The 144,179-nt window shown below is 36.7% G+C and overlaps 4 protein-coding genes across 4 annotated transcripts; 2 read left to right on the forward strand and 2 right to left on the reverse strand.

Annotated features, from left to right (window-relative positions):
- Positions 1-9,058: 9,058 nt before the first annotated feature.
- Positions 9,059-83,821, reverse strand: LOC113005542 (protein spaetzle 3-like). Its single transcript, XM_039455879.1, has 3 exons — positions 82,466-83,821; positions 44,504-44,629; positions 9,059-11,115 (listed from the first exon to the last, which is right to left on the reverse strand). The coding sequence occupies exons 1-3, from the start codon at positions 82,696-82,698 to the stop codon at positions 10,920-10,922; spliced, it is 555 nt and encodes a 184-aa protein (XP_039311813.1). The 5' UTR covers positions 82,699-83,821; the 3' UTR covers positions 9,059-10,919.
- A 10,156-nt stretch (positions 83,822-93,977) lies between these two features.
- On the forward strand, positions 93,978-98,762 carry LOC120359242. Its single transcript, XM_039456055.1, has 3 exons — positions 93,978-94,025; positions 94,963-95,937; positions 96,147-98,762. The coding sequence occupies exons 1-3, from the start codon at positions 93,978-93,980 to the stop codon at positions 98,760-98,762; spliced, it is 3,639 nt and encodes a 1,212-aa protein (XP_039311989.1).
- Positions 98,763-99,237: 475 nt separating this feature from the next.
- On the forward strand, positions 99,238-99,936 carry LOC120359243. Its single transcript, XM_039456056.1, has one exon. The coding sequence runs from the start codon at positions 99,238-99,240 to the stop codon at positions 99,934-99,936; it is 699 nt and encodes a 232-aa protein (XP_039311990.1).
- An 11,274-nt stretch (positions 99,937-111,210) lies between these two features.
- On the reverse strand, positions 111,211-116,103 carry LOC105204988. Its single transcript, XM_039455940.1, has one exon. It carries the CDS (start codon positions 116,065-116,067, stop codon positions 112,231-112,233), a length of 3,837 nt encoding a protein of 1,278 aa, XP_039311874.1. The 5' UTR covers positions 116,068-116,103; the 3' UTR covers positions 111,211-112,230.
- Positions 116,104-144,179: the final 28,076 nt, after the last annotated feature.

Raw genomic sequence — 144,179 nt, forward strand, 5'->3', positions numbered from 1 at the left:
CATTTGGCCAACGGAGTTAATTTTTTAAGTATAACATAATCTATATTATCCAAGCCAGGGCTTGATTTACTTCTAACGTTGGAAAGTGCGAACGATAATTCCTCAGGAGTAAACGAGAGATCCATAAATCCGTCCTGTTGTTCACCGAAAAACTCGGGAGTACGTGCCGGGACCCAGTCCGACCTGAGTTCTTCAATCTGTGATTTGAGTTCAGCTATTTTCTCAGAAGAATACGCCTTACCGTTTTCCGGACATTTAAATCGGGATTGAAATTTTTTGACGGTTTTCCAAGCAAACAAAGGGTCCGTATCTTTTCTTAACTCCTCACAAAAGGACTGAAATCTCTCCCGACTATGCCTACTCGGCGATCTTAGACAGGTTGTGATCTCTCTGATATATATCTACTATTATTTTGTGCTCATTTGTGTTCGTACCGTTAACGAGAAAACATCTAACCATCCAACACATCTAACCATCTCTGTGCCATTCTATTTATTATATGTATTAGTTTTATTATTTCCGACTCAATAATGTCTTTTTTTTTTAAATTGTGTTAATTTATTATTTTACAATGTGACATCAACACTTCAAAGAAGGCTTAAATTGACAGTGCTGGTGAGTTGTCTAAATTTCTTTTTTTATAACTTCCGAGGATTCATTCACTGTCTACCACAGATTACGGCATGATCGCTCATATGTTTATCTTGGTGGTCAACATTGATAGAGCATAATGTGTAAATTTGCTCTGAATTCTGGTACACGAAGTAGCGACTACACAGCGTGTCAATTTCTTACCCTCAAATCGGAGGACAACGTATGCCGGGCTTGAAATGTTTATTTCTTTTGTTTAACGCGACCATCACGTCTAATGTAATTGCATCGTTGAAAATGACTTCAAGGGAAGTCGAAACGCGTCCGATTTATTAATGTATACATATCGATGTACTAAATCTTAAATATATTGTACATGTTATCATTGACGCACCAATTACCACGACTCGCATTTCCTACGTTTTATTCTTTAATTTTAAAATAAATGTCTTGAAATTGTGTGAATCTACAATAATAAAAATGTATTTTCATTGAGAAATCTTTTATCAGTTTTAACCCAAGTGATTGTATTTAATTTCAATAAGTTTTGATGGAATATATAACATTGAATTTAAAAGAATTAAAAAGGAAACAGTACAAAATGAGAAAATTTTATTGAAATAAAAAATTTTTAATCCACAAAAATGGCGCTGCTAGATAGGAAAAGCAGAAAAGACATAAGAAAGAATGCAATAAATGTAACACTTGTAAAGTATGCGATATAAAAGCAATTTGCAAAATAAGCTTTAGTTTCTTTAACATTTAAGTAACACGTAAGTTAAACTTAAGATACTACCAACTAGATTTTATTAAACAAATAAAAATTATTAAAAATTATTTACTTTGAATAAAATTTTCTCATTTCTCTTAAAATAAAAGTTATTTAAGTTGAATTATATTATATAATTAAAAAAATTTTAATATATTATTTATTTTCAATTAAATACCACTTGGGTTGGAAGATTTTCAATGACAATAGAGAGATAGTAGCAATTAGGTTTTGTATAGAAATTATTCAATTTTTCTCATTGCTTTTCTTATCTAGCAGCGCCACGTTTTTGTGCATTAAAAATTTTTCATTTTAATAATATTTTCTCATTTTGTACTTTCTTCTTTAATTCTTTTAAATCAATTGTTATATATTCTATTGAAACTTATTGAAAGTAAATACAATAACTTAGGTTAAAACTGATGAAAGATTTTTCAATAAAAATACATTTTTATTAGTTTACACAATTTCAAGACATTTATTTTAAGTAAATATCACTTTGGTTAAAATAAGAGATTTTATAAAATACAAATACTACTATTTGGGTTTTGTAGAAAAAGTATACTCTCTTTATAATAGGCGCACTTTAAAGATTTCATACATTTTTTTGAAGAAACGCATATGATTTTTATTAGATTACACAATTTCAAGATATTTATTTTAAGTAAATACCACTTTGGTTTGAATAAGAGATTTTGAAGAAAATATTAATACATATCGTTTTGATTGAAAAAAATAACGATTTTTAGGCGCGCATTCACACATAGGGGCACCATTTTTTACCTTTTTTTGAAAAGATAATTTTGTACTGTATAAAATCACACGAGTAAATACAAAAGCACCAAGATCCAGTTACCGTGGAAAGCGTTCTTGTTTAGATTTGTATGTTACCTGAGCATTGCTTTTTGCTCGTGGGATCTGTACGAGTTTTCACTATTGCAGCTCACAACAAAGCATTCGTGGGCTATCAAGACCGCTACTCAGCTCGAAAGCCACGATATATCATCTTCGCTTAGCATACTGGTCAGAAGAACAACATATCCGAGAATGTTAGTCGATTCGACTATTACAAGTTAAACAACGTGAAACTCTACTTGAACTCGGAATACTATCCCTTTGAAGATATGAATCTGGATCTCGATAGAAACAAATAGGTTATTCTCTACGACGCGTACGCACGTTTCTGTAAAACCTATTACGGATACGTATCTCGAGCTTAATCAAACTGTTACGATGTTTTGACAAAATCGCTCCTCATAATTATCGATTGCTGTCGACAAAACGAATCGGTCAAGAGCGCAACCGTGGACGTGAGATTGGAATTCGAAACTATGGAGAACGTACCAGTGAACACCACTGCCTATTGTTTGATTTTTCATGATCGTTTAATCGAATACTTCTCATTGACCAATGTTGTGCGCAAAATCACGTAAAATTTGGAGGCATATAAAGATTGAAATGTTTTGCAATGAGAAGCAGTCTTTGTTTTGACATGGTTGTGCCAACGTTCGTGGATCTGCAAGGTATTTCCCTTGGAGGATTAAGCGGTTTCATCGTCAAAAAGTTCGCCGTTCTTAGAGAAAAAAAGAGTTCTTTATTACTACATGTTTAAGAATCAAATACCATGGGATTGGCTGATGAAATTCGAAAGGTCCTGCTGTTGCTATTTGACTGCTTGTCACCATGGCTTAAGATGGGAAGATGAGACAGTTCAGTATAAGTCAACGAAACAGCTGATTACACAAGCTGTATATGGTATGATAAAGGACGACGACGATGACAACGACAACGGTGGTGGCGGTGGCAGTGGTGGCGGCGACGGCAAAGATCTCTATACGTCAAAGGATTTGACAAAATAGAATGGCTGAAGGATTTGCTCAATGCCGATGCTGGAGCTAATGTAATCATCGAGACATTGGATGCAGCGAACCCGGATCTTACGATTGTGAAGCAAGCACTTAACGCACGGAACCGACTACACTAGTTGGGAAACAATGGCGGAACTAGAAAGGAACGGGCTCGTGTGCAAAATAATTTACGGGCCCTATAGAAATAATAAAATTTGTTTTGTTTTATAATTATTGTGTTTATATAATAGTCAACTTATATTTCAAACAATAATAATAGACTATTAGTAACATAAACAACAGTAAGTAAAAATAAAATAAAATTTTCAATAAAAATAAACATGTTCTATCATAAAAATAAACGAATAGGGATCAATTTTTATAAAAATATCAAAATAAACTAAATATTTACAGTAAACATAAACGCGCAATATAATGTAATACTTAAAAATTTACTTTTCTCGCTTTGGCACTAGCGAATTGTTTAATAATTTTTTTCAAATCGAGATTTCTTGCTATTTCATTTTCAATAGACAATATTGCAAGATTTGACAAGCGTCGTTGTAACATAGAATTTCTTAAGTAATTTTTTATTATTTTTAACTTTGAGAAAGACCTCTCTGCACTCGCAACTGATACGGGTATTGTTAAAAATAATATAAAAGCCGTGCAAACTTCTTTATAAGAGCAGGATAACATATCACAGTCTACAATCGCTTTTTTCGCTAAATTGTATAAGTTATTGCCATGAAAATGATTTTGGAACGCGTTTCTAAATATTAATAGCTCTTTAGAAAATAAATCTGACAAATCATTAGGATATTGTAATGCAAGTATATCTGCTAACTTTACTAATTCATCATCAGAATAATTTTCTAAAGTGGATGGAAAAATTGGTTTAAAATTTTCCACTATATTATTCAGTCCTTTGAATCTGCGTTTTAGTTGAGCAATTATTACATCTATTGTTGAATAAAAAATAGTAGTTCTAAAATTGCTTTCTAGGTTTGCCAGTTTTTCATCGTGGGACAACAAATTGCTTTTTTACTTTACTTATCCTTTTCTTTTCAAAAGTAGGATTTATACCCCACGTATTTGCTAAAAGAGTCGCGTCATCAATTATTATATTAAAATTATTGCGGAGAAATATCATTTGTTCGTAAGCAGATTTTAAAAGTGTGGAAGCTCGTCCAATGTCTATATTTTTGTTTTGTAAGGCATTAGAAACAATATTGGTAATACTTAAAATTTTTGACTCTAAAACTACTAAAATAATAGTCTCAAATTTTTCTAATTTTTTTTTAGTTCTTGAGCTTCGTTTTGCTCCATTGTTTTTTTACTTGTAAGCGATATTTTGGTTAACACCCGCAAGATTTCGGCATAATGAAATCGTAAACTATGCAAAGTATCATAACGGAATGACCACCTTGTTGGACATAATCGTTTTAGCGAATGCTTTTTATTCTCAAACATTGAAATAATAGTTGCCCATCTACTAATGCTGTGCCCAAGATGAACACTTTCTAATAAATCATAAAAGTTTCTTATATTTTTTGAAGATTTTACTGCATCATTAATCACCAAATTCAAATTATGAGCAGCGCAATGAACATAAACTGCATTTGGTTGTCTTCGCAAAATTTTTGCTTGTAAGCCATTATAAATACCACTCATATTAGCAGTTCCGTCATATCCTTGAGCACGCAATTTCATTATATCTAATGTATTATCCTCAAAATAATTTAATAATTGTGCTTCCAAGTCTTCTGCAGTTTGTCCATCAGCTTCCTTGAATCCTAAGAAAAATTCTCTTATCATGAGATCACTTGATTTAACATCGTTATCATCTGTAATAAGCTCTACAAAACGAATTGTAAAACTGATTTGATCAATTTTAGAAATATCTTGTGTAGTATCTATTATAATAGAGAAAAATGAAGATTTATTAATTTTATTAACTAATTCAGTCTTTACTTCTTTGGCTAAGATGTCTATCAGTTCATTTTGTATTACAGGACTTAGATATTTCACGGTGCCTTTATCTTATAACAACAACTCCTTTAAAATAGGATCATATATAGAAAGTAGTTTAATAATATTTAAAAAATTTCCTGAATTTCCATATTGTACATCAAAGGATTCTTTATGACCTCTAAATGCTAAATTATTTTGTGCTAAAGTCAAAGTAACATTGATTATTCTATGTAAAACGTTTTCCCAGTACGTCATTTTAAATTTTAATTCTTTATCTAAATCCATATCAATACTCTGATCAAGTTTCCACTTCTTATATATTTGGCAGGCAACCACATGACTATTTGAAGATTCGTGTCGTGAAATACTTTGGGAAATATGACGCCAATTATTGTATCCGTTTATCCATGCATCTTTGATGTTATAAATTTCTCTTTTTTCAAAAATCCATCAGGGCTCACAATATGCCATATTTAATCCAATTGAATAGTATAGCTAATTTCTTCTATAGGTAATTCCGGATTTAGACTTTTGTATATAATACGAAGAATTAAAACTTCGCCCTTCTGCATTTTTTGGAAATATTCCAAATGGTTGACACGGACCATATTTGACTATATATTTTTTATCGTTATCTGTCAGAACTTCCTTGAAATTGATCTTGTCTGTTCTCTCTAAATTGTGTATTTCAATTGACACTTGATTTTGATCTTGAGAGTGAGTTTTATTTTGTTGATCAGTTTCCACTAGTATTGCATGTTCCTTATTACTTTCGGTTGTTAAATCATTATTTATATTGCTCAGAATATCTGTTTGACTGATATGACTAGTGCTTTGTTTGGTTCTTGTAAAGGTGGATTATCGGTTTTAGAAAAGAAACTGGTAAGCTTTGGCAATTTTTTCTTCTTATTTTCTTCTTCTAGTTTCTGTTTTCGTTTAGCAAATCCAGATAAATGCTTGTATTTATTCATTCTTAGGACTGTTGTTAAATATAGGTTAATGAATAGAGCTATGATAGAAGTTGTGTTCTAAATCCAGTAATTTGTTTAATACTATAATATATTAAAATATTAATATAATTATAATTTTATTTTATTAGTAATTAAATTAGATATTTACCTGCTGTTCCATTAATTTTTAAATTAATACGTTATTTACTTTATACTTTATCCATAAACAAACAGCGAGTGAGTGAGTCGCGAGTCTAAACGTGATTGCGCGTGTAGTGTCATGTACAGAAGAAGGCTAGTGTCCCTAGAAGTAGAGAGTCTGGACATCGTTCTACGTGATTGGATGCACGTAACTATACGCCTAAAATGGCAGCACCAATACAGAACCCTGTTTAATCCTCTTTAGCCAATGCAACAACAGCATACAACAAGTACGACGGATACAGTGCACACAAACGTATACACACATAAAGCTCACGTACATACACTGACGTATTCATCGCTGACATTTTAGGGGGAGATGTCCAGACTCTCTAGGGACTTTTAGGGACTCTAAAGAAGGTTGGAAACACGCGCCTCTAACGGCTCTAACAATAAGTTCCCCTCAGCGTTTCCCCGCTAGATCGGCGGAATGACACAGGACAGATGTCCTTTAGAAGACGCGGACAATTTTTATAGAACGCTGGCTCTATATAAGTCTACGAGTTTTTTTACGAATTTTGCGGGCCTCATTATAGCCCTGGGTCCGTGTGCACTGTACCCACTGCACCCCCGGTATTTACGCCACTGTTGGGAAAACAGTTACCGAGAAGACTCATATGGCGCGCGGTATGGCCAATTTTCACAAATTTATTATTTTGAAACTAAGGCCTATTCGATCAAACGCCGAAAGACGTAAACTTTTTTTTGTCTCCAGAATAACTAAAAACAAAATGGGATCGAAATTCCAGGGTGACTCACCTGATCCTCCCCTTGTTAGTGGTCCAGGATCCGCCCTTAACATCTACTGACATACATAATGTTGTCTCACCTTGTTCTGAGTTTATCGAATTTAGTTGCTGCAACAATTGTTGGCAACATAACAACATAGCAACAAACTCGCTACATTTGGCTATCAGAGAATTGTTTAAAGTTCATGCAAAACTAAATACACAGGATATTCTAATTAAGTTTAAGAATAAAAAAATTTATGTTTATTTGGAAAAAGCGCGAAGCGATTTTCGTTTTTTTTTGCGTAAATGAGTATGCCGGGTTCGCTCCGCAAGAGCGCAAGGTAGAAGGCACGACTCGGTTAGCGGCCCGAGAAGCAGTCAAGCGACAGAGTGAGACAACGTATGGAAGCGCAAGCGAGAGAGCGTAGCGTCTGACGTATGACTGTCGCTCCGGATTTAGGCGGAATCACAGTTTTCAAATAAAATTCTAGACTTAATTAACGAATAAAGAGAAATGTAAATTTATTCGTCTCCGCAAAGATTATTGATAATTTTGGATAGATAGCAGAAATATCTGCATACATCCAGCAGAGCGACGGACCTGGCAAAGTTCACTTCAGTCGCGCTGACGCGTTGACACTTTAACGTTTTTTTCTGTCCGCTTTTAAATTCGCGCGTAGTGCACTAGAGAGCCTGAGCTCTCCTGTTAACAATGTCTTCAGTCTGGATGCAGCTCGCCACTGTGTATAATCGCACTTAAACTTGCAATCACTCCCGTTCCGAATCACAATATTGATAAAGTTAGACGCTCCAAAGAAATTTCTTGCTTGGCGGCTTCCGTAAGAATCTGGCGAAAATCGTGGGTCCGTGTTTCTCGCCTTCCCGGTAAGGAAGGGAACACGGACCGAATTCCGCGGTTTTTGCCAGATTCCCCTTCCTTACAATTAGACACTACGTTTTAGGTCGCGAAAATACACGTGAAACAACAAGTGATCCTGTTATGATCACCGGCTAAATTTGAACTAGAACGTTCCGAGCGAGAAACCTCTCATTACTTCTAAATAACGAACACAAACATAAGAACAAAGAAAAAAAAGAGAAAAGAAATAAGCGAGATTACAAAATATAATAAATGCGGTAGAAAGATGAACAATTTTATTACGCTAATGAATTGAATAAATGAAACGCGCGATCTTAAACAATTTATATCAGTAAATTTTTTATTGTTTTTATTCTAAAACTCAAGTTTAGTATCTCATGATTTATTCTTGTATGTATTTTAAATATGTAAAAAAGTTTTTAATTTTTCAAAGCCAATTCGAAGAAAATTTGAACTTATAATGCTGGTAATTTAATCCAGCATTTATTTAAAATGTCATTAAAGATATAATTTTGATATCAAAATAACAATAAATAAAGACATCTTTTGGATATGCATTTGAGATGCATCTTCTCTTTACATAGAGGATTATATGATTGTTTTAATTAAAATGTAATAGCTTTACGTAATGCAATATCTAAAAAATAAGAATATTATTTTTAAAAGAGTAGTGATCTACGGAGCGATATAAGTCCTAAAAGGAATTTAAATTATTTTTAGTATTTATTTCAACCTACGTATTCACGTTGCAATGGTACACATGGAATAAAGAATCTGATCGCGAATCGAGCTTTCCTAGCTCAAGTTCGGCGGAACGAATGGCTGATTCCGCTTCGCGAGAATGCGTGTGCGTGCGAGAGAGAGGCACTTATGAACAGCGCGGTTAGGAAAAAGAAGAATGCCTGACTGAGTGCAGGCAGAAGAGTGAGTGAGAGCGTTCGGGTAAAAGCAAGAAAGCGGTAAACGAAAAGGAGAGCGAGCGTGAGGATGAGTGTATATGGAATGAAAAGGCGCGAGAGAGAACGAGAAGCAGCGGTTTGAGAGGAGCGAGATCGACAATGAGGAGTCGGCACGGGAGAGATAGAGTGAGAGTTTGTAAATAAATTCACTAAGTCTTTGCACAATAATTAATAATCTCACTTTATTAAAATGTCAATAATGGTTCAGAACACGCGACAATGTCTGGAGCGTGAACAACGCTCAAATCGATAAAACGCACTCGCGAACGCCACGCGGAACGAGAGATCTCCGATCATCGGCGACAATGCAAAACGTTTGGCGCTCTCAGCGATACGTCAGAGCAGCGTAATCGTTTGTTCACAATCAATGTTGTAACAATTTATGCACAACGTAAGTTCGCGTTATCGAGTCCGTTCTCCCGTGACACTTAAAATCCGGCGTAATCGTTCGCTGACTACCTTGCGGACGCAATCTCGTTCGAACGACTTCTCTCGAGCTTTTGCCCGAGAATGTGCAGAAATTCGGTTCGCTCCTAACGAATTTTCCTATCCGAGAGGGGGCAACCGATGTTCTAGACCGTTCGGTTGGAAACCGCTTCACGCTTTTTCTGCGTGCGAATATAGGGCTTCAACACACCCGTAAATATGTTATTGAAATCGGTTCACGTGGGCAAGTCATGCGAACGAGACTGATTTCGAACGGTTCGATATTCACAATATGAATACGGAGAACGAAACGGAAATAACGATACTAAATTTGAAATACTTATTTAATTTTGAATTGGCGCGAACGATTTGCCGAACGGGATTGCAAAGAAGTAAAATACAAAAATATAATAGCGTGAATCTAATTTGACTTTAAGTTGCTACGATTCTTAACAGAATCGTACATATAATTTTCACGAAGCAAATACGTTTCGTGCTCGCAAAGTTTATTTAATATGCTACCTATAATGACACTTTGTTGTGTCTATAATGTAACTATAATTTACAATTATTAGAGACTATAAAAATTTATTTCTTACTTATATAAATAAAATCTAAATCATGAAAATGGTTTTGCGCTACGTAGTACGAGATGAGTGTCTGATTGAATCTTCGATACATGATTCTTTATTATTAAATAACTACAGTTCGTAGGATTTATTGGTTAATTTCGTTATTTGAAGAATTAGGTGCTTCAGCCAAATAAATCATATATATCACTTATCGTTATTAAGATAGTAAATTTATCATAACGGTATAATATATCGATAAATATTCTAATTCTTTTTTAACGATTGTCACTACATTTATATTCATTCAGCATTTTTCAATTATCATGAACAAATTATTAATCGCTGATCAGTTAGACTTTTTCAAACTGACAAGTCTGGAAATGGTAATGGTTCTGTTACGCAATATATCGTTTTTGTTTGTTAAACAAAACGATATCATAAGCGTAATTAAACTTAAATTAATTTTAATAATAATGTTAACAAATCCAGAAATCACTATCGTCTTAATAGTTTGTACTATAACAAAGCAAAGAAAAATAAAAAATCGCGAAAAAGGGCGTAGTTAAACAAGTAAATTATACATATTTGAGAAGAAATAAACGGGAACGATAATATTTCTTATTAAATTATCAATAATTTGACTAATTCTTATTAGTAGAGAAATGTCGACTAATGCGTCGACGTTTATGCAATTTTTAAATCTTAAAATATCTTTATTTTTTTTTTAAATCAAAGCGATAGATTTCTCAAATTGACTGATATGCAAACAGTACCTGTTTATAACACTTTTTATTATTGCTGTTTTTATTGTTATTATTATTGTTTTTATTATTGTTATATTTCACACACACACCCACACACACACACACACACACACACACACACTTTTTATCACAGGTTTGCGGATCAAATCCTTATGATAATCGCTTAAATAATATACATTAAGAATAAACGAACTATTAGAGTTTACATGTCTGTGGCATGTCTTTTGTCTTTCAATCTCTGTGTAAATTTCAAGATTAGTTTCGACCACCCGGTGAAGAGAATTTGCTATTGTTGATAGGATCGCATCTACATACGCAACAAGAAGGGAATAGGAACCAATCCATAAATATACCCTTACAATCGTTGTCTGGATCGTACGCAAGCAATCTATGCCATTTGTATTTCTGCTCACATCCGCAATCTTCATTGCATCGATTTGTTTGCGTTTTCCTGAAAAAGAAAATATAGTTTACGCAGTGTTTGTTTTGTAAAAATTTATATATATATATATATATATATATATATATATATATATATATGCTACGGTAAATTTGATGAATACGGTTATTTCACGTAATAACCGATTAATCTGCATAATAACCGTTAGTTTTGGTAAATTTAATTAATAAAATGAAAAATGTTCAAATTAATCAAAATAACAGATTATTATGCATAATGTCCACGAACAAGTGGACAATATGATTAATGGTTTAAACGACTGGAAATGTTTTAAAAAATAAGACTGTTTTCCACAATCTGAATCTCTTTTATTTACAAAGCGAGGTTCACCCCACCCTCCCACTGCCCTCGTGAGCGAAACGAGGTCTACGAATGTACTATTCTGTAACAAAACGCCCCTCCACCTCGCGCGCACTGCCACTCCGCTCCGTCCACCCGAGCAATACACCGGCGGAACGCCACGTGCGCGCACCGAGCTAACCTGTCGTGACGATCACGCGGCAGCACGCGCGCCGCCCGTGGCGTTCGACAACGTTCCCGCTCCGGACCAGCAGACCGAGCGCGCGGATTGGCTCGCCCAACCGTGCGTTCGGATATATAAGCCGGCAGTGGGAACGCCGAGTCAGATCTTCCCGGTCCGCCGAATCCGACAGGTCGAGTATCCTCGACCGCACTCCGACTCACAAGAGGACGAGAATACTCGCCTCATCCTGACTCCCCTCGACGAGCATCCTCGTCGTTCCGGCTAGCCGAGTATCCTCGGCTAATCCTGTCATACCGAATACCGTACACAGCCAATCACGGCGAGCATCCTCGCCGTGCTCCGTAGCCGAGTATCCTCGGCGAATCACCTCCCACGACGAGCATCCTCGTTGAGTCCACAGGCTGGGTATCCCTAGCCAATCCCATCCGTCCTCTCCCTCAGGGAAGAGTCTCTTGTAACCTAAAGCCTCGTCAGGGCATCCGCGTCCTGACGAGAACTTCGCCTCTTTTTGCACGAGGCGGCTCGGGCGAGACGCGGAATCGTCGCCGTCGCTCCGATCCCGCGTTCCGCGGCTCCCCGACCACCCCGGACACCGTGTCCGTTTCAAACCACGCGATTAGTTTAAGTTGGATTTATTTGTATTCTTATGATTTCGTCAGTATTCTCGTAGTTCTAGTACTTCAGTTCTCATTATAAGTTAGAATTATTATTTGTCACTCTACCGTTTCATCCGTACTCTCGCGATTATTATAATTCTTGTAATTCAATCTTGGCTCTCGCCTAGCGCTCTCGTTATTCCACGCGTCCCCGTGCGCTTATCGTTACCAACGCTCGCAATTCCGACCGCTCAGCGGCAATTGGTCGTCGCGACCGCCGCGAGCCAATCGCGTCCCCGCTTAGGCTGGGTCCACTTGTCACGAGGCGTTAGACGCAATCAGCTATGAGGCTATTTGTAATATCACATCCAGATAAAGATCTAATATGTTTATCAGCTAAATACCGAGTGCGATTATTATACCGAACCCGACCAATCCGGCGAGCTTATCCGTATCCTGACACCTCCCGCAACCGCACGAAACCCACCAGCGTTACAATTCTATACACTGTTAGAAATTTCTGTAGGAATTTTCAGGTACGTGTGACTGAAGCTTTATGCAGTTACCGTTTCTCAAATTTACTATACGAAACTGAAAATTTTAGAAACAGCAACTGCATAAAGCTTTAGTCACACGTACCTGAAATTTTTGTTACACTTTAGTAATTTTCAGTAACAATGACTAAATTCAACTTCAGACATATATTACTAAAATTTTTTTAGGAATTTTCAGTATCTGTAACTGAAAATTTCAATGTGTAAAAAAATTTATATCGGTCTATTAATTTTAATATATATGTAGTTTATAATGATATATTTTATATTCTATATATCTACATATAGAATATAAGATATATAATTATAAACTATAATATATATTAAAATTAATAAACCGATAAAAATGTTTTCTTATATATTTCTTATATTTTTTTATATATAATAAATCTTATATATCTAATATTATATACAGGGTGTCCCAGACCAATGTATAAAGATTATCACGATGAGGTAGAAGGGATCGAGATAAATGAAAAAGTCTAATACCATTTTACGATATTTGCAATAATTTTTGAGTAATAAAATATTAAAGTTAGCCGAATAAGAGCACGCGGAGAGACAAGCGGTCGCTCGTCTGAGCTGTAGGACCGCCCACTGTGGCCCGATTGTAGGCGACGGTAAGTGGCGCGCGGCGAGGGAAAGGATAGCTTGGCACCGCACTGTATCGAGCCGGGCGGTCTTACGGCTCAGGCGACCAACTGTTTGCCTCTCCGCGCGCTCTTATTTGGCTGACTTTAATATTTTATTACACGAAAATTATTGCAAATATCGCAAACTGTTATTAGACTTATTGATTTATCTTGATCCCTTCTACCTTACTGTAATAATATTTATACATTGGTCTGACACCCTGTATATTATATATCTTGGCACCTAAATAATAAGATAATATGAACTAAATATGTTATATGCCATGCAAGCCACTGAGTATACATACGTATCAAATGTATATCAAAAGCTATTAGTTATGAAAAGTTGTTTTTGAGTGTTCATTTAATGCAATGAGAATACTGTGTATAACATATACACACTTAGTTGTTTGTTTAAACATACTTTGTTCGTATTATATGTTTATTTATATGTCAAGATAAATGTTATAAGCAATAATATATCAAAATTAATAAACCGAATAATAATATCATTATAATCCTTTAAAATAATACTTAATCAAATCTTTAAAATAGAAAACTATATCACATACATCACATTTTATATAACATAATATCACATTTGAGATTGCAAAGGATGTCTTCCCGCTGATCGCCGAGATGTACGCGGGAAAAAAACTGCGCAGAATACACTGCGCAACTTCATCCAGTCACGATATCTTAAACTTCTGTTACTATTTAGTAATTTTAAAAAACCATTTGTAATTCTGAGATAGAGTATCGGAATTTTAAGAGAAATTTAGTAAATTTGCATTAAATGTTACTTAATTTCGTTTTCAGCATCCCGATTTCGGAAAATTAAGTTACTTTAGTAACTTAAATTTGATGGAATTTTACGAACATTTTTAACAGTGTATGAGTTTGCAACTTTTTACACAAAGCAAGGTCCATCCCATTCCCTCCCATGCTCTTGCGAGCGAAACGAGGTCTACAAATGTGTAACGCTGGTCTTTTTCGGGAAGTGTCAGGATCGTGGATTCGGTTTGGATAAATTCGGATTGCCAGGTTTCGGTTAAATAATCACACTCGAATTTGCAAAAATAATGACTGTAAGTTTATTCAAACTCAAAGATAATATATGTAATTGGTTTATGAAATAAGCAAGCGATGCGCTAACAAAATGCCTCATAACGAGCAAACTTAAATGAACGAAAATGTAATGGTCTCGAAACGGTCAGACTTAACTAAGTGAACATATAAAGAAAAGTTATCGGTATTGTAATAGTCACAAGCAAAGTGCCTAATGATTGGACTTTACTAATGTAAAGAAAATTGAAAAGATCAGACGTTAATTTAAGCGGAAATATAATTGTCAATAAACTAAACGGAAAATATAATTGGCTCGAGATCTTGGCTAAATATCTACATGCGTATCTAAATTTTCGCGAAGTTAAACGGACCCGATGTCCGGTGGGTATCGGTGAGTTGCGAAACGCTTTATCATCCATGTAAATTCGATCTGCGCGTACAGGTGTAAATGCGGCGAGCGTGGATTGGGCGGCGCAACAATACGGCGAGTTAGCGATTCCGCGGTTCGCCCGAGCTGCCTTGTGCAAATATGTATTGTCAGGGCGCGGATGCCCTGGTTACGAGTTGCTTGGTCGGCGTCAAGGATGACAGGTGCGTTTTTCACGAGTATGCTCGAGGACGGAGCGGATTGGCCAGGAATACCTAGCCTGCAGGCTCGACGAGAATGCTCGTTGCGGTCGAGGATGGTATTGGCTGAGAATGCTCGGCCGCGGGATTCGGCAAGGATACTTGCCGTGATTAGCTACGGTGAGAATGTTTGTTGAGGAAGCGGTTGCGGGTTAGCTGAGAGTTCTCGGCCGCACAGGACGACGAGGATTCTCGTCGAGAGTACAAAAGAAAACGAGTATGCTCGTCCTCGAGGAAGTTGAAAGTGCGTCGAGTGTGCTCGACTAGGACAGGTCGGTGGTCCGGGAACATCTGACTTCGGTGTTTCCACTGCCGGCTTATATATCCGACCACGCGGCTGGATGCACCAATTTGCGTGCTCGGTCGACTGGCCGGGAGTAGGAACGTTGCGGAACAGGCAATGCGCGTGCTGCCGCGTGATCGCGTCGAAAAGTTAGCTCCGTGCGTGCACGTGGTTCGCGATGTTGCGATGCTCTGACGGTCGGAGCAGAGTATTAGTGCACGAGAGGTGGAGTGGCGTTTTTTTGTACTGTACATGGGTTTGCGACTTTCCACGCAAAGCGAGATCCACCGCACTTCCCCTCTGTCCTCGCGAACAAAACAAAGTCTACAAATATACTGTTCCACATGGGTTTGCGACTTTTTACGCAAAGCAAAGTCCACCCGCCTCCCCTTGCCCTCGTGAGTGAAACGAGGTTTACAGATGCACTGTTTCACATGGGTTTGCAATATTCTACGCGAAGCGAGGTCCACCCCATTTCCTCCCATACCCTTACTAGCGAAACGAGGTCTACAGATGTACTGTTCCACATGGGTTTGCGACTTCCCACGCAAAGCGAGGTCCAGCCCCCCTTGCCCCAGCAGGCAAAACGAGGTCTACAGATGTACGCATTGCAAAATAAATGGATAAATATGTTTTATTTATACACACCGTGTGTGTGCGTGCGTGTGCGCATGCGTGTACGTGTGCGCGTGCGTGCGTGTGCGTGGATGTGTGTGTGTGTGCGCGCGTGTGTGTGTGTGTACCAACGTATGTTTGTCTCTTAATTTAATATTCGTACGTAATTCAGCTTGTAGGCTATCAAATTGATGGCAAAAATTTTGTGTGCTATGTGACTTGTGTGCAATAATGTCATTTGTGCTAACTTACATTTGTTTCTCAATTTAATATTTGTGCGCGATAGAGCTCGTAAGCTACCGAATTGTAGGTAGAAATTTTTATGTATAACAAATTTTGTGGGTTTAAATTTTTGTGTACAAAAAAATTGGGAGTAAACTGCATTGGCTATCGACGCTATTGATTTATAAGCAACTGGAACCCTCCCAAATGTAACGTTAAAATTAAGAATGAAATAAAAAAAAGTCAAATAGTACTTCAGCTACAAGTCGACGTTGTGTCACAGTGTTTGACTGTATTTCGTTGTTGGAAAGCACTCTCAGACTGCTGAGAAAATAAAAGAGATGATTTATCAAAATAACCGTCTGGCGTTGGAAATTATGTATAATAACCGGTAAATTTGATTTATTATCTTCTATTTATCATATTAACAGAACAAATTGGGAATTATTCATAATAAGCAATTAATCAAATTTACCGTAATAAATATACATATATTAGTAGCCTATATTCATTTGTGTGATTTTATACTTCTTCGAATTCAACCAGAATGTGCGCCGAATTGTTTTTCCAGTCGTAACACAGCATGTCGAATAAGAATTACTAATATCACGAATTTTTCTTATTATTGGGAGTATAAATTAGTTTGGTCCATTTTCAAAAGATGGCTCTGGCTGTTATGAATGTGTCATAGTGACAGCTGATTCCGGTGATTTCAGAGAGGTTAGACATCTGTCAATATTTAGTACATACAACTTTGAGTTTCATACAAAACCCCTGTCTTTTAATGTGTTGAATATGTCAACTTTTGAATTAACTAAGCAGCATTTGCGGGAGGTTTTAGTTTTCTGTTTTAATTGGAAAAAAAGTGCAGCTAAAGGGCATTGAATGCTGGTAGAAGTTTGTGGTAACAATGCTCCAACTGATAAATCATGTAGGAAATCAAGAGGTTTCGACGTTTCAAGAATGGTGATTTCAGCGTTGAATTGGAGGCATTATTTGATTACAATTTGGCAAATCCATTACGGGCGATCGGTATAGGCTACAATTGATTCGTTTGAGCCGTGCATTACGAGAAAAACGGCCGGAATACGAGGAACGACATGACAAAGTTATTCTGCTACATGATAACGCTCGGCCTCATGTCGCAAAAGTCGTCAAAACTTATTTGGAAACGCTCAAGTGGGATATTTTACCACACCCGCCGTATTCGCCGGACATCGCTCCATCTGATTACTGGTTATTCCGACGGATGCAGCACGATTTGGCAGGACACCGGTTCATTTCTTTCGTAGAAATCGAAAATTGGCTCCTAGCTTGGATCGCTTCAAAAGACGCAACATTTTTTTCGAGATGAAATTCAAAATTTGCCAGAGAGGTAGGACAAAATAGTAGCTAGTGATGGACAATACTTTGATTAATCTGTTTATTCAATTTCTTCTGAAATAAATGCATTTTTGATCACAAAAAAACGGTCCAAATTAATTTATATTCCCAATAAATTAATTGAATTAATCAATTCAATATGACAATTGATGCTGATTTGCATCTATGTACCCATTCACCTCTGAAAAAACTGTAAAGAAATTTATTACAAAAAATAACACTCCACCCAGGATTTGAACATGGCACCTCCGGAATCTCCGGCGCACATTTTGGTTGAATTCGAAGAAGTATATAAAATCACACAAATAAATATATACTACTAAGATTTAGCTACCACCGATAAAAGTATTCTTATTATCGTTGTGTAGTCACATTATCGGTCTAAAACATATTTCTACTATATACGAGGTGTGATCAAAAAGTAAGGTGACTTTTCATTTTTATAAAAAAATATTCATTTATTCATCCAAAATTATGTTATCCCCTTCAAAATAATACCCTCTGATACAACGCATTTGTGCCAGCGCTTTTTCCAGTCGTCAAAACATTTCCTAAATGCACTTTTGGGTATTGCCTTGAGCTCCTCCAGCGATGCAGCCTTAATCTCCTCAATCGTCGCAAATCTTCGTCCTTTCATAGGCCTTTTCAATTTTGGGAAGAGGAAAAAGTCGCAGGGGGCCAAGTCTGGTGAATACGGTGGCTGAGGCATGAGGATAGTATTGTTTTTGGCCAAAAAAGTACTCACTAGTAACGACGTGTGCGCAGGTGCATTATCATGTTGCAGAATCCATGAAATTTCTTTCCACACTTCCGGACGTTTTTTTCTTATCGATTCACGCAAACGCCGCATAACCTCAAGGTAATACTCCTTGTTTACCGTACGACCTTGTGGTAGGAATTCTTGATGCACAACGTCATGGTAATCAAAGAAAACTGTGAGCAAAACCTTCACATTCGAACGAACTTGGTGTGCCTTTTTCGATCTTGGCTCTCCTGGGCTCTTCCACTGGAATGATTGGGCTTTGGTTTCGACGTCATAACCATATACCCATGTTTCGTCACTAGCTATAACCCTTTTGAGCAGATCAGGATCATCATTGACGTCGTTCAACATGTCTTGGGCGATGTTTATGCGACGCTGCTTCTGATCAAAATTAAGCAGTTTTGGAACGAATTTCGCTGACACACGTGTCATACCCAAAACATCCGTTAAAATTGATAGGCATGAGCCAAACGATATGTTAAGATCATCAGCTATTTCTCTAATCGTGATTCGACGATTTTTCAACACAATTTCTTTCACTTCCTGAACATTTTCGTCGGTTTTTGATGTGCTGGGGCGTCCAGAGCGAGGTTCATCGTAAACATTTTCTCGGCCCTCTTGGAATAACTTATAAACATTTTTTTTGCTCAAAGTTGACTCACCGTACGCCACTATCAACATTTCAAGAGTTTTTGAACACTTAATACCATTTTTTACACAAAAATTAATACAAATTCTCTGCTCCATTATTTTCAACAGCAAAAAATCGCCGAGCATGCAAACACGAGTCTAACCTTTATGCTTTTCACATAAAAACAACACATGCTATATAGTCAAAACTGTGAACATATGATCGTGACGACTGTACCAACACAACAAAAAAAAATTTTGAAATTAGAGTGTACAGAGCGCGCGAAATTCAAAAAGTCACCTTACTTTTTGATCACACCTCGTATATATATATATATATATATATATATATATATATATATATATATATATCAGGGTGTCCGTCCATAAATGTCCGAGCAAATATCTCGTAACTGGTTGAAGTTAGAAGAAAGTTTAATAAGGAAAATTTACATGGTTTTTAGTCGGCTATAAAATGCACGTAAAGAAATTTTTTTTACTCGTCACCTTTTTGAGTTATGAAGGTCAATGTAGGTTTTTTAAATGGGTACCTATAATTTTTTTTGCATATTTACATAGTAGAGGTAATTTTCAATCAAAATTATATTAGGAAAAAAATTGCTACGACGCATCGTTTACGAGATAATCGGCATGCAAAGTATTAAAGTAATAATTTGGATCGAGTATTGTTGAAGAAATTTGGAATATCAAATAGGTTGAGAAAGTAAACATTGTTTTTTCATGAAATATTTATTAACAAATTAATTAAGAAATGGTTCGAAATTGTTACCATCATGATCGATACAGCATTCAACGCGTTTTATAATGTTTCTTATTGTTAACTGCAGCATTTCTGTTGTAATACTTTCAACAGCTCTAGTGATTTTATGTCGTAAATCTTCTTCATTTTCAGGAATAGTTACATAAACAATATCCTTAATATACCCCCAACTTCTGTTGTAATTCCACATCTCGAGCATATCACACTTTTCCGTAATTGTAAACATTGTTCTCACGCTCTCGTATGAAGTCTGTTATATCGAACAGGATCGCTGACCTTCAACTTTTCAAAATACACGACTGTTTGATTTGTAAATAAAGTATTTGTATAGCACGTAATATGAATTACAGAGTAGTATGAGTAATGAGATTATTGGACCTTTTTTTCCATGGTCATCTTAATGGTGACAAATACTTGGAATTCTTGCAAACAACTTTCTCAGATTATTTACGCGATCTTCCATTATCAGTTTTTCGAAATATTATTTTTCAACAAGATGGTGCTCCAGCACACAATACACGTGCTGTAATTAACTTTTTAAATAATAGATTTCCTAATTGTTGGATGGGTACTAATGGTCCTGTACGATGGCCACCGAGATTTCCGGACTTGACACCTTGCGATTTTTTCCTTTGGGGGTATATTAAGGATATTGTTTATGCAACTATTCCTGAAAATGAAGAAGATTTACGACATATAATCACTAGAGCTGTTGAAAGTATTACAACAGAAATGCTGCAGTTAACAATAAGAAACATTATAAAACGCGTTGAATGCTGTATCGATCATGATGGTAACAATTTCGAACCATTTCTTAATTAATTTGTTAATAAATATTTCATGAAAAAACAATGTTTACTTTCTCAACCTATTTGATATTCCAAATTTATTCAACAATACTCGATCCAAATTATTACTTTAATACTTTGCATGCCGATTATCTCGTAAACGATGCGTCGTAGCAATTTTTTTCCTAATATAATTTTGATTGAAAATTACCTCTACTATGTAAATATGCAAAAAAAATTATAGGTACCCATTTAAAAAACCTACATTGACCTTCATAACTCAAAAAGGTGACGAGTAAAAAAAATTTCTTTACGTGCATTTTGTAGCCGACTAAAAACCATGTAAATTTTCCTTATTAAACTTTCTTCTAACTTCAACCAGTTACGAGATATTTGCTCGGACATTTATGGACGGACACCCTGTATATATATATATATATAATATATATATATAAATATGAAAAGTCACCTTACTTTTTGATCACACCTCGTATATAGTAGAAATATGTTTTAGACCGATAATGTGACTACACAACGATAATAAGAATACTTTTATCGGTGGTAGCTAAATCTTAGTAGTATATATTAGTAGTATATATTTAGTAGTATATATATATATATATATATATATATACAGGGTGAAAGAAAAAAAAATCGGAACAGCAAAATATCTCGAAAACTAAGCATTTTAGAAAAAAGTATTTCAGATAAAAGTTGTAGGGTTTCGAAAGATCTATTTTCTAATATTATCAGTTGGACCTTGGATAGCGTCGCCAAAGTCAGATCAAAATTACATTAACTTTTTTAAATAGAATCTTATTTTTGATTCCAGAATCTAATAGCTGGTGTCAAGACCTTTCCAAAATCCTATAAGAAAGTTTATTTTTGTTGAGTACTTTCCGAATTGTGAAGCTTGAAAGCTATAGTGTACTGTAACTTTTAAACGCCATAACTCGGAAAGTACTTAATGAAAAATAACTTTTGATTGAAATTTATAGGATTACAATGGTATCACATAATCTACACATAACATCAAAAATGTCTATCAAAACGCGTAAAAATCTTAAATGCAATGTGGGGTCGTGTGAAATCAATTTCACAATGTGAGGATATTGAAATAAATTTCAACCGTATTCGTGATCCAAACTTCAAGCAAGAACCTGGAAACAAAGAACTGAGAGCAGGTGCGCTATTAATAAACAGCAGTGCTAAGGTTTTGAGAATAATTCATGCTTTGATCGGTTGACTGATTAAGCGAGCACATCATCAGAAGGTGGATGCCGCTCTTTGAATTACGCGAACCGCGACAACTACTATCGATATGCATTGCAAGTACGAGACAGCTCTCGAAAAACCCTTTCAAACAAACCCTTACACGATCCTACATTGCATTTAAGATTTTTTTCGCCTTCCTCCCTCCCCTTTCCCTCTCCCCAAGGAATGAAAAAATGGGTGTCTTTGGTGTTATGTGTAGATTGTGTGATACCATTGTAACCTTATAAATTTTAATCAGAAGTTATTTTTCATTAAGTACTTTCTGAGTTATGACGCTTGAAAGTTACAGTACACTGTAGTTTTCAAACTTTACAATTCAGAAAATATTCAACAAAAATAAACTTTCTTGTAGAGTTTTGAAAAGGTCTTGACACCAACTATTAAATTCTAGAATAAAAAATAGGATATTTTATTTAAAAAATTAATATAATTTTGATCTGACCTTGGCGACGCCATCCAAGGTCAAACTGATAATATTAGTAAATAGATCTTTTAAAACCCTATAACTTTTATCTGAAACACTTTTTTCTAAAATGCTTAGTTTTCGAGATATTTTGCTGTTCCTGTACTTTTCTCCTACTCTGTATATATGGTATACATCCTAAACCAACAATAAATATTTTATTGACAGATTCTTTGGAAGATTTTAAGAAGAAAATTCTAATACCAAAATGTCAAGGCTATAATAATTTTCAAATGGGAACAGTTTAAATATTACGAATGACAAGGCCAGAATTTCACGCGCTCAGAGATGGCAATGTGCTCGCCTGAACCAAATGCCTTATACAATAATGAAATTGTTATAAAAATACGCAATGAGAGCTTTATTAAGAATCTAATTCGGTGTAACGTTACGCCTTTCCGCCGCCGAACGCAACGCGTAAGACCAAACACGCGCGCGCTCGGCAAGCGTCCCTACTCCGGCCGGCCCCACCACGCGCGCTGACTAGTACATTTTTTTTTTTTTTTTTTTGGTAGTGAAAACGAAAGAGGTTAAATATATTTGGCTATGCTTTAGTACAAAAATGAAATGATACAGATCCGATATTGTTATCGGGTAATACTGCGTTCCTTGTATAACATTACGGCCCTCAATCGCGCGGTCGTCGGCCCGCGTGGAATCGAGAGAACGGTCACAATGTATTCGCGCGGTGCTTAATATCTAGACGGAACGGACTTTAGTAATTCCGGAAACGGACGGCCGGTGACTGTGCGCTCTGCGCTCGGGGTTAGCAATCGAGGTTGCTCGGTTAACAGTCGCGGACAAGAACAATACTTTAGTAATTCCGGAAACGGACGGACAGTGACTGTGCGCTCTGCGCTCGGGGTTAGCAATCGAGGTTGCTCGGTTAACAGTCGCGGACAAGTACAATAGGAACGGACTCGGATGAGTCGTGCAATATACGGACGGCTTCGGCTTACGCTCTACGCGTGAGATATCCGTGTTTAGAGTGGTCGCGCGGCGATCCACTCTAATGCCGTGCTCAGGGCGCGATTGGCCCGTGCGGTTGACCGGTTACGGTCTGGGATGCGACGGCTCGCGGCGCGACGGACAGTTTCGCGCTGCGCGAGGGTCGTCGCCGGTGTCGGCCTGGGCGGCCTCATCCCGCGGGGAAAACTCCCCGCGAGGTACGGTATGCGGACACAGGAACGGTGTCGGCGCGGACGGTCCCCGAGAATTCCCGGGGACACTCGGAACGGTCTGGTCGGGATAGCCGGACGACGAGAATGCCCGTCATCCGGCTGAACGGAATGGACACGCCGTGCGGTGAGAATTCCCGCCGCACGATGTAACGGATGCGGATTGGACCGGACCGGACGCACGAGAATACCCGTCGTCCGGCGGAACGGTCTGATTGGCCGCGCGACGAGAATGCCCGTCGCGCGTCGGAGCGGATCGGAGAGGCTGAGCATACCCGGCCTCGGGGACGACGGTTATACCCGTCGCGGGAAGGCAGGAACGAGTATGCCCGTTCCCGAGGAGGTGCTCGAGAATCCCCGAGCTAGGAAGCGCCGAGTATGCCCAGCGTTGGAGATGATCCGGGGAGATCGGATGTTCGGAAGGATCTGTTTCACGTTGCCCACTGCCGGCTTATATATCGTTCCGCGCGGCTGGATGGACCAATCAGCGCGCGCGGACGGGCCGGGTAGAGTGGGAGTGCTTTCGGAACGCGGCGTAGCGCGTCGGTCGCGCGCGGTAGCATGCGGTGGTCTTACGTAAGCCGATTGTACGCGCGTGGGTCTTACGTAAGATACACGTGCTCGGCTGCGGTGCGTTCGACGGTTGGTCGGTCCGGAGTGGCGGCACGGTGGAGGGGTATTGTTACACCGACGCCCTCTCGCGTCTACCAGCGGTGGGTAGCGCCCGCCGACCCGTCCGATGCACCTGGTACAGACGCCAGTTGCGCCGCGTGCGAGACCGCCCCTCGGATTTCCCAGAATATGAAATCCGACAGGGGAAGCTATTCCGGCACATCCTGCATTCCACTAATTTCCGCGAGGAACCGGCGGACGAACAGTGGAAGATGTGCATACCGAGGGAGGACCGGGCCACCATCTTGTGCCGGGTGCACGACGTACCCGCGGCTGGACACCTGGGCATAGCGAAAACTATCGCACGAACCGCCAGGAAGTACTACTGGCCCCGTATGTTTGCCGACGTGGCCCGCTATGTACGCTCATGCCCCAGTTGTTTGGCGCATAAGAGCTCGCAGGAACGACCAGCCGGCACTCTTCACACCACCCACGTGGAAACTCCATGGGAACAGGTAACCATCGACCTGGTGGGACCACTACCACGGTCACCACGCGGACACACGTGGTTGCTTGTGATGCAGGACCGGTTCACAAAATGGGTGGAACTTAGTCCGCTGCGCCGCGCCACCGCCCCGGCAATAGCCCAGCACCTGCTAGACAAAATTGTCTACCGCCACGGATGCCCTGCAACCATAATCTCCGATAATGGCCGGCAATTCATCTCGGGACAGATGAAACAACTGTGCCGGGACTTTAGGATCCAGCACCGCACTACACCCGCCTACGCTCCCCATTGTAACCCAGTGGAGCGCACCAACAGAACCATCAAGACCATGGTATCGCAATTTGTCGGGCAAAACCACCGGGACTGGGACCAACACCTCCCCGCCTTACAATTCGCCTATAACACGGCACAGCACGAGGCCACCGGGTATAGCCCAGCCTACCTCAACAACGGGCGAGAATTGTCAGAGCCACCCCGCGAGCATCCTCGCCAGAATACACCTGCCACCGCACCGGACACCACGCACCGCCAGCTAAAGGACGCTTACAAGCTAGTACGGACCAATCTAGCCCGTGCCCGTGTAACAATACGCCCCTCCACCGTGCCGCCACTCCGGACCGACCAACCGTCGAACGCACCGCAGCCGAGCACGTGTATCTTACGTAAGACCCACGCGCGTACAATCGGCTTACGTAAGACCACCGCATGCTACCGCGCGCGACCGACGCGCTACGCCGCGTTCCGAAAGCACTCCCATTCTAGCCGGCCCGTCCGCGCGCGCTGATTGGTCCGTCCAGCCGCGTGGAACGATATATAAGCCGGCAGTGGGCAACGTGAAACAGATCCTTCCGAACATCCGATCTCCCCGGATCATCTCCAACGCTGGGCATACTCGGCGCTTCCTAGCTCGGGGATTCTCGAGCACCTCCTCGGGAACGGGCATACTCGTTCCTGCCTTCCCGCGACGGGTATAACCGTCGTCCCCGAGGCCGGGTATGCTCAGCCTCTCCGATCCGTTCCGACGCGCGACGGGCATTCTCGTCGCGCGGCCAATCAGACCGTTCCGCCGGACGACGGGTATTCTCGTGCGTCCGGTCCGGTCCAATCCGCATCCGTTACACCGTGCGGCGGGAATTCTCACCGCACGGCGTGTCCATTCCGTTCAGCCGGATGACGGGCATTCTCGTCGTCCGGCTATCCCGACCAGACCGTTCCGAGTGTCCCCGGGAATTCTCGGGGACCGTCCGCGCCGACACCGTTCCTGTGTCCGCATACCGTACTTCGCGGGGAGTTTTCCCCGCGGGATGAGGCCGCCCAGGCCGACACCGGCGACGACCCTCGCGCAGCGCGAAACTGTCCGTCGCGCCGCGAGCCGTCGCATCCGAGACCGTAACCGGTCAACCGCACGGGCCAATCGCGCCCTGAGCACGGCATTAGAGTGGATCGCCGTGCGACCACTCTAAACACGGATATCTCACGCGTAGAGCGTAAGCCGAAGCCGTCCGTATATTGCACGACTCATCCGAGTCCGTTCCTATTGTTCTTGTCCGCGACTGTTAACCGAGCAACCTCGATTGCTAACTCCGAGCGCAGAGCGCACAGTCACTGTCCGTCCGTTTCCGGAATTACTAAAGTATTGTTCTTGTCCGCGACTGTTAACCGAGCAACCTCGATTGCTAACCCCGAGCGCAGAGCGCACAGTCACCGGCCGTCCGTTTCCGGAATTACTAAAGTCCGTTCCGTCTAGATATTAAGCACCGCGCGAATACATTGTGACCGTTCTCTCGATTCCACGCGGGCCGACGACCGCGCGATTGAGGGCCGTAATGCTATTCGAGGAGTTCAGTATTATCCGATAATGATATCGGAACTGTATGATTATTTTTGTATTAGACCAACGTCTCGAAATATATTTACCCTATATCGTTTTCACTAACAAACCACGGCGTTATCATTTTGACACGAACCCGGACATCCGGCGAGCACATCCGAGCATCCGATCCTGAACCTAAATCCCGTAACCGACACCGAGAAAGTACCAGCGTTACATCTGTTTATCTATAATAAATATAATATAAAATCAAATAAATACTTTTACATAATAGTTTAATAATTATGTCAATTTTGATGTGTCAAATATCAAAATTTTCAAAATGTCAATCATCGTTTATTTACTTCATACGATAAAAGTCTTTATGTAAAATCGACCTATAAAGATATTTTTTCATCATTACTAGAAAGTGGTTATTAATGTAGGTAGAATAATGCACATATTGATTATATTAACCAGCAAAAATACATTTTTTTTTGCTGATATAATGAGACTAACTGTAAGTGATTTTTGTAGGCCTCAATTTCCTGTATTTTGCATTCTATTAAATATAAAAATACATTGCAGTTAAGACATTTACGCTTAGAAAAACGTTTAATGTATTTTTGTACAGCAAGAATCAAATTAAATATAATCGGTGTCTGTTAGATCTAAGATATTATGTATTTCGCATTTTGTTTTAAACTCCGCGCTTTATCTATTGTATGGCGTATTCTAGTTTCTTTATGTTTCTTTATGTCTGTGACCGCGAACTAGCACGAAGTGCTGTCGTCGTAAGTGACACCTATCGTTTAAGCAGCGGTGTGTTGTCTTTTGGCGCACTAACGGCTCTCACTGTCCGCCACGAGGTTCCGGCACCGAGTAAACTCTTAAATAAAAGTATTCTTTCTTAAACGATATCTTTGTAGACTGGCTTCCATCCTCAACCACAACAGGTTATGGGCTCAGAGCACGGACGTCTTGAATAGACATTTTTCGAAGTATACGCGAGAATTTGCAAGTGTCGTGTGCCATTTTTTGTGACCTTTTCTCTGACCGCGCGAGATGCATGTCAACAATTATCCGACGTCTCGCAATTCTGTTCTGATAAAAAAAAAAGAACCGGCTTACACGTGTTAAGCCGTCACTCACTTAATGTACGTGTTGTGATCCTGACAAGACTGAAAATTATGAAATGAGAGAACAATGGCAGACTTTGTTATAAACTTAAAAAACGTAACAAAATTCAATGGACAAAACTTCCAACTCTGGAAATTTCAAATGAAGGCAATTTTCATAGCTAACGATTTGCTCGACATAGTCAATGAAACCGTAGTAAAACCGGAAGCGGCGGGACAACTACAAACCGCCTGGATACAAAAGAATGCAAAGGCGACGGTGCTTATATCAGTCGCGATGCATCAATCGCAATTAGAATATCTAATCACGTGCGATAGTGCCGCTGAAATGTGGAAAAAGCTATCAGCGATCCACGAACAAACCAGTGCAACGAGCAAATTATTGTTTACAACAAGGTTTCATGAATAGCGCATGAAACCCGGCGACTCGGTCTCGCAGCATATTGTCAACGTGGAAAACATAGCGAGACAATTGAAAGATGTTGGCGAAGTGGTCTTTGACGTCACAATTATGGCGAAAATCCTTGGATCCCTACCGTCGAAGTATAATGCTTTTGTGACTGCTTGGGACAGCGTGGAAAAGGCAAACCAAACCATTTTTAAGCTGATGTAGAGGCTTATCAAGGAGGAAAGCCACCTCACCGCGACCGAGGAAGCAGCGAGCGCACTAGCAGCCGTCAACCTGAAGCATTATAAGAAAAGTCCGAGAAGAGGAAAACCGCGCCAACCCCAAAAAAGCGATGTCAAACACGAAAAGTATAAAAGTTTTGAGTGTCATTATTGCCATAATAAAGGGCACATCGTCCGGCATTGTAAAGAAAAGCGTAACGCTCGGAAAGGTCGAGACGAAAACAAACGCGATGTGAACGACAATCGCGAGAGCGGTCCCGTGAGTCATGATGCGTTTAGCGCGTCGCGAGTAGCTACATCGCGAGTAGCTACATCTCTACAATCGATTTGCAAACCGATTGCGCAAAAGCGGATGACGCATGGTTTTCTGATAGTGGCGCTTCGCGACACATGAGTTATCGGAAGGAATGGTTTGCGGAATCCGAAACGTAGCGGCGTAACTGTAAGTCTCGGTGATAATTCACTTCTCGAAGCCAAAGGCCGCGGTACGATTTTTATAAAAAAATTAGTAAACAGTGAATGGCAAAACGGTAAATTGGAGAATGTTCTGTATGTTCCGTTGTTGCGTAAAAATTTGTTTTTGATTGGCGCTTGTACTGCGAGAAGGCATATGTTTGTTATTCAAGACGGCGGAATCGACATATATTCAAAACAAAACAAATTGATCGTGCACGGTATCAAGCAGAGTAATAACTTGTTTAGGTTAGCGTTTGTCGTGACTGTGAAACACGAAGCGAATGTTTTAGAGAGCACCTTAAAGCTCTGGCACAACCGTCTAGACCACGTCAATAATAAATATTTACGAGCGGCAATCGAAATAATTTAGTCGATGGTGTGAAGGCTTCTGAAATGTCTGATTTCTTTTGCGAAAATTGTCAGTATGATATACAGCATCGCCTCGCATTTAAAAGTAAAAGTCCAAGAGAAATGTCGAAGCCTGGTGAATTCATTCACACTGATCAATGCAAACTCCGTCGATCGGAGGGGCAAAGAATTTTATTCTGTTCAAGGACGATTGTATTGGTTTCCGTCATGAATATTTTTTGCTACATAAAGATGACTTATTTGATATTTTCAAGAAATACGAGGCAATAATCTTTAATAAATTCGGTCAAAGGGTTCTGACAATGGCACGGAGTATTCAGACCATCGGTTCCGTGATCATTTGAAGTCACATGGCATTCAATAAAAATGCTCTACACCGTATACTCCGGAGCAAAACGGCTCTTTGGAACGCGAGATGCGTATTATTGTGGAGAACGCGCAAACAATGTTATTAGCAAAAAAGTTGCCTACTCGTCTCTGGACTGAAGCCGTTAACAAGGCTATTTACGTGCTAAATAGAACTCCATCATCTTGATCAAAATTGGCAACACCATACAAAGTATGGATGGGTAAAAAGCCGAATTTGTCGCATGTAAAAATTTTCGGATGTGAGGCATATGCTCATGTCCTGAAGCAACAAAGAAAAAAATGGGACCCAAAGTTCAAAAAACTTATTTTTGTTGGTTATCAAGGCGATTTAAAAAATCATCGATTGATAGACCCAGAGACGAATAAGATAACAATCTCGCGGGATGTTAGCTTTAATAATCAATATTCGAGCGTCCTGTTGCAAGTTTGTCCTTCCCAAGCGAGAGAGCTGTGTTAAATGACGACATACAGCCCAAACAGACGGATGATTGTCCTCAACGCGAAGCGGGTCAATGCGAAAATACATAACGTGAAATCGAACCAAATACTGTTAATTCCCGACCAAATTTAAGAGATCACAGCTTGTTACATGCACCGTGTCGATACGAGGGTTGTTTTGTATCGTACGCTGAACCAAAAACGTATAACAAAGTCGTGACCAGGAAAGATTCAGAAAAATGGATTCAGACTATCTGCAAAGAGTTAGCAGCTCATAAGCAGAATCAAACGTGAGAGATAGTACTTTTGCCCCGTGACCGCAAAGCTATAAGGCACAAGTGGGTTTCCAAAGTAGAAACTACGTTATCGGGTAAGGTTATACGTTCTAAGGCACGTTTATGCGTTCAAGGTTTCTCGCAGAAATTTGGAGTGGATTATAATGAGATGTTTTCCCCTGTTGCGCAATACGATTCTGTTCGGACGCTCTTGTCAGTCGCTGCAGTGAACGACCTGGAAATTTATCAATTCGACATCAAAACCGCTTATTTGAATAGTAATTTAAAAGAAGAAATTTATATGTCCGCTTATGAAGGTCTGGACATTCCAAACAATAATTCAGTCTGTAAGTTTAATAAAGCGTTATAAGGCCTAAAGCAAGCCGGTCTATACTGAAATAAAAATTTCGATGGATTTTAAAAAAAATTTAAGTTCGTCCAGTGCAGCGCTGACAAATGCGTCTACCTCGGTTTAATCAATAATGATAAAGTGTACCTTGCACTGCATGTAGACGATGGCCTGTTAATGGCTTCAAAAATTGAAACCATAAATCTAATTTTAGATGCCTTAAAGAACAGATTCGACGTCACAGCTGGCGAAGCTGATTGTTTTGTGGGAATGCAAATCGAGAGAGATCGTGTTAATAAAAAGATTTTCGTTCACCAAAGTAAATATATTGATTCCATTTTGCACAGATTCGCGATGTGTGATTCGCAGGTTGTAAGTGTACCTGCAGACCTTTTCCATCTATAAGAGTACAAAAGAAGGAACAGGAGACTATAATTTTTCTATTGCCACTGGAAAATTCGTATGTAATTGGACGCAAATTTTTAATCTGTTCTTTCATTTTCTCATTTGTCGCTATAATATTTTCTGGAGTTTCTTTTTTATACTCTAACATTATTGGCGAACAAAATCTTATCGATTGTGGAGTTCTATTGCACCAATATATTGCACCATGTTTAGCAACTAAACGTAATGGAATGGTAGTTGTAGCTATCAAGTTAGTATCCGTTTTTCCAACTGATTCACCTGAACTATTAAAGTATTGATTATAAGTAGAGTGATCACTAGATCCATCAAAACCCCATGATGATATCAATGTAACTTCAACACATTGCAAAGATTTTTGTTGCATGTCCGCTTCAATAACCTCTACTTGCATTTCTATTAGGCGCTTCACTCTATGTTGGAGGAAATTTTGAAGTGGAACTGTAGCTATTATATCTGAGACGATTATACTTTTTGGATAACACTGTTCTTTTTCCATTCGTACCAATTCATATCTTGGCCATATATCAGCATTTCGTCGTTTAGATTCCATGTGCATATGGTGATATTGGCTTTTTGATAAATTGTTATCAAAAAATTGTTATCAATTAAATAAGCCATAGCTTCAGCAGGAGTAGCTTTTATAACTACATTATTTTCAGTTAAACTTGTTTTAATTTTCTTAACAATTATAGGGTTTTTAACACTTCACTAATAACGGATGCTAAATCATTATCTTTACTTCTCTTTGCTCATACTTTTGCAGCCATCAAAAGCTGTAAGGTGTTGTTACTTATTTCAGTTGACAACTTGCTGGTATCTCTTCTCTGAGATCCCAGTGATTTTTCGCTGAATTTTTTTTCAAGACGCCCTGATTTCGACATCAACATTTTTTTAGGCTTTTGTAAAACATTCTCTGGATAAATGAAATTACTGTCCAACCATTTTTTATACTTACAAGGGGAGGATCAGGTGAGTCACCTTGGGATTTTTTAGTTATCCTGGAGACGAAAAAAAAGTCTCCCGGCGTTTGATCGAATAGGCCTTAGTTTTGGAATAATAAATTTGTGAAAATTGGCCATACCGCGGCGCACCATATGAGTCTTCTCGGTAAGTGTTTTCTCAACCAGTGTAGTCGGCTCCATGCGTTAGGTGCTTGCTTCACAATCGTAAGATCCGGGTTCGCTCCCGGATGTGTGCAATATTTTTTTTATTTTTTTTTTTAATAAGTGTATTTATTTATCTTGTAACAACCCGTGTTTCTTGAATAGATATCGCGCACGGACGTAGCTCGTCGGGAATTCCAGGGCACGATCCGGGTTAAGAGAGAATTAGACTCGAGGTTTTGACGTATAAAATATGTACAGGTTTTATTTAGTGAAGCACACGGACGAATACAAAGGTCTTAACGCTATTATTTACAGAAGTTACGCGAGCGTCACTGCCGATACGTCGTCGGCCGTATCGCGCGGGGGTGACGGTTATCTCGGTCGCGGCGATTGCGAATACCGGTGGGTATCGGCTTCGGCGCGTGGAACGTCGTCGGCGCGGTTGCCGTTATTCGCACGACAGGTGCGTTGTTTACGTTGTCGGCGTTCTTTTCGGTGCGCCGGGCAGCCTCGTGTTTATCGGCCTTGCGAGGTCGCGTGCACGGCTTTCGCGGTCGTCGGAGAGGTAGCGGAGCGCGGGGCGGCACTCGGCTGAGCGTCCCTTTAAATCCGCTGCTGGTATACCGCGGTATTGCTCGTAGGCAGGATGCGACGGCTACGTCGAGTACGCTCGACGGAGGCAAAGACGCTTTACCCCGTTTTTCTGTAGCCGCCGCGGTAGGATCGGATCGGTTTCGAGGAAAGCCGGTCGGGCAAGTACGCTTGCCTGAGCCCAAGACGCTTGAGCCCAGCTTCGGCGAGGAGAGACGGGTGCGAGAGCGGTAGCCGCCGAGAACGCTCGGCAGAGGCCAAGACACTTGACCCCAGGACTATCTCGGGAGACTTCTTCGGAGACCGGTCGGCGGAATAACGGTCCGAACAGTCGGCGGAGAAGAAGCCCAGCATCTCGCTGCTCCGGCACTTTTATACCCGCATCTCGAGACGTCGGGAACGCTCGGTGGCGGTTTGGTTCGCGTCGGAGCCAGCGTCCCCGCCGCTCGAGATCGGTTGCGTGGTGGGCGGACGGAGGCGAGTGAGCACGTCGTTAGCGCGTGCCGGCGCGATCACTGCGACGCGCGGATGCCTCGCTGCGCGCATTGGCGCGTTTGGAATTGTTTATCGGCGCGTAGCGCCTTGTTCGCCGCTCGGCGGATGTTCGGCCGGCGTTTGGCGGACGATGACCGGTCCGTTGGGGAGAGGTCGCGCGGAGGCGGTTTGTTACAATCTTGATGATATTGATATAGTATGCAAATTTCTAAAATAAAAAATTTAATTTAATATCACTTTATAAACATTAATTTAAATTTAATTTGAAGGATATTTGAATTCAAGTAATAATATTTGAAATAATAAATAGGTAGTAATAATAATAATATATAAGTTATTTAAAATGGATAACATAAAGGCAACGTATCTAAATTTTCAAATTGTTTAAATTTAACACTGGTATTTTTCTACGATTAATTATTTTAAAAACTAGAATTTTAAAATACTGTTAATATTATTTCCAATTAAATTTTAAATTAAACAATTTGAAAATTTAAATACGTTGCTTTTATATGTTATCCATTTCAAATAACTTATATATTATTATTATTATTACCTATTTATTATTTCAAATGTTATTACTTGAATTCAAATATCCTTCAAATTAAATTTAAATTAATGTTTAGAAAGTGATATTAAATTAAATTTTTTATTTTAAAAATTTGCATACAAGATCAATATCATCAAGATAAATACACTTATTAAAGAAAAAAAAAAAATTGCACACATCCGGGAGCAAACCCGGATCTTACGATTGTGAAGCAAGCACCTCACACATGGAGCCGACTGCACTGGTTGGGAAAACACTTACCGGGAAGGCTCATATGTCGCGCCGCGGTATGGCCAATTTTCACAAATTTATTATTTCGAAACTAAGGCCTATTCGATCAAACGCCGGGAGACGTAAACTTTTTTTTCGTCTCCAGAATAACTAAAAAAATTGGGATCAAAATCCCAGGGTGACTCACCTGATCCTCCCCTTGTTAGTTATAAACAGTCTTCTATGTTGGCCTGCATTATTAAAATAATTTTTATATCTAGAAAATAAAGAACGAACAGTTTGTAAAAGAATCTTTTCTTGTTCCTCATCTATTTCTTGCCCAAGATGTTCTAAGACATACCGGTAACAACCTTGTACGTCTTTATTACAGAAAAATATTTCAAATGAATATCTTTTCGAAACATTCTGAATGTGTCGTTTCCGCCCAACGGAGATTTCTGGTGCTACTGCAATACTGGCGGATCCAACACGGAATTTTCCATCGTGTCCATTCCTATGGTAAAGTCAATATTGCAGCGACCTTCGTTTCCAGAAGGAATAGTGTCACCAGTCCAGGAACACAAACTTGAGCCTACTGGCAATCCATCAGCTTCCAGAACAATTTCTGGAAGGGTGACCTGATGGCCGGTTCTACCCAAGTCGTGAGAGCTACCCGCTCTAGGGTCCAAGTTGTCATCAGTATTTCTGTCCTTGTGTGTATATTCATCCATTCTCCTCAGTGCTGCCCGTTCATCTAAAATTTCATAGGGTAAGGGTTTATTTACAGCACCGGGACTCTTACTTACCCTCCATTTAGGAATCATCACGAGTAGGCTGTAAAGCCCTTTACCGGAGATCTTAAAGGTTAAGAATGGATGACATACCCATAAGGCACAAAATACATATATTTACATCATAACGATTGCATTTCTTCTATATACTTTGCATTTCTTCTTATACTTTCTATATACATTAGTTTGATTTCAAATTAGAATTTAGCGAACTTAAAAACCCCTCGGACACCGCTTACGTTTCATTTTTTTGCAAAGGAGCAATTTTTCATATTTTTGGGCGCCATATTAGATCCGCCATTTTGTATTTCTAATTTTTAATGTCATATTCAAAATCAGCAACCTCAAAAACCCCTATATAACGTCCCACTGTGCATTGATATCGCTTAGCTTAATCACGAATTTATTAAGAAAAATGTAGTCGATTGTCTTTACTTTAAAAAATTATATCTCCCGGAGACGGTTCTAGACGATGATTTACGAAACGTTTTTAGGAAGAGTAGAGTCCCACCTAATATTCAAGCCAAAGATCGCCTTGTTATTGTTTGTTATTCAGAAGTTCTAGTCTTTTAAATATCAGAAACTGATAAAATCATTACTTTCTTCTAATTCAAGTTTTTTCCTCCAGAATGGCCAAAGCTTAATTTATTCTTATTATTTTCCAGCATTGACTTATGCTAAAAAAGTATTTCAAGCAGTGATTGGTATGTCTTCAACATTGGAGGAGAAAAAAAGATCAAAGAAGCAATAATCTTTCGTAATTTCAAGATACATTTTTACACACTTTTAAACAGAAAATGCAACAGAAAAAATACTTTGCGTGGAACAAATGGTCTTAAATTTTTCCTCTTGTCTCACTAATGTTTATAGAAACTTTTCCAATCGTTAAATATTACGAACTTTGACTTTGAGTTTTGCCATTTTTGGCCAAAAAATAGGCGAAACGTCTCACAGTGCACTGTGCGGTGAGGAGGGAAAAGCAGCAATAGGCCTGCGAGCGGCGCGACAAGGAGGGAGAAGGTTGCCCCAGCTGCCTACGTCTTAGCGACCGGTGGGCGGTCCTTGCACGCGGTGATACGCGCTTATTCGCAGACTTTATTAATTTTTATTTTGTTAACTATGGCAAATATTAAAAAATGGTAAAAAACTTTTCTGCTAAGTTTTACTTGATCTATCAATCCACGAAACCAGGGGCGGTAGTTACCTGACACTTTGTATATATACATACGTACATACATATAGCGGTATAATAAATATTTACGGAGAAAATCCAATATTGAAATTTTTCAAAAAATCTTAGAAATGTTTCAAACATTTTATTAAAATTATGATATACAAGGTGTCAGAAAACTGAATCTTATGCTCTTGTGGATTAATAGAGCAAGTGATACTGAGAAGAAAAGTCCTTTTTCATTATTCGCAATAGTTATCAAAATAAAAGTCAGTAAAGTTCGTCAAATGAGCGCTTATTTTCCCTACCTACTGCACGCGGAGACCGCCCGTCCGTCGCCAAACTATAGGGAGCCGCGGCAGGCGGTGCGGGAGAAGGGAGAAGCAGCAATGGTTGTCTTCCTCGCCTCACCGCGGCTGTCTATGGTTTGGCGACGGACGGGCGGTCTCCGCGTATGGTGGATAGGGAAAATCGCGCTTATTTGATGAAATTTACTAATTCTTATTTCAATATTTATTGCAAATAATGAAAAATGGTAAAGGACTTTTTTCTCAGTATGACTTGCTCTATCAACCCACGAGAGCGTAAGTTTTAGTTTTTTGACATCCTGTATATGTGCAATATTTCTGAAACAGCTTTGGAATAGCAAAATATCCGCGATTCTTGCATTAAAAATTTTATAGAAAAATTATTAAGAGATTACTGAAAAATATCTGCCACTTTCTTGAAATGTTGTTTAAAAGTTATTATTTGTCAAAAAGTTACTATCTATTTTAAAAAATTGTAATTCTCCCAGGAGTACTTTGTCCATGAGTTAACTTTAAACAGAACTGAAGACTCCTAAGTAGTACTTTCGGGCCTATTAAAATTATGACATCATAAGCGAGAAATTACATGTAAAAGTTTCTTGCATGTTATTTATAAAGAGAATTTGGATAAAATAAGATCGCTTTAAAGCACTTGTAAGAATGGTCCCCAACTATTCTTTTTTGTCTTGACAGCCAGTGAATAGTTGTAAACGGTACATGAAGTGAATGAATAAAAGAATGAATAAGTCTTCCTTACCGTTTTAGAACAAACACTCCAAGATAAAAAAGAGTTACAAAAAAATAAAATGGCAAAAAAATAGTGATAATTGTTACGTCCGCCGCTCAAAAATCTTTTTCTTTTTGCGCCTAACATTTTCTTTTTACTAAAGTTACATTAAAATCAGTAAAGAAATAAATATAAATTTATAACATAATAATCAATTGAGTATCAAATCTAACATAAATAATACAACCTAATAAAACTTGTACCTCTCTCGTCATTCTTTAATAAATTTATATGTGGCGGTTCACACACGCCACACACTCATCAGACGTCTACCAAACAGCTGCCCGTCAGGCATCAATACGCATTTTAGGTGGCGCCCGGCAAACACAAAGGCGAGAACTCGCGACACAAAGTACCGCACGCGTGAGCGAGCACTCGCGCGTTTAAACTCCTGCAACCGCGCTAATTGCCGCGCGAGGCAGATGACCACAGCCGCGATGACAGTTACTCGCGCACAAGGTCCTGTGACTAGGCTATAACAGTCGCGAAGCTGCAACGAGTGATTATCTTTTCCTGTGCTCTGTAGATAAAAAAAACGTCTACAAGCGTATTTTTGAGACGTTTTTCCTCTCGTGAGAAAAACAAGGAAAGATCGACACCGGCTGCCGTATAGGCTGAGTGTCCTAGACGCCTCATTCTGCTCAGTTTATCTCCGTTTAGTTTTCCTATCGGAGGACGATCGCCGCATCTGGCGATATTCATCTCCAAGGTTCCGAGGAATCCCACGGCCGATCTTATTGCTCACGCTATCAGCAAAGCGGAGGCTGGATCACGCTATCACCTAGACGAAGGAGCCAGCCCGGGTGCACCGAGGCGTGCAGATCGCCCTGGTGGAGATCGATTCTTTAGGGAGTGAGTGGGAAGTCAATCATAAGGAAACTGGAATATAGTGCCGAATTCCCGGTACCACTGATGCTACCTAAAGCGAGCCTTCTGTGACAATTACGGCTTCATCTGAGAAGAGCCAACACCGGAGCAGAACCCTCGGCCTGAAAAGAACCAGGACCGTAACAAGGACGGACATCGGAAAAAACCGAAGAAAAAGCGAACTTCGGAGCCAAGGAAAAAGGCAAAGAAACCGAAACATAATAAATCCCGCTGTGCGGAGGCAGCGGTCAGGAACTCCCCACGAGCGGAAACAATAGATGTCAAATGGACGAAGGTGGTGCTTTCCATACCGTGACGAGAGAATACAAAACGACAGCGCTAAACTAGAGTCTTAACAACGGCCCTTGTCAAGGACTCCATCTCAAAATACATAAACTTCTGTAGTACATAATGTCTATAGTCAAATAAACATGGTTGTAGATGACTGAATTAATTCTTCAGCACCGGCCTTTTCCTTTTCCCGAGAGCAAAATACGGTGCGTGAAGTATATGAACGACATCTACAGCACATCCCCACACCTAAAATAAAATATCAAGTTCAAAGTGAAGTAAATTCAGAAGTAAAAAAACTTATGTTGCGGCTCTCGTAACTCGTGCTACCCCGCAAGATGAGGCGATCCGCGCGGTGCGAAATTTTACAGCCTAAGTGCGGCAAAAACCATAGGTCCGGAATTTTCTGAATTTCCGTCCCACGACATCTCGAGCCTATAAGTTAGCCCTATATAAGCAGCAAAGTCGTAGCTTCATTTATTACCTTCAAGTTCGCTTTCAGCCACGTCTCCTGCAACAACCATAAATGCCCCCGCAAATCTTGACTTTTCTCCACCGATGCCTCTCTCCGTCTTCCCCTCCGTTTCTTCCTGAAGCCATTTTTTTCCGGTGACGCTCTTTTCGGAATAGTAGCTCTAAATGACGCTTTGCTTCCACCTTCATTTTCCTTGCCGCAGTAGTGCGCCTGAATGACGCTCCCTCTTGGAGTCGTTCGCTCCTACGACGTTTCGCTTCCGCTTTCTACTTTCTTCAGCTTTCTCTCGAAGCTGGCCGTCTCTGGCAATACTTTTCTCAAAATAGTCACTACAGACAACGTTTCATTTCTTCGCCTTCCTTACCTCTAGGCACGGAGCAGATCACTTAGAATTATTTAGCAAATCTTGTTGTAAGACTTTTAGACTGAAATTACTAATAAAATTTTTCACTAATAATAATTTTCTGCTAGGCGTTAAAATTACGCCTCCGAAAATCTCTCTCCAATTTTAAGTTCATTTTCGTTAAAAAGAGAAAACGCCTCTTGAGTGGGTGTACAACTTTGCTTCCGCCGTTTTTTTTTTTTCGACATTCGAGGCTTTATTGTAAAAAACTGGTACATTTACGTTTTAAAATATTATCCATCACTGGACATTACTCTCTCCCATCTTTCGGGTAGCATACGAATCTCGCGTCAAAAAAACTGCTGATCTTTTGAGGCGATCAACGTATCAATCCAATTTTTGACTTCTTCATAAGAACAAAAGTTCTAGTCAGCCAGGCCGTGTGCTATGGATCAAAACAAGTAAAAATCAGAGGGAGTAATGACTGAAGAATACGGCGGGTTGGGCAAGACTTCCCATTTCAACGTTCCCAATTATGTTTTGACCATTTTTGCAACATGGACTCAAGCATTGTCACGCTGCAAAATCACTTTATAGTGTCTCTCGTTGTATTGCGGCCGTTTGTCTTTCAATGCTCAGCTTAAATGCATTAGTTGCACTGATTGCCTGTGATTGTTTCAGACGAGTTTAGCAGCTCATACACTACACCGAGCTGGTCTTATCAAATACAGAGCATGATCTTTGAACTGTGAATATTCGGTTTGGTCGTCGACGTGGAAGCATAGCCGGAAAGTCCCCATGATTTTTTGCGTTTAGGGTTATCGAACCATTTTCCGTCCCCAGTCATAATGCGATGCAAAAATTCCTTCAGTCTTTGTCTTTTAAGCAGCTGTTCACAAGCAAACAAACACCGTTGAACATCTCTCGGCTTCAAGTCGTACGGCACCCCATTCCTTATGTTAAATGTGCATAAGAGGGAAGCAGCCTCTGACGATCTTGACCTTGAAATATGTTATCAAAGAGAGGGTTCCGGACAACTTTTTCTTATAAATTAGTCGGCGCTTTCGTACAGTTTTTGAGATATACTTGGCGAAAGAAAAAACAGTTTTTCTTAATTATTTCAGAAAATATTCATTTTACAAAAAATGTGTCAAATAAAAAATGAAGTTCTTGAAATTGTCTACAATAAAGCTTGTATGCATAATTTTCGTAATTGTAACAATATGCGCATAATCATAATTTTAAATAGCGCATGCTCGTAATTGTGCTAAATAAAGCATATAAAGGTAAACCTTCGGAAAATCGTCTTTCTTACAAACCTATGTGGCACAGAAAACGCGTGGGCGGAGAGCGGTTTTGCCCCTTCTCTTGCACCCCTCCTTGTATTTTTCCTAACCCAACCCAATCCTATTCAATTGTAATTTGCCCAAGAATATCCAATTAACTACGTTGCAATATTAGATTTGAAATTATGGCCAAATTGTGACTAAAATAGGGTTGGGTTGGGTTAGGAAAAATACGGGGAGGGGTTGCAGAGGGAGGAGCTTTACTTCCCCTGCTCGCGCGTTCTCTGTACCATATGGGTTTTCGACTTTCCACGCAAAATAGTTTTTCTATAACGACTAAAGTATTGAAATTAGGTAAAATATGTATATGACCTTTTTTATAGAGCCTATTACGAGCTTCATTTTTGTTTGACACACTTTTTTATAAAATAAATATTTTTTAAAATAATTAAGAAAAACTGTTTTTTCTTTTACCAAGTATATCTCGAAAACTGTACAAGAGCGCTAATTAATTTATAAGGAAAAATTGTCCAGAACTCTCTTCTTAATAACATATTTCAAGATCAAGATCGTCAGAGGCTGATTCCCTGTTATGCACATTTACCTTCTTTGTTTCTCAATCATTCCCATAGCTTTCAGGCGTTTTGAAATGGCTTGTTGAGTCATTCTCAATGGTCCTGCCAATTTTTTTTGCGTTTAAAACAAATCTTCATAAAGTGATGTTTCCAATTTTGCATCTTTGAAAACCTAGTCTTTTCAACTGTTATGCCGGTTTTCGATGTCAAAATCATCGTTCTTGAAATCACTCACGACACGTTCTTTTACTAATAGCGATCTCGCCATAAGTATTTGAGAGCATTCGATGAGCATCAATTGCAAATTTCTTCATATTGAAACAGAAAATTGAAACCTCGCACAAATGACGAGAATTTGGCTCGTAAATTGACATTTTCAATTGAGAATAACTTTACAATGCAGACACAAATCGATTAATGTTTCGATGGGGTTATATTGACAACTGCCCAAGCTTATTGTATCGTATCTACATCTGTTTATTTCCACCACCACATATCGCTAAAGCCATCTGTTAGAAAACGGCACGAGTTGTACATCTAATATATAGGTTTATATACATTCACACACGCACCTAAATACATACATGTACAAAACACAATAAACCTCTTTCATATTCATTCAGAATAAACATTCATCAACTTATTTCGCGTTCTTATCAATTTATCAAGCTTACTCCTCCCCCAATTCCTCTCTTTAAAATAAAAAGTTATGTTCACGGACTTGTAACCATTCACGTCTGGACGTAACAATAATAAATACAAGTTATATAAAGCAGATTAAAGAAAACGGGTAAAATAACATAAGTGTAAGATAACAAAAATAGAACAAAAATAAAGATAAAAATAATAAAAATGATAGATGAAGTAAAGAAACTTAAAACAGGAAATAAAAGAATATGACAAAATTGGTAAGTAATTTGAAATATGAAGTGAGCGCTTGCAAGTAGCGCCAATCTTATGCATGTCGGTATAATGTACGTACTCGTACTTATGACGATTAAGGGCCAGCGCACTGCAAATGACGGAAAAGCTCGCTAAATGAGACGTTGATTCTCTACTACTGGTGGGAAAAGAATTCCAGAGGGAAAAAACAATATAAACCAAAGATTGTTGGTAGATAAAGGTTAATAGGAAAGAATAAAAATATCATGAAGAGGGGCACGGAAGGTTTTATATATTGAGAAAACGGAGATTGTAGGATAGAAAGAAGAGCCAGAACCAATAGTGAAAAGCAAACATCAAGTTAGATAGGCTCTTCAGTCATTCACAATTAACCAACCCAGCACTTGATAAAATCGCAAAACGTTTTCATTAGTGCAGATTGAAAATAAAGTGAATGCAGGTATTCAATAGTTGTATTAATTTCAATTTCTGTTGTGAAATCTGTTGTATTCCGTTAAAGTTCTGTTGTAAAGACCACTGTATAATAATCAAAAAAGGGAAATACCAAGGAGGACATCAGCCGTATGTGGAGAAAAATCGGAAAAGTGTTTTTATGTTACGTCAGCTTTTATAGAATACCATTTATTTTGTTCGAGATAAGTTTTACTTTATCAGATCAATTTAGAGAGGTGGACTTCCAGATTAGTCACTCCATCCGCAAGCTCGATGAAAACGCTGTTTACGTAGAGTATAATACTCTAATTTGCGCGAATTGTATTGATGAAATGAACGCTTTCAAAAACAGCGCTTAAGTAGAAGGAAACTAGCTCGGCAAAGGACCCTGCAAGGGTCAGTGGTACTGAGGTCCGCATCTCCGTAACTGGTTGTGAAAGAGCATTTGTGAAAAGCGTTTACAATTAAGCACAATTGCGAAAACGAGCCAACAAAACAGCAAAGTGATGCTTGATGTATATGCTGCCATTTCGTACCCAGGCGTATTGAAGCTGTCCGTCCTTGATGGCTCTTTCTGCCTTGACAAAAATTTTGAAGGTAGTTACAATAACTTCCCATTTCAGTCGCTAGCACCTGATAGAAGATCGTAGATTTCGGATCCGTCAAAAATGTCCTTGGCACGTTTCAATCCATTTGTTATGGATGTTACTAGATGAAAGCCTGACAACCAGCGAACAAGGACGATCACTCCTGATTGAGATGTGGAAGCAAGCAACGATGGGTCCTGAAGCACACTAGTGCGCTAATAAATAATTGAACAAGTTTTTCGCAGGAGTGTTAGGTCATTGGAGGATGTCATCACATAAACACCGCTATTAATTAATGCAGATGCGAAGAAAATAATGACAATGGCAATTCTAAAAACTTTATCGGCTTAGATAGACAGGAAATAATCCTGTTGAGAGCGTGAGTAGTATTCACGAAGAGAAAATAATGTCAAGTAAAATAACCCTTGATCAATGATCTAAAAAATAAATGCCTCGTAAAGTAAAAAGCCGCAAAAAATTATCCTTGAAAACGAAACGGATTAGAAACATTTGTTAATACTCATGTGCGAACGCAAAGAGCCTATTTACACAGAAAAACATACGGACAGTTGTTAAAACTGTTGAAAGGAGTGAAAAATATGCTTCTACGTATAAAATTTATAGATAACTATACTTGTGACCCCTTTTTATGAATTTAATAACAATGAGACAAGTCACATTTTCATAAAGAAGTACGTAATAATGAAATAGCATGCAAGACAAAAATTTATCGTTAACATGTCACTTTAGACACCTTTTAGTTCTAATACTCTCTACGATATTACATTGCGACCGTCAACGCAAAATTCTTGATCGACTACTCAAGAGTCTTAAAGGATGTTAAAACAATAGGAAATATCAACATTTTATAAATAACGAAATCTTTGAATCAGCTTTACAAATCGTAAAAGCTTTTTACACAATATAAATACGAACAATAGATGCTGGAAAACTAGATCTTATGAAAAAATTGGAAGAAAAATTGATTTATTTTTGCTCATCTGCTGTCACCCGAGGTTTTAATCTCTGTCTTATAGAAGACCTGTCACTCGTTTAAAATAAAAAACATTTGGGATAAAACTCAGGAACAAGCTTGAGCATGTGAACTACGATCAAAAGTATAACAAAAAAGATTTCTCTGATTTACGTTTCACGCGTGTATATTCAGGTTAGTGGAGATAAACAATTGTAAGTAGAGAAATAATTATATCTAGCAATAAGTAATAAATCTCGTTAGATGGCGTTAAAATCGAAGAGCAAGAGCAGATGATGTATTCATGAGTGCGTTGAATAGAACACTAGCTTGCTTGCTTAACCTTAGCGTTATTTCTCTTACTCTTCACTCTGTGCGCAATCGCGTGATGCTTGACTAAAAAAATATCTGTAATACTGATGTTGAGGAAGTTCAGGTTTAGATTCAGCAACCTCTTAAATTGTACTATCAAACATTTTATTTCTCTTCATTTTAGAGCTCTATCTTGGGACTCATGTTCGAGGGATCTTTTCATTAGAACACGAGTGAAAGATTTCGTAAAATTGCTCTTTTCATTCAATTTTGAATAACTTTTACTTATAATAAATGAAAGTCCGCTGCGTCCATCTAGTGGCAATGACATGTACTGCTCAATGATTTATAATGTTCTATGTGAAAGCTTTCCACAACACTCAATATGTTTACTTTACTGAATGTGATAGATTTTAGAAACATTTTTGTTGAAAAATTTTATAGTATATGTATAATATTGCAATGTCTCCTCAAAATGGTTGCTAATAAAATATGAAAAATTGAAATAATTTAGCAATCTTTTAAAAAACTTTCTGCATTAATCAATGCAATATAGGACGTAAATCGAGATAAGATGATGAAGAAAGTAACTATTTTACTCACGAGCACACCTCCTGGTGTATTGCTTGCTCGAAATGTTGAGTATTCACAATGGCACGAATCTTGCCGGCGCTGTTGCTTGCCCAGTAAGGGGTCACAATTTCAACTTTTGATTCGCACGCGTCAATTCTGCAACATTAAAGTGATATTTATTATTTTTAATCATTCCACTGTAACGTAAAAAAAAAGAGGTAGACAACGTTCCTGAACAAGACTTTGCGAATTATATAAAAAGGATATTACTGATGAATATATTCATACCATAGAATGCAACATAACATTTTAGCAATATTATAGCAACGTTGCAACATTTCAGAAATTAGTTGCTGCAAAGTTGCTACAACATTACTAGAATATTTTGTGCTATATGGACTATAATAAATATTGCTAAATTACAAACGACATTAACAAAGTATAAAATTATTTATGTAGTCGACTCTTTATAATTCGAATCTCCATAACTTGAAAATCTATATAAAACAAAAATTTTGTTTATTTTCTTCCGTTCCGCTACGGAAAATCTCTATAATTGTTTTTAATTTTTTTCATAGAAGAAATTAGATGTAAAAAAAATAATAAGATTAGTGTATAGTCAAGATAAGTAGACAGTAGATATAAATATATTTATGTGGATACGATACGTTCAGTCAGTGCAGAGTTTTGTTACAATCATATCTGTGCAATTTGTTAAATTGCTTTTATATTACAATACAAAGAAAAGTTTAACATCTTTGGAAATGAGTATTAATCCATTTAATGTTGTTAGACTTTTATTGGTGAGTATAAGTTCAATACATGTAACAGAAACACCAGTAATTGAAGCAGAAAAAGAATGAAAAGGAAATATACAAAAATTATTGCTAGATAGCATTTTCCATTATAATGGGTCGGAAGTAACGAAAAAAACCTATCTTGATTATCAAGAACCTTATAAATTACGTAGTTGTAACGATGTACCTCCGCACCGTTTTCCCCTAGGACCACGAACCGCCCCCTGTCCGGTCGAATAACTGCTGGACAGGCAAATAGGCGCTATGCACCGATAAACGCTCCATCTTCGCGCGCGCGAACGACTCAGCGAACGCGCCGTTAACCGTGCAAACTCCGCGCGCACGCGCATTAAGCCGCACGCTCCTGGCGTTGGAGCGACAAAGAGCACGTACGCGCAAGCGAGAGCGCGATAGTAGACCGATCTCAGAGCAGCGGGGATGCTGTATTCCGAGGAAAACCGAACTCCACCCGAGCATGATCCCGCCCTCCTAATACCCGAGGAATCCGAGCGGTAGAGCGAGCTCTGCCACTGTCGAGAGATCTCGACGATTCCGCCGAAATCTGTCTCCATCCCAGAGTCCGCGGTGACGACTGCCACCCCGGGGGTAGAGTGATTTTTGCCTCCATCAAGAGATCCCGAGGCAGCCGGCACCGGCGTACGAACGGGGATTCCCTACTAAGGGAATTCCGAAGAATACTTGTCATGAGACCGAATTCCGAGAACAGCGCCGACAGAACATCTTTAATAGCGTCCCAGCCCGCGCGCGTCGCGGGCTTTGAACCCGCGAAAAGGTAAACATCGCGACGAATCCGCGTCGTAACCGAGTAGGCGCGACAAAGACAGCATTACCGCGCCGTCCTCTCACACCGGCCCACAGTGGGCCAGGAGACCAAAAAAAGTGGTCAAAAGTCATTTTTCAAATTTCATAAAATTCAAGGTTTAATACTACTCTAGTACTTTTTAACTGTCCACATAATGCAAATGTAGATTCGACTGCACGACCTGGTCGCCGCTAATTGAATTTAAAAATAAATCTGACCGTTCCAAACGTAGGGAAGTAGCAATGATCAGCGCTAAACAGAATCACAATCCGCAGAAATTGATAAGTGCATGCCGTTACGCAGCAAAACGTTCTGGAGATAAAAACTTAAGTGCAATTCTTGATAAAATAATAAAAAATTCGGCTAAGATAAGAAAAATTATAAGTACTCCTGAAATGCAAATTAAACAGAAAACTCCAGTGGAAGCTTTGGCATTTATATTAAACAATTCGATGTCAAAAAGTGTATATACGGACATGCGTTTAGAATCAATATCATATGATGCAGATATTTGGCCGACATGCAATCTTGTAAGAGAAGCAAAATCAGAATGTAGACCACCGAAAAATGATATTTTTATTAACGAAAGGAAAGCAGAAGTTTCTCTTCAATCTCTCTTGAACCATACATCCAGAATAATAAAAATGCAATCAGAAGTTATACTTCAAAGCGCACATAATGCTCACATGCTTGAAGCTGTGTTATTGTGCTGATGGGGTTTTAATAGGGTTTTAATAAGCTCTGGACATTCATCTTATAAACAAAGTTATGCCTCTTCCAGCAAATCAGCGAATCCAAGTGATGATGAGAATTTGTTTACTACAACATTAATTCCATTGCGATTATTATCGGCAGCTAATATAATAATATGGAACAATCCAGCTTCTATATCTGCTAGATTTTGTCGCCCTATTATGTTAAAATATATCCATGAATCTAGAGAAACTGTTTTGCGACAAAAAAATTACATCGAAGAGCAAATAAAAACTCTGCAAGTCTTCGAATTTAAATTAAACGATGCTTTAACTATTTGTGTTCATTTTTCTCTGTTTCTAACATTAACAGACGGAAAAGTATTAAATTTTATCACAAATACTAAATCAATGCAAACTTGTCCTATTTGTTACGCGACACCGAAACAGTTCAATGAATTATCTAATAAGCAGTTAGGCCTCTTTTTACCGGATACTAATTCCCTCCAATACGGAATTAGTCCACTTCACGCTTGGATAAGAATTTTTGAATGTGTTCTGCATATTTCATACAGGCTTGGTATTAGAATCTGGAAAATGAGAAGTGTAAAACAAAAGGTAAAATTCGCAGAGAGAAAAAAATTAATTCAATCACTTTTTTGGGAGAAGTTAGGGTTAATAGTTGATAAACCGAAATCGGGTGGTAGTGGTACAACGAATGATGGATACACGGCACGTAGAGCTTTTGTAGATACAAATCTCTTATCAAAAATCTTGAAAGTTAACAGTCAATTGCTTTATAATTTGAAGTTTAATTGCTTTATCATGTCATTTGCCAATTAATCCGAAACGATTCGACAAATTGTGTACTAATACCGCTGTAATTTATGTTGACCAATATGCTTAGTATCCTATGCCTTCAACTTTGAATAAGATTCTTATCCGTGGTGCTGAAATTACCAGTACATGCATTTTACCTGTTGGAATGCTAGGAGAGGAAGAATCCGAAGTTCGAAATAAACAGTATAAGAATTATAGAGAATTTCACAGCAGGAAAAATAGTCGTGAAGTAAATCTTCAAGATGTATTTTATAGAGCAATGGATACTTCTGATCCTATTATTTCAACGACAAAACTTAATTCTCAAATTGGCAAGAGAAAAATCCTTTCACTTCCTAAAGAAGTGATTGATTTACTCGCTATTCCTGAAATTAAAATAACAGCAATACCAACATGCAGTTCTTCTGCAGAAAACAAATATTTAAATTTAACTGGTGTTTCTGAAACTTATAGGATTTTAGATGAACAAGTGTTATCAGACATCGAAGAATAATTCAATAATAAAATTTGTGAGAGGCAAGGGGACTCACATAAAACAAGCACCCCGAAGGAAGGAGTCTGAAATCGCACTGCAACCTTCACGTGGTAGACTCTGGTAACTACAATGTTATAGGCTAATAACAGGCGTCAAATTTTTAAATTCAGAAATAACGAGACAAAGATTGTTGCATAGCATTACAAATATTATAAATTTAATTTTAAATTATGATCATTCCGTAAAACACACTACGTATTTACATTAATTTTTTTAAATCAATTCCTTTATAGTAGTTCGTCAGTTTTAGTCCAAAATTTCAATCACAAATCTATTTATATAGCAGCATAGATTCAAAATAATATCAATAACTGCTCTTTGTGTAACTCCGATAAAGTTAAAAAATTTAGATCCACCATTTTGAGTCCGCCATTTTGAATTTCTAAATATTGAGTTCTGATTCAAAATCAGCGCCTCCAAAAACTTCTAAATACCAAATTTAACAGCAATTGAAGCATTTTTAGCATTTTTGTCCGCCATGTTGGATCCGCCATTTTGAATTCCTAAATTTTGAGTTCGGATTTGAAATCAGTGACCTCAAAAACCCTTAGACACCGAGTTTTATGCCAATCCATCAATATTTTGAATTTTGGCCAAGATTTCGGGTCGTCTGGCCCATTGTGCGGCCGCGAGCCGAGAAGAAAAGACCAAGCATTGTAAATAGCCACCGCTGTTCTTGTATATACCGCGTTCCTCTATTTTCTAGATTACACCGCCGTCTTTGTACATACCGCGTTTCTCTATTATTAAAAGTATATACTTGCATGTATTACGTTTAGTTCTCTTATAATAAATTTGTATTTCTCTTCTACGCTCTCCCGATCTCAGATTTAATTACCCGACAACTTCCCTTCGAGCCCTGGTTTCTCTGAGCTCGTCCGTGCTCGGACAAATACAGGTTGTTACACAGTTATGAAATATAATATTTTCAAAGTAAAGAGATATTTGACCGTAATGAAACAACATAACTTGAATACCTTTTACGGTTGTAGCTAGATCTTCGTGCTTATTTTTATTTGTGTGATTGAATTTGAGAAAGGTATATAAAATCACACAAATAAAAACAAACACGAAGATCTAGCTGCGACCGTAGAAGGCATTCAAGTAGTGTTGTGTTAGAATATTTTCCATTATTATAAGTATGTACACTTTACTTCAAAGTATCTGATTAGTAATGCTTCTACCCATCGCAACTAGGAGCGCCACAGGAAAATCTTTGCATCACCAATATCTACTCTAGCCGACACGCATATGGTTAGCTCCATAACGCTCCGTATGTACAATCACTACCCAGATAACCAAGCGTGCGATTCCCGCACAATATACTGCTACCGTATTGTTATTGTACTGCCGTATTGTACTGCCACGAGATGTCAGCGTACGGCGTAGCTGTACAGTACCAGTACAAAAAGGATACATGATACTGATACAGCGTAACATTCTGGTACCAATATCGTACCTGTACTGCGTACTGTTCGGTTTATATGTGCAATAGGAACTGTACCATACCAGTACAGCGTACTGAGCATGTATTGAAATATAAAATTATATTTTATATATAACTTTTTTGCAATTTTATAATTAAATTATTTAAACACAAATAAATTTATATATATAAAAGTTTCAAATTTATAATCAATTATCAATCATTATTATATCAATTTAGAAAGACCAAAACCCATGGTCGAAATGTCTTAACGATTTAATCTTGCAATTTGGTCGAATTGTCATGACGCGATGATAACCAATTGCAGTCGATCGATTAAAGAGTTTTAATTTAATTGGAAATTTAGAATATTTAATCTTTAATTAATGTGCATACGTTTTTTCGGTACCTTCTAAATGCATACGTGGGTCTGTCATGTTCAACGCTATTTTCCCCTCTAACCTTAAAGTACTTTAAAAAATTTATAAAACATTTGTCATTATAATTATGACAATTTTAGTTATTTTGATAAACATCATTTATTTAATATCTTCTGACAGGCTTGCAAGTTTTATTGTTATGAGCAGATATCACTTTATAGCTCGGACACTGTAGACCCATGTATGTATCTTAAGGATTAAAAATAATTTTTTTTATAATTAATTGATTGCAGTAATAACATTTTTTAAATTATTATTCTATATAATTTTAAATTAATTTAGCAATGATAATATTTATTCCTAATTAATTATAATAGTGAGAGTCTGCGGGTTGCTGTTTAAATTAGGTCCTAAAACGTGACAGACCCACGTATCACAATAGCTCGGATACATACAGGTGCATACAATAGACCCATGTATGCACCTTAAGGATTAATTATAATTATTTTTATAATTAATTAACTAAAGTAATAATATTTTTTTAATAACTTTTTGGCGCGCGCAATCGACGCAAGCGCGGCCAGACGAGATGTGATAGCCCACATTGCCAATTGGCAAGTTGAAAACGCGATCTAATTCTGATTGGTCAACTGTGTTGGTTACATTTTATGCCGCCTTAATGGAGTTCGTGCAGTGTAAATCCTCCATAATAACGGAAAGTCTCCTCCCAACGGCCAGCGCGGCTATTTTGTTTTTCTCTGTGCTATATATTGTTGTTTTCTGCGATAACGTGAACCCGAACGTACGTGTTTTCCTTACTTCTGTAATTTTTCAAGTTATTACGGAATATTCAGGAGGTTCAGGAATATCTTAAGGATTTGAGAATCATTGTTATTCATTCAGTATCTAAGGTAAGTAATTTTTCATGTAATAATTTACTCTGTATACATATATGTTTTAAGTTTATGCATGTTATTTTGTTAACAATTTTAATACATTGTTGCGATTATTTTTAATATTAAATAATAACATTAGCCGAATTCAGAAAAACAATTTAACTGCTGCATTGTCTTGTCAACACTCGACATTGATTTCTTTATAAATTCTAAAAGTAAAAGCTAATCATTAATTGCTACTGAGCGGTTTGTTCTGCTAAACGTCTATTGAGTGTGATTTGTTAAAAGATTAAACATTATATATTATAATACAGACGACTATCAGATGAACAGTAAGATGAACTTAGAAACGTATTAATTTTAGTCTTACAAAGGAGGACTTAGAACTAAATTCCGCCGATTTTGATGAAACTTGGCAGGATTACAGCGAAAATTTTCTTAAATGTAATAATACCAATTTGGGTGCCAACGGTTAATCGTTTCTAAGATATTTTAATAATAAATATAGCATTTTTAGAGTAGAGTTTATTAGGACACTCACATACAAGTATTTAACGTGGTGGGTAATTAATTGCTTCATAATTTGTAAACTTGAGTTTAAATTCTACAATCAGTTAATTTTTTTATAATAATGTATTTTATAACGTTTTACAATAAAAATAATTATATTGCTGATATAAAAAATAAATTATTTTGATATGAAAAATGTATATTATATTATAAATGTAAATTATAATATAAATAGTTATAATATAAAATAACGTATAAAATAATTATGAGGCAGTTACCATATCCACTACGCTACAAATACTTGTCTGTGAGTGTCCTAATAAACTTTACTCTAAAGATGCCACTGAATATTAAAATTGATTATTAAAATATCGGAAACGGTTGACCATTGGCATCTAAATAGGAGTATCATTATATTCGAGGGAATTTTCTTTGTAATCCTGCCAAGTTTCATCAAATTTGGCAGAGTTCTGTGCCTTCCCTTGTTAGATTTCATAGTACAGGATAGTTTAATTTTTAGTCTATATTGTCAATACACCATTATGAATTTTCAATTGGTAAAAATTATTTAATAATTATTTAAATACAAACTTAATTTAAAAACTGTGTTTGTTTAATTGTAAGTATTTTTATTTATTTTGTGCTTTATACTGTTTCATTCTCAATCTACAGGTCAGATTGCTGAAGTAATTACAACGGACGAGGTTTGTATAATTTGTTGCAGATATTTTAATTATCTTATTTTTGTATATTAAGACTATTTGCAGGAAAACTCCTAATAATAAATTATTTTCGTCAATCACTTGCAAACACATTGGTATACATAATTTCATTTATATTCTTTTTAGGGTTTTATTACATATCATTGAGTTTTATGTCATCCAGAAAAAATTTATCTTTTTTGGTTTAGGCTATTGCACTTCAAACTTTATTTACTGTTTCTTGAGTTGTAATTTTTTTCGTCTTGTCTATTTTTTTCGTTCATATTCCATTTCATCAGTATGTTGCGTTTGGCAAACAGGCGCAGTCGCAAGCCTTATCATTTACTATCTACAGTCCATCGTCGTCGTTTGGAAAAATTAGAAAGAGCTGCACGTAATGAATACGAATATTTACAACAGCAGAATTTAGATGTTGCTAATGCTAGAGCCGATTTAGACTTTGTTGACGAAGATAAAATTCTTGCAGAATGCAGTCAGACTGAGAAAAAGGAAATTTCTGTATCTTCTGATGCATCAGCTAATGTACAATTTGCTTTTAATGAGGTCGATGAAGTATCAAGTTCTTCAGACGATGCTAAATCTATTTCAGATTATGATGATGCGGTGGATATAGAGCCTCCAGATACTATTGATAATTTTCAAGAACGCCTTGCTGAAGTTTTTATACGCAGTGATATGTCTCATGCACAAATAAATGCTGTTTTACAGGTTGTTCGAACACATCCATGTTTATCTACATTGCCAAAAGATAGTAGAACGCTTTTAAAGACTCCACGTACCGCGCATCCCACACTTAACATTGCAGGGGGTAAATATCTCCATTTAGGATTTGAGACAGGAATTCTTTCCATTCTTCAACAAACTTCTCCGGAACTGATTCCACTTGACACATTAATGGTAGACTTTAGCACAGATGGTGCAACATTAGATGGACAGGGCAAAATTCAAATGTGGCCAATACAAATTAGGATTGCAAATATTCGTGGAAGTAAACCAGAAATTGTAGGCGTCTGGCGAGGATCATCAAAACCAAGTAATGCGCAGGAATTATTCCAATATTTTGTGAATGAGGTTCAGGATGTATTAAATCGTGCAGTTGTTTTTCATAATCAGTTGAAAGTAATTAAATTGAGATGTTTTATAGCTGATTCTCCTGCGCGAGCTTTTGTATTGGGTCATAAAGGTCATGGAAGTATATTTCCGTGTTCGAAATGTTGGATTCGGGGAAATTGGCTTCGTCGTGGAGTAGTAGCTTATCGTGGTATTCAGCACAGGTCCCGTACAGACGAAGAGTACAGACAGCGCATTGATGGAGAACATCATACAGATTCTGACTCTGCTTTGCTTACTTTAGGGATAGGGTTGGTAACTCAAACGGTCTTCGACTTGATGCACACTGTTTTTCTTGGTGTTGTCCCAAAAATAAATAGCGTTTTTGTTGACGGAAAATATAATTCTAATTTAAAACTTTCAGCCAGATCGCTTAACGTTATTACTACACGTCTACAACAAGTTAAGAATTACTGTCCTAAGGAATTTTCACGAAAACCTCAATTAATGAAAAAATATGGAGGATTTAAAGCTACGGAAAATCGTCAACTTCTTTTGTATACTGCCCCAGTTGTTTTTTATGGACTTATAAATCCTGCTGCATATAAACATTTTCTTCTATTACATTCCGCCATTCGAATTCTAGTCAGTTCTTGCTTATCAGAAGACCAACTTGATTTTGCACACACAGCATTAAACATTTTTGTAAATAGAGCAGAAGATATATATGATCCAGAATTTCTTTCTTACATTACTCATTGTTTTTTACATCTCGTAGATGACGCGAGACGCTTTGGCTCATTAAATGAATTGTCCATGTTTCCATATAAAAATAATATGACGTATTTCCGCAAAGCTTGCCGGAAACCTGATCAACATTTGCAGCAAATTGTAAATAGGCGATTTGAAAAGTTACAGGTTACACAAAAAATACATTTAACTGAGGAAGAGATACGCGTCAATAAACCGTGGGTTAGTCCTGTAGTTTTTGATACTCCCCTAGATAGTTGTCAATTTCAGGTCTTAGACACAGGAAAATTTCGTATATCGGTGAAGAATCAGGACATAATATTAAAGAATTCAAAGATTTGTCTTATTCAGAGCATCATTCTCTCGCGTGAGCATTATCAGTTGGCGGTTAAAGAGTTTTGTAGAATTGAAGATGTTGATTTTTTCGATGTTGGTTTGCCATCGTCTTAAGTAGGTGTCTTCAGATGTTCTTTATTATTTGATGAAGTCAGTGTAATAGATCTCAATGAAGTAGAAAGTAAATGTTTCCGCATGCCTTATTGGCACACTGAAGGGCATATAGATCCTATTATTGACGTCTGGATAGTTGCAGTCATTCTACATACCATAGATTAAGGTGCTTTCGTTAGGTGAGTTCTCTCAAATATTATTTAGATGAGTCAACGAGGGAGAGGAAGAGGAGCGGACAAGACGCTGCAAACTTTGCGATCATTGAATGTGGATATTGCAAAATATCGCACATTCCATTCTCAAGAAGGCGGAAAGAACACACAAGAACACAAGACACAAAACACAACTATACAAAGACACACAGCACCATTACAACAACATTTACAATCCCCGGCATTATCATCCCTGCATGCTTCATCATCGTCATTCTCATCTGCACAATCACATAAACACATGCCCCCTCCATCGGCATCAGTACATCATACACTCATCTCATCGCACTCACCTTTACCAGGTACAAAATTTACAGGAAACATTCATCCACCATCAAAATCATCACCACAACATACGAGGTGTGTTCAAAAAGTATCGCGAATTTTGTGTTTTTTCAAAAATTATTTATTTATTCATGAATATCTATTTTGTCCCCTTCAAAGTAATCCCCATGAGATATTATACACTTGTGCCAACGGTTTTTCCAATCTTCGAAGCACTTCAAAAAATCATTTTTTTTTATCTTGTTCAGCTCCTCCTTCGATGCCGTCTTTATCTCGTCAAGCGTAGCGTAACGTCGTCCTTTCATGGGCCTCTTCAGTTTAGGGAACAAGAAAAAGTCACAGGGGGCCAGATCTGGGGAATACGGTGGCTGCGGCATCATTAGTGTGTTGTTTTTGGCCAAAAAGTCGCGCACAAGCAACGATGTGTGAGCAGGGGCGTTATCGTGGTGCAAAAGCCAATTTTTGTTCTTCCACAAATCCGGGCGTTTCTGGCGGATTGCTTCGCGCAAATTGCGCATAACTTGCAGGTAATATTCCTTATTGACCGTTCTATCCTGTGGCAAGAACTCATGATGCACCACGCCCCTGCAATCGAAGAAAACTGTCAGCAAAACTTTCACATTCGACCGAACTTGGCGCGCTTTTTTCAGTCTTGGTTCGTGCGGCAGCTTCCATTGAGATGATTGAGCTTTGGTTTCCACGTCATAACCATAAACCCACGATTCGTCACCAGTTATGACCCTCTGGAGCAAATTTGGGTCGTCGCGGACAGAGTCCAACATCTCATTAGCAATGTTCATGCGATGCTGTTTTTGGTCGCAATTGAGCAATTTTGGTACGAATTTCGCGGCGACCCGTCTCATGCCCAAATCATTGATAAAAATCGAATGGCACGAGCCAATCGATATGTTTAGGTCCTTAGCAACTTCTCTAACGGTGATTCGACGATTGGCCAATACCATTTTCTCCACTTCATTAATTTTTTCGTCTGTTGTTGAAGTGCTCGGGCGTCCGGCACGCTCTTCGTCGTTCACATCTTCTCGGCCTTCTGAGAACATTTTGTACCACCGATAAACGTTGCTTCGGTCCAAGGTAGCTTCTCCGTATGCCACAGTCAACATTCGGAATGCATCCGCGCACTTAATTTCGTTTTTCACACAAAATTTGATACAGGTTCTTTGATCCATTTTTTTGAATAGGTAAAAATCGAAGACGATCCAAAACACGTGCAAGCAAAGCAGCTGTCAACAATTAAGTGAACATTCAAAATGGCCGAGCTTGTCGGCATAAGTGAGAGACATGAGTACCAACATAACGCCACAAAAAGATCGAAATTCGAATATACGTAACCCGCGAAAATTCAAAATTCGCGATACTTTTTGAACACACCTCGTAAACAAACATCACACTCTCTTTCATCAGCCACAAAATCATTCACACAAAACAGTCATCCATTATCAAAACCACATTCATCACCACAACATAAACATACATTATCACAACCACTACCAACCGGACAACGCAATCGCCTATCTCCAGCCAGACCAGGATATGAAAAAGAGTGGACGAAAGACAGGGAACCATCTTCTATAATACGATCTGTACAGTAAGTTTTAAAAAGGATTACAACAATAGGCATCTATATGCATGAATAAAAACATTAAATTTTTTTCAGAATAATTATGACACAACTACAACGGATGAAAGAGCGACAAATTTCGATTGAAAAAAAAATCGAGTAAGTATTAACAATTTTACATAAAAATAGCAAGCAACATACTATAAATGAATTTTTAATCCTATAATTTAATGTTTTCCTGCAGTGAAAATACAAGAGCTATCACACAACTGACGCGAAATTCTGCAATAAGAAGACCAATGAAGCCACAGGAAATCTTATTTAGAACTGTAGACGATTTTGTAGCCTTCGAAGACGTTGACGAAGACTTTATAATGATTTAGTAAGAATATTTTTCTAAATATATATTTAATTCAGTTTACAACAAAAATTTTGTTACAGGTGGGATACTTTATTTATCTTGGACGGACCAATCCAGTCGATTGCGCTGCAGAATATTTTCGCAGCGTATTTCCTGAGGATGAGGAAGTTTCACCATACCTCACCTTGAATGGAAAAACAGGACCAGGGGGATGCAAATTGCGAAACAGTCGCTTTGCTCAAGCATGTCAAGGTTCGTAAAATAATATTGTTCGTTATATTCTACATTGAATATATATGACAATAAGTAAGGTGTTTCTCATAAATTTTTCCAGATGCCATAAACGCCAATAAATACTTTACCAACCTCAATAACGTCGAATTTTATGATGCTTTGGAGAAGGCTTTAAAAAGCCTTAAAACTAGGAAATGGTGTTACAATAGGAAACGAAAAGCTCCTCTTCAGAGAGAAGAAAATGAAGAAAATGAAGAAGTTCCACCTAATCGACGCCAGCGAATAGATGACCTGGAAGAGGACACGGGAATTGAAAACATCCAGGAGGAAATTGAGGACACTGGGACAATTGAGGAATCAGAGATCCAAGACACGGAGGAGGAAAACGCCAATGATATTGACACGGAGGAAACGGAGAACAACGACGAGCAGGAATATTCGACGAAAGATGGTAAATAAAGAAATTGGTATAATAATATATGGTTATTATAATATAAATTATAAAAATATGTTAAATTAAAATTATTAATCTTAAGGCTCTTGTTCCCTGCTATAATTATTCTTATTTAATAACATCAGAAGAGAAAAATGACACGTCGAAAATTCTTGCATGATATTTCCAAATAAAGAGATATTTTGCACAAAATAACATTTCAGATTACTTCAGCACACTTCGAAAATACTTTGAGTTCTACACATTTCCCTTAACAGTTAATAAACAGTCATAAAATGAATGTAATGCAAAGTCTAACAATGTAAGCTTATGCGTAGGTACATAAACGTGCATGGTCAAGCTTTGTATTACATTTATTTTATGACTGTTTATTAATTGTCAAGGGAAATGGATAGAACTCATACTTTTGAAGTGTGTTGAAGTAATCTGAAGTGTTATTTTGTGCAAAATATTTTTTTATTTGGAAATACCATGCAAAGATTTGAAATGTGTTATTTCTTGCTTCTGACGTCATTACATAAGGACAGTTGTAGCAGCTAGGGACCACTACGATAAGAAGACAGGTGTAGCATTGCGTATAATAATGGCCGAAGAATAGGAAACAATCAATCAAATTTTTGTCCGGAATTGACACTTTGGCATAGTTTCTCCGCAAACAAAGTACAATATATAATATCAAAAAAGGTCAATCTAAGAAATTACATTATAAAGATATCAAATATTAGAGGAAGGGAGGGGAGTCATGTTCCTTCTTGCATCTTAGATAAATATTTGATTAGTGAAAGAAAATTGAGTGCGCATCGTTGGAAATGCTATACCTATCTTATTACATCATGGCAGGGACCAGGAGCCTTAAATAACAAATAAATAAAATAATAGTTTATATTAATAAATAATATAATTCCACATCTATACGACCATGACATAGTCCTTTTTGGCAGTCCATGAGACCCTTGTTAGCGGTATGTAATTTTGTATTTTGTATTTTTTTGTTTGGAGAAGCAGTAATAAATTTGGATGTGCTTCACAGAGAACGGCGGGGTGGGGCCGTTCTCATCCCTAATTCTTTTTTTTCAGGATAAATGATATGGAGAGGCAAATATTTGGTTGTGCCTCACAGGAAAGGGCGGGGATGGGGCCCTTTCCCTTACACATGATTTGTTAAAACTATAATTTCATTCCAGCTCTGCGATGAATTATGTCTATACATATAAATTTTACAATAAGAACCAGGCGCGGTAATTTATGCGCTCTATAATTTACTAAAATTTAAATAATTAAATATAATATAAACAATATAAATTATTTATAATATTTTTAACAATATATACAATATACATTTTTAATTCATTATCTATGCATTGAAGATGATCCAAAAAAAGGATCGAAATGCTGTTAATATTTTATATTGTTTAAGTATTTATAATGTAATAAAATATAAAGCGCTCAATTTACGGTGCTGACTCTTATTGTCAAATTTATTCATTAGCTTTATATATATATATATACACATATATATATATATATATATATATATATACCGGGTGTCCCAGACCACCCGTCCCACCCGATTTTTTCGTAAACGCGACATTTTAAAGAAAAATGTTTCAGACAAAAGTTGTAGGGTTTTAAAAGATCTATTTACTGATTTTATCAGTTTGACCTTGGATGGCGTCGCCAAGGTCAGATCAAAATAACATTAACTTTTTTAAATAGGACACCTCATTTTTGGTTCCAGAATCTAATAGCTGGTGTCAAGACCTTTCCAAAACACTATAAGAAAGTTTATTTTTGTTGAGTACTTTCCGAGTTGTGAGGCTTGAAAGTTACGGTGTACTGTTACCTTCAAGCGTCATAACTCGGAAAGTCCTTAACCAAAATAAACTTATTTATAGTGTTTTGGAAAGCTCTCGAAATCGACTACAAGAAAATGCAATGAAAAATATAAGCAGAGGACACCGACTTCGCCCATGGTATCACGTTGAATAATGCTTTCTCTCTCGACCCAGCGTCGAGCGAGGAGGATGCACTATCGTAAAGCCCCCCACCACTTTCCGCCCACACCCCGATCGTCGCCGCGCAGCCTAGACACACGTACGAGCGCGGCTCCGCGTGTGTGCGGCAGCCGAGCGCTAGCGTCGAGAGACACCATTTCTGCCGGTGCGTGTACCTATAGTCCTACGCGTAGAGTTTTGAAGATACCTAATTACCGAGATCTCTAACATTCGGTACAGCTCTATGATGCCGTTTATTCTTGATTTATTAATATTAATCTTCATTTAATGTTGATTATTGTAGCAATAAAGTAATTTTCACGAAAAAGCACCCTTACATACCACTCCTAAAAGTCATTGCTTAGAATTCATAATATTACGCAACTCGTCACCAATTCACGTTTTCTAATAAGCAACCCGGTCGTAAGCGTAATTTGTAGTTATGCCTTACCCGAACGAAGAAGCTGCGTTAATGATGTCAGTTTTGGGTAGAGCTGGAAGTTTTCGAGCAGCTGAAATAATGTGGCGAAATGAATATCCCGATCATACACCACATTCGCGCAAAGTTTTCAGTCGCTTACAACGTCGAATAATTGTAAAAGGTATTGTTCAGCCGGATCATAATAAGGGAAGGCAAATTCATCGATCAGTTCGTTCAGTAAGAGCACCTGATGTAATTGCATCTGCCTTTGTAACCCCGAATGATTCTTTAAAGCGACGAGCAAGAGATAGTGGAATAAGTCGAAGCACGATCAGTCGAATTTTTCGTGAAAATTCATTCCATCCATATCGAATGTCACTTCACCAGGCCATGACATTGAACGATCATAGACAAAAACTGATATTCTGTAATTGGATTACTCAACAATTACCTAATTTCCATAGAAGTATTTTATTTTCTGATGAGTGCACCTTTAAAAGTGACGGCGAAATAAACACACATAATTTTCGTTATTGGGGACAAGAGAATCCACATTGGTATCGAGAAATGGGTCATCAACGTTTCTGGAAAGTCAATGTTTGATGCGGAATTGTTGATACGCATATCGTGGGACCATTTTTCTTTCAAGAGAATTTAAACCGTTTTTTATACGCCGATTTACTCGAAAACGAACTTCCACGTTTACTTGAAGATATTCCACTCCAATTACGTCTAAATATGTGGTTTCAACAGGATGGATGTCCCGCCCACACGTCTGTCATTGCTCGTCATCAAATGAACCGCATATTTCGCGGCCGATGGATAGGTAAACATGGTCCACATAATTGGCCACCACGATCACCGGACCTTACAATTTTAGATTATTATTTGTGGGGACGAATAAAAGACCTTGTATACCGCGAACGACCTACGACTGCAGAAGATATGAAAAACAGAATTCGACAAGTCATTCAGTCTCTAGATACTGACGAAATTCGTCGGGCGACGGATGATTTTCAAAGTAGGGTAACAGCCTGTATAAATGCACATGGTGGACATTTTGAACATCGAGACTGAACAACATGCGTATGCACAAAGGTGACGGCAAGGGGAACCACCTTATGAAAGCACCCCGACAAAGGTGACGGCAAGGGGAACCACCTTATGAAAGCACCCCGACAAAGGTGACGGCGAGGGGAACCACCTTAAAAAAGCACCACGATAAGGTGTAAGTACGATCTTGTTACCTACACGTGGTACACCTTAGGTAACGCTAATACCTACAGGCGGCACCGATTATTTCGTTTTTACATTTTAAAAATGTTACTTTGACTTATACCTTTATGCCCAAGATCGATCTCAAGGTCGAATTCAAGATCATCATCAGGTTGATCCCTCGAAATCATGCAAATTTTGTCTGAGCCATTTTTTTGTACAAGCACATCCCTACGTTTTAAAAGGGTGGGACGGGTGGTCTGAAACAGGTATATTTTTCATTGCATTTTCTTGTAGTCGATTTCGAGAGCTTTCCAAAACACTATAAATAAGTTTATTTTGGTTAAGGACTTTCCGAGTTATGACGCTTGAAGGTAACAGTACACCGTAACTTTCAAGCCTCACAACTCGGAAAGTACTCAACAAAAATAAACTTTCTTATAGTGTTTTGGAAAGGTCTTGACACCAGCTATTAGATTCTGGAACCAAAAATGAGATGTCCTATTTAAAAAAGTTAATGTTATTTTGATCTGACCTTGGCGACGCCATCCAAGGTCAAACTGATAAAATCAGTAAATAGATCTTTTAAAACCCTACAACTTTTGTCTGAAACATTTTTTTTAAATGTCGCGTTTACGAAAAAATCGGGTGGGACGGGTGGTCTGGGACACCCGGTATATACCGGGTGTCCCAGACCACCCGTCCCACCCGATTTTTCGTAAACGCGACATTTTAAAGAAAAATGTTTCAGACAAAAGTTGTAGGGTTTTAAAAGATCTATTTACTGATTTTATCAGTTTGACCTTGGATGGCGTCGCCAAGGTCAGATCAAAATAACATTAACTTTTTTAAATAGGACACCTCATTTTTGGTTCCAGAATCTAATAGCTGGTGTCAAGACCTTTCCAAAACACTATAAGAAAGTTTATTTTTGTTGAGTACTTTCCGAGTTGTGAGGCTTGAAAGTTACGGTGTACTGTTACCTTCAAGCGTCATAACTCGGAAAGTCCTTAACCAAAATAAACTTATTTATAGTGTTTTGGAAAGCTCTCGAAATCGACTACAAGAAAATGCAATGAAAAATATACCTGTTTCAGACCACCCGTCCCACCCTTTTAAAACGTAGGGATGTGCTTGTACAAAAAAATGGCTCAGACAAAATTTGCATGATTTCGAGGGATCAACCTGATGATGATCTTGAATTCGACCTTGAGATCGATCTTGGGCATAAAGGTATAAGTCAAAGTAACATTTTTAAAATGTAAAAACGAAATAATCGGTGCCGCCTGTAGGTATTAGCGTTACCTAAGGTGTACCACGTGTAGGTAACAAGATCGTACATACACCTTATCGGGGTGCTTTTTTAAGGTGGTTCCCCTCGCCGTCACCTTTGTCGGGGTGCTTTCATAAGGTGGTTCCCCTTGCCGTCACCTTTGTCGGGGTGCTTTCATAAGGTGGTTCCCCTTGCCGTCACCTTTGTCGGGGTGCTTTTTTAAGGTGGTTCCCCTCGCCGTCACCTTTGTCGGGGTGCTTTCATAAGGTGGTTCCCCTTGCCGTCACCTTTGTGCATACGCACGTTGTTCAGTCTCGATGTTCAAAATGTCCACCATTTATACAGGCTGTTACCCTACTTTGGAAATCATCCGTCGCCCGACGAATTTCGTCAGTATCTAGAGACTGAATGACTTGTCGAATTCTGTTTTTCATATCTTCTGCAGTCGTAGGTCGTTCGCGGTATACAAGGTCTTTTATTCGTCCCCACAAATAATAATCTAAAATTGTAAGGTCCGGTGATCGTGGTGGCCAATTATGTGGACCATGTTTACCTATCCATCGGCCGCGAAATATGCGGTTCAGTTGATGACGAGCAATGACAGACGTGTGGGCGGGACATCCATCCTGTTGAAACCACATATTTAGACGTAATTGGAGTGGAATATCTTCAAGTAAACGTGGAAGTTCGTTTTCGAGTAAATCGGCGTATAAAAAACGGTTTAAATTCTCTTGAAAGAAAAATGGTCCCACGATATGCGTATCAACAATTCCGCACCAAACATTGACTTTCCAGATACGTTGATGATCCATTTCTCGATACCAATGTGGATTCTCTTGTGCCCAATAACGAAAATTATGTGTGTTTATTTCGCCGTCACTTTTAAAGGTGCACTCATCAGAAAATAAAATACTTCTATGGAAATTAGGTAATTGTTGAGTAATCCAATTACAGAATATCAGTCTTTGTCTATGATCGTTCAATGTCATGGCCTGGTGAAGTGATATTCGATATGGATGGAATGAATTTTCACGAAAAATTCGACTGATCGTGCTTCGACTTATTCCACTATCTCTTGCTCGTCGCTTTAAAGAATCATTCGGGGTTACAAAGGCAGTTGCAATTACATCAGGTGCTCTTACTGAACGAACTGATCGATGAATTTGCCTTCCCTTATTATGATCCGGCTGAACAATACCTTTTACAATTATTCGACGTTGTAAGCGACTGAAAACTTTGCGCGAATGTGGTGTATGATCGGGATATTCATTTCGCCACATTATTTCAGCTGCTCGAAAACTTCCAGCTCTACCCAAAACTGACATCATTAACGCAGCTTCTTCGTTCGGGTAAGGCATAACTACAAATTACGCTTACGACCGGGTTGCTTATTAGAAAACGTGAATTGGTGACGAGTTGCGTAATATTATGAATTCTAAGCAATGACTTTTAGGAGTGGTATGTAAGGGTGCTTCTCGTGAAAATTACTTTATTGCTACAGTAATCAACATTAAATGAAGATTAATATTAATAAATCAAGAATAAACGGCATCATAGAGCTGTACCGAATGTTAGAGATCTCGGTAATTAGGTATCTTCAAAACTCTACGCGTAGGACTATAGGTACACGCACCGGCAGAAATGGTGTCTCTCGACGCTAGCGCTCGGCTGCCGCACACACGCGGAGCCGCGCTCGTACGTGTGTCTAGGCTGCGCGGCGACGATCGGGGTGCGGGCGGAAAGTGGTGGGGGGCTTTACGATAGTGCATCCTCCTCGCTCGACGCTGGGTCGAGAGAGAAAGCATTATTCGACGTGATACCATGGGCGAAGTCGGTGTCCTCTGCTTATATTTTTCATTGCATTTTCTTGTAGTCGATTTCGAGAGCTTTCCAAAACACTATAAATAAGTTTATTTTGGTTAAGGACTTTCCGAGTTATGACGCTTGAAGGTAACAGTACACCGTAACATTCAAGCCTCACAACTCGGAAAGTATACAACAAAAATAAACTTTCTTATAGTGTTTTGGAAAGGTCTTGACACCAGCTATTAGATTCTGGAACCAAAAATGAGGTGTCCTATTTAAAAAAGTTAATGTTATTTTGATCTGACCTTGGCGACGCCATCCAAGGTCAAACTGATAAAATCCGTAAATAGATCTTTTATAACCCTACAACTTTTGTCTGAAACATTTTTCTTTAAAATGTCGTGTTTACGAAAAAATCGGGTGGGACGGGTGGTCTGGGACACCCGGTATATATATATATATATACACACCAAGCAAATCAAAAACTGCTTACGTGAATATAATTAACCTCAACTCCCATCTACAATAAATAATATGTCTCTTGTATAGATAAGATTATATATTATGCACTTTTTTCAGCCGAATTCGTTTGTCTCGTACAAAAACGTGTTGAATAAGTGTATTATTAATAAATATATGCAGTTAAAAATATATATTTTGCATTAACTAGAGTCAATATTATATTATACTCCTACGAATGCTACGTATAAAATTTTTCAAGTGTCATAAGATATGATTGACAAAGTGCATATGAATATGATAATGAAACATAGCTAATTAGATTGCATGAGCCTTATTAAATTTATTTTTATCTTTCTATCTTTCTCCAATGCATATTTTTTCCACCAAAAATGTGGTTTGCTTTTTCTCAGGTCTACCTCTAAGTCATACTTTTTTAACTCTAGAATAATGTAAATGTATATTTTGAATGAATTGACGTTTGAAACAAGTGTCAAATGATTGAATAAAGATATAAAAATATGTGTAATTTTACAAGTTGAGTCTCAGAGGTCTCAACGCTGCGTATTCTCTCTGGTTTTAGAAATTTGTAACTAGATTAATTTGTAACTAGATTAATTAATAAGTATGGTAAGTACATTTTGAATCCTGTTTATTAAAGTTAATAAAGTTAAGTGTAGCTCTTACAATATATATATTGAGTTCACTAAACTAGTTAAAATAATACATGATATTAAATATGCTCGCTGTGTTACAAAATAAATGTTAATTGTAAATAAATAATATGTGTTAATCTCGCTGTTACCTGATATTTAATAATATTTCTGAGCGTCTTATAAAAGATATTTTTTCTTATAAAAGATAATTCATTTTGTAACACAGCGAGCATATTTAATATCATGTATTATTTTAACTAGTTTTTGGGAAACTCTATATACATTGTAAAAGTTACACTTACTTTATTAACTTTTTTAATAAACAGGATTCAAAATGTACTTACCTTACTTATTAATTAATCCAATTACAAATTTCTGAAACCAGAAAGTACACGCAGCGTTGAGGCCTCTAAGACTCAACTTGTAAAATTACACGTACACCAGGCATTGGAATTATTTTTATATCTTTATTCAATTATTTGATATTTGTTTCAAACGTCAATTCATTAAAAATATACATTTACATTAAGGCTAGAATTAAAAAAGCATGACTTCGAGGCAGACCCGAGAAAGCAAACTACATTTTTGCTGAGAAAGGTAAATATGCATTGGAGAAAGATAGCAAGATAAAAATAGATTTAATAAGGTGCATCCGATCTAATTAACCTCGTTTCATTACCATATTCATGTGCACTTTGTAAATCATATCTTCTTATGACACTCGAAAAATTTTATACGTAGCACTCGTAGGAGTATAATATATAATAATATTGACTCTAATTAATGCAAAATATATATTTTTAACTGCATATATTCATTAATAATAGGCTTATTCAATGCATTTTTGCACCACGCGAAAGAATTCGGCAGAAAAATGTGTCGTTTGCCCCGCAAACCGAGATATTATTGACGATTCAGGTTACAGGTTAGGAAACCTGTCATACGCGTAATCATGATCGCACATCACATGGTGCATCACGTGACCGCATAGATGCTGATAGTGTAGTAGCGAGCGTCACACTGTGTCGAAAATGTGAAAGGGAGAATTCCTGAGGGCGACGACCAAGGAGACGTATCTTACAGAAAAATGTAGAGATTAGAATTTGCATCGCGATATCTTCGCTTGTACGGCACGGAGAGAAAAAATAAAAACACTTTTATATATGCAATTTTTCCCAAGCTATCGAATGAGACGACTTTGAACTTGATCGGTTCAGCCGTTGCTGAGATCTAATAATCTCGTTATGCTTGAACTCGCTGACTCGCGTAAAAGAGGCTTCGGTCTTTCTCGCTTTTTTTTTTTTTAATTGGCACGAGACGCGACCGCGCCTCTTGATGGAATAATAATTTGTGAAAATGCAATTTATCAACAATCATGATAAAAGTCTATTAAAATTACATGTAATGTGAATGTTGCATTTGCATAGGATACCATGTTCAATAACTGGAGTGCCAGTGAGGTAGCCACAAAAGGTATTAACATGCTCACGAAGAAAAGTCGAATATGTGAAATGCATTTTATAGACAGTGATATCATTAGACAAGATGTATTCGAAATGATGGATGGGTCGACTGTGGCAGTGCCCCGAAAGGTATCAAAGTTGAGGGAAGATGCTGTGCCATCAATTTTTGCATTAAAAAAAACCATCAGCGTGTATCACATAAATCCTGAATATGAGGAGAAACGACAGACACAATTGCAAACTGTAGTTGATTCTACATCACAGTCACATGAGAATGCTTCAAATAATGTACATCAAATGAATGAAGGTTTTAGCGAAGTGGAAACATGGACTATAATGAAAGAATCTCTCAAAAGTCTACATGTATAAATATTTCTTGTCGATAATATTGAATACTGTATAAATTTTTCTTTGTAACTGTTTTTTCTTTGCAATCTTTTCTTTTTTTTATTACTTTGTTCCTTCTTTTTACTCTCTTAATTATTTGAAGTGAAAATTGAGCTACTTTTTTATGAAGATCGAATAAATTTTTTACTGTTTTAAGAGTGAAATTCATTCGTTTTATTCTCGACAGTCTTGAAAGAATGAAAAATTCAAAAGCCCATTCATAAATTCTTATTTCTTTCAGGTGTTTTACTGTTGGATGAAATGAAAGTATCTAAAATATTAACATTTAATCGTAAAAACTTAGAAGTTGAAGGCTTCACGAATTTGGGGAAATACACTCCAAAACAAAAAGTTGGAAAAAGAGGAGATCATGCACAGGTCTTTATGTCCCAACCTTTTAAAGGCAAGTGGGTGCAGGCAGTAGGGTGCTTTCTCACTTCAGGAAGCGCATCTGGAATAGTTTTGCATCAACTCGTCATGGAATGTATCATTCTCCTTGAGAAAGCTGAATTCAAGGTCGATGCGGTGGCATCGGATGGAGCATCCTGGAATCGCTCTATGTGGGATAAATTCGGTGTGACAGCAGAGGAAATCAGTGTTCAGCACGTTGTTGATTCTGAACGACGCCTCTATTTTTTATCCGATTTCCCACATTTGATAAAATGTCTTCGAAATTTCTTTTCCAAGCACAATCGATATGACGGTATTTGGGTTAGCAGCAGAAAACATTTTTTTAAATTTTATACGAACGTGAAGTATCAATCAAGTTTTGATTAGTGCTTTTTCATTTCTTACAGACGCCAGATGGGATGGTGTCGTTAAAACATTGGTATGCTCTGCTTTGTATAGAAAATCCGAAAGCGTTTAATTTAAGAGTTAATTATAAATTAACGGAACATCACATAAAACCAGCTTACTACCAAAAAATGAACGTCGCGTTAGCATTTCAAGTACGTGTTTTTGATTTTAAATATACATGTACGTCTTAAGTAGTACAAAAATAATTCAACAATTTTGAATTCAAAACGAATTCGTAAAGAACTCTTATAAAAAATTTTTTGTAGGAATTTCTATTGAACTCATGTCAAATTTTTTTGTGGTAGTTGAGAAAGTATAAGCTTCTGCAGTATTAATTTGCTTTTTCAGTTCTTTGGAGTCGCTGATGATATGACATTGTTGCGAAATGATCACGCAGATCTTGCAGACTGTGATGGATCTATCAAATTTTGTACTCGAATTAAAGCACTGATTACAGCAATGAACAATCGAACACCCATGAATTCGTTAAAACCGGGCAATCAAATGTGGAATGTATATGAAACAAGATCTAATATCAATGCAACACTGTTCAAAAGTCTAAGATCATCTGTAAAAAATATGTCATAAAAAGGAAAACGACAAAAAAATTAACAAAAAATATGCTTGAACTTTTATTCACATAATCTTACTACTAATTTGTTGGTATTGTTTTTTTTATGTTTGATAATTTGATACTGAGCTATGAGAATTTGAAATTAGCATACTATATGTTTTTCGCAAGTGATCTTAGGTTTTTTTTAACTGTAATGTACGGTCATAAGAATTATTATACTAAGATCTTTTTCTACTTAAATAGGATATACAGGACTTCTTGAATTATCTGTGTGAATGGGAAAAGGAAGCCAAAGAAAAAAGTTATGAGTTTATAATGGATTCGACATGTTATTATGGTTTAAAAATAACTTTGCAAGCCGCCTTAGAACTTTCCACGTTTCTTATTGAAAAGCACAAATTTAAGTACTTAATGACTGCAAGACTTAACCAAGACAATTTGAAAGTACGTACATTACGTAACTTAAATCTGAAATGTGCACAGAATAATTTCCAAATAATTGTACGTTTTTTATTTCAGGGATTTTTTGGTATGATGCGTCATTGCTGTGGATCAAATGAGCACCCGGACTCTCAATTGTTTGTACAGATGTATAAACTAGTCTCTACGTACTCACTAGTGAAACCTGCGAGAGGTTGTAATGTTTCTGGTGGAGAACTGATGGATGTACTTTTAAGTATCAAGGACATAAATAACCCCAATGAACAGCAAGAACAGTGGCTGAATCAAATCGATACAATTTTAGATAGAGGTACAGATGTTGATATTCTTGTTAATGTTGTCCCCAAATTTGAAGATCATGATCATATGTATAGTACGTCCAATTATGTCTTATGTTATATAGCCGGATATGTTGCTAGGAAAGGTCAACGATTCACAACATTTGTGGAACATAAAAGATCTACTGTCTGCAAAGATTGTAAAGAAACGTTGGTGTTAGGGCCAAACGAAAAAATACCCGATACCCACCAGTTAATTCAATTAAGAAACAAGGGAAGTTTGAAACATCCATCAGATGAACTGGTCAATTTAATTTCTATTTTAGAGCATGGTACAATTAAAGCAACGCAAAATGGAGAAATTAATGCTAACACCCTATTTGACATAACGAATACAATACAAAAACTATCGCCTCTGCCTGCAGTTGGTTGTGAAAAGCATAAAAATGAAGTTACTCAGAAAATTATACGATTTTTTTTAACAACTAGTGCTTTCTTTGTAAAAAATCAAATGAAAACAACAATGCAGAACAAGAGCAAACCAGAGAACGGAGAAAACGTTCTAAGCTCAGTAAAGTAAGCGATACTCGCAATGTAGAGTCTGTAGTCTGTTCCGAACAAAATGCAGCATGTACCGAAGTAAAACTGAAACCTTCAAGAAAAAGAAAAAATCAAGCAGGAAATGAAATTATTAAACAAACAAATAAAAATTATAAAAAACAAAAAACGTAATTTTTAAATGTTCTATGTTTTTTAAGTATAAGTTGTTACTCAAGTTTATGTTGTTACATAAGTTTATGTTAATTTATGTATCTGTTAATGTATATGATGGTGATAAATAAAAATGGTGATAAATAAAATAAACATAGAAACGGATATTTAATGAACCACTAAGTTTATATTCTCTTATAATGAAAATGTACAATTATTTAAAAAAAGTTGAATAGATATATCAAATAAACTTTCATCGTACAGCATTAAGTAATTATAAAGACTTAAAGTTACTTCGATACAAATTGAAATATAAATCTCAGACCTTATATTAAACTATTTGATATCAGAGTAAATAAACAAATAGTCTTCAAAAATCAAAATTGATTATTGGTTTTCTTTAATGACTCGGTTGGTTCCATTTCACTTGTCAAATTTAATTATCGATGTAAAATCTTTAATTTCCTTAATTTCCTTGGATACACACTTATTTCATTCTTAAAATGTATATACAATTACAAGGAGTATAAATATATATACCATAAATATATATACAGTTAAAAAGAGTATAAATTAAACAGTATCTAATGTTTTCAAAATTTCATTTAAATTATTAATACTCGATACTTTAATATAGCTTAAAGGGCATAACCTCATCATCGATATAAATATTAATATGTAAATTTGGAAAGACAGCAATTTTTTTTCTTATGCTAAAATCACTTTCAACTTTCGTAAAACCAAAGAATTTGTCGTTTCCAGTCAAAAATCCCCAATCCGAAGAAGGCAGCTCCACTAAATTCAAGTGCTGTTGCAAATATTTAAATTTAATTTCATCTGATGCATGATATATTTCCGTGAAATTTTTTTCCATTATATCCCTAAAATGTAAGTTTTTGTATTAATTATTAATCAAATATACTATTTCATAATTATTATGTACTTTTTAATAATATAACCTCTCTGTCGCTTGTTTGACGCAACTTCTATTTTCCATTTCCGATTATTGAACTCAGCTTGTAACACGATGTACACAATTTACGATTAGTTTTCAATTAATATTACTTTGTTGTTAAAAATGTTGCAATAAAAATGATATTTTCCAACATTTTCTTTTAAAATCGGAGTAACAGCTGGCATCTCGTATATGATCTCGTGTATGCGATGTATGCGTGATCGTGAATTCATCACATTTTGCATGTGTGAGAGGCTTTTAAAGATGGCGACCATCGGTAAGAAGTTATTCCGTTTAGCGTACTTCCTTCCAATAAGGTACATAAATCTGGAACACTTTTGCTTCGCGCGCGCTATCGAATTCGGCCTCCTATTTTCCTACTCCATGGAATTTGCACGGCGCGACGGTCTGAATTCGTTGCACCGCGTGTACATACACTGCAAAAAACAAATGTGTTATTTTAGCTAAAACGTCTTTTTACACATTTGATAAATAACACATTTGATTTTTGCAACGTATGTACACGCGCTGCGGCGAATTCAGATTGTCGCGCCGTGCAAATTCAAACAGCGACGCGTCATCTGTCCCGCCGCGCGCTCTTGCCTACGAGCTAGGCGCGATGGCGCGGCGTCATCGCACATTGGCTCATATGTTTTATTTTATAATTTGATAATTATAGCGAATATCGCAAAATGGTATAAGACTTTTTTGTCCCTTTTTATCTCTTTTAAGTTGTCAAAGCGGTAAGTTCCCTAGTTCCTGGACACCCTGTATATATATTTATAAATTTGTTAATAGTGCTCATGTCTGATTTAGAAAACTTCTTTTATATCTCATTATTGGAATTGGAGGAACTTAAGAAATAATTAAGCACGGTGGTTTACCAAATTGCTCATAACTAAAAATTATTAAATATTTTGTCACAAAATGCGGTGAAAATACAATTCAATATCTATGGAATTGTGTTAATTAAAATTGCTGTCGTATCTCCATAAATCTCGAAAAAACTGTTTTTCTGCCTTCAAGTTTTTTTCCTTCAAATTAACATTTGTATATACATATCAATCGTGTATACATTTTTTTTGGGTACATTTTTTTAAGATATTTAGTTTATTATATCTACGTTTCAATCATATTTATTATTTAAAAAAAACGTGAGATTATATTTGCGCGTGCTTTAATTTGTTCTGAATATTAATAAGTAATTTTATTCATGTTTTTAGAGATATGCAGTGACTCGGAGACAAACGTTCTTAATGAAGGTAGCCCATACAGCACAGAAAATTGCAGCAACATTGCAGCAATGTTGCAATGTTGCAGATTGCAATGTAATATTACGGAGACATTGCAGAAACATAAATTAACAATATGCCTGCAACGTCTCATGGCATATGCCAGTAATATTCCGGAAACATTGCAATGTCATAATTTTTTAATATTTATATCAATAGATGAAATAGGTCCATATATGAAAAAACCTCGATCTACAGCCCAATGAACAAACAATATTTGTTAATTGTATTTTTAATAAAAATTTTTTCATATTTAATTTAATTGTTGTATTATATTGATATATATTTTCTAATTACATTTTTATTTAAACAAATTACAGAAAAGTTATTCCAAATGCTATTCTGTATTTGCGAAATTAGTAAAAAAAACTATAATTTTATATTTGTCTATATAAATTCTGAGCTTTAATTATATATTTCATTTTTTCGATAACGTATATTGACCTGATCTACCAGTTATATACATATATCAGCATAAAGTGTTTACAGGTCATCATGAGGGATCAATTCGCAGCGATCACGGAAGTCAAGCAACGTTCACCAGAGTCGCGACTTGGACGGGTAACCGCTTAGAAATTTCCGAAAAAGATTTGAAAGATTTTTTTTGCGAAAAATGTTTTTTTTAAATGTTACACAAATATTGTTTTGTTCATTTGAATTATGTGGTGTAATAATATTTATGTGAATATTTTGGAAAAATGGGATGTTTCAATGCAATATTTCAAAAAGCGGACATCTTAATGTTGCTGCAATCTTCCAACAATGTTGCAGCAATGTTTCGCATTCAAAATGCAATATTACAATGTTTCAATGAAATCATACTGCAATGTTCCTAGAATCTCTCTGTGCTGTATGGGAGCAATGGAGAAAAAGAAGAAGCAGAAGTAACTAGTAAAATAACATTCATTTATAAGTCTAAAATATTTTTTGTACTGTAATATGGCGCCCCTCCACCGTGCCGCCACTCCACGCTGGGACCGTACATACCACCGTACGCAAGCCGAGCACGTGCGTGCACCCGTCTAACCTCGCAATCACGTGCGTGCGCCCGTCTAACCTCGCGATCACGTGCCACCATGCGCGCCTGGCGCGCCACGGCGTTCGGCAAGCGTTCCCACTCCGGCCGACCCAGTCGTGCGCGCTGATTGGTGCGTCCAACCGCGCGGAACGATATATAAGCCGGCAGTGGGAAGCCAAAGTCAGATCACTCCGAGCCACCAATTTCACACCTATTCCTCTCTTGCGCCGGATAACTTCGACGCTTCCTAGCTTGGGCATTCTCGAGCACCTCCTTGGGAACAGATATTCTCGTTTCAACCATCTCGTGCATACTCGTCGTTCCTAGTGGCTGGGCAGGGCTGGATTTACTATAGGGACTTAATGGGCTATAGTCCAGGGTGGCAAAATATAGGGGCGGCAAAATATGGAGACACGACGCGCCGCAGCATGTCATGCCGCGGCGCGTCGTGCCGCAAGACCGCGTTTCAGAGGCGGCATACGGCTGAGGTTCAATCGTACGCCGCGGTGTGTTGTGCCCACCGAAACCCTATCTCACAAGAGAAGTTAGACCTCGATTATTACATATATGAGATCGAGCCCGGCGGCCGGCAATCGGCAACGATATTTACGATACGTGAGAATTAGCGTGCGACAATATTATATCCATTTGTGTTTCATATTTTATGTTTTATCTTTTGTATTTTAAAATCAAATAAATTTCTTGATTAGTATATATAAATTTTAGTTATTAATCGCAGTTTTTTACATCCTTTTCCTTTTACTTCCTTTTTTATAATTTGCATTAGATTGCTGTCGCAGCCTTCAATTTCTTTTTAAATATTATATAAGAAACATGAGTGACGGACGAATACGGTTAAGTGAAAGTCAGTACAAGAAACGTAGGTTGGATAAGGCTGAGAGAGAACGTAGTATCGTAGAAAAAACTCTTAAAATTGATAGTTTCTTTAATCAACCGAAAGTTGTTAATCAACTAAATAACTTTGAAAAACCAGCCATTTCCATTGCTGATTCTTCAAAATAGCTCCTTCCCATTACTGGTTCGGATAATATCAAAGAAATTGTACCAACAGCTTGTGACATAGACCCTAATTCTAATTTCACCTCAAAGTCCGCAGAGCCAACTACTTCGTCTTCTATTACTAATATCAATCAAAGTAATAATTTGGCAGTTAATTCTAATGTGATTGTAAAGGATCCAGCTTTATGGATAATAAACGATGCTACACGTAAATACGTTTTGCAGCATGGAATTAACCAAGATCATGTTCATGATAAAAATTTTGATTTTTCCCGCTCAAAGAGACGGTGTGGTAAGCAATATCGATATTTAAATGAATCTTTATTTAAAACCCAACTTGTCAATGGCCAAATAGTAAAGCGATCGTATTTAATGTACTCAGAAAGTTCTGGTTCAGTGTTTTGTGTTCCTTGTCAATTATTTGGTGGAACTACAAAAATAGCAAAAGAAGGATTTGACGACTGGAAGCATGGCAATGATGCATTAAAAAATCACGAGAATTCTTTTGAACACAAGTCGTGTGTTTTAGAAATGAAAATGAGATCAAACACTCTTGGAAAAATTGATACACATTTTTCTTGTCAAATAGACACAGAGAAAAAGTACTGGCGCAACGTTTTAAAACGGGTTGTAGCCACTGTCCGTGCTTTGGTAACTGCAGGTTTACCTTTAAGAGGTCATATCGAGAAGTTTGGTTCGTCAAGCAGTGGTAACTTTATAATGTGTCTTAAACTTATTTCTGAATTCGATCCTTTTTTGGCAGAGCATATAGCTAAGTACGGTAATCCAGGTCAAGGCCACACTTCGTATTTATCTTCTACTACATATGAACATTTCGTTAAGTTAATGGCTGAAGAAGTAACGAAACAAATAATTAAAGAATTAAAGAGTGCCAAGTATTTTTCTATTATAGTAGATTCAAGTCCAGACATATCTCATACTGATCAACTTGCAGTGATTGTGAGATATGTTTTGGAAAATGGACATCCTGTAGAGAGGTTTCTGTGTTTTGGTCCGAATGCTGGTCATAAATCAATCGAACTGTTTGATGCTGTTGTCACTGTGCTTGTGAGTTTTGATATCGATATTGCAAATTGTAGAGGTGAATCATATGATAATGCCATGAATATGTCTGGAAAATATGCCGGATTACAAGCTAGAATTAATGAAATTTCTCCAAATGCTGTATACTCTCTCTGCTCAGCTCATTCCCAGAATTTAGTTGGAGAACATGCAGCAAGTTGTTGTAAAAAAAGTAATGACTTTTTTTTTCTTCTTCAAAATTTGTACGTATTTTTTTCAAGTTCTACTTATCGCTGGGAAATATTACAGAGACATTTAACACAACGTGAAAACAGAACTCTAAACGGCTTGTCACAAACACGATGGCTAGCCCGTTATGACGCGTGTCAGAGTCTTAATAAAGATTGGAACGAAGTGATTGAGGCTCTTACATCAATTGTGGAAGATGAAACAGAAAAATCTTGTACTCGATGTGAAGCTTCAGGTATCTTCCGACAACTACAACGTCTTGAAACAGCTATTCTTTCTTCAGTATGGGATAATTTATTACAGAGATTTTATTTTTCTAGCAAGAAGCTCCACAGCTGACATTGATCTTTATACTGTAGCAGAACTATACGGTTCACTAATAAACTATGTTGAAAGTATTAGGAAAACTTTTGATACCTACGAAAATGCTGCTCTTAAAAAATCATTTGTTACAGAGTATGAAGATATATCGAAAAGAAAAAAGATAAGAAAACTCCAAGACAATGAATCACGAAATTTTGAAACCGAATTTATTGGGCGAGAAAACTTTAAAATCAGTACTTTTTATGTCATAATTGATAGAATAGTTGCAGAGTTAGAACGTCGAAAAGCAGTCTATGAAAAGTTAAGCACGAGTTTTGGTTTTTTAACTAAAGGAATTACAATGGATGATAAAACTATTGCTAAAAATGCTGCCAGATTAAGTAATGAATACAAAGAAGACTTGCCAGATTCAGAATCGTTTCAAAATGAATGTCTCCATTTCTTTGGATTTTTAAAACATTTAAATGAACTTCCAAGCACTATTCGAGAGATCTGCAAAATGATTTACGATAAAGGCCTCCAAGAAATATATCCTTACATTAATATCGTACTTAGAATCTTCTTATGCATAGCTGTAACAAACTGTTCAGCAGAAAGATCTTTCTCAGTATTACGGCGCGTCAAAAATTATCTCCGATCTACGATGTGTGATGAACGTCTCAACTATTCAGCAGTTCTTACAATTGAGTCAGAAATCGCAAAACGTATAAATTATGATGATATAATTGATTCATTTGCTAATGCTCAGTCGCGTAGAAAGGTAATAAAATAAGTAATAATTGAAGAAGTAATTCACAATTAAAGAACCTTCATTTAACAAGTATTTTATTGTCAAAATCAACATTTTAATTAAAAATTAAACTATAATAAAATCAAATAAAAAAATAAACTTTAAAAATTAAAAAAAAAATTAAAAAACAAGAAAACACAAAAAAACAAAAAACCGGAGTGTGAAGTCCTATCGTGCAGCCTTCTCGTGGGACACTCTGAGTGGTATTTAATAATTCATTTAATATAATAAATAATCAATTATAATACCAGCTAATGCGCGTAGGTTTTTTTGCAATATTATACAGAGTGACCCAAAAAATCTGCCCATGCCCTCATGGGTTGATAGAGCAAGTAAAACTGAGAAGAAAAGTCCTTTACCATTTTTCGAAATTCGCAATAGTTAACGAGATAAAAATTAATTAAAGTCGGCGAATGAAGGCGTACTTTTCCTACCCCACCGCGCGCGGGACCGCCTAGCCGTCACCAAGCTCTTGGCTCGGCGACAGCCAGGCGGTCCCCCCCGCGCGCGGTAGTTGCTGCTTTACTCCCTCCTCGCCGCGCCGCCTGGTCCTAGCTTGGTAACGGCTAGGCGATCCCGCGCGCGGCGGGTAGGGAAAGTACGTCTTCATTCGCCGACTTTAATTAATTTTTATCTCGTTAACTATTGCGAATTTCGAAAAATGGTAAAGGACTTTTCTTCTCAGTTTTACTTTCTCTATCAACCCATGAAGGCATGGGCAGATTTTCTGGGTCACCCTGTATATACAAGTTGACAAGTTATATCCTAATATTAACCTATTAAAAGCTGTTACATTTGGAATTTATTTTACACAGGCATTAGAGTTGTTAAGTTAAAAGTTGTTACACTTAGGAATCATCATGTTCAGGTCGCGTTATGCATTTCTTATAAAAATTCTAATTTTCACTGTACAAGGGGCGGCTGCTACTTTTCAGCCCCAAGCGGCAAAATACGTAAATCCGCGCCTGTGGCTGGGAATACTCGGTCAATTCCATCCGGCTTCCGCGACGGGTATTTTCGTCGTTCCCGCGGTCGAGTATACTCGGCCAATAGAAACCGTCCATTCCGCACGTCCGTTCTCGGGGATTCTCGAGACCAACACCGTCGTCGGGGATACTCGACACCGTCCCCTGGTACACGGTTCCATAGTAAACTGAACCTCACGAGGTGACAACGCGGGGTGAGATCACTTAGATCTTTACTGTCGACTCACCTCGCGCATCGCGGAACCGTCCGCTGCGCTGCGTGCCGGCGATTCCGCGATCGCGACTGGCCGTTGCGCGGGCCAATCACGGCCCGTTTAACCGTATCTCGAATTTGCCGCCTCACGGCAACTCCGCTTACTGCCTCTGAGAATATTGTGAATAATACAAGTCCGTCCGTATAATTCTCTTTTATTGTACGAATTCGTCTGTCTTATTGCATTATCCGTTTATCCAAGACAGTTTATTTCTGCTTACAACCTCCGTGCAAGTTTTGGATTTAATTGTTCATTTACGCGATTTAATCGAACGCTCTCAATGTTTATTTTCTGTATATTTGAGTTATCTTAAGAATATATTTGCACTTTATACTTTTATACCAAATCACGAAGGTTATTATTTTGCAAACCCTGGCATTCGGTGAGCATATCCGAGCAACCTATCCCGGCATCCCGCAATGAAAAGTACCAGCGTTACAGTACAAAAGTTAAAAAAAACCATGAAAACTAAGCTGTAACTGCAAAAATTTAATCTATTAATACTTTTGAGTGCAATGGATTTCAAACCCGACCTGAAATTCATGACGCCACATGTTTGAATCGTCCAACCAAAACTCAACTTAAAAAATAAGCAAATTAAAATTTCTTGAAGAATTAAACTGCTTCTTGTTTTCTTTCAAGTAAAATCTTTATTGAATTCAATACTTTGTTTTATAAAATGAGAATTGTCTTTCTCTTCTGTGTTATTTAGCGTGTTATAAAAAAATTTCATATATATATAATTCTTTTTATAAATATTTTGTGCACACACACACACACACACACACACACACACACACACACACGCACACGCACACGCACGCGCACACCCACCCATGCACCCACCCACCCACCCATGCACGCACGCGCGCATGCACGCACGCGCGCACGCACGCACGCATATATATTTTATGACATCCTATTTCATTTTCGAACGAAATACGCGGCAATGATAGAATTAAGCAGGAATCCTTGAAAAAACAGCAGTCGCCGGTTACACCGAAGCCTGCTGCTACCACCGTCACTACCACCATAAACATTGATTCCGAGGATGACTTTGATATCGATGCTATTTAATATTTGTCACAATGTTTGTAACGTTGAGATTGACAGGAATTATGAGATAAATTTATTTCAGCTGTAATTCACGAGACGTTTTTGCACTAACTCATTTCAAACTGCAAACGGCATTCGATTATTTGAAATACGCGTTCTATCTATTTTAAATTTTGCTATTATTGCTGCTAACCGCAACGCGTCATTAATCATTCTTTTTTTTCTTTTTCTCTCCAACAAAATCGTGCAAATGCAATCTCAAGTTATACGCAAATAGATATATGATTTTTATTGTTTTAGGCTGATGAGAACGACATAATTAAACAATGCCGTTTACAGAATGAAGAAAAAAGGAAGAGAGAAAAAAAAATTTTAATCCTTCCTAAAAGTTTAGCGTGATTTATTTATATTACAGTATATTTGCAATACTTTTAATTGTTTTAACGATGCAAGTATGCATTTATTAAAAAATCGTTATTTCTTTATTTCTAATATTCATTGATTGTTGTTGAAACATTATAATGGTGCGCGTATATCTTGAAATGCATCTCTTTCAGATAAAAAGAAGACATTCTTTTTTGTATTTACTTACTCCAATTATTATTCAAATAAATGGTTTATTGCAATGGTCATTCGATGTGTTTTTGCTTTTCGCAACTAAATGGAAAAATATGTTATCCGATGTTAGTGCGAATATTAAGTTTGTTGATTAATTAGAAATAGTAATAAAGAATTTATAGTAAATCTTAACTCAAGCTCTGATTCATATATTTTTATATACTATTACGCACTGTTTGCAAGATCTGTCTAACAGCAGCCGTGACATTTGTTCAAATTCAAATAAGTATATGGTTACATTACGGTAATGTAACGTAACATAGCGTAAATTAGCTAGTCTCACAAGTGTCCATTCTTTGAAACAGACAGCAGCCGTATACGTATTTGCAGATAAAAATGGACAGAATGTGTATAGGGGAGACCGGGGCTATTTGTTAGACCTTTTCTTCTTTTGTCTCTCCTGAGTTCTATATTCGTTAAAAAAAAAAGAAAACATAGGACGGTTTGAAAGGTTGAACCTTCCCCTTCACAATGCCGGTATAGATAGAACATGAAAGTGTACTTGCTTTGAAGTACACCCAAAGACTTTGGTTCTGTCTATAGGGAAATTTTCGAAACTGAGAAGTCACCACTTTCTACATACTTGCATTTCATGATTAATGAAACGACTAGAGCTTATTGATCATTATGTTAATCATGAACTGTAAGTATGTAGAAAGATAGTGACTTCTCAGTTGGGAAAATTTTCCCATGTACAGAATCAAAATCTTTGGGTGTATGTACATATAAAAATGTCGACCAATGCCAAGAATTACAAATAGTCTCAAGCCCGGTAATTCGTAACTAGTACAGGAATATCCCGAAATTTGTATTTTAATTTGAAAGTCTATAAAAGCACTGTTGTTAAGACTTTTTTTCATTTAAAAAAAGATATACGTATAAAAAAAAATGCAAACATATACGTTCGCATGTCTTTTTATGCCATCGGTGTGACAGATTTCCTAACCTAACAAGTGTCAATCTTTATCGCTTTATAACTTTTTACCTGCTTAAAAGCGACGATTTTATATTCATATTCATGTTCTATCTACTAAAATACACAATATTATCAAGTTTGAACTAAATCAATGAAGAACTTCAGTTTACCTCAATGCTTAACGTAGCGTAGACGTTCGTAACGCAGTCAACGTAAGGTTAGGGTTACCCATAGGCGCTGCAATCAGTATTAACAAATCGCTCCGGTGCTCGATATTACAAATAGCCCCAACGTCAACTGTACGCATTATTGCGTATGATCGACAAAAATAGACATTACACAGCAAAAAGTAAACATTAAATATTTCAAATACATTCAACTGGACACGATACATTCAAAGTTTTAAAAAAAATCTTATTATCTTACTTAAATTTTAAAGAAATACTTCGACTATTGCAAAATACATTTTTCACTACTACGACTTCAATATTATAATATTGCCAACAAAATTTTGTTAGCAACATCGTTAGGACGTGTTTACAGTGTTTAAAGTAAATTTTTAATATGTACCCATGAAAAGATATATCCATTTATCGAATTACCCTGTCTAATAATTTGCCCCAGTCTCCCCTATGTATTTGCAGATAGAAACGGATAGGATGCGTATGTATTCAATTGCAGACAGAAATGGACAGTATGCATATGTATCCAATTGCAGACAGAAAAGGACAGGGTACGTACATATCCAATTGCAGTCAGAAATGGACAGGATGTGTATACGCATTCACAGACAGAAACAGAGACAATTGGCATTTGTCTATCCGTTTTTACGGACAGAAGCCGATAGATTGCGAAATGCATTCTGTCGGTTTCTGTCTGTAATTACGGATTAAGAAACGCATAGTAAAGCTGACAAATACGGATAGGATACGTTTTCAGTCCGTTTCTATCCGTAATTTTTACCAGGGATGTCTCGTCACTGATACTATATTAAATAATAATTGAGAATACCACTATTATCTCGTCAATGCTATTATAAATAATAATTGAGAATACTACTAATTTCAATTTCAAAAACATGTAAAAATTATTCATTTATATAATTATAATAGCCCGTATAGAGATATAAAAAAATAAATAATTAATTTATTCTTGTTTATTTATTATATTACACACGCTCGCGCAAACACACAAACACACGCACGCACGTACGCAAATGGATCATTTTTGATATTTTATTTGGTTACAAGACAATAATTCATGTTTTTAGCAAATATACGACAAAAGCACAGCATCATTATCTTTTTTTATTATCATCATGTTGCTCTTATATTGTCGAAAACAATTGATAAAGCAAAATGTTTTCCAGAAATAGAAATCATTTTGTTAGCAACAGAATGAGCAACAGTTGCTTTCCGTTTACTTTAAATTTCCTGACATAAAATGTCACAAATCTGCTCTCATGTTGTTGAATATGTATGACTATGCGTTACGTTTTCATCAAATACACAAAAATTTATGCTCAGCATTAAGTTGCCTGATTTTGCAAAACATCCTTGGTTATCAGAGAACTTTTAATAAGCGAGCGGCTAACGCTTATGCTTTATAGTGATTCCTGCATTCAAATCTCAGGATACAAGCAAACCCCATCTTATTTGCCTTGTCTTGTCTCATCTTCCCCTATATATTTTAAAAGCGCATCTTTCTAAACGTATATTCTCGTTTTATTTAGTTCAACTCGATAACTTTAGATAGAAATTTTCAAATTTAGAAGGATGGAGATCGATCTTTAGAAACACAGAATATTGTACCTCTTGTTCTACGCTGCACCATGAAAATGGCTCGAACCAGAGCCGAAACAATAGTATTATGTAACTAAATAGCACAGTTTATTTCTTATTAGTTTTCTATTATTTTACAAAATTATAGTTTGAGTTTTAATGATAATCGGACACTAACTTTTGCACTCAATCAATATAAATAATAAATAATAAAGCAAAATCGATTTCCATTTCTTACCTGCCTCTTTCTGTGTTGCGGTTTTTCCCGGTGGGCTGCCTGCTATTTCTATTCTTATTAAAATACTCCTCGTCAATTTCGCTTTCTATATGCGATTCATTATCTTTGGGCCCGCCATCTGGAATATCGTGCTTTCGTGTTTCTCTACTTTTTCTTCGTGTTCTAGCATGATGTCCATGATCACTCGATCCGTATCCTGAATTCATTTCAAAAACACCATACATTCTTTTCATCAACGCTTTATTTTCGTCAATGAAGTGTTCTATTCGTTCTCTGCAACACAAATAGTTTAATTATTTTACAATTTATAATAGCTAATTACACCTTAACGTGAATTTCTCCACTAATAAGTTCTACTTAATATTTTGTTACAATTTTTTTTACATGTTTTGAATCTTATCATTAAAGGTTTCAAAACTGTAAAAAGTTTTTAAATCTGAAGTTAAAATATAGAACGATATACATTGACTACCGAACAACATCTTTATAAAGTGACAAATGTGAATTTCATTTCTTTGGCAGTATTTTGTTTTATTGTATAAAATTTTATTTTATATGCAGGCATAATGCTGGAGTCACGGATGAACTCACTCGACGTCGGTACTGCAGATTTTTTTTCGACGGAGAGTCGAAAGGTTCGCGGTCGTGCGCGGAATGAAGGGTAAGGGCCTGCGTCAAATAGAAGAATATAAGATATTAGGAATAAGAATTAAAAGAAGGAAGTTAAGTGAACGCCATTTTTGGCCTCGACCGACACCTATGTCATTTATTAGAAATTGTTTATGGAATCCTCTAATAGCAGAAAAAAAAATTATTTGTCACTCAGGCACAGGAAAAATTACAAAAAATCAAAATTTATGATTGATGCTAAAGTAGTCATATGAGTGTTTTTAAGCATTATATTAAAATAAAAGTAATTGCAAATTTATATTCAAAAAGGTTAGTAATAAATGTAGAGAGCATGAGATTTTGGTTTGCATAATATATAAGATATCCAAAAATTCTTGGATCCCTTGAATATTACTAGCCTGCAAAAATATACAATTTTATTGTGGATGTAATAAAACGACATTATTTTTATAGATGTTTGCGTGCTGAACACGAACCTGTTGTCGAAATTTAGCTATCTCGTTACGATTTTGAGAAAAATAATATCAAAGAGATAAAAAAACGATGATTTTGAAAGTTTTCATGGTGTTATAGCATCCACAGCAAAATGTTTTTCTAAATTCTGTTTACGCCATGTGAAGGTATGAATTTTAGTTTTAAAATGTAACGATATGCCCCTCCACCGTCCGTGCGCCTCCGTTCCGTCCACCGAACACCGAACGCCGAGTGTAGCCGAGGACCACGTGCACGCACAACCGAACTTCGCCGTGTAACCACGCGGCGACACGCGCGCCGACCGTGGCGGTCCGTAACGCTCCCACTCCGGCTCAACCGACCGAGCGCGCGGATTGGCTTGCTCAGCCGCGCGTTCAGATATATAAGCCGGCAGTGGGAACGCACAAGTCAGATCCGTCAGTCTATCCGACCCGTCCACAAGACCGAGCATTCTCGATCGCTCCTTAAAGACGAGCATTCTCGTCGCACTCCGATATCCTCGACGGGCATTCCCGTCGCTACCCTCGGCCGAGTATCCTCGACCAGCCGTCTTGACGAGCATTCTCGTCATCATCACCGGCCGAGCATTCTCGACCAATCCCGTCCGAGATCCTCGACGAGCATACTCGTCATCATCACCGGCCGAGCATTCTCGACCAATCACCGTCGTCCTCGAATACCTTTACTGTCGAACCGACAAACTTCGTAACCCATTCATCGGCAGGGCACAAGCAACCTGTCGATCGAGCGCCCCAGCGGCCCCACTTGCACGGGGCGCGCTCAGGCGAATCGCGGCGGCGACCGCGCCGGCAACGACCCGCATTTGCGCACACGCTTACACAACCGCGTTAACCAATCCCGCCGTGCCCCGCGATTCCCCGACCATACGGGCAAGCAGCCCGCATAACTCACTAGTCTAGCCGAAAACTTGTAAATAGATAGTTCTAGCATTAGATATAAACCGCGTAAAAAGACCGTTAGGTACTCCGCCGCGTAACGGGTAATCCGAGTACCAGCCATATTGTTATCTCTACCAGTATCTCGTTGCGATCTCTATACTATTATCTCTATCATTGTCTCTTAGCGATCTCCATGTTATTAGATCTATCATTATCTTTTTATTTTGATATCTCTCTATTTCGTCAGCTCTTTTATTTTCTTTCATGTTCATTCTGTCAACCCTTTGGCAATTGTTATTTTTAATAAATCATTCACTATCTTTTGCTACATAAAACATTGGGTATAGTCATTACGGACACCTGACCAACCGACGAGCCTTATCCGGTCCGATCCCGAAGTTCCCGCCCCGCACCGAACCGACCGAAATCGCGTAGCGTTACAAAATTCATTTTGTTTTATTTTGCTCATATCTTTCGTTTTCTAAATATATAGCGGGAAATATTAGCTGTGCGTGCGTATTATCAATATAATTGCTCAGTACGCTATCTCTTCAATGAGGACAAGTAGTTATTTTTGACGTATTTTTAAATACTAAATAAGAAAAGATTAATAGAATTTGGCTATCATATTATAAAAATAATGATATCAAGCAAAATAAGAACAATTATAATGTTCCATTGTAAACAGTTTTTAATAAATAACTCAGGTGGCAGTTTGGGACCAAAAATGTCCTTCACTTCTCACATAGCACGTAATATTGCAGTGATATCACAGCAATATCACTTTTTCATTGCAATAATACAAATGAAATATTACAGAAATATCACGAAATATTACTGTGATATCACAGTAATATCAAAATGTCCGCGAAAAGGCATTACAATAATATTACTGTGATATTTCACAGTAATATTATTGTGATATTTCATAATACTTTTATGATGTTTATGTGATATTTAAATAATATTGCAAGAAATTAAATAAATGAATTATTTTAATTTCTTTTATTTTTATTGTTATTCTTAATATTATTTTCATATTGTTACATGTAATATATATTTGACATAGAAAAAAATAATTATATTTATTAAAACAGAATGCAATAATGTAAACGTAATAAATGTTTAACTTGTAAAAAAATATCTGTGTCCTTTTTCATTTTTGTTAAAAAATGATTTAATTTAAATTATAATTTTAATTACATAACAACACAAAATATTATTTACATGTAAAAATATAAAATTTTATGTAGAACAGCGTTTCACAAGCACGTCACATTGGGAAAAAAAATCAGAACGAGTATTTGTCTCCAAATTACAACAAGCAATGATTTTTCTTAAAATCTCACTAAAGTGTGAGCTAGTGAGTCGGCCGCGGTAGCGTCTAGATATAACACCTGTGACTGCACTTGACTCACGAGAAGGTCTTTAGCGGCGCGGCCATCTAGCGGGAGTGCTAGCACTCACTTGCTTGCGTGGAGTCTTATACACACGGTGGGACCGCATAGCGGCTGTGCACGCGCTCGCTTGTTTCGTCGTATGTTGTGACAGTCGGTGACCGAGCCGTAACATTATATACATACATATAATTAATGAACATTGTAAAATACTTAATTAATGATGAAATATATATAATCATATTTTTTAATAGAGTTAAAAAAAAAGTGAAATCTAAAGAAAAATTTGTTGGAAATTTAATATTTTAATTAACTTGAAAAACCTTTTACTGTGGTGTATAATAGTCTAATCAATATTATTGAATAAACTATTTTACAAAATAATGTACCAAGCAGTAAACATTAAACGACGTAAAAATGTATATTTTTTCAAAAACTTTTAAATATACCTTAAAATATTTATTGCTAAGTGAATGATAAATGTGTATTGACAAAATTTTTGTAAACATTTTCTTTAAAAAAATTCCTCATAATGAAAATTTTTAAAAATTAAAATCGATTTTTGTGCTCCTGTAAAAATTATAAATGGTAATAAAACAAATACAAAAGTTTTTCTGTAATTTTTTAATAAAATTATTATTGATCGAGTTGTAAAGCAATAATTAAATTGATAGATTACATAGAAGAGCGTACATTATTGTTTATATATACAGTTTAAGGGATAAACTAAGTAAATATCTAAACTAATAATAAAGTTAATTAATTTTTTTTCTTAACTTTTACTTTCATTCTACGAAAGGGCAAAGACATAATTATTTTACTTGTAAGTTGATTTCTTCTATAGGATACCGAAATTACCAAGAATATTATGGATACTGAAAATATCGAAGTTAATCAAAGAGATAGTGACGTTGCATTTATAAGACATAATAAAAACGTCATTTGACATTACCTTGTTCTTTGGAATTAAATATTGCAACAATATATTGCAATGATATCACTGGAATATTTTAATGTTAATATCACTGTGTAATATCACAGTAATATTTCTGTGATATTCCTGTGATATCAGTGGAATATTTCAATGTCATTATCACTGTGTAATATCACAGTAATATTTCTGTGATATTTGAAAGTAATATGTAATATGTAATATGTAATATTTCTGATATTGCAATATTTCTGTGATATCACAGAAATATTACGTGCTATGTGGGTTAACATCCTCCTTTAGTATCAGTTTTTTTAATGAATATTAAATGTAACGCGCAATTGATACGCATAAAACGTAAGACATAAATGTGCCATACAAGATACAATATAACTTTTCGAGTAAAAATTTTTCATGTAAGTTAGGGCGGATCCCTGTAGCACACGACCACTCACAGCGGCCGATATCTAGAGTTTTTCCATTAGTTGAATTAGATTAGTCAAAACGATTGATTGGTGGGCTATCACACCGTGCGCTATCGGATCCCGTCTGTATAGTTATATATAAATATATATAAATACATATTATTTTATATAATTTATATATGATTATATTTTATCATGTACATTGTCAAGCATAATCTAATATGAAGTAATATTTGTTCAGTAAATATTTGACTTCATATTCAATCTTATATGATCATATAGTAGATAATAGTAGGTTTTAAATATGAAGCTATATATAATCATATATGATTTTTATATTACTAACTCTTTGATATTACTAACTTTTATTCGATTATAACTGTGTTATATGACCGAAAGTAACGGCGCGCAGTTTGGTTGAGTCTGTGAAAGTATATAAAATCACACGTATACATAAAGCACTAAGAGCTCCAGCTACGACCGAATAGGCCTTCTTGTTTAGATTGTAAATTGTTGTTTAATCTTGCACATAAATTAAATGTTTAATTCAAATTTAATCTTTTTTAATTTTTTTAAAAGGATACAGGAAATATATTTTTTTGTAAACTCAACATTTATTACGTTTACATTAATGTATTCTGTTTTAATAAATCTATCTGGGTATCGATCTTATTTTCAATTGGTCTTAATACCGTATTTTTGGTGCAGAAATCTCGATCGATTCAGATTATTATTTTTTTTTTTTTAATTGGTTTTAATCGCACATTTTCGACAGGGTAGTGACAATTTGGCAGAAAAAAAAGAATTAACTTATTTATTTTTTATTATGGTCAGTCAAATGAAAACGAGACAGACTGTATAACGAGTATAGCGCGGACGTAATCCTTTTCTGTGTGTTTATGAGAGTGATCTCTATTGAGAATTAGGAAAGAACGATGCAAATGTTCACTGCTGTGTCATTTATTTGTTAAACGTACTCGAAGTGAGGTTAGCGCGGCGTGTGTACGTAAGATATTACTATGGAGGCCGGGAAAGAATAACAGCGAGGTGTAGTACAGTTTTTAATTGCGGAAGGGGTGTCAGGAAGTACAATTAATGCTCAAATGTTTGCTGTGTATGGCAAACATTGTATGTCACACGCGCGTGTGTTTTCGCCGGTGTGAAGTTGGCACCCCATTTTTAGAAAATAAACATTTTAATCAGAGTTCCGTTTGCACCCACAATAGTTCTACAGTTCCTGATAGATTAAAACAATAGTTCTGTCGATTTGAGCAAAAAAATTGAATTTTAAAAATATGGGGTGCCAACTTCCCGTAGCACCCCAAGTTATGAAAAAAATAAATTAAATCACAAAATCCTATAGTTCTCGAAGAGTTCTATAGTTCTTGATAAATTTTAAGAATAGTTCTGCATATTTAATATTTTTAAACAATTTTTTAATCTGACCGCTGGCACCCCAAGTTACGAAAAAAATAAATTAAATCACAAAATCTTATAGTTCTCGAAGAGTTCTATAGTTCTTGATAAGTTTTAAAATTAGTTCTGCATATTTAATAGTTGTAACAATTTTTAAAAATCCAAACGAAGACATCTTATCATAAGAGTAAAGTACTATTTTAATGCGAGTTCTGGATCGCTCTTTGGCATTTTCCGACAGTCCTGCGATAGTTCTAAAGCTTTTTATAGGATTTGTAAACAGTTCCAGCGTTTACTTATTATTAAACAATTTTTAAACCTAAATTCTGGCACCCCACACAAGAGTAAAGTACCATTTTAATACGAGTTCTGTGCGGCTCTATGGCATTTTCCGATAGTTCTGCGATAGTTCTAAAGCTTTTTATAGGTTTCGTGTAGAGTTCCGGCGTTTACATATTTTTAAACAATATTTAAACCTAAACTCTGGCACCCCACACAAGAGTAAAGTACCATTTTAATGCGAGTTCTGGATCGCTCTTTGGCATTTTCCGATAGTTCTGCGATAATTCTAAAGCTTTTTATAGATTCTGTCAAGAGTTCCGGCGTTTACATATCTTTAAACAATTTTTAAACCAAAATTCTGGCACTCGACACAAGAGTAAAGTACCATTTTAATGCGAGTTCTGGGCGGCTCTATGGCATTTTCCGATAGTTCTGCGATAGTTCTAAAGCTTTTTATAGGTTTCGTGTAGAGTTCCGGCGTTTACATATTTTTAAACAATATTTAAACCTAAACTCTGGCACCCCACACAAGAGTAAAGTACCATTTTAATGCGAGTTCTGGATCGCTCTTTGGCATTTTCCGATAGTTCTGCGATAATTCTAAAGCTTTTTATAGATTCTGTCAAGAGTTCCGGCGTTTACATATCTTTAAACAATTTTTAAACCAAAATTCTGGCACTCGACACAAGAGTAAAGTACCATTTTAATGCGAGTTCTGGGCGGCTCTATGGCATCTTCCGATAGTTCTGCGATAGTTCTAAAGCTTTTTATAGGTTTCGTGTAGAGTTCTGGCGTTTACATATTTTTAAACAATATTTAAACCTAAACTCTGGCACCCCACACAAGAGTAAAGTACCATTTTAATGCGAGTTCTGGATCGCTCTTTGGCATTTTCCGATAGTTCTGCGGTAATTCTAAAGCTTTTTATAGATTCTGTCAAGAGTTCCGGCGTTTACATATCTTTAAACAATTTTTAAACCAAAATTCTGGCACTCGACACAAGAGTAAAGTACCATTTTAATGCGAGTTCTGGGCGGCTCTATGGCATCTTCCGATAGTTCTGCGATAGTTCTAAAGCTTTCTATAGATTCTGTCAAGAGTTCCGGCGTTTACATATCTTTAAACAATTTTTAAACAAAATTTCGAATTTTTTTCAAAAAGATTTGTCCATACGTTTGTCTAAACATTCGTGAATTTTGGTACGCAAGCGAGACACCGAATCGCGGCGGAGTGGGAGAAGCGGCGCACCGGCCGCTAGACTTGCGAACCGCTGAACAGCGCGCGCAAAGATCCAACGTAGACGTTTGTTTCAATTCTTTCCTTAATTTAATTAATTATTATATATAAGTTGTATTTAAATTCATATTTTAATGTACATTTTAAATTACAAATTAAAACATTAAAAATGGCATTGTGAAAAATACATATAAAAACTAACCTTTTTACAATAACATTTAAAAGTTACAATGTGCTTTATATTCTTCATTCTAATTTTCGCTTTTCAATTTCCTTATTTTCTTCACACGGTTCAAGTGTTATAACTTAATATTCTTCTTCATTATCTTGTTCTTTATTTTCGAGTTCTATCATGTCTGATTCTTCTGTAATTGTTTTTTCGAGTACAGTGTTAAGATCAATAGCAGCTTCATTGTCAGGAACTTGTATAGGAATATCTTTAATATTCGAGCAAGATTCACCATGGCAATTGAAACAAAGATGTGAACAGCGCAAGCCATGTTTCCTGCAACTGCATATTTTTGGTTTACAGCCCTTTTCACATCTGCATATTATTGTTTTTATCAGCTCGTCGGGGATAAGCGCATCTTCTGTATATTTTGGCTGAAGACTATGAACGGACATCTTCCTTCCCCCCAGTTGCTTTTTTTCTATGCCCAAGCCATTGTTGTACTTGTAGATAAGTTCTTAAAGCATGTTCTTTAGCAGCCGCTTCGGTCAGAGGAATTCGGATTCTAACTTGACCGATGTTTTTAATGTTGAGTTTGCAAAATGTGAATAACGCAATTCATTTAAACTATCTTGTTCTTTTTTCGTACTGTACATGTGAGCAATAATTTCACAACTATTTTTGGCTATTTCTAGCTGATTAGCATTTTGATTATAAAATGGTTTGGCTAAAATCTGTAAATAGGGTTTTTTAAGTAATGTTTTAATTATCTTATTTTTTTCTTGTTTATAGAAGCAAGCTGTAGTATCACAACCGGTAAATGCATGTAAAAAAGCGATTAAAGTTTTTAATTCAGGATATTTAAAACTATTAATAGTGTAAATTTGTTCACATATTTTGCCTCTGTTTGGTTTCAAATAAAAAATGTTTGAATTTTCTGGCGCTAATTGCGTTAATATTACTAACAAATCTACGTCTTCTCCTACAGTAATAACAATATTATCTGCAGTAGAAACGTTAATCGCAGTCTCAATAATTGAAAAATCGGCGTCTTCTTCTACTGTTTTTGTTTTACAGCCAGCTCTATTAAGCTCTTCGCATAACAGACCAATCAAACGTTTCTTATTTTTGTCGTTAGTTAAAACTTTTTCTTGAGAAAATAACATTCGTGTGCTTCTATCGAAATTTATTTCGCGGCCTGAGTTTTTGTTTTGTCGACGTAATCTTTTAGCAGATTTTATATTATTTGAAACATCATCTGGATAGCCATCGAAAACAATGTAACAATATTTTGAATAATGTTTCAACACATATGCAACGTATTGCTTTAAGATATCATCGACACTGCTATTTACATGCCAAATAACTCTATGTAAAAGAAATCTATCATCAACAACATAAATAACTTTATCAGAAGGAGATATTTGTGGAATTTGTTGTTAAAATTATCATAAAAAACAGATTTTCGTGTTTTTCGCATACCGCCCTCATCAAAAAGTGGAAGAGGATATGGTGCAAGTTCGTATGCTAAGAATTTTTTCATATCCTGTTTTGTTTCAATCTTTAATGAGAGTCGCTGAAAGATTAAAGTTGGATCAATCGCAATGACTTCGTTATTAAATTTTATTGATAATGTAACAGTTTTGAGTGATAATACTTTTCGTTTTCTTTCAATCTTAACAGACCCAAAGTTTTTGCCAATGACTGCGTTCAAAGAAGAAGTACCTATTTTTAACGCTTTATAATAATTTATATTATTATCGCCAATAATGCCGGAAGTAATAGAAATTATATTATCTGTAATGGGAAATGGATCATGATTTTTAAAAAATTCAAACAATTTTTTTGAATCCGCGGCGTCTCTACATATTCTTGAGGTTCTTGTGTCGATATGCTGCTCACTGGTACAGTACGAAACATTGCAAAAATTTTCCATTGCTTCTGAAACTTTTACGGGAACAATCATAGACAAAATCCATTTACATAACACACTGTCAGTTATTCCTCGACCGTGAGTTTACAATACGGCGTTTTAAAGCTAAAGATTCATACTTTCAAAAAAAAAATTATATTATTGTCATTTTTATTAAAAAATGTTCTTATGTAACAAGGCAAATATGAGGAATTTTTGATTAAATCGTGTCTAAAATTGAAAATTGATATGTTTTATGATATATTTCGGAAAAACTCTTTTTTTCTACAACATTTTATAGTATTTTAACTTTAGAAAGAGTGACATCTGCAAATCAACCTGTTCGAACGTATTTTGTTTAGTTTTTTTATTTAAAATACTCACAAAAAAAGTTTCACTTACACACTATATGGGTCGCATTGACCCTAACAAAACTTTGCTGCCATGCCGTTCGAATTCTAGTTAACCAAAAAAATTGATCAACTATATCAATTGAAACAGGAGATTTCAAACTTTTTTTACGTCTTGGTCCGAACCTCATATCTCATTCCATCTTCACATAGCTAGCGTTCAAAACTTCATATGGGGTCTCTCAGACTCACTTACGTATTTAAGAGTTAAAAAAGGCAAAGAAGGTAAAGATTTTTAAATAAAAAACGAAAAAAATTAAAAATGCAATTAAACTCGAATTTGATGGTGTTACGTCCCGACCGAGCGCGGTCCCCCGTTGGGCGGAATACGCGCGTTTCGGCGAAACTGGCTGTTTCGAAGCCTAGGCTCCGGGGTCTCCACAGCCCAGGAGCGGATCGCGTGGCCGGGTTATCCGGCGGCGAGCCCGATTCTCCGCGACCGGTGGCTAAGAGGGGAGGGTTTTATAGTCTTAAAAGGTGTGTCGCGAGAGCGCAAGTATGGTTGCGTCAGGATCGTTCCAGGGACTATCTCCAGGGACTATCTCGGATTAGATACGTTATGAAGTCTTCCAACTCGTGAGGACAACGGTCGCAATCGAGAGGGTGACGGCGGGCAGCTACAGGCGCGTGACAGAAGTCGCACTTTGGCGGATTATATGAATGGCCGAGGTGTATGTAGTGCGTTGTTACCCCGAGATAATTTCCCTTTTCGGTACTTGAATATTTGCCTTTGCACTCAAGGCAAACTATTGTTGATTCATTGTCATCACGAAAATACAGAGAAGTTACGCAACGGGCACTACGTAACCATGTACTGAACGTGCGATTCGCTTCGCGTTGGACACGAGCCGAGTAAATGGCAATGCGCGGCGGGGGGCACATGCTTTAATTTAGCGTATACGGTTATTACTCCTCGGGAAATGAACACTCGCACGATTCTTCAATTTCTATCACGGTAGGCTCGATTTTAAGGTACGGCTTGTCGTCCGAATCAAATAAATGCCGCGCAAGGTCAGTTAGTGCTTCATAGCACTCGGTGCAGGCGACCGCAGTTTCGGGGTATGATATTAGAGTGCGGCACGATGAGCACCATACGCATTCGTCCCCGCCGATAATTAAGCGATGGCGAGTGACGGAATCATAATATACGCGGTCGCGTTCGGATGTTTTACCGTAGCAGTCGCGGCAAATTATAGTCTGGCTTAGTTGGTGTCGGTAAAAACTGGCTAGGCTACAAACCCCGGAGTGTAACCAGCGGAAATAAGGGGTCGCGGTCGAGAGGTACGAATCATGTGACATGCCTTATTGGGGTGTTGCGACTTAGCTTTGAGATGGCGGCTGCTCGTGGGACTGCTGCCTGTGCCTGGGTGATCGCACTGGTTCGGTGATGACTGTCCTCGTCCTTCTTGGCTGTCTGGTTGTCCTCGGGCCTCGATCGCAATACTCTTGCCTGTGCACTACACTCGCGGTATCGCATGCATGAGGATGGGTGGTAGCAGGATATTGAGCAAAGCGTTTTAGCGTGTAGGTTACAATTTATTAATGTAAGCGTAAGGAAGAAAAGCAACACAACTTATTTGAACTATAACTACGTTATACATAGGATTAGAATTGAATTTGGTGTTAGACAATTAAGGTTAGCCTCGATTTAATGTTAGCGCTGATCTAGAGTCTGACTTTGAATTAGGAATGGAATGAGAGTGGATCACTGTACCGGGTAACGCGAACTAGTAGCTCGGGCAGAACTCGGTCGCTACGGTTGCGACACGGAACTGTTCCGGCTATACTGACTCGACTGAACTAACTCACTCTCCGAACTAAACATTGCATCCCTATTTAAAACGCGCCAATTTTTACATTATGGTCCTTCGAGCCGGATCACGCGTGTGCGCGTGATCATCAAGTGATATAACACAAATGACGATTAATGGCAATTATAACAATTAAAAACGCTATTAACAACGTTTGTATAGCACTCGATCGACTCCGGGGTGCCGGGTGTTATTCGGTGATCGTGCGGAGCCGCATTCCATTGGCACGCGTCGGCTGCGTGATCGGAGCTTCGTGCCGTGCGAAATTCTTTCGCTGAAAGGTAAATTCGAGTGAGCAATTGTGACTGTGGAGTAATAACGAAGAAACAAGATGAGCATAGACGGACTTAGAAGACAGTGAGGACGTCTGAAGGCGAAGTTGACGACAATAGAGTCTTTTGTGACTCGCATTGAGGACGATTTGAATATTACGGCAACTAAGGAGATTGAGACACGTCTTCAATATTTAGACGAGACATATAATAAATTTCAAGTCATATCACAGCAATTAGTATCCCTGGTGCCTGAAGAAGAATCTGAGAGGGATGCAAACGAGGAGTTAGAATTTGACGAACGATATGTCACTTTAAAGTCGATGCTGGTACATTACATGGAGCGGCTTAATCCATCATTGCCTGCTTCGAGTTCGGATACTGAGGGTCGTTCGGTGGATTCATTGGCGGCGATTCTAGAACAGCAAACCGCGCTCCTTGAGCGGTTATCGGAGCGATCGAGTGAGGCGGGCGGCGATGTGTTATCACAATTGTTAGCACAGCAGACTCAGGTGTTGGAAAGAGTAAGTGTACAGTCAGGAGCATCGCGGGAGCCTCATGTCAAGCTGCCGATCATCAGATTGCCCACATTCAGCGGGAACATTGAAGACTGGAAGAGATACTCAGACACGTTTAAAACATTAATACACGACAGTGAATTATCGAGCGTACAAAAGCACCAGTATTTAGTTGGATCTTTAAGCGGTCCAGCAGCACGAATAATAGAATCGATTGAGATCTTGGAACAGAATTATGCGATTGCTTGGGAGCTACTAAAGGGGCGGTACGAGGACGAGAGAGCCATTAAAAAGCGACACATCCAGTGCCTGTTTGAGATGCCGCGGGTGCATCGAGAATCCTCTGGCGCAATTCAGAGTCTCGTGGATCACGTTCAAAAACATTTGAGAATTTTGCAGTCGATGAAACTTCCCACGGAGTCCTGGGGAGAGCTCATAATCTTTCTGATTGAAAGAAATCTGGATAACGTCACGAGAAAGTCTTGGGAAGAACATATTGAACAACAGGAAAATATACCAACTAGTGTTATCCTGGATTTTCTACAGCGTCGATGCCAAGTACTAGAGCGGGCATCCTTGACCGGAGACTCGAGAGACCACGTCGATAAATCAAGGACGGACTCAAAGCAGGACGGAAAACGACAACAGCCGTGTTCAAATCTGCGGAACAAAACATCGCTATCCACAACGGTCCAGGGAGGACGATGCAACTTCTGCCAGGGATCACATCTTATTTATTCATGTATCAATTTCTGAGGCTCTCGCCTGACGACAGGATGCGAGAGGTCAAGCGATTAAAATTGTGCCTTAATTGTTTAAAAACCAATCATTTTGCTGGCGAATGTAGATCGAGCGGATGTCGGCGGTGCGGAGAGAGGCATAATACACTCTGTCAATAGGCAGAAGCAGGAGGCTTTTCGGCTGGGGCGAGAGGAGGATCGGCCGCGGCGGAGGAGAAGTCATCAGGGACCGAGGCGTCAGGAACGTCGAGCGGCGGTTCGGTGTATCACGTGGCAGGTGAACTCAAGCGTAGGCAGGTCTTGATGTCCACGGCAATTGTAAGGGGAGCGGACGGTGGCAATTATCAATTAAGAGTGCTGTTAGATAGCGCGAGTGAAATAAATTTTGTAACTTTGGCAGCATGTAGGAAATTGGGAGTCAAACTAGACGACGTTCATCAAAATATAAATGGTTTGAATAATATGAACTGCATCATAAGACATAGCTGTCAATTGCAAGTAAAGTCACGCGTATCGGAATTCGAATTAAATTTGCAATGCTTGGTAGTTCCGAGAATAGTAGGGGAATTACCGCCCTTTACCATTGAGATCTCAAAATTGGCAATTCCGGGGAATTTGAAATTGGCAGACCCAATTTTTTACAATCCTGGTAGAATCGACGCGCTAATCGGCAGTGAGTTCTTTCTGCAATTATTGCAGGCCGGGAGGATTGAGCTCGGCGAAAATTTGCCGACGCTGCAAAATAGTAAGCTCGGCTGGGTGATAGCGGGTTCGATTCCGAGTCATTTAATCGCGAGTCGATCGACGAACCGTCCATATTCGAATGCTCATACATGTTTATTTGTAAGACAAGATTCTATTTACAACGAATTAGCAAGGTTTTGGGAATTGGAGGAATACGAAATGAAGGACAATACAAGGTTGTCAACAGAGGATCAGGCATGCGAAGACTACTTTGTAAATACAGTAACGCGAAACATTTCGGGACGGTTTGTCGTTCGACTGCCTTTCCGAGGAAACAAGGCACAGTTGGGCGAATCTCGACAAATAGCAGAAAAACGGCTAAACTATTTAGAACGGAAATTTCAGCGCGACCCTGAATTCCACGCGCGGTATTCGGAATTTATGCGGGAATACATTCGTCTAAACCACATGTCGCAAGTCGACAAAGATGACGATACGAAATTTGCGGTGTATTTACCTCATCATGGTGTCATTCGGGAGTCAAGCACCACCACCAAATTACGCGTGGTATTCGACGGGTCCGCGAAAACTGCATCGGGAGTTAGTTTAAATGATACATTGATGGTGGGAGCAGGTTGGCAGGATAATATTATCGACTTACTTTTGCGATTTAGATTGCATGCCATAGCGATTACAGCGGATCTCAAAAAAATGTACAGGCAGGTTATAGTACACGAACAGGATCGAAATTATCAGCGGATCCTCTGGCGATTCTCTTCAAGCGATTCGATACAGGAGTATAATTTAAACACCGTAACATACGGATTAGCGTGCGCACCATTTTTAGCTATACGCTGCGTCAGACAATTAGCGATCGATTCGAGCAGTCAATTCGGCGAGGCATCAAGAGTCTTGCTGAATGATTTGTATGTCGATGATATCTTGACTGATGTCAGTTGTGAATTTGAAGCAACCAGGTTAATTTCGCAGTTAAAGACACTGTTGAACGGCAGCGGCTTCGAACTTCACAAGTGGTATTCGAATTGTGATGAAGTCATGAATGAATTGAGGCCGACCGACCGGGTCCGGGAATCGTCATCGATCGCGATCAACGTAGACGCAGTAAAAACCTTAGGATTAAATTGGCACTACAGGCGGGATATATTCCAGTTCACTGTTCAACCAATTAGCGATTCCATTAAAACGAAACGTCAAGTATTGTCAACTATTTCACAATTGTTCGATCCTTTAGGATTAATAAGCCCTATATTAATTCGCGCAAAACTGATTATGCAGGGAACGTGGTCCGCGAATTTGAAGTGGGATGATCCACTGACCGGCGAACTTCAGAGGGCGTGGAGGGAGTACGTGAATGATTTGAGAGAGATACATTCGATTAAGATCCCGCGTCGAATAGTTCCCGGCTCCGCAACTCGTTTGAATATGCATGCATTTTGTGACGCGTCAATGAAAGCATATGGTGCATGCATCTATTTGCAGACTATTGACAGTAACGGCCATTGCAATTACAGATTGGTTTGTTCAAAGTCGCGTGTGGCTCCTGTTAAAAGTAAAACCGTCACACTGCCAAAGCTGGAGTTATGTGGAGCTGTAGTTTTGGTCCGCTTAATTAAAAATGTAAAGAAAGCCCTTGGAGTTGAATTGGACAATATCTATGCGTGGAGTGATTCCACGATAACGTTAGCGTGGATTTCCGGCGATCCGTCACGGCAAAAGGTATTTGTATCGAATCGAGTGGTCGAGATCCAATCCTTGCTTTCCGCTGACCATTGGCGTCATGTTAAAAGCGCTGACAATCCGGCCGACTTGATCTCGCGCGGTACAAGTCTGTATGACTTAAAACAGTGCAGACTCTGGTGGGAGGGCCCTGAGTGGCTGTCTCGGATCAATGAGTATTCACAGGATGGAGCGCGATTGACAACTCTGTCGCAGATTGAGTCGGAGATCATTAGGTCTGAGGAGCGCTCGGAGTCTCGGGTTTTTTTGAATGTTGATGGTTTGAATCGGACGGTGGATGCATTGATCAACAAGTGTTCGTCGCTGTCAAGAGTGGAACGTATTGTGGCGTAGATGCTTCGATTTGCCCTTAATGCTCGATCAATTAAAACAAAACGTCGGTTCGATTGTTTGTCCATATGTGAAATTATGACCGCTCATAAAGCTTTAATCACGGCAATACAGCAGGTTCATTTCAAAAGCGAACTTGCAAGTATAAGGAAAACCGGACATATTAATTTAAACAGCAAGTTGATTTCCCTTAATCCGTTCTTGGATGAGAGGGGTATTATCAGGGTGGGAGGTAGACTGCAAAATGCATCAATGTCATTAGATCAAAAGCATCCCATCCTGCTACCCCCCGAAAAGTAGGTTCACTAGATTGCTATTCGAGCGCGAACATCGTAGATTACTACACGCAGGCCCACAGGCATTATTATACTCGATTCGCCGGCGATATTGGACGGTTGGAGAGAAGAATGTCGCGAGAAGGGTCGTTCATAATTGCGTGATCTGCTTTCATAATAAACCGAGAGCATTATCACAATTAATGGGGCGACTACCCGCAGATCGCGTGACTTCAAGGCGTCCATTTTTTGTTACCGGCGTGGACTTTGCCGGACCAATTACAACGTTGGTCAATCGGGGCCGCGGCAGAAAAACTAACAAATCTTATATTTCATTATTTATTTGCTTCGCTACGAAAGCAATACATCTGGAGGCCGTTAGCGACTTGAGCGCGTCTTCATTTATTGCGGCATTGAGACGCTTCATCGGGCGTCGAGGCTGTCCGCAGTGCATCTATAGTGATAATGCGACCAATTTCGTGGGTGCTAAAAATGAAATCTATGACATCCAAAGACTCATCCAAGAACAATTTCAGAAATTAAATGATGAAGTTTGTGTATCCAACAATATAGAATGGAAATTCATTCCCCCGTCATCTCCCCATGTGGGAGGAATTTGGGAAGCCGGTGTAAAATCATGCAAGTTCCATTTGAGGCGAATCATCGGTGAGACGTTGTTGACTTTCGAGGAGTTGAACACGGCTTTGATTCAGATCGAGGCGTGTTTAAATTCGCGGCCGATTTGTCAATCGCCTTCCACTCCTGTTGATTTGCAGCCGCTTACACCGGGGCACTTTCTTATTGAAGAGCCTCTGCCGGAGCTGGCGGATATTGATACGAGTGACGCACCAATTAGGTGGCAGTTGATACAGAAAATTAGGAGAGACTTTTGGAATAGATGATGTCGAGAATATTTAACGTCATTGTAGAGTAGGAGCAAATGAAAAATCGAGAAACCAAATCTGAAAATCGACGATGTTGTATTAATTCATGATAACAATGCGCCGCCGTTAAAATGGAAATTAGGAAAGGTTCTCGAAATTCACGAAGGAAGTGATCGCAGGGTACGCGTTATTACCTCGAAAACTGCAAACGGAACATGCAAAAGAGCGATTAACAAACTCTGTAAATTACCAATCGCTGACGACGATATAATAGAAAATGAATTTAAATTAATTAGCATTAATTTGGTGGGAGAATGTACAAATTTGTAGAGCGATAGTTCATGAAACGATGTAGTTTGAAATCGATATACGTATCGAACCGCGCATGACAATTTTCAAGTAGGTGGGGACAAGGATCCTAGGTCGAAGGAATCCGGCGTACGTTAGTATATACATTCGCGATTGTATTGCCGAAAGGAGAGCATAATTCTTGTGACGACGTTGTACAACAAAATTATCTATTATATTCAAATCGTAATAAAGTAATTCATTTGTAATAAATTAAACCATCTTCAATTATTCAATCAAGCCATTCAATCTAAGCTCAATATTTAAAATAAACGCGCCAATTTTTACAATCAGATATGAATAGATATAATTATGTTGTTGAATTCAAATTTGTTGAGATATAATTATACCTGTTTTATCAGATCTGGCCAGATATAATCAGACATGACTAGATATAATTATATTGTTGAATTCAGATTTGTTTGAGATATGATTATATCTGGTTTATCAGATCTGGTAAAATAAAATTAGATATGACTAGATGTAATTATAATCTTGAATTCAAATCTGTTGAGATATGATTATATCTGATTTTTCAGATTTGACCAGATATAATCAGATATGACTACGTATAATTATATTGTTGAATACAGATCTGTTGAGATATGATTATATCTGGTGTATCACATCTGGCCAGATATAATCAGATATGACTGGATACAATTATATTGTTGAATTCAGATCTGTTGGGATATAATTATATCTGGTTTAACAGATCTGGCCACATATAATCAGACATAACCAAATATAATTATATTGTTGAATTCAGATCTGTTGAGATATGATTATATCTGGTTTATCAGATCTGGTCAAATATAATCGGATATGAATACATACAATTATGTTGTTGAATTCAAATCTGTTGAGATATAATTATATGTGTTTTATCAGATCTGGCCAGATATAATCAGACATGACTAGATATAATTATATCGTTGAATTCAGATCTGTTGGGATATAATTATATCTGGTTTATCATATCTGGCCAGATATAATCAGAAGTGACTAGATATAATTATATTGTTGAACTCAGATCTGTTGAGATATGATTATATCTGGTTTACCAGACCTGGTCAAATATAATCAGATATGAATAGATATAATTATGTTGTTGAATTCAAATCTGTTGAGATATGATTATATCTGATGTATCACATCTGGCCAGATATAATCAGATATGACTAGATACAATTATATTGTTAAATTCACATCTGTTGAGATATGATTATTTCTGGTTTTTCAGATCTGGTCAAATATAATCAGATATGACTAGATATAATTATATTGTTGAATTCAGATTTGTTGAGATAATATTATATCAGGTAAATCAGATCTGGCCAGATATAATCAAATATGACTAGATACAATTATGTTGTTGAATTCAGATATGTTGAGATATGATTATATCTGATTTATCAGATAGGGCCAGATATAATCATACATGACTACCTATAATTATATTGTTGAATTCAGATTTGTTGAGATATGATTATATCTGGTTTATGAGATCTGGCGAGATATAATCAGAAATGAATAGATACAATTATATTGTTGAATTCAGATCTGTTGAGATATGACTATATCTGGTTCTTCAGATCTGGCCAAATATAATCAGACATGACTAAATATAATCATATAGTTGAATTCAGATTTGTTGAGATATGATTATATCAGGTTCATCAGATCTGGCAGGATATGATCAGATATGACTAGATGCAATTATGTTGTTGAATTCAGATCTGTTGAGATATGATTATATCTGATTTATCAAATCAGGCCAGATATAATCATATATGACTAGTTATAATTATATTGTTGAATTCAGATCTGTTGAGATATGATTATATGTGTTTTATCTGATCTGGCCAGATACAACCAGATATGACTAGATATAATTATATTGTTGAATTCAGATCTGTTGAGATATGATTATATCTGGTTTATCAGATCTGGCCAAATATAATCAGATACGACTAGACTTAAATATATTGTTGAATTCAGATCTGTTGAGATATGATTATATCTGGTTTATAAGATCTCGTCAAATATAATCAGATATGACTAAATATAATTATATTATTAAATTCATATCAGTTGATTATATCTGGTTTATCAGATCTGGCCAGATATATTCAGATATGACTTGATATAATTATATTTTTGAAATCAGATCTGTTGAAATATGATTATATCTGGTTTATCAGATCTGGCCAGATATAATCAGATATGACTAGATATAATTATATTGTTGAATTCAAATCTGTTGAGGTTTGATTATGTCTGGTTTATCAGATCTGGTCATTTGATTATTCGTATAAAGATATTAAGTTTTGTACGGCAATAGAGAACTAACTTATTACAATGCGCATCAACTTTTACATCTTGGTTTGTGTGTTCGGTGATGGGATCCTCTATGGGCAACATTGGGATTCCCATTTTAAAGCTTTAATGGTTTTCTAGCAAATTGTGTACATGGAACTAAAAATATGAGTCAAGAGATTATTAATAATTTAAAGATAGCTCAAGGTGCAGCGATTTAAAAATCAGTGTTTTGCTGACGAACATACGACTAACCATCATTCACCTAATATAAAAAAAAATTACAAATTACTTGGTTCTCCTCAAGAATTGAAATTTATGAATGACATTGAGAAAAGAGTATTAATATTAAATAGCCTACACATCGATAATTTATCTATTCTCGCTCGAGCTAAAATTAAAAATAAGCTTTATACTTCAAAACTATATGAAATTACTAAAAATGATAACTCTAATGTATAAATAACCACCATTGACAATAAAACTAAATATGGATCTATTAGATTTTTCTTGGAAATAAATAATAATAATTTTTACTTTATTTTTTAACCTTATAATGTTACATTCACTAAAATGTTCTTTCGTCGTCAGAAAGCTTTGAAAGCTTTGAAAATTAAACATATTATACCTATTCAACATATAAATCAGTTCTTATTAATTAAAGTTAAGAATATTGAATCCTTAATAATGCTTATTCGAGTTGGTAATTATTTATGCAAATCTCCAAATAACTTCAACTTAAATTTTTAATGCAATTTATTAAATAACAATCAAATTGATATTTCTTTACTTTTTTAACTATTACCTAATAAGCTTATGTACTTAATAATTTAAATTCTATTCTTCTGCAATTGTCTTTTGTATTTTAGATGTAAGGCACATTGATAAATAAAATTATACTAAATCTCTGACGTTTTTTATTTCTAAAAAGTACTTTGTCTTCAGTAAATTATGTTTGTATTCATAATTGATTTTTTGTAACATATTAGATTTATATCATTAAATTTTTTTAATTTGCTATGTATAAACTAAATTTCTGTTTATATATTTAACACTTGCCGTACTTTTTTGTTTCTCGCCTCTTCTTGCATTGAGGTTATTCGCGTTTTACGCTTCTATTAAAAACTTCTCCGTAATGAGAAGTTTTTGATCATAGGCGGGGCACCTGTAGCACGTACTGTACCAAAGTGACCGGAGTACACAACGCGGGAAATTTTGCTCGGACGCGAATGACTCCATGGTGGCTAGTAAAAGTTAAATATGAAATTAGATAAATATCATTAAACATTTAATCATAATAATTAAATATGATCAGATATCAAATCAATTTAATCTGCTCAGATCTGAATAGCTTTTAATTAAATACAACCTTATTTCTACTTATAACATTTCGAGATATGCATATCTGACCATTGGTCAGACGTAAAGTATTTTGGGTCGCATTTGTTAAATATGATTATATCTAAACAGATCTGATAATATCTATCATTGATTTGTAGCAATACTGCAGTCATCTGGATTGTTTCGTTGAAAATCAATGATAGATATTGTCAGATCTGAAAAGATATGTCAGATCTGGATTATTTTCGAAAATATAGAATCACAGATATTGTCAGATATGAACAGATCCCATACAGCGCAGAAATTTTGCAGCAACATTGCAGCAATGTTGCAATGTTATAGATTGCAATGTAATATTACGTGACATTGCAGAAACATAAATTAACAATATACCTGCAACGTCTCATGGCATATGCCAGTAATATTCCGAAAACATTGCAATATCATAATTTTTTAATATTTATAGACGAAATAGGTCCATATATGAAGAAACCTCGATCTACAACTTAATAAACAAACAATATTTTTTAATTGTATTTTTAATAAAAATTTTTTCATATTTAATTTAATTATTGTATTATATTGATATATACGAGGTGTATTCAAAAAATACCGGGAATTTTCGTTTTTTGAAAAAAATATTTATTTATTCGTCTACATTAATGTTGTCGCCTTCAAAATAGTCACCATTAGATATTATGCACTTATGCCAGTGCTTCTTCCAATCCCCGAAACACTTCTCAAACTCGATCTTTGGGATAGCCTTTAGCTCTTTCAGCGATGCGCTTTTAATCATCTATGCTTGTAAAACGACGGCCCTTTAAAGTTCTCTTTATTTTCGGAAATAGGAAAAAGTCACACGGAGCCATGTCTGGCGAATATGAAGGCTGGGGCATCATTACAGTATTGTTTTTGGCCAAAAATTCACAAACAAGCAATGAAGTGTGAGCAGGTGCATTATCGTGGTGCAAAAGCCATGAATTGTTTTTCCATTGATATGCCAATTGATATGCCAACATCATTAGCGACTTCTCTGATTGTGATTCAGCGATTGTTCATAACCATTTCTTTCACTTTTTCGACGTTTTCATCGGTTCTTGATGTGCTGGGGCGTCCTTGGCGTTCGTCATCTTCAACGTCTTCACGGCCATCTTGGAAACGATTATACCACTCGTAAACTCTTGTTTTACTCATAGCAGACTCACCGTAGGCCTTTGTTAACATTTCACACACTTTGTTACACTTTATGTTATTTTTTACGCAAAATTTGATACAATTCTTTGATCCATTTTTTTTCAGAAACGAAAATCGCCGAGCTCATAAAAACACGTGTAACCTTAGCGGCTGCCACAGACAAAGTAAACAATGAATACAGCTCAACATTTCAGCATACTTCAGGGGCATGTATACCAACATAAACAAAAAAAAAAATTTGACTGTCGGACTCTCCAAACCCGCAAATATAAAAATTTCCGTTACTTTTTGAACACACCTCGTATATTTTCTAATTACATTCTTATTTAAACAAATAATAGAAAAGTTATTCCAAATGCTATTCTGTATTTGCAAAATTAGTAAAAAAGAACTATAATTTTATATTTGTTTATATAAATACTGAGCTTTAATTATACATATTTCATTTTTTCGACGTATAACGTATATTGATCTGATCTACCAGTTATATACACATATCAGCATAAAATGTTTACAGGTCATCATGAGGGATCAATTCGCAGCGATCATGGAAGTCAAGCAACGTCCACCAGAGTCGCGACTTGGATGGGTGACCGCTTGGAAATTTCCGAAAAAGATTCGCAAGATTTTTTTTGCGAAAAATGTTTTTTAAAATGTTACACAAATATTGTTTTGTTCATTGGAATTATGTGGTGTAATAATATTTATTTAAATATTTTGGAAAAATGGGATGTTTCAATGCAATATTTCAAAAAGCGGACATCTTAATGTTGCTGTAATTTTTCAGCAATGTTGCAGCAATGTTTCGCAATAAAAGTGCAATATTACAATGTTTCAATGAAATTATTCTGCATTGTTCCTGGAATCTCTCTGTGCTGTATGGGATATGTCAGATATGGGATATTCCAAATAAATTGAATAGCAGATATTGTCAGATCTGAAAAGATATGATCCGATTGAAGCCGTCAAAGAGTACAATATATGCCACATATGCTTATATATTGACAGATATGATTAGATCTGCGTAGATATGATAAGCCATATCTGAGTATATCTAATCAGATATAATTTGATCTGCCGAGATATGATTTGATCCGGTCCCATATAGCACAGAGAGATTGCAGGAACATTGCAGAATGATTTCATTAAAATATTGTAATATTGCATTTTGATTGCGAAACATTGCTGCAACATTGCTGGAAGATGCAGCAACATTAAGATGTCCGCTTTTTGAAATATTGTATTGAAACATCCCATTTTTCCAAAATATTTAAATAAATATTATTACATTACATAATTTTAATAAACAAAACAATATTTGTGTAACATTTTAAAAACATTTTTCGCAAAAAAAAAATCTCGGGAATATTTTTTCGGAAATTTCCAAGCGGTCACCCATCCAAGTCGCGACTCTGGTGAACGTTGCTTGACCTCCGTGATCGCTGCGAACTGATCCTTCATGATGACCTGTGAACATTTATGCTGATATGTGTATATAACTGGTAGATCAGGTCAATATACGTTATCGAAAAAATGAAATATGCAGTGTTGCGCTTAGATAACTTAAAATTATCTAGATAAAGATAAGATCAATTACATTTAAAATTATCTTAGATAAGATAAAGATGATTTAAAATTAATTTATCTAGATAAAAGATAAATTTATACATTGTTTTATGTAGATAATTTTAAGATAATTTAACTGTTAAGGAAGGACATAGGATACAGAAAAAATTTTATAAAACTTTTATTTATTGGTTGAACATTGAACATATATTGGTTAAAATAATTAATAAATGAAAAGGAAATTATAAATCATTATTTTTTAAAAATAATAGTTTTTCAAATAATTTGTCCGATAATCGATTTCTACGAGGTACAAATATCTACTGTTCGTAACTGAAGAGGCGCTCTACTGCTGCCGATAATGGCAATGATGTATTATATTTTTAAAAAATTTGACATGTGGGTACAATGAAAGAGATTCTAATTCTTTGGATTTAGATTCTAAATATGAAAGTACTTCAATGCTGCTACTAATCACTGGATTTGCCGAGTTACAAATGGCAATTTTTTTGTCCATTTTACGAAAAAAATCGTCTCCACTACTACTAGACAATGATTTATCTTGAGATAAAGTTACAGTTTTAGAATATTAATTCCACTACACGTCATCTTAGATAATTTGATAAAGATAACACTTTTTTAAATCTAAGATAAGATTAAGATAATTTATATTTTGATCATCTAGATAAAGATAAGATAAAGCCATTTTTTATCTAGATAATTATCTAGATAATTTTATAAAGATAACAGCAAACACTGGAAATATGTATAATTAAAGCACAATATTTATATAAACAAATATAAAATTATAGTTTTTTTACTAATTTTGCAAATGCAGAATAGCATCTGGAATAACTTTTCTTTTATTTGTTTAAATAAGATGCAATTAGAAAATATATATCAATATAATACAATAATTAAACTAAATATAAAAAAATTTTTATTGAAAAAACAATTAAAAAATATTGTTTGCTCATTGGGCTGTAGATTGAGGTTTCTTCATATATGGACCTATTTCATCTATTGATATAAATATTTATGTTTCTTAACAGTACTATGATACACACAGCATCACTGGACCGCATGCCTTTTTCTAGACGTCTTAGAGTCAACATTTGAACGATATCTGCAGACGTCTATGCAAAGTCGATTTGCAGTCAACTTTGACTTGGATGAGTCGACTTACAGTCGATATATGGACGGTTGTATTCTTAGGAAATGTAGAGATTCATTTAGTAACGTCGCCCGACCTTAGTTTGCTAAATGCGGATGAATAATTATGGATGAGTTAAATTAATATATTATTATACGCAAATATTCTGCTTTGGCTCTTTATTGCTACTTTATTAAAAAATTATGATATTGCAATGTTTCCGGAATATTACTGGCATATGCCATGCGATGTTGCAGGCATATTGTTAATTTATGTTTCTGCAATGTCTCTGTAATATTGCATTGCAATCTGCAACATTGCAACGTTGCTGCAATGTTGCTGGAATTTTCTGTGCTGTATGGGGTCAGATCTAATTTTTTTTAAAAATATGAGAGACATCATTTTATGTTTATTGTTTAATGTTAAACGGAGATAAATTGATATTTTTAATGAAATTTCTAATGATACTTCTAAAGCTTCTGAACACAGGAAAATTCTAAACAATGGAAAATTAAAAATATATAATTTTGTAAGGTACATACTGTGTTTTTTTAAACTAAACAAATTTTTTTTAATCATTTTTATATATTTATATATATATTTTTATATGGGTAGCCATATTACAATTACTTTTTTTCTTCCACCGATTATGCAGTGCTTTAGATTTTTATAAATCACGTCCTAAATAATAAATATTTTATTATTTTGAGTCTAGAATCTGTGAAACAAAACTTTGATGAATATAATCGTTCAAGTTTCAATAGAAAATATTAATTATAAACAAAGTTATTCATTAAAATAGAAATAGGTGCCGTATTATCTTCTTCTCCTCTACGTTTCCAACAGAGATCCTCTAATAAGAGTCGCGACATAAGGAAACCACTTTTGATTGGTCCGACTTCTTTAAACGATGCCTGCCTGTATTTAAATACCTATATGTTTCTTCCAAAATTTCAACAACATAATTAAAACTAAATATTGTAAAGATTAACAAATAGATTTTTTATATTACGAAGTAATGCATACGACAAAAATTGTTTAACATCTTTATTACTTTCTTAAATTGAAACGGAGTTAAAATTACAAAAGTGAGCAAACGATTCTTTGGTGCGTAAAACATGAGAAATAAATAAAATTCTTTATTCCTTTATGAGAGAAAAACTTATATTATTAATTATTGTAAATAACCATCGATTTGCTATCCCATTTTTTACATTTTACAACATCTTTTCTATTAAATATTTTTAATTTGTATACTGTAAATCGTTTTATAATTTTTGTAAACATTGTGTGACAATCAAGGATATGATTCGCTTTAATTTCATTAAAATTTGAAATAAAAAATAACTTTTGGTTAACATTTAGTATCTTATTAAAATATTTGGAATAGCGACAAAATATATGTTAAAACTGAACAAATATTTTGAATGTTTCAACATTAACAAAAAATAAACTATTATTTGTATAACATTTGATTCGTACTAATTTTATAAATGAACATGGTAATGCAGTTTTCGATCCTACTGATAAGCAATTATTAGAGAAGAAGAAAGTATTATGGCTACTGTCGACAATATGGTTACCCCTATTATCTCCGTTATTAGATGACGTATTCTAACAATTGCTTATGGAGTTATTCATTTAGTAGCCCGCCGTTTTTTAGTGATGTTAATATGACAATACATAATAAGTGACAATTGTTATAAGGCATTTTTATTTTTGAGCACTTCTAAACTTTTTCAAGGTTCACCTTTAACCTTTAATTACACATACTTTCTCGTTATTCTTAAACTTGAGTGTATTATCACACGAATGTACATACACTTGAGTGTTTTTTTTATTATTTAGCTTTTTATTCAGCTATACACATTTTGAGTTTGCTGCTATACACAGTTTGAGTACAAAGTTAAAACAATAACATGGAATTTTATTATGGCCTTTTAAGCAAAATTTTTATATTGAAATATTTCTTCGATAAATCGATCGTCATTCTAGAGAGCGATGTTTAGAAACATTAAAAACATTATTTTATGCTTGTTGTTTAATGTTAAACAGGGATAAAATGATATTTCTAACTAAATTTCTAATGGTGTTTTTAAAGTTACTGAACGCAAGAAAATTCTATATTACGAAAATTCTAAACAATGGAAAATTAAAAATACATAATTTTGTAACAAGATACTGTGTTTCTTCTAAACTAAACTAACTTTTTTAAATTATTCTTATAGATAGCCATATTACAATCACTTTTTTTCTGCCACCAATTATGCAGAGCATTAGATTTTTATAAATTACGTCCTAAATAATAAATATCTCATTACTTTGAGCCTAGAATCTGTTAAACAACACTTTGACGAATGTAATTGTTCAAGTTTCAATAGAAAATATTAATTATAAACAAAATGATTTAATAAAATGAAAATGGGTGCCATATTACCCTCTTCTCTTCTACATATTTTGCATATATTTGTAATTGATTTTATTATGTATATATTGCAATATTATATTGTATAAACTGTTTAATTTAATATGTGACAACATTGATACTGAGTTTTTGTTAAAACGTGAAATTTTGTCACTATTGATTACAATATTACTATTTAAATCAGCTTTACATTTCTTCTTTGGTTTTATTTCCGGCAAATATTCAATAAATCCGATCAAATAATCTCTGTCATCATTATCATAATTGCTATTATCTATACTTCTCATGTACACACATATTGCAACGGACATTAGTTTCAGATTATTTGAGAACTGAAGTGGAGTACATATTACATTTTTTTGTCATATTTTGGAAAAAAAAATATTCCATGCTATCTTGTGTAAAACGAGACATTAAGACAAGTTTAAAATTTTTTTCCGTTATGAAATATGTAGTTAACTCAATTACTGATTTTGTAATTATCATAATACTTCGTTATACTAGTTTAAATTTACCATTACCTATTTTTAATCGAGTAAAAATATTAATAATTTCATATATAAACTATATTCTTGTCATATATACTTTTATTTTTTATACCAAGTGCAACTCTATAATGTCTTGAAGTCATGAAAGTAAACTATTTAGAAACAATCTTTATGAATCACGCAGTTATAATATACTCTAGATTTTTATTTTTATCTATTAACAGTTCAAATGAATTACTTACATCGTTAGAATGTAAGTAATTTTTTGCCTTGTTGACTTTCATTTTATTAAAGTTATTGGTATGTGTATCATTTATGCTTAATTTAGGCGTTAATAAGAATTCACAATTACTTTGAATATTTATTAATTTGTTAAAATGTTTCAATTTTACTTTGTTTGTAGGTAAGTTATACTTAAATATCTTTAGGAATTGTGATTGTTTCTGTAGTGTGGGGAATCACTTAAAATTCACTCACTGAGTTTCGTCTTTCGTTTATGAATTTATTTTTTGAGAAGTAACAAAGGTTCAATCCACTCGCATGATAATCAATGTTCACGTGTGACGTGATATTTTGTATGTGCGTGAGATGACACGCTTCGTCGCGACAAACGCCTCAGGGAAGCAGCGGCCCTGAGTCTAAAGAGACGACGCCTAGGGGTAGCTGTCCCGAGTCGCGAACTCGCTTAGATATTCTTAGTCGAGGAAGATCGGACCGTTCGGACACTGCTAGGCTCGGACTTGACACGTTCGAGCGATTTCTGTTGCGCGTTTCGTAATCTGATGGAATCGATCCCTCATCCTTGGGCACGCCGTTCTTATAACTTCTGATTCCCGACCCTTCGTCCTGATTGGCACTCAGGTCGGGTAGGCGTACGTCCAGGATAACAAATCGAAACCGACCAGTTTTTAGTTTGACGAATGAGCTGTGAACAACTAAGACAACGATCGCCGCACCTAGGATGACGAACGCGACAATAGCCGTTTCCGGGTCATCGTTTTATGGTTTAAGAGTCCGACGCCGCGGCGTCGGACCCTTTATCGCCTTTCAAGGAATGCATGTGTACAAACATTCGGCAATTGTCCGAAACTCGCCCGTTATCTCCTCGGCTATGAATTATATCGTTCGTTTTTTAGAAAGTGAAATATATAATATGATTCATAGCTATGAATGGTCATTTTGACATTATCGAACTGTGTAAGTGTGGGTCGTGCACGACATTGGTGTGTGTGTGTGTACATAACATACTCCCCCCGTTGAGAGGGTGAGCCGATCAACTATTCGCATAATGTAATCAATGTTATTTGTACATTCAAATGATGAGTTTATAAATCGAATGGTTATAATCTTGGGATCGGTTTACAATTGTTTTCACGACAATGTCAAGGGGCTGACGTCCTGAGTCGATCCGTGATAACGCTTACAGTGGTTTTTCGCATATTGTGTTTGATCATGTATTTACGCAAATCATTACATGGCTATCGCTCGATGGGAAGTGGACATAAGGCCCTTGCCGCTCGCTTGATGATGCCGGTTGCAGTTTTTATGGAGGCGGCTCGTACTATTCCGTCTGCGCCCGGATGTGTTTCTACGATTCTGCCTAGCATCCATTGATTACAGGGCAGATTTTTGTCCTTTATGCAGACAATACTCCCCGCTTCGAGCTTGGGTCCATCTTTCGTCCATTTGTTCCGGATTTGGAGTTCATTTAAATACTCCAGGTTCCATCGAGCCCAGAAGTCCTGTCGGATCTTCGAGATGTGTTGCCAAACAGATAGCCGGTTAACTGGAACACATGACAAATCGCCCTCCGGAAGGGTCGTCAACGGTTTGCCGATTAAGTAATGAGCGGGGGTTAACACAAGCAAGTCATTCGGATCTGATGATAGAGATGTGATCGGCCGTGAGTTAAGAATGCCTTCGACTTCAGTAATAAATGTATTCAATTGTTCAAATGTGAATAACGAATCTCCTACCACTCGTTTGAAGTGGTGTTTGAAAAGTTTAACCATCGACTCCCAAATTCCACCGAAATGTGGAGCGGCGGGAGGTATAAAGTGCCATGTAATTTTATGATCGCTTATGAATTTATTTAGAACGGTCTGATGTTGTTCAGAATTGAACAACGCATACAGTTCCTTGAGTTGGTTATTCGCGCCCACGAAATTGCTGCCGTTATCGGAGTGAATATGCGCTGGCATTCCGCGCCTTGCAATAAATCGTCGCAACGCTGCAATAAAACCCTCGGACGACAAATCGCTCACGAGTTCGAGATGCACCGCCTTGATTGACATGCACACGAATATGCAGATGTATACCTTGATTCGCGTTCGATTTCTATACTTTCTTTCCTTAATGTAAAACGGCCCACAGAAATCAATACCGGTGTTAGTGAACGGTATTGCTTCCTGTACGCGTGCGATTGGGAGATTTCCCATTTTGTGCTCGACTACTTGGGCATTGAATCGGAAACAACGCGCGCAGGAGCGTATAATTTTCCGTACTTGATTCCTGCCATCGAGTAACCAAAATTTTTGACGAACGAGGTGTAATGTAGTTACTATACCGGGATGATAATGTCTTTCGTGTGTTTCGCGAATAATACTATCAGTTAAGCTATGCCGGCTAGGAAGCAAAATCTGATGTTTTTGCGCGAAAGACATATTCGAGGCTTGTAGCCGTCCTCCGACTCTGATTACTCCGTTTTCGTCCAAAAATGGGTTCAACTTCGCGATTTTATTTGTGTGACTCAAATTGTTCTTTTTTAATTTCGCGATCTCGTCGGCGAAACGGCTAGCCTGTAGCCACCTTAATACTCGAATTTCGGCTTCGTCTAGCTCCTTCGCGTGTAATGGACCGGAGTATTCATTACGGGGCCGGAAACGACGGCAGTACGCGACAATTTTACGCAATTTGTAATAGGAGGCATGTTTATTAATTAATCCGAATCCGAAATCGTGTGCCTCGGTTATTAGACATACATTCTTTTTTAGTTCTGGTATTTCAATTATTTGGGGATCTTGTTTTGGCCATTTGTCTTCCTCCTCGACCAACCACGAAGGCCCGGACGACCACACCTTATTCTGGGTAAACGCTCGTGGTAATTGTCCTCTCGAAATTGCGTCCGCGGGGTTATCTGCAGTTCTGACATGTCGCCATTCATGTGATCCGGTGATTTCCTGAATGCTTTCTACGCGATTCGCGACGTACGTCTTTAATAAGTACGACGATGTGTTTAACCAATGCAATACTATAGTCGAGTCCGACCAAAAAACGATTTTGTTTATGGGAAAATCTAGCACGTCTTTTATTTCTTTGTATAATTGCGCTACTATTAATGCGCCGCACAACTCAAGCCGTGGTATAGTGACTGTTTTTAATGGTGCTACTCGCGATTTTGCGCACAGTAGTCTAACTATTGTGTCTCCGCATTCTCCCGTCGAACGCACGTATATGCATGCACCGTAGCCTACATTGCTCGCGTCACAAAATCCGTGCAATTGTACGTCTTGACAATTTTCAATTAGCAGTTTACGCGGGAAGGAAACTCGACTCATTGCTTCCCATTGTTTTATAAACTCTAACCATTCGGTATATATGTTTTGTGGCACAGACTCGTCCCACTGTAGACCACACCGCCACACGTCTTGCATTATTTTCTTAATGTATAGAATAATCGGGCCTAATAATCCTAAAGGATCAAATATCTTCGCGATTTCGGATAATATACTTCTTTTGGTAATTTTTCCGATATTTTTAATCGGATTCGTCGAGTAATATATTCCGTCATCGCGTGTATTCCACGATACGCCCAATGTTTTTAGAGCGCGATCTGTATTTAACGCGAAATTCTCGTGTAACGCGTTCATCGGTAAATCATTAATTACGCGTTTGTCGTTGGACGCCCACTGTCTTATACTAAACCCGCCGAGAGCTAGTAATGATATTATATCGTCTCGTAATTTTCGAGCCTCGTCTATTGTCTCAGTGCCGGTTAATAGATCATCTACGTATAAATGTGACTCGATTACTTCGGCTGCTCGCGGATATGACGATCGTTCGTCGTCTGCTAGTTTTTGGATGGTTCGAATTGCCAGGAACGGCGAAGATGCAATCCCGAAAGTGAGCGTATTTAATTGGAACGTTTTTATTTTCCCGTTTTTGCGCCATAATATGCGCTGATAGCGTCGATCTTCGTCGTGTACGAGTATTTGTCTGTACATCTTTTCGATGTCTGCTGTTAAGACGTAATTGTAAGAACGGAAGCGAAGTAAATGCGAAATTAACTTGTCTTGTACGGTCGGGCCTACCATCAGCGTATCGTTTAAAGATGTACCGTTACTTGTCTTTGCCGATGCGTCGAACACTACTCGCACTCTCGTAGTATTGCTTGATTCTTTAATTACCGAGTGATGAGGCATATAATAACCGTCATCTTCAGGTTCCTCGATTTCGGACATGTGGTTTAGATTTATATATTCGTCTATTACTTTAGTATACTCGATTTTTAATGTACTGTTCGCGTTAAGTTTGCGTTCCAATGCCGATAAACGTTTAAGCGCGATGACTCGGGAATCGCCGAGACGGGCGTTAATTTTTCGAAACGGTAAGCGAACTATGTATCGACCGTCTTCGTTACGCGATACTGTTCTTTGATAATGTTCTTCACATGCGATTTCCTCTGGGGAAAGTGATTTATTTGTCGCGACCTCTTCGATTTTCCAAAATTTAGAGATTAATTCTTCTAAACGCGTTAAATGACATATTGGATTTGCTGGTCTTTGTGATGTCGCATTCCCGGCGATTACCCATCCGAGTCGCGTCTTTTGTATGTAAAGATCGTGTTTTTCGTTTGATAAACTTATTTGACCGACTGCGAACAAGGAAAGCGTCGCTCCGGAACCGATTAATAAGTCGACCGGCTGCGGTAAATGGAAGTCTGGATCTGCGAGTCTGATATTTCGCGGTATTTTAACTGAGTTACGTGGGAATGTTTCGGATGGAACGAAATCGGTAATCGACGGAATTGTTAAACACGTCAGACTTTTTGTAAAATCGTCGTGTATGGATTGTATTGTGATATGCACTATGCCTTTCGACTCAGTGCTTGTGCCATTAATTGCGCTAATTGATAACGATTGCATCGTCACAGGCAATTTTAAACGATTTACCATCGATTCCGTAATAAAATTAGCAGTGGCGCAAGTATCCAAGAGTGCACGACATTTGATTTGCTTGTGATTATCGCCTTGAATGTAAATTAATGCGCTCGTCATTAATTGTGGTGTAGAAACGTGTAAGGTCGCGAAATTCATTGTTCGATTGTCGGTTAGTCATTCGGTCTTAGTGCCGGACTCCTCGGTATTTGATGCAGTCGCTTTGATCGGTTTCGAGAAATTGTCAAGATGCAACAGCGTATTGTGCCGTTTTTGACAAATTGTGCAATTAGAAAATTTGCACGGGCTTTCGCGGTGGGAACGTAAACAGTTGTAACATAATTTTGCGCGTTTTACCGTTTCTATACGCTTTGGCACAGGTAATTGCTTGAATTCATCGCATAAATAAAGCGGATGTCGCTTAGTTTTGCATGTCACGCAATTACGCGACGCGTTTGTTACAAAAATTCGATTCGCCGGGTGCATTCGCTTTCTTTTTGCCGCGGGCTCGCCGATAGTTTTATCTGAATCGTATGTCTTTGTCTTCTCGCGTCTCGATGCACAGACCGCGGTTTTGTATATGAACTCGTACAATTGGTCTAAATTCGGAAGTTCCTCTCTGTCTAAAGTCGCCTCCCACTTATTTAACGTATTTTTCGGCAGTTTGCTTTCAAGTAGGTAGACGATCACATCGGATCCGACCGATGCTCCTAACGCGGATAACGAAGCGAGATGTTGTTGAGTTTCATCTGCCAATTTAGTCAAGCCGGCGGTGGTTTCCTTATCTAATACCGGTAAGTTTACGATGCACGAAATGTGCCGCTGAACTAGAATTCGTTTAACTTCATAAGAGCGTTCTAATAACTCCCATGCTTTCGCGTAACTTATTCCGTCTATCTCAAGAATTTTTATTTTATTTGCAGCTTCTCCCCTTAACGCCGATCTTAAATAATGTAATTTGTCAATGTCTGTTAGATCGTTCTGATCGCCGATCATGCTACGAAAGGCATTTTTAAACGATAGCCAACCTTCAAATTTGCCGTCGAAGGTAGGCAGCGGCGCCTCGGGTAGTTTGATTCGCCGTTTTTTCGCGGTGGTTATGGAATCCGCGACAGCGCTCTGTGATCCGTTACTCGACGTGCCGGGATCCGACGTGCTCCCAACGTTCACGATGTTCTCGATTCTGCCCGCGAGATCGAAAAACCGGGTTTGTAGAGTTAAAAATTCCTCCTGATTGTTATCATTCGGATCCAAGATCGCGAGCTCGTCGTTTTGTTCCTCAAACGCGTGGTATACTTCGGTTAAACGGGCAATCCGCAGTTTTATTGCAGCATTATCTAACGCATTCTTATCGAGGAGATTCGTTAAATTCGTTATCTGCGACTTCAATGAAGTCCGTTTTTGTAATAGAAGCTTGACTCTATCAGGCATTTTAGCGACCGTAATAAATTGAATTCGAATGGCTTACTTTATGTGTAATTGCTCGATGTTCGGTATTCCCCGCTCAACTCTTTGGCTGATCTGATTCGGTCGACCCGTGATGCGCTCGTCTGTTGAAGACTGGCTGGTGTCGTGTATGTGGAAGGCCGTTGTCGTGTATGTAGAAGGTTTCCGTCCCGCTTGCTCGTCCTCTGCGTAGATCGTGAAACCTCACAGGAGGCACCAAAATGTAGTGTGGGGAATCACTTAAAATTCACTCACTGAGTTTCGTCTTTCGTTTATGAATTTATTTCTTGAGAAGTAACAAAGGTTCAATCCACTCGCATGATAATCAATGTTCACGTGTGACGTGATATTTTGTATGTGCGTGAGATGACACGCTTCGTCGCGACAAACGCCTCAGGGAAGCAGCGGCCCTGAGTCTAAAGAGACGACGCCTAGGGGTAGCTGTCCCGAGTCGCGAACTCGCTTAGATATTCTTAGTCGAGGAAGATCGGACCGTTCGGACACTGCTAGGCTCGGACTTGACACGTTCGAGCGATTTCTGTTGCGCGTTTCGTAATCTGATGGAATCGATCCCTCATCCTTGGGCACGCCGTTCTTATAACTTCTGATTCCCGACCCTTCGTCCTGATTGGCACTCAGGTCGGGTAGGCGTACGTCCAGGATAACAAATCGAAACCGACCAGTTTTTAGTTTGACGAATGAGCTGTGAACAACTAAGACAACGATCGCCGCACCTAGGATGACGAACGCGACAATAGCCGTTTCCGGGTCATCGTTTTATGGTTTAAGAGTCCGACGCCGCGGCGTCGGACCCTTTATCGCCTTTCAAGGAATGCATGTGTACAAACATTCGGCAATTGTCCGAAACTCGCCCGTTATCTCCTCGGCTATGAATTATATCGTTCGTTTTTTAGAAAGTGAAATATATAATATGATTCATAGCTATGAATGGTCATTTTGACATTATCGAACTGTGTAAGTGTGGGTCGTGCACGACATTGGTGTGTGTGTGTGTACATAACAGTTTCATTATTAATTAAAGCCTGTTTAAAATTTTTGAAAATATGTGGTTAATCTGCTACTATCTATAAATATCGATTTGTATCGAATGGATGTACAGTTCGTGCCAGGTATGCCTAGGGTCCGATTCTAGGATCCACGTTTTGTTCTTAGTTGTTTTTACGTTCATGACTATTATAACCGGATACTGCGTCAGTGATCATGAATGTATCGTAGTGTTAGTAAATTATGTTTTGACAGCCGGCCGATGTAATCTCAGTTTTGATCGGTGAAATCTCAAAAATATTCCAAAGCTTAATTGAAAGGAAGGAATTTAAACCGTAAAAATTTGAAATCATTCTGATCATTACTTTGTCTATGGCAACTTTTCCAAAGTTGTCAGCTGACAATATCACGTGCATGGTCGCAATGCCAAAATTGAACGAATTGAAGTTTGAATTTCCTTCCGCACCCACCCTATTCATCAGATATAGAGACTCTTTCCTGTTTCCAAAATTAAAAAAATTTTTTAATAAAAAAATATAAATCAAATGCTAAGGTGAAAAATGCTGTAAACCAATATTTTTCATGTTTAGACAATCAACTTTTTCTGATGGTTTAAAGAAATCGGAGAATCGTTGGACCAAATGTATCGAGTTGCAGGGAGACTACGTCGAGAAATAAATTTTATTTTGCTTTAAAATATATGTTTTTCTTCAAAAGGCCGGAAACTTTTCAAATGACCCTCGTATATTCTTTTAACAATCTTTTAAACGCTATTAATTCTCTGCATTGCTTAATCGCAGTGAGTAACGAATTATACATTTTTATACCTTCATAAGAAAGGCTTTTTTAAGCACTTCTAGTTTTACGGAAAGTTACTACTAAGTTTCCTGTCTGCCTCGTTTCTCTATTGCATTCTCCTCTCACTATCTCTTTTTTATTGTTTAACTCCTCCGAAGCAATGCCTTTTAATATTTTACAGATAAATACATTAACGCTATAAAAAAATCGTTGCCAGGCATGAACTGTAAGGCATGAAGCATGTGTTCAATTTTGATAAATCTATTGCACTGTAGAATTACTCTCATGGCACGGTTTTGAACTATCTGAAGTTTATTCAATTGCGTTTCACCCATCCCAACTAATAGAATAGCACAATACTCGAAATGAGGTGCTATGATGGACTTGTACACAATACATCTAGTATATGTTGATACAAAGTTACCCTGATAGCCACTTGTCTGTGTTGTTGCTGTAATGTTGTCGAAAACAAAGGGCATTAGTTTTCAGCAAATTTAGAACAAGGTGTGTGCCTCATTTGCCTTTGGTTTAACATCATATGAATTCAGCACGTTTTGCTGCCAATATGCTGCGTATTTGCTGTCAACGGTTTATCGCTATATATAAAGAGCAACATGAGAGCAAGTTGCCAACAACATATGCTGAGTCATAAATTTCAGCAAAAATTCAACAACATGTCGAAAACGGTTAAATATATGTTTTGTACTCTTTTTTTTAAATATATAAAAAATAAATAAGTTAATTCTTTTTTCTGCTGAATTGTCACCACCCTGCCAAAAATGTGCGATAAAACCGATTAAAAAAAAGTAATCTAAATCAATCGAGATTTTTGCACCAAAAATACGGTATTAAGACCAATTGAAAATAAGATCGGAATCCAGATAGATTTATTAAAACAGAATACATTAATGTAAACGTAATAAATATTTAGTTTACAAAAAAGTATTTCTTGTATCCTTTTTGTTAAAAAGAATTAAATTTAAATTAAACATTTAATTTATGTACAAGATTAAATAACAATACAAATTGTTATTTACATATAAAAATATAAAATTTTATATGGAACAATGTTCCACACATGTCACGTTTAAAAAGAATGAGAGCGAGTATTTGTCTTGAGCTTACAACAAACAATTCCTAAAAGCTTACGGAAATATGAACTGGGGTGTCCGGGTGGCACCTAGATATAACGCCTGTGGTCGCACTCGACTCACGAGAAAATCCCTCGCGGCGTGGCCGCCTAGCAGTGACGCCAGCCCTCACTTGTTAAATCCATTTCAATCCGATCTGATAGCCAAGTAAATAATTAATTTACTCCTGTTTATTTATTACATTACACACGCTCGCGCAAACACACAATCACATACGCACACGCGCGCACACACACACAAATCATTTTTGACATTTTATTTGGCTAGACAATAATTAATATATTTAATGTTTATAATAAATACACGACAAAAACACAGCATCATTATCTTTTTTTATTATTGTCACGTTGCTCTTATGTTGTTGAAAATGATTGATAAAGCAAAATGTTTTCCACGAATAGAAGTCATTTTGTTGGCAAAAGAATAAGCAACAGTTGCTCTCCGTTTGTTTTAAATCTGCTGACATAAAATGTCTCAAATCTGCTCTCATGTTATTGAATATGTAGGACTATGCGTTACGTTTTCAGCAAATACACAGCAACTAGTCGAAAATTCATGCTCAGCATTAAGTTGCCTGATTTTGCAAAACGTGCACGGCTATCAGAGTACCTATTCTATTTAAAAAACTAGTTTATTTCTTTATTTTCTTAAGTATATAATCGCAGTGGTCCTGAAATCTAAGTCTATCGTCTAGCATTATACCTAAATATTTCATGATTGATACCCGTTCTATTTCAATTCCATCCAGACACTTTATGACAGTATTACCTCGTAATTCTTTTGTAATACTTCTAACTATCATATTTTGTTTTATCTAAGTTCATTTTTAACTTATTTATATTCATCCAATGTTTGACTACATTAAAAGCCATATTCATTTTTATCTCTACATCCGCACTACTTTCTCCACTTACATATATAAGCGTGTCATCTGTAAACATTTTTATATTGCACCCTTCTGGACAGACTTCAATTATATCATTTATATATATTATAAATAGCAAAGGTCCTAGTATTGAACCTTGTGGCACCCCATATTCTGTAGACAATAATTTAGACCATATCTGATTGAATCGTGCCTTGTTGTTTTCTATTACCTATTTAAGTATGATTTGAACCACTCTAAGGTCATTCTTCTAATTCCGTATTGATACATTTTTTCTAACAATCCTTTTCTATTTATTATTTTAAACGCTCTTTTAAGATCCATGAAGATTACTCCTACCATTTTTTTCTTCGCTCACTATTAATTTCAGTTCGTTTATGACACATTGAACCGCTGTTTTCCACGAATAATATTTTCTAAATCCCGCTTGATGTTCTGTTATAATACCGTTTGTTTTCAAGTATGTTTTAAGTTGTTCTTTTACTACTAATTCTAGCACTTTCTCATATATTGGTAACATATTAATAGGCCTATATTAGCTCGCTTTTTTGGCTTTATCTATCTTTGGGATCGGCATTATAGTAAAGGTTTTCCAATCTTCCGGACAGTAACCTTTCTTTAAAGAATTATTTATTGAAATTGCAAATTTTTTTGTTAGAGGAAAAACTACCTTCAATATATCATTAGTTATTCCCTCTTCCATACCTTCCTTTTTTTGGTAATCCCATAACAATTTCTTTTAGCTGCTCTAGTGTAATAACCTCAAAACTTTCCATGATTCCTTTGTTTTCAATAGTATAAATAATTTTCTTATTTATATTCATCCAATATTCAATTATGTCACTGGGTCTATCTACCTTTATAGAGTTTACTATACTATTAATATTTTGTATATAATATAAATTAAATTTATTCGCTATATTACACTCTTCGGTATCGCCTAAAATCTCAAAATCTATATTTCCTACTTCCTTTATACCTACTGGCTCGCCCCTAATTATTAGGAGTATAAATAAATTTCCGCCGTTTCACAAAAAATGGCGTCACTAGTATGTTATGGTTGAAATTGTCTGTTGTAAAACGTTATATCGTAAGGTTGGACATCTGGCAACAACAACCTTAAAATATTAGCAATTTTGTATTAGTATCATATATTTTTTTTCGTGCGAAAATATCGAGTTTTGAGCCGAATAAGCGTCATTTGCGGGAGCTTTCGATTTATTTCTTTAATTTGAAGAAATCTGCAGCCGAGGCGCATCGATTGCTTGTAGAAGCATATGATGAGGCTGCCTTAAGTGAGAGAAGTTGCCGTGAGTGGTTTCACAAGTTTAAGAACGGCGAATTTGACGTCGAAGGCAAAGAACTTAGCGGAAGGCCGAAAGTGTACGAAGACGCGGAATTGGAAACATTATTAGATGAATATTCGTGCCAAATGCAAGAAGCACTTGCACTTACATTAGGAGTGACTCAACCAGCAATTTCACATCGCTTAAAATCATTGGGAATGATTCAAAAACAAGGAAACTGGGTTCCATATGAACTGAAGCCGAGAAACGTTGAACGCCGATTTTTCACATGTGAAATACTGCTTGCCAGGCATAAACGAAGGGGTTTTTTGCATCGTATAGTTACTGGTGATGAAAAATGTGTCCACTACGATAATCCAAAGAAGAAGAAATCATGGGGACCACCTGGCCATGCTTGAACATCGACAGCCAAGCCGAACATTCATGGAAAAAAGCTCATGTTGTGTATTTGGTGGGATCAACTTGGTGTCGTGTATTATGAGTTGCTCAAACCGAATGAAACCATTACTGGGGCTCTCTATCGAACACAATTGATGAGATTGAGCCGAGTACTCAAGGAAAAACGTGCCCACTACTACTCCAGACACGACAAAGTTATTCTTCTGCATGATAATGCTCGTCCACATGTTGCGGCGCCGGTTAAAACCTACCTGGAAACACTCAATTGGGAAGTTTTACCCTACCCGCCGTATTCACCAGACATTGCTCCTTCTGATTACTACCTGTTTCGATCGATGGCGCATGGCCTATCTGAGCAACACTTCACATCATATGAAAATACAAAATATTGGGTCGATTTGTGGATAGCTTCAAAAGATGAAGCATTCTTCCGACGCGGTATCCGTATGCTGCCAGAAAGATGGGAAAAAGTAATGACTAGCGATGGACAATACTTCGAATAAAACATTAGGTACCGTTCTTTCACAATAAATGCCCAATTTTTGATAAAAAACGGCGGAAACTTATTTATACTCCTGATACTTCTTTCAAGGTTTTCTACATAGTCATAGGATTTTCTCTATTAACCCTTAAACACGTAAATGGGTAATCTCTCTGAAAGATCCCATACAAAGTTTCGAATACTTCCTGTGTGAAGACGGAATGAAATAGGATGTTCGGACAAAGACGTAAAAAGAGTTTGAAATCTCCTCTTTTGATTGATATGGTTGATTAACTTTTTTGCTCAACTAGAACTCAAACGGTAGGAAAGTTTTGTTAGGGTCAATGCGACCCATATAGTGTGTAAGTGAAACTTTTTTTGTGAGTATTTTACATAAAAAAGCTGAACAAAATACGTTCAAACAGGTCGGTTTGCGGATGTTACTCGCATATACTCTGTCTAAAGTTGGAATGCTATAAAATGCTGCAGAAAAAGAAGTTTTTCAGAAGTATATCATAAAACACATCAATTTTCAATTTTAGACACCTTGAATTTATGAAAAATACTTCATATTCGCTTTGTTACATAAGTACATTTTTTAATAGAAATGACAATAATATAATTTTTTTTTGAAAGTATAAATTTTCAGCTTTAAAGCGCTGTATTGTAAAGTCTTTAAGAGTTTTTTGTGGTAAAGATATGAATTTTTTTTAAAGTGGATTTTTAAATGCCCAAAAATACCTCATATTCTCCATGTTACATAATTATACTTTTCAAAAGAAATGACTTTGCCAAATTTTATTTTAAAAATGTAACTCTTTAGCTTTAAAACACCGTATTAAAAGTCCTTAAAAGTTTTTCGTTGCGAGAATATGATTTTTTGAAGGAAAAGTGGATTTTTGACCAATTCCTCATTTTTGCTTAATGGTTTTTTTTTTATAACTTCACAATAAATTATTTTTTGGCAATGCCGATAGTGCAGTCACACTCCTAAGATTCTGAACTTTCATTAAAAAAAAATTGTAGAAAAATATTGATTGTAATCAAAGTTATAGCTTCTCAAAGTTGAAAAAGTCTCTCAGACCCGAAAATGTGTTTCCGTATTTTACAGGATCGATGTGTTTCCAGATGGTCCGCAGGGAGAGCGCGTGGATCTCGATCTCCTCCTTCTGCAAGCAAGTCATGCTGTAGAAAGAGGAAGCCGATAAGATGAGAAAAAAAAAGCCGGGAGGAGGACATATGCTCCCTCCCCCTGACGGGAAGGTACCGATGGCGCACAGTACTATTGCACACAGCCAATCACAGCGGCTGGTGCCTAGTGATATTCTTCTGTTCAAGCGCTATGAGTGGGTTGTGTGCAATAGTACTGTGCGCTATCGGAACCTTCCCCCCCCTGACGACAATGAAGACGATGGAAACGACGGGAATGGGGGCCACGACCAACGTCGACCCCCACCCTGACCGTCCAGAAAAAGAGGGCCCGCCCCGCGCCCCTCGCCCACCCGTGGTTCGAAATAAAACGGCGGCGACGATGGAAAGCGGGCGTTTCAGTTGCCCCCTCACTCCGCACCATAGCGGTGGAAGAGAGCAACGACACGGAGAGAAGGCGTCCCTCCACCCTGCCAGCTGCTAGCCCGATTTATGGGACACGCAGCCGTGGGAGGGGGGCTCCTCATAGTGAGCCCGGCGAGGCGGACTCCACCTGACGTTAAGGGGGGGGGGGGAGCGACTCGACGACATAACACGGAACTGCTTCCCCACTGCCTCGTCTGGGAGGGAGAGGGAACTCAACATTTCCTCTCCCTCAGAGCATAACAGTGCATCTCGCGCCGACATCAGCTTGGCGCGAAGAGGCCCGGGGTTCTGGCGGGGCTCGGATACCCCGGGTTTTGCCCCCAAACACCTAGGGGAAGAGGCGGGGAAGAAACGGTGTCCCCTTTCCCCGACCTGAGGCTGACTTGGCCTCACAGCCCTGCCGGGGTACCCATCGCTAGGGTGCCCCGGCGAGACAAGTCGACCACTAGGCCTATTGGGTCCGGGGGGCTCCTGAAGTATGCTGCACGCATTCCCGGAGCCCCCCAGTTAAGGACCAGGGCAGGACACCCGGAAGGGTTTTAGTGGGTAGGCCTTCATCGACAGGTTGTCGGCAGAGGAGAGCCCACATAACCACCACGCCTCCTCCAGGACCTGAGGTATGCGGTAACGCATTTCCCCTCCGTAATAAAAAAAAAAAACAGATCGGTGTGCTTAAGAGTTAAGATCTATCATACTTTTATAATATTCTTTTTTTTCTTCTGATTAATTTTATTATTCCATTTCTTTTGTTTTTATACTGTGACCAATTTTGTTCGGTATTGTCATACAATACCGAACAAAATTGATCACAGTATAAACTTGAAAGAAATGGAGTAATAAAATTGGCGCTTTCCTATATGCTTTATCCCTCCTATTCACAGCCTCTCTTATCTTATCTGAGAACCATTTTGCCCCTCCCATACTTTTGGAATTCTAAATTTTTTCTTCGGTGCCATTACATCTAACGCATCTACTACATTGTTAACAAATTTTTTCGCTCTCTCACTCACTCCCAAACATTCACATTGCCATCTCTGATTTTTCTGTAATTTGTTTTTTACTAATATAACAAATTCATCTTCATCAAACTCTTTGTAATTTCTAGCGCTAATTTCCCTGTATTTACTTTCAATTTTACTCACACTCAACTCTACTTTCAGCCACGTATGTTCCGTAATCTTAGGTTCATGAATTACTTGTACTTTTTTTTTATTATTAGAGAAGATTAAATTTATAATTGTCTGACTGTCTTTCGTAACTCTCGTCGGTTTGTTCACATACTGTTTCATACCCAAGCTTAACATTGTCTTGCAAGCTTAACATCTCTTGCAATATCTTTGCATAAAACGAGTCCGTCATAAGATCTATATTAAAATCTCCTATTACCATGCATTCTCTCTTTATTATTAACTTCTCTACTATATCCTTAAAAAATCTCATAAATTTCCCGTGCGATGCGCTTAATAAACGATATTAACATTATTACTCCTTTATATAGTTTTTCTTTCATTTCTATCGTACACTAGCAATTTGATTCTTTTGTATTAATACTACTTCATATCTAATATTGTCTTTTATATACATAATAACACCCCTTGTGTTCCTATTTTCGGCATCACATCTAACTACACTGTAACCCGGCACATTTACTTCACTGTCTTCTATTTCACTAATTAGCCTGGTCTCCGACATCGCTATCATCCTAGGATTTATCCTTTTCATAACCTGATGCTGAAATTGGTTTATATGCGCTGGTAAGCTCTGCGCAATTGTATACATAATTATTTCTTCTTTCTTCTGTAGTTGCTATTTTGTATCCTCCCAACCTGCTCTCCTCTCCTTTTCTTGTAACGTCCTCTTAAAAGTCGGACATTCTCAACTGATGGCTTTATGGTTGTCATTTATCTTTAGATTGTATGTTCTACTTTTGAACATACAATTTACACATTGCTCTCTTTCGCTGTGCAAACACGCGAGCTATGATTCCCTGCGCATTTGCAGCATGTTTCTTCTTTCGTACAATTTTTAGCAATGTTAAAGTACCCGTAGCATTTAAAACATCTTTGACACTGACGTGATTAAATACAGGACATGTCTTCCATCCTACGTTTAGTTTTAATTTCTTCAACATTAGCTTGTGCGTCTCTTCATTTACTTCCATTATTATTGATTTTTCTTCATTTCCTCTTGTTTGATTTTTACTCTTTTCTTTAACCATTCTCTTTACAATTCGTACATTTATTGTATCTATTTTATTCTGCTTCTTAATCGTATTTATAAGTTCATTATCATCTAAGTTCATTTCTTCTAAATTTATGTTAACAATTTTTATTTTTGGTTTCGATTGAGACGACTCCAGCACTTTATAATTCTCTCCCAGTTTAGCTTATACTGTCTCTTTCAATTTTTTCACCTCTTCCCAGTTTTACAACCCATAATTATTATTCCTTTGTTTCCCTTCTTTAATTTTATACCCCAGTTGCCATATTTTTTATATCTACCTTCTTTTTTATTACTTTTTTTGTGTCTTCACTCTCCTGTTGCAATTTTGGTTTAACAATTATAACGTTTTTTTTTCTTCTTTTCTTTAACCGCTTCACTGTAGTCATTTTGTGGTCCTTTTTTTGATTCATATGCTGTTCCTTGTATCATTTTTCTTCAAGTTTTCCAGTTCTTGCTTGACATTTCCTAATTCTTCTTGAACTACTTCTTTAATCATTATTTTAATTTTATTTTTACGCACCGCCTCATCTTTCATTTCTTTTATAGCTTTTATAATCCAATCTATTTTTAAATTAATGTCTGAACCTTTACTTCCACTGCTCATTGTTGTGACCACTCCTGTAGACCCTCCAGATCTTATTGATGATGTCCTATCTCTTCCTGTCGGTGTCGGTACTTTTTCAATATCAATCAAAAATTCCTTAAATGGGCTTTTACACGGCACGTACTCTTGGTTTCTATCAGAAATGTTATGCTTAATTACACAACTTGAATGGTAAAAAAGCTTCGGGCAAGTTTTACATTTAACAACTCTGCTCTTAATTGTCTTTCTACATGCCGAGTATCGGTATTCTGGATATCCCTTGTCCATGCTGATAATTACCAAAATCGTTAATATCAGCATAAGCGATCCATCCTGTGATCCACTTACACACGTCAGCACTATTGTATCCGTATAATGTCTACTGTCTTGTAAGACTTCGATGTCTCAAACAATAAATTCACTGCTCACATTCACAGATTGCCATATCCCGGCTAGATAACTTTTACAGCTATCCCCGGTCTACGGCGGCTTAAGTCAAACAACTTATTTTACATCTTTTCTCACTTTAAATTATTCAAAAGTTATTACATTTACGGAGCGACTTTTGACACGTCTTCACCTCGAGAGAAAGAGAGAGAGAGAGAGAGAGAAACTGACTGACTGATTGAGCTTTTATTAACATTCTAGGGCAAGGCCCTTTAAGAATATATACAGAGAAGTAAGATGGTGTATGTATGTGACAGATTGAGTGCACGATGATGCGAAGATGAGCAAGTAAGGAAGATAAACGCAAAGACTAAAGACAAAGTATAAAATTTTTACATAGATTTAACACTAATTGACAAAAACTTAACAACTTAACAAGAATTAAAAGAGTAAACATGACAGTAATATTAAGATGAGCATTCGCTTTCACGCATGCGTACATATTTATTGAGGTCGACCCCCGCCCCTCTGCCACAGATGGTCAAAGAGAAGTCGCCTGAATGAAGTAGGTGATTCTGTTTCTTTAATGAGAGATGGAAGGGAGTTCGATAGAGTACAACCCGAGAGATAGAAAGAGCGCTGAAAGGTTGAGGTCCGGCACGGCTGGAATGGCTAATTCCACAGGAGAGGTGGAAGAGCGGAAATGAGGGTGGGAATGGGAGGAAGGCTGAAAGTTACATGCTAGGAAAGAAGGAAAGCGGGAATAAATGATGGAAAAAATGAGGCAGCAAGTTAAAAAATCTCTTCGGCCATCTGCAATTAACCATCCGAGCCGCTCGTACCAAGGGGACACATGCTCATTGCTGTGGAGATCAAAAATAAAACACACGCAGGCATTTAAGATTGAGCTTGAGACGCTGCTGTCCCGTAAGATCGGTAAGAACACCGGCGCAGTAGTCGAACAGCGAAAAGGCGAGCAAAGATAAGCCGTACTCTAAGGGGCAGCGAAAGACTGCCCCTGTAGAACTTGAAACGCCAAAGAACTCCATTGACTTTGCTAGATATGTCGCGGACTTGATTACCCCAGTTCAAAGTGCTGGACAAGTTTAAATCTAGGTTTTGCACTAAGCCCGTTAATTCAGTTAGACTGTCGTTGAGATGTAATTCAATGTTTACAACAAGGATGGTATTTACAAAACGTGCGCTGTCTAAGAGCATGGCTTTGGTTTTGCTGGCATTGAGTCTGAGCCGGTTATCCGCCACCCAACGCTTGACCGCAGCGATGTCTTCGTTGACTAGCGTGACAGCTTCTGGTGAGATCACTGAGAGAAAAATGCAGGTATATTTGCAGATCATTTGCGTATAGCAGATGCCGACAGTGCCGGAGAGAGTGCCTTAGGTCATTTATGAAGATGGAGAACAGAAGAGGGCCGAACACGGAACTCTGAGGCATGCCGACAAGTGAGCAAGATGAGAGGAAGCCCTCGGGCCCTTTGACAAATTGATGTCTACCAGAAAGGTAGGTCTGGAACCAAACCAAGGCGAATGACGAGATACAGATGGTTTTTAACCACGGAGAGTGTTTTTGAATCCTAATTCGCTACTGTTAATACGGATGGCGCAGGAAAATACAAAATTTTATCCGCCAGACATAACAGTCACTATTATTTTATTATTATTATTATAAAACTCTTATTTCAATATTTATTGTATTGTATTGATTTGTCTTTAATGTTCTTCTGCATAGCCAACATCATATAAAACAAATCTGTTTTATTGTGAAATAATATCGAACGCATGAATGGGTAGGCGTACAGTGCGTTAAGGAGTAATTTTTAAATTATTTTTAAAAAATGGAAAGGTCGTATCATAACTTTGTCATATACCATTAAATTCGTAATAAAATGAGCTTTATTTTGCTTATAAAACAAATAAAAATTAAAAAAAAAATAAGTTGTGGGAAGTGTTACCAAAATTTTTAATATTTTTCTTATCACTGTTATAAAGTACTCTTGCAACCATTCAACTTTCATTCAAAACATTTTTTTCTATCTCTTATAACTTTGACGACGCTTCAACATAAAAAAACCAATTTTTTTCAAAGGAGTGTTTCACCTTTAATGGGATGTTGGACTAACGAAATTACCGACATTTTTTTTGCAAACAATTTCTTTGAATTGGGTTTACAGAATTAAAAATGCTTTTACAAAATTAAAATATACATGTTAATCTAGAATAGAATTAATCAAGTCAATTTAATGTTAATAATAACAAAAAAATTAAGAAGTACAATAATAATCACTCACATCTGTACTTATCCATACCGTAGAGCTATCAAGCAACGACAATATCAGTTAATCTAATAGTTATACAAGTGTCTGGGTAAAACAAAACACTGCCACTCTTCAGATAACGTGATAGAATAACACTAAATAATTGAAACTCAGATCAAAAGCTTTGAAAAAAGCTTTGCTTGCATAAAATTATGCGTACGTGCACGCAAAATAGAGGTGCACAATGATAAACAGAAAGCTTATAGCTACAGAATTAATTCCTAGATTTTATGACATCAACGCTGGTGTAACCATAGGGAGATTCTAGACATTACCGGCATCCATAGCCGTTTTCCAGCTAGGACACACTGTGTTACACTGTGTTATATCGTGTAAAGTATTTGATGGAGCACAGTTTAGTTGTAGTGTAATATAAGAGTACATTATAGTCTTTCATTCTGTTCGAGAACCGAGATTGGTTGAACGGAGCGCTGGTGTTATTCAAAGAGAACGCGTAGTTCGAGATGCAAAAATGAGTCCTTTTTTTGTATTGTCAAAAAGAGAACAACAGCGCAAGAGATAGCAAGATCGAAGGAGCGGTGAGAAAGTGGAAGCGAGAGAGCAATATGAAAGTAGGACCATTCGATTTTTTAATAATTTCCACAGTCTAATAAGTTTGTGTCAAAAAAAGAAATGTTTATTATACATGATCATGCACACTGTTTAACTAAATTAGCTAGCAATGTAAGTGTTACTCGAATACAACCGCGGAAACATCGGAAACAAAATTTATATTGTCGCAGCGTCTAATGTTTCTCGTGCACCTCGAAGCGGGCATGCGAAAGAATATCCTCACATTCGCATTTAACTCGCACTTACGGCACGGACTTTACTGCTCGCTTGCGTTAATGAACAAACTGTCTAAGCACTTTCGTGCGGTCTCACAATTATCTATTAATTCCAAATGTGTCTCGCTCGCATGATATCTCGACCAAATCTAAGTCGATAGCGATGGAAAAGCTGCGGAGCTCCCAAATCTGCTTTTGAGAGAGGGGATAGCCTATGGGCTGATGATGTCCACTTGGGAATCACGTAAAATACGAAATCTCATTTTCGAGTAAATCATGCAAACGAGCAGCTTTTGAACACGAATAAGCTTGCTTGAATTTGTCGAAGAATATAGAACAAACCCAGAAAACATTTTGCGGGTGAATGTCCAGCAAATTACGCGCAAAAGGAATTCCTACAACGCAAGCAAAACCTTATCCAACTGCGTCGTCATAGCGCTAGCAAAACACTAGCACACTTTGTGCGCAATTTCAATAAGCGATATGCACGCAAAACGCTAGCACACTTTGCGCGCGATCTCAATAAGCGATACTCTGCCGAAAATGTGCTATTAAAACCTATTTAAAAAAAGGTAATCCAAATCAATCGGGATTTCTACACCGAAAATACAGTATTAAGACCGATTGAAAAATAAGATCCAAACCCAGATAGATTTATTAAAACAGAATACATTAATGTAAACATAATAAATGTTTAGTTTACAAAAAAATATTTCTTGTATGCTTTTTGTTAAAAAAGATTTAAAAAAAGATTAAATTTAAATTAAATATTTAATTTATGTGCAAGATTAAATAACAATACAAATTGTTATTTACATGTAAAAATAGAAAATTTTATGTGGAACAGCGTTTCACACACACGCCATGTTTGAAAAAAAAGAGAGCAAGTATTCGTCTCGAGGTTACAAAAAGTAGCTACTAAAAGTGTCACTAAAGTATAAGCAGACGAGTTGGCAGCGGTGATGCCTAGATATAACGCCTGTGGCCGCACTCAACTCACGAGAAAATCTCCTGCAGCGTGGCCGCCTAGCGGTGGCGTTAGCACTCACTTGTTAAATCCATTTCAATCTGAAATTACAGAATTTCAATTTGCGGGCAAAACTCACGCAAACCGCGTACACAGTTTTCATGCATAAGACGCGCAAACTTTGCGCGCAAAAAATGTTATCTGGGTGCACGCAACTTATGAGCAAATATAATTATCCGATACACCAGCAAATCACATGCAAAATGGTATCCATTTGCATGTGATATGCTGGTGTATCGGACAATACATAAGCTTAACCAACTTGCGGGCAAAACTCACGCAAACCGCGTGCACTGTTCACATGCATAAGACGCGCAAACTTTGCGCGCAAAAGATGTTTTCTGGGAATAATAATAACAAAAGTTACAATAATGGGCAAGCCTTATAATAATGATAAACTAAGATCAACCAGGTGTGTTGCTATGAAGCAAAACGCGTAAATCTAGCGTGTACGATGACAAGTTATAAACTTAAAAGAAAAATTTAAATTAATAATACATTATATCGGATAGTATACAATTCTTAACACATTCTTATTTTTACAAGTATATTTAGCACATCTATAATAGATTTATCTGCTAGGATAGACTAATCTTTCAAAGTTGACAGTTTTTGCACTAGATTTCAGTAATTTAATACAAGTATCCTTTTACTGGCTCGCCGTGATAATACGCAATACGCTAATTTTATCGCCGTAAAACAATAAATTTTCATATTTGGTTAGTTTTATGGATCTATTAAACATGGTTATTTATCAAATGTTGGTAGTACCGTTGTGCATTACACGCTGAAACTTAGCTTTTTGTTGTGTCCAGCAGTGTAACACTGTATCACTGTTGGAACACTTCGTATTGGACGCAGTGTTACACTGCTAGTTTCCACCAAGGCATTAATCCGCATCCAATCCAGTATAGAACCAAATTGAAGTCGATGGAAACTTGTCGGATTGAGCCTAGTCCACTCTCACTTCAATCCACAAGTTCTAGTGGAGTGGCAGCGAATTGAACCCGTTAGAAACGGTTGCAACTAATTAAAACTAACTAGTGCCAACTTGTATTTATCTCATTCCATTATTTGCGGGTGCTGGGTGCTGTAAAAATGTCCAAAGAGGTTAGAAATCGCATATAATTCATCATAAAAATTTAATAAAAACCTATAGGTTCAGATAAAATTATATAAAATAAATTTATTTTATTTTAATATATATATATTTTATAAAATTAAATTGGTCCTACTAAAATATCAATCGTCTTCACTTCTACTCCACTTTCAGTAGAAACAGAACACTAAACTTGATCTGCACCGAAGTGGAATCGAATTGAGCGTATTAGAAGAAACTAGACCACTGTGGCCTCTGTGTAACTTGTTGGAAAACCCCCCATATTAGGGCTGCGTTCGGAAATACACACTGGTGTGCTACTAATACACATTAGCCGTTCGGAAAACACGGTGTGTCTCGGGCGTTCCTATTTTGTCTCACTAATAAAGGAAGTACCAGGTGAGTCACCCTGGGATTTTGATCCCAATTTTTTTAGTTATTCTGGAGACGAAAAAAAAGTTTACATCTCCCGGCGTTTCATCGAATAGGCCTTAGTTTCAAAATAATAAATTTGTGAAAATTGGCTATACCGCGGCGCGCCATATGAGCCTTCCCGGTAATTGTTCTTGCAACCGGTGCAGTCGGTCCGTGCATTAGGTGCTTGTTTCACAATCGTGTAAGATCCGGGTTCACTCCCGGATGTGTGCAATATTTTTTTTCTTTTTTTTTTAATAAATGTATTTATTTATCTTGATGATATTAATATAGTATGCAAAGGACCCCACAGAATCCTTATGGAAAATGGCTTTCGACGGAATTTTCTGAAACTGTGCTATACGATAGTTCTTGATGTGTAGATCAAAAGTGTCAATGGGCACAAGGTCTGAAAAATTATAGTTTTTGAGTTACAGTCGTTCAAAGTTGGCGATTTTGCAGTATAAGGCTGCAGTAGTGATCACATAAAGTGGTATATAAAGCTTTGTACATACATAATTATGCTTGTATATATTTTCCTACTTACATACGTACATATTTATAAACTTTTTACAATTATCTGTATAATATATAATATATACATATGTTTATTTATATGTTACATGTATATTTATTTTTACATCTTTTTACATTTTGTTGATAAATTTTACATGTTGATAAATCTTATATTAATGTTCACTTATTATGTGTCATAAAAATATGTTTGAATCGTATCTTTCTCAAAAACGTCATTAAATCATTTTTCTTGCCAAATAATTTTCACTTTTATTAATAATTAAATATTTAATTTTCTTTCTATTTCCATATATTCTTAATGTCCTTAATACATACATACGTACATAAATACATACATACATATATATAGTTTCAGCGAAAAATACGATTCGAGTATATTTTTTATGCTGTCTCGACGCTCCTAAGCACAGTGTCATGCGCGCAATCGGCGACTCGACTGTTGACTCTCGGAGATAGGGAGCGTTCTACCTCCGTCTCTGCATTGTTGTTGTTACCGCTCGACCTCTCTGCCTCTGCGCAATTGTTGCTGACAGAAGAAACGGTAGCGCTTTTGCTCGCAAAAGTGTGAAAGGCCTGACTTATAGTCTTCACATGTTTTGTTGTTTTCTCTAAATAAACTCTTATCTCATATGTCTTCTCTTCATTTAAAATAAGTTTGTTTTTTTCCTTCATCGACTTCTTAGTAAATACGTCGGGAATAGTACATTATTAATAAATATTCACTATTCATCATTTTATTTTTTTATTTTTATCTTACTACGTTCCAATATAGATCTTTATAGTAAGTTAGTGTTTTCTTTAGTTTTTTTTTAGTTAAGAGTTTTCTTCAGTTTTTTGAAGTTATTGACACGTTATGTTTAGGAACATAAAAATGGCTGGTAGACCACCGCGAATTCGTTGTTATACCTGTAACAAGCCATTTAATAAAAATAAACACCATTTAGTACGCATAAATGGTAATGAAAATATTATCAAACAACAAATCGCTATCGCAAAATGTGATGAGCTAAATCATCCACCTCTGCTCTTGAATAATGATTCAAGATTGTGCATAAATTGTAATACATCTATTTCAAATGAAATAGCCGTAATGGACGCAGATCCAACTTGTCTTCGATTGAATGTGTTGACACAAACGTCGAGTCAAACTTGTATTATCTGTAATAATCCAAATAATTTGCACAGATTATCGATGGCATGTAGAGTTAATGTTTTCATAGAAAGAAATATTTATATACCGGATCATGTTCGATCATGCAAACATCATTTGGATGAAAACGGTCTATTTTTAAACATCTTATTACCTGCTTTACGTTTCACCAACAGGCCATATATTATTAAAGGAGCACAAATGCTAGCATTTTTAAATGAACTCAGACATGTTAATACAAATAAAACTAGATTTATAGATGCAAAGAGTTTAAGCGAGGACAAATTCCGGTCCATCGCACCAATAATCAAAGTACAGTTTCAAGAACGTTTCACTTATCGTGATCCTGTTCTTCAAAATGGAAAACTTAGGTACATAAGTAAAAAGGACTTGCTAACTTTTTTATGTAAAATGAAACACTTTTTTATGTAAAATGGTTTGAGTGATGATTTTTTAAAAGTCATATTTGATTATAACAGCAGACAAACTGTGATAAACTACGTTAGGAAATCATTATTACAAAGATTCGTTTCTCAAAATATTGGACCTAAAGCAATAACAAGACAAGATTATATCGCTCAACACGTAACAGAGTTTTCCAATATTTTATATAACTCTCAACCCAATGAACCAAAAGCTATTGCTGTAATTGATAGTACATATGCATACATACATAAGAGTAATAATTTTCGTGTATTGCATCAGTCTTATTCTGTTCATAAACATAGACATCTTTTAAAACCTACTATAGTCGTAGCTCCTGATGGTTACATCTTGATGATTGTTGGTCCGTATTTTTCAGATGCTAAAAATAATGATGCTGAAATCCTTAGGCATGAATTACAAACAGACGGATATTCATTAAGAGAATGGTTTCAAAATGGTGACATTATTTTAGTAGATAGAGGATACCGTGATGTTATACCATTTCTACAATTTGTAGGTATTGAACATAAAATGCCAGCACTACTTACACGTGGACAGAATCAACTTTCTACTGAAGATGCAAATGTATCACGTATGGTCACAAAAACTCGATGGATAGTGGAAAGTAGAAATAGTCATCTTCGATCTGTATTCAAGTTTTTCGAAAAAACACTAAATATGCAACATGCAAAAAACTTAATGCGTTTTATCGCATTGCTGGTACAATATTAAATAGATATCACCCCATGATACATATGCAAAGTGTAACTGTTGAGTTAGCTCGACAAATCTTACAAAGATCACAAACTCCCAATGTAGTAATACAAGCAAGAGTTGAGGTGGACAATCTTTGAATGAAAAATGGTCAATGGAGACGGCTAGATTATCGTGACATTCCAGACTTTCCCGTCCTTGATTTGGAATATCTAAAAGATTTAACAGTAGGTATTTATAAAGTTAACCTTGTACGATCTTATATTCAAGACAAAGTATTAAGAGAAAACGATGAAGAATTTCAACTGGATGAACATATAAATGAACCTGGTTTTCTGCGAATCAGGGTGTATTCCAGATTTCGGAATGCTACAAGACATCAGACATTTATTTCTTACAGGAATATTGACGTGGAAGGCATGAATAATGTTAATGATACTGATGATGATCTTATCAGCGGATATTATTACACATATCAGTCTGGAGCTAGGACTGTAGGCACATGTGCTCACGTCACCAGTATTTTATGGTTCCTGGGTTACGCTCGACATCAAGAAAATATAAAGTACCCCGATACATCCTTGTTGAATACAACATTAGATGCAGCCAACAGAGAGTATCAAGTAAACTTGCAAAATGTTAATATAGAAGTAATTGATGATTAAACAGATTGATAAAATAACATACAACAATAACAGACTTTATAATCATAAACCTAATATTTTCATAGATCTTTACAATTTCATAGTCTTAATAAGAAGCTTTAAAATCGGTTCTTTTCAGGACTACAAAATGATGTGCAAAGTTCGATCGCGCAACTTCCTCGCGATGCACACCGGGTCACGCTAATGCCGACGGCGATCAAATGGATACAATTTACAAATGAAATAAATACACTAAAAATATACAGAATAGACATACAAACCAATAAGTAAACATTAATATAAGATTCATCAACATAACGAAATGTAAAAAGATGTAAAAATAAATATACATGTAACATATAAATAAACATATGTATATATTATATATTATACATATAATTGTAAAAAGTTTATAAATATGTACGTACGTAAGTAGGAAAATATATACAAGCATAATTATGTATATACAAAACTTTATATACCACTTTATGTGATCACTACTGCAGCCTTATACTGCAAAATCGCCAACTTTAAACGACTGTAACTCAAAAACTATAATTTTTCAGACCTTGTGCCCATTGACACTTTTGATGTCACTACACATCAAGATGACACTACACATCAAGAACTATCATATAGCACAGTTTCAGAAAATTCCGTCAAAAGCCATTTTCCATAAGGATTCTGCGGGGTCCTTTCTAAAACAGAAAATTTAATTTAATATCATTTTCTAAACTTCAATTTAAATTTTATTTGAAGGGAATTTAAATTCAAGTAATAATATTTAAAATAATAAATAGGTAATAATAATAATAATATATAAGTTATTTGAAATGGATAACATATAAAGGCAACGTATCTAAATTTTCAAATTGTTTAAATTTAACACTGGTAAAAGAAGCGGATATAAAATGGTAAATAAACGAGAGGTTTTCAATCCCCTTGCAGGTATGTAGTTGGTTATAAAACCGAAATTCTTTCACGTTTTGTTTTTGCTGTCCATCAAAATAATTTAATTTTATAATAAATCTGCAATATTTGAATAATTAAATTTTGTAATAAAAGTATTTACATTCACAATCAGATGTTTGTTTATTATTCTTTTTCTACGATTAATTATTTAAAAACAAGAATTTTAAAATACTGTTAATATTATTTTCAATTAAATTTGTAACGCTAGTGGGTTTTCGATCGGTTCGGTGAGGATCAGGATACGGTTGCGGATAAGCTCGCCGGATTGGCCGGATTCAGTAAAATAATCGCACTCGGATGTCAGATAGAAAAAAGACTAGATCTTTATTTGAAGAACTTAAGAGTTACATCGAGAGGTGGTATTTTAATGAAAGAGCCTCATGACGAGTGTACTGGGCATAAGCTGAACCATAATTGGCTCTCGGTAATCGTAGTGACCAAACGCTTTCGAGTAGTCCGAAACGCTCGTTCTAGTGGGAAGGTACCGATAGCGCACAGTACTATTGCACACAGCCAATCACAGCGGCTGGTGCCTAGTGATATTCTTCTGTTCAAGCGCTATGAGTGGTTGTGAGTGGCTTGTGTGCAATAGTACTGTACGCTATCGGTACCTTCCCCGTTCTAGTGAATGAAAATGTAAAGCGACGCTCGGAGTAACAAAACAATAGCGGAAAAGAAAAGAACAGAAGAATAATAATAATCTATGCTAACGCGGTAATCAAGATAAACACAAAAACGGTAAACGATGTGGGCAAGAACTTAATAGTAACAATAATCAAAATCTACATTAACACGATAGTCGAGATGATAACTATACGGTGAACGCGCGGTTAAAGCGGACATGGTGTCCGGAGAAATCGGGGATTTGCGGAACGCGGGGTCGGTGCGACGGTGGCGGTTCCGCGCTTCGCCCGAGCCGCCTCGTGCAAATTAAGGCAAGGATATTATGAGAACGCGGATGTTCTGACGATGTTCGAGTTTTCGCAAGTGAGTCTTCCCTGGAGGAGAGGACGGAGTTGATTGGCTAGGGATGCCTAGCCCACGGCCTCGACGAGGATGCTCGTCGCGGACGATGACGCGATTCACCGAGGATGCTCGGAACGCGGCGAGGATGCTCGCCGGGATTGGTTGCGGAGAAGATGTTCGGAAGCGCGTGGGTAGCCGAGGATTTTTGGCTGGTCCGGACGACAAAGATTTTCGTTGAGCGTACTGGAAGAGGCGAGTATTCTCGTCCTCACGGGAAATCGGAGGTGCGGTCGAGGATTCTCGACCTGTCGGATTCGGTGGACCGGGAAGATCTGACTCGGTGTTCCCACTGTCGGTTTATATATCCGAACGCGCAACTGAACGAATCAATCCGCGCGCTCGTCGGTAGACTCGGAGTGGGAACGTTACAGAACGCCACGGACGGCGCGCGTGCTGCCGCGTGATCGCGCGTTGGGAGGTTAGCCGGTGCGCGAATGTGGTTCTCGCTGCCGCGGTACTCGGGTGAACGGAGCGGAGTGGCAGTGCACGCGAGGTGGAGGGGCGTTTTGTTACAAATTTTAAATTAAACAATTTGAAAATTTAGATACGTTGCCTTTATATGTTATCCATTTCAAATAACTTATATATTATTATTATTATTATTATTACCTATTTATTATTTCAAATATTATTATTTGAATTTAAATTCCCTTTAAATTAAATTTAAATTGAAGTTTAGAAAATGATATTAAATTAAATTTTCTATTTTAGAAATTTGCGTACTATATTAATATCATCAAGATAAATAAATACATTTATTAAAAAAGAAAAAAAATATTGCACACATCCAGGAGCAAAACCGGATCTTACGATTGTGAAGCAAGCAGTTAACGCACGGAGCCGACTGCACTGGTTGCGAGAACAGTTACCGGGAAGGCTCATATGGCGCGCCGCGGTATGGCCAATTTTCACAAACTTATTATTTTGAAACTAAGGCCTATTTGATGAAACGCCGGGAGACATAAACTTTTTTTTCGTCTCCAGAATGACTACAAAAATTGGGATCAAAATCCCAGCGTGACTCACCTGGTTCTCCCCTTGTAAGTGCTGTATCCAGTAACCGCTATTTTGCTGGATACTGCACTGAAGAAGCGTTCCTAAATTACTGAACTGGCTAAGAGCCTCCGAACTTCCGTAAGACGTTAAATTACGTTAAGTACAAACCTTAAACTTAAGCCAGTACTTATAATTAAACTTAGGTCAACGCACAAAGAAATCCGTAACGTAAGGTTCCATAAGGGAATAATCGATCCTTTGATCATTATTGGCACTGTCTCTCTCGCTTATTAGATTATTTGAAAAATCTTTAATAAATTTCCTTAAATTTTACATTATTGTTTGAATAACGTGTTTTTTCATTTCATTAATAATAAAGGATTATATATAATCTGTATATGATCTAGCGGTGATATTTAATTCTTTATTATAATTAATTTCTGTATAACGATATAACTTTTCATACACGTCGCCAATATGCAAAGGTTGATATTATTTTTTTTCAAGAATAACAATATTCTTTATATGTATAGATTGTAATTAATAGTTTAGTTTATAATATTTTTAATGAATTTAAATGTTAATGATAAAATATAATTATTACATCAACATCATATATTTTATAATTTTAGATTTAATGTGAAAGAAAAGTTAAGACGTAAGAAAATTTCAGCACTTTTACTGGTTACAATTGTAATTATTAATAAATTAAAGAAGAAAAAGAAACATAAGAGATGGGTGAATAGAAGATGGTATGTAAGACCCATAAATCAAAATAGACTGCAGCAAGGACAATACAACAATTTATTTAAAGAACTCAAGGAATCTGAAGATGAACGCATGTTCTTCGAGTACACCAGAATGTCAATGTTGCATTTTGATAGATTATTAAATTTAATAAAACTTTATCTTATTAAGAATAGTCTACGAGCTCTTGTTCCAGAAGAAAGACTTATTATTACTCTAAGATAACTTGTAACGTTTTATTTATTAATATATATAAACGCTGAGATATCTAATAAAATTGAAGTTATTTGAAAGTTTACTAAAAAAAAGAAAACTATTTACTTGTCTATTTACTAAAATGTTCATCATTCTATAATCTACTAGATAGCGAAGTCTCTACAGAAACAGATTTCATGCAGAGCATACTATTAACTTTCCAAGACAATATGACAATTAACATATTGCATATAGTGTATGTACATACTATTTAATGCTGTTGACAAACCTGCTGTGAAAAATAAAAGCATAGCCAGCAGACTTTATTTTATTTTTGACAGACTTTGTTGATAGATCCTGAATTTATATTGTCAACACAGAAATCTATGCTGTCACTATCTACTCGAATTTACTGCTACTTTGCGCGTACAGTGTGCGCACAACTTGCTATCAGGAGTATGTTTCAATAATGTAAATACTTTTGATAATTTTATTAATTTACAGGTATTTTGTGACTGGAGAGTCAATAAATTCTATTGCATTCTCTTTTCGTGCTGGTCAATCCACAGTAAGAAATATAATAAAAGAAGTTTGCGATGTCATTTCTAATGTTTTAAGTTCTTTACATTTAGCAATCCCAACGCAAGAACAATGGAAATATATCGTTGACGGATTTTAGAATACATGGCAAATACCCAATTGTTTTGGGGCAATAGACGGCAAACATGTTAAAATAAAATGCCCATCAAATTCTGGCAGTTGCTATTTTAATTATAAAAAGTTTTTTAGTATAGTTTTGTTAGCTATTTGTGATCATCTTTATAAATTTAAGTTAGTAGATATTGGAGCCTATGGAGGAAATAGCGATGGTGGAATATTTGACGCTTCAATTATTAATAAAAATTTGAAGAATGGCCAATTAAATTTGCCGGAAAGTAATGCCAAACTTCCAGGCTGTGATATTAGAATACCAGGATTTTTCATAGGAGATGCTGCTTTTCCATTGTCAACAAGATTAATGAAACCTTATTCTGGTTCTAATTTGACGGAGCCACAAAGAATTTTTAACTATAGACACTCTAGAGCTAGACGCACAATCGAAACTGCCTTTGGCATTCTAGCAAATCGGTGGCAAATTTATCATAAACCTATTTGTATGCTACCAATAACAGCGGGCAAAATAATACTGGCAACGGTATGTTTGCATAACTATCTAATGTATGAAGAGCAAAGAGATGGTGTTAAATCATATAGTCAAGAAATTAATGAAGTAAACACATACTGGTTTCCTGTAATTGAAGATGAATAACCAAATGCATTAATGACACTCACTCAACGAGATATTTTATGCGATTATTTTATTTCTCTAGCTGGGGAAGTAGATTTTCAGTATGATTACATAAATAGAGGCATATATAGGAAATAAAATTTTGTTTCTATAAAATGCATATATTATTATAATACATATCATATTTAAAATTATTATATAAATACTTATAATAAATCATTTTTGTGTGTTGGCCTATACGTATTATAATTATTTTAATAAAAAAAAGTATATTGCATATAGCTTGTATTTATTTTTCTCCTCTGTATATAAAATAAAATATTCATTAAGAACATACAAGTATATTTTATATTTTATACTTTATATTGAAGTTTTATAAATAATACTGAATAATAATACTGAAATATATTGAATTTAAAATTGAATAGTAACAAAATACTAATACTAAATATTGCATACTTAAATTTTAGAATAAACACAATAAATAATATGTAATACATAATAGTATTAAAATTAACGATTCATTTCCAATGCAAACTTAAAACACGTTTTTAATTTTTTGAATTAAATATCATAAACTAAAGAAAAATTTGGTATTATTTATTTAACAATAATACCAAATTGTAACAACATACAATCAAAACAATTGGGAATAAATAAAAAAACCAATACTTGAAACGAAAAACTCACTATAAGTTTTGCAGTAGTGCATTCCCAATGCAAACTTGAAAGACGTCTTTGGTTCTTTAAATTAAATATAAACTAAAGAAAAATGTGGTATTATTTTTTTAATAATAATACCAAACATTAAGATGTTTGGTGTTACTGTTAAGAAAATAATATTAAATTATAACAACATACAACCGAAAAAATTGGAAATGAATAAGAAAACCAACATCCGAAAAAAAATTACTCTAAATTTTGTAGTGGTGCAGTGAGATCGTAAAATATTTTATTTTGTCTTAAACTGCGTTCCGGTTCTTTCATTTTTTCCAGAGACAGAGAAATAAATTCTGCAAAAGCATCTTCTACTGATGTAGAGCCAATTTTTTCGGTTGAATCATGTTCTAACTGCGCAGCAATATTCATCGCTGCATTAGTTAAATCAATTAAAGCCTTATCTTCGTTATTTTTTGTTTTTACAGCAGCACTTTTCTTTTTTTTTTGGTACTTGCAAATACTCGCACAGATTTTCAGTCGAGTCGTTTTCCATATTATGTTGTTTTGATAAAAGTAGTTCTTCAGCACTTCTTTTATTTATATTTCTATTTTCGGCAACATTTGCTTCTAGATATTCAATAATGTTACGCGAAGAAGCAGGCATTTTTCCACTTTTTTTCACGTTCGTTAAAGTTCTGTAACAAATTAAAGGAATCAATTAAAATAACAGTACATATGGACCCACACAACTGAAATTTCCAAAATACATCATAGGAATATTATAAAGAAATCAACGTTTTACAACGTTTCTTAATATCCTTACGATGTATTTTGCGCATGCTCAAGATATTTACCGTCTTCTTTGTATATATTTATCTAAAAAGGACAATTCTGATAAGAGTTCAGATTTTTTTTAGTACAAGCTGCACTTCCACTTTTCAATTCTTGCTCTTTTTTCAATTTAATATATAGCTCTCTTAGGTTAGTTATTCTTTTTTTGCAATATTCCGGTGT

Source organism: Solenopsis invicta, chromosome 12, assembly GCF_016802725.1.
Source record: "Solenopsis invicta isolate M01_SB chromosome 12, UNIL_Sinv_3.0, whole genome shotgun sequence".
NCBI classification, from domain to species: domain Eukaryota; kingdom Metazoa; phylum Arthropoda; class Insecta; order Hymenoptera; family Formicidae; genus Solenopsis; species Solenopsis invicta.

Coding starts and splice junctions, on each gene's coding strand:
- LOC105204988 (XM_039455940.1), bottom strand. CDS start 116,067: ATGAATTTCGCGACCTTACACGTTTCTACACCACAATTAATGACGAGC.
- LOC120359243 (XM_039456056.1), top strand. CDS start 99,238: ATGGGGCGACTACCCGCAGATCGCGTGACTTCAAGGCGTCCATTTTTT.
- LOC113005542 (XM_039455879.1), bottom strand. CDS start 82,698: ATGAAAAGAATGTATGGTGTTTTTGAAATGAATTCAGGATACGGATCG. Junction 44,630..82,465: donor CGCAACACAGAAAGAGGCAG/GTAAGAAATGGA, acceptor TTAATGTTGCAG/AATTGACGCGTGCGAATCAA. Junction 11,116..44,503: donor ATACACCAGGAGGTGTGCTC/GTGAGTAAAATA, acceptor TTTCTTTTTCAG/GAAAACGCAAACAAATCGAT.
- LOC120359242 (XM_039456055.1), top strand. CDS start 93,978: ATGGCGGCTGCTCGTGGGACTGCTGCCTGTGCCTGGGTGATCGCACTG. Junction 94,026..94,962: donor GTGCCTGGGTGATCGCACTG/GTTCGGTGATGA, acceptor GTCATATCACAG/CAATTAGTATCCCTGGTGCC. Junction 95,938..96,146: donor AAACATCGCTATCCACAACG/GTCCAGGGAGGA, acceptor CTCTGTCAATAG/GCAGAAGCAGGAGGCTTTTC.